Source organism: Castor canadensis, chromosome 1, assembly GCF_047511655.1.
Source record: "Castor canadensis chromosome 1, mCasCan1.hap1v2, whole genome shotgun sequence".
Lineage (NCBI taxonomy): Eukaryota > Metazoa > Chordata > Mammalia > Rodentia > Castoridae > Castor > Castor canadensis.
This window is the reverse complement of record NC_133386.1, coordinates 133582596-133726774: the sequence shown is the minus strand read 5'-3', so window position 1 is coordinate 133726774 and position 144179 is coordinate 133582596. Positions and strand designations below refer to the sequence as shown.

General features: G+C 38.1%; 1 protein-coding gene across 2 annotated transcripts; it reads right to left on the bottom strand.

The window, feature by feature from the left end:
• Positions 1-48905: 48905 nt before the first annotated feature.
• Positions 48906-105294, bottom strand: Pgm2l1 (phosphoglucomutase 2 like 1). 2 transcript variants are annotated; one of them, XM_074082994.1, is made up of 15 exons: positions 104877-105294; positions 84390-84547; positions 81162-81329; positions 79139-79245; positions 77992-78076; positions 75770-75853; positions 71650-71843; positions 66345-66534; positions 65883-65980; positions 65028-65208; positions 63275-63368; positions 62198-62327; positions 61738-61927; positions 57620-57753; positions 48906-54906 (listed from the first exon to the last, which is right to left on the bottom strand). In XM_074082994.1, the coding sequence occupies exons 3-15, from the start codon at positions 81282-81284 to the stop codon at positions 54804-54806; spliced, it is 1713 nt and encodes a 570-aa protein (XP_073939095.1). In that variant the 5' UTR covers positions 81285-81329; positions 84390-84547; positions 104877-105294; the 3' UTR covers positions 48906-54803. The 2 variants fall into 2 exon arrangements, with proteins under 2 accessions (XP_073939095.1, XP_073939093.1); XM_074082992.1 differs by lacking the exon at positions 84390-84547.
• Between the last annotated feature and the right edge of the window lie 38885 nt (positions 105295-144179).

Here is a 144179-nt window from a genome sequence, read left to right as displayed (position 1 = left end):
CCCAAGCCAAAAACCAGGAGCATCATCTTTAACACTTTCATTTCTCCCACTTGCTACAACTGATTCCCCAATTCTCTTGCTTCTCTTTCCTAAGAGTAGCAAATCTGAGCCAGGCTTGATGATACAGTCTATAATCCCAGCACTCAGTTTCAGCCTACTATTCTGTCTTCAAACCACACATGCATCAAGCCATTTTCCCCATGACTGCCAGTGGGAGCTTTGTAAAGCTCTAATCTGTTCACATAACTCCTCTATTTAAAGAGTGCACTGTTTTTAGGATAAAATCTAAAATTGTTAGTATAGCCACTACTTACCTTCCCTTTGAGTTAAGTTAGTTAGGTTCCTTGTCTCATCCAGGCCTTCCCCTGCCCAAAATTCTACCCAACATTGGCCTCTTTGCCTGATCTTTATTTACTCTCCTAGCCTCAGCTCAATGTGGCCTTCCCAGGAAAGTCTCCCCTGAGTAGACTAAACTAGGTTAGGTACCTTTGTTAAATACTCTCCTAATACTGGCATTCCCCATTACTAGCCAAGGGTCTTGAGGATATTGTGTGACTGTCCTGTGCTTCAGTTTTCTTATCTGTAAAATGCTGATACCTCTTAGGATTGTGGTACCTATGGATCAAATGAGTTAACACAGGTAAAGTGCCTAGGATAGTGCCTGGCAACTGTTGTGTACTATGTAAAAGTTATCTCTTATTATTGCCCTTTATTTTTCCTTATTAACAATAATCATCATTACAACTCAACAAATATTTGTTTAGCTATTTATTTCATGTTTGTCACCCCTTTTTGCAGTCATCTTCATGAGGGTAGGTCAGTGCCCAGCTATACCACTTTAATCTTCAACATTTAGCACAAATGCCTAGTACATGGTAGGTGTTTTAATCCATGTCATTAAATAAATATCTAAAGGAATCTATTTCACCTTGAAACAAATTTCTTAAAGCAATCCAAGTTACACTCATGTATCCATACTTTCAAGGCATGTATTACAGGTTGGTGCTGGGCCAGTTCTGGGCTCAAAAGATGAGGAAACAAAGATGAAACAATGGCATTCCCTTTCCTCAAGTCCTCAGGGCTTACTTAGTAAGAGAAGTAAATCATAAGAACAGTTAAGTATAATACAAGTTAGAAAGGGTAAATATTATTGTGAAAGGTAGGGAATGACAACAGAAGTACAGAGAAAGAGTAGGGCCTGCAAAGATGAGTCAGTTTGGGGCCAACAGAGCTGAGGCAAGAGCTTTCTAGGAGTAAGTAAATCACAGAGGCTATTCCAGTTCTCTCCCTATCAATGTCAACTTATCCAACAGGTCAAACAGTACCTCTTTGGGAAGCCTTCCAGGATCCCCAGGTGTAATGAGACCATCACTCCTGCAGCACTTTCCTCCTCTATTGTCTTCAGATTTGTTAGTATAAAGATGTGTTTCATTTAGCTCCCTATATGATGGTGGCTGCATGTCTGCTTTTTCACTACATAGCAACCCCAGAGCATCTAGATTGAGTCTCATCAGTTTTGTTAACTTCCTTCAGCCCTGGAAGTCAATCCATATTTGCTGAATTTAAAATAGAGAAAAGAAAACTTGTTAGGAAATGGGAAGTAAAGACTCCTAACACTGGAAAGGAAGATGAAGAGGAAGGAGTTAAAGATGAAAAGGTAGGGGCCAGGGAAGGTAGTCTGGACTTTTTGCAGTAAGCATTAAGGGAGTTTTTGGAAGGGAGTACTATAAATAGAGTTGTCCTTTAAAATGATTAATCTGATAGCCATGTGTAGAATGGAGTAGAATGAGAGAGTGAAGGTAGAGAGACTGGGTAAGAGGCTATTCCAATTTTGCATGGAAAATAAGGAGGTCCCAAATGGTACTATGGTGTTAAGGACAGAAACAAGGGGCATCTAAGGGATGAGAGCTAAGACAGCCTTCTTTCCTATTGCAAAAGATCAAACAATCTGACTCACGCCAGCATTCTTTGGGATGAAACAAAAAGACAAAAGCCTGGATTCAACTCCTGAGTTTGCCACACAGTTGCTGTGTAACCAAGGATACATCACAGGAAATCTCTAAGCCTCAATTTTTTCATTCACTAAATAAGAATAATACTGCCTACCTCAATGGTTTGTTCTAAGGCGTAAATGAAATAACATATTTTATATTGCCTGCTGAATCACAGCTATTTGGCATTTGATAGCTATCATTACCATCCTCAGGAGTTTAATATGTCTAATAAAGTGTAGGTAATATAGCTTGTTTTAAACAAATAGATTTTAACTTTTAAATTTTAGTTTAACTATAACTTTAGATTACGTTTAGATTTACAGAAGAAGTGAGGAAATGGTTCAGAGGTTTCCCACACACCCAACTCCAGCACTCAAGTTCTCCTATTGTTACCATCTTGCAAAGTACAGTACATTTGTGACAGTTAACAAACCACTATCAATACATTAAAGAAGGTCTACAGTTGACTAATATTTCCTTAGTTTTCCCCTAACACTCTTCTGCTCCACAATCCCATCTGGGATAGCATATTCTGTTTAGTTGCAGTCTCTTTAGCTCATCTTGGCTATGATGTTTCTCAGATTTTGTTTTTGATGATGACATTGCTTTTTACCATTATAAGGTGCAATTAGGGATTAAATTACACATTCTCCTCCCATTTCAGCCTTGCCCCTACCCCTTGCCATAGTTTAATGTTAGAAGGAGGCCATGATGAGTTCTGGGACTCACAGACACTCTCCCAGAATTCTGTTTTGCTTGTTTGAGGTTCTTGACATTTGAATGAGATATTTTGCAACCAAAGTAGTCAAAGTCAAAATAATCAAGCTCACTAGACTGTCTGTTCTGTTTAATATTCATTTGAGAAATATTTGCTGATCAGTCGCTATCTATCTGTTCTACAGTCTTAATGGCATGCAGCAGTGAGCAAAACAGGTCAAAGATTGTTGTTTTCACAGAACCTAATTTCCAGTTAAAGAGGCAGACAAAAATCAAGCTAACAGACATCTAAAGTGATTATTCCTATGATAAGTGCTACAAAGGAAACCAGTGTTGGTGGGAAATAAAAGAAGGGACCCACTTTGGAGAAGGCAGCTTGGGGAGCTCACATCTGAACTTAGAAAAGGGATGGGGATGCTGAAGAGGATGAAAAGGCAGGGCATTTAAGGCATAGAAAGGAGAGTGCCAAAGGCAAAGCTCTGAGATCTCTGTTAGAAAAGATCTACCAAGATACAGGAATTAATAATGAAGCAGAAGAGAATCCAAGATATGAGAGTGGTGAGCATGAATCAAATCAGCCTGGGCCTCACCAACAAAGAAAAGAGTCTGGAGGTTATTAAAAGTAAAGTAGAAATGCACGAATTAGGAGAGTGATCTGGTCATATTCAGAAAAGCACTGCAGTAGCTGTGTGGGCAGTGGTTGGAAGAGGCAAGCGTGACAGCGAGAAAGCAGCATACATTTACTCTCTTACAGCTCTGGAACTCCAAAGTTTGAAATCAGTTCCAGGCCAAACTCCCTCTGGAGGTGCTAGAAGAGAACCTGTTCCCAGGCCTCTTCTGTTTCTCTAGCTCTTTATACATCACGTTCCTTAACTTTTGGTTTTTTCCTCTATCTCCAGAAGTATAGCTTCCTGCTTCAGTTGTTACACTGCCTCTTCTATCATAGAATCTCCATCTGCCTCTCTTTTATAGGGGATGTTATGATTACATTTAAAGACAATCTGGATAATCCAGGATAAAGTCCCCATCACCAGATCCTTAATTTAATTAATAACTATGAAATCCCTTTTGCAATATAAGATAGCAACACAGGTTTCAGAATTAGGATATATAATCTTTGGGAACATTACTCCATCTACTTTAAAAGACAAAGGATTTGAAAAGGTCCCAATATCAAGTTCTGAGGAATGTGCTGACAGAGGAGAGTGACTAGCAAAAGAGATTGAGAAGAAACAGAAATTGAGGAAGAAGGAAGCTCACAGAGCCAGGGGACTACAGAGGTGTCCAGAGGGAAGGAACTGACAGTTGTTGCTGAGAGGTTGAGTAATAAAAAGATGGAAAGCTCTTTGCTTTCCATTTTTTAGTGGAAAACATCGTTGATGATTTCATAGAGTAGTATAGAAGGAAAAAACTTACAATTGGGGGAATTAAGTCTTTGAGAAAACAGGAAGCAGAGAACCTGGCCATGCAAGGAGCAAGGGCACTTCTTCCACTGTAAGAGAAGAAAAAGACATGTGTTGATGAAAGGAGGGGCTAATTGTCCCAAAAGATCGAAGCTGAGAATGAAGGAGGATTGTGTGTTTGAGGAGACAATGTTTGAGGGGTCAAATTATTTGTAGAGATACATTATTTTTTCCGTTTTCTCTAGTCATTGTGATTAAATACCTAAAAGACAATACATTTTTTAACCATCACCTTCCCCATTTAATGGCAGGTAATTTTGAGTGAAAAAAATCCAAATAGCCATCTTCTAATATGTGAAACTTTATGAAAAAGAGAAATGGTGTGATAAAACTACTTTTCTTTCCATTAAAAAAATAAACCAAGTGAAACAAAAAAACGTAACTAAATGATTTGTTGTCATAGTAAAGGTGAGTAATAAATAAGGCATTTACCATAATTATTATTATTATATAATTGTACAGCCTACACATGTTGAAAACTGTAGAGCTTGTACTATAAAATCACAGTGGTTAGCAGGCTGAAATTCAAAATCTTTTGGGTAAAAAAAATCTTTTGGGTACCCTATTTGATACAACATTCAAGCAAACTACAAACAGACTCATTAGCATTTTCATCCTGTTTTATGTAAGACTATAGATTCTAGCAGATTACCCATTTCCCCTCACTAAAAAGATGAGAAAGTATAAAAGTTTCCACCACCAGAGTATTTATTAGGCTGTACTCGTTCACCTGGACACTCAAATGATCCACTGTTAAGGCAGATGTTCTAATATCACTCTTCTGGCATCAGCAGCTTACCCTGAGCTAAGGGCAATTTCTCAGTCTAATAATAAACAACTTTGCTTTTATCAATCTTGTACCTAATGTCTAGACATGCCTACAAAGAGGGTGCATTACCTCACAATGGTTGAATTTAGTTATTCAATATTTTATTTTTGCATGTGAGTCTTGGAAATTTTAATACTTATCTTCAAAGTTGATTTAATGGTTTAAAAATTACCACTGAGACTCTTTTTCTAAACTTTCCTTTTTTTCTCCTCCCCTTAAGAGCTATGGCTTTAAGAGTCAGGGAATTTGGGGTTTTTAGAAAGCCTTCTTCTCTCAACCAGTCAGCTGCATTCGTGAATTCCTCCTCATGTTCCTGACATGATGACACTATTCTCATTTCATAGAAGATGGAGACCTGGGAAGATTCCCCCTAGCTCAGCGAAAAATCAGACTCAAGATTCAGGCCCAGACTTGAAGTTCTACCCCTTACTGAGATCTTGCAGGAAACCCTCAGGTCTCTAACTCACAGTGGAAAAACCAAGCCTGCTCCTTCACAGATTCTAGCCCTCCCAAAATCTTCTTTTCATGCCATAAGTAACGTCTTTTTACCAATGAGGATTTTGCCTCACCAACATCTCTCCTCTTTCTTGGATTCTCACTGGCTACTGGACCTGGTCCTCTTCACTCTGTTACAGCACATATCACACTCCATTATGGTTACGTATTTACGTAGCTGATTCTCTTACTTTACTATGAGCTCCTTGTGGAGTGAATCTGTGTTTTTCTTATGCCTCCTGACTTCCAGGTCTACAGGAAGCTTGGTACCAGCATCTGGCATCACTGACAGACAATAGTACCTATGTTCCGGAGTACTGTGTAGGTTGTCTCCATGCCAGCATGGATGTGGTCAGACACATGACAGTGTAGTAGCCATGTTCATGGGTGATCTGCAAAGAGTTCAATGGTTTGGAATGTCCCAGGAAAGAGATTATATACATCTTCTCGGTAAGATTTATCTATCTGCAAAAATTTTTTTAAAAATCTTATGAGTCAACAAAGAAGAAAGAAAAATAAGAGCAAAGAAACACAGAGTAAGTATAAGTAAGGAAATGGTAAAGAGCAGAAATTTATAAAAGCAAAAATAGAAACAAAATAAAGAAAAAGCAAAGAAATCCAAAGTTGGGTCTTTGAACAGATCAATAAAATTGGCAAAGCTTGTAGTGGCCAGCTTCTATGATACCCCTAGTACCTTCGTTTTCTGATATTCATAACCTTTATAGTCTCCTTCTATGCTATATGAGACCACTATTATATGGCAGAAGTAACAGCATTTCATTTGCAAAATTAGACTACAAAAGATATGGCTTCTTAGACCCTTTATTCTCTCCTCTTAGATCAGTCACTCTGGGTGGAGCCAGCTCCTGTGCTATACCTGTATAATGAGGAACTGAAGCACTCAGTCAACAGCCACATGAGTGAACTTGAAAACAGATCCTCTGGCTCCAGTGAAGCCTTTGACAACTGCAGGTCCAGCTAACTTGACTGCAGCCTCATGAGAGATGCCGAATCAGAACCAATTAACTAAGCTATTCCCAGACTACTGACCCAGAGAAACTGAGATAATAAGTGTTTTCTGTCTTAGGCCACTGAGTTTTAGACTAATTTGTTATACAAATCTCTAGACAGATAGATCAAGAAAAAATTAAAAACACAAATTACGGGTATGGGGAAGAGAGAACATCACCAAGACCTTACAAACACAAGAAAGAATAATAAAGAAATATTGTATATAAATAACTCTGTGTCCATAAACTCTATAACTTAAAAGATATGAACAAACTGCCAAATATCACTCAAGAAGCAACAACCCAAATAGCACTATATCTAATAAGGAAGCTTAAATTATATAATATGTAATATTCTAAAAGGGCCAAATAAAGTCATTGGTACATTCTATCAAACATTTAAAGGAGAAGTAATATCAATCTTAAATAAACTTCTAGAAAATAGAACAGGAAGTAACTCTTTTTATTTTTTTTCCTTTATTGTTGTGCTGGGTAGAGGTAAATTGTGGCATTTGCAAAAGTTCTTACAATTTTTCAAATATATCAAACTTGAGTTCACCCCCTCCACAGCTCTCCTTTATCCTCACCTCCCCAATTCCTGGAATACTTTCAACAGGTATCATTTTTTATCATTTACATACATGTGTACACGTTTTTGCTCTGTATTCACCCTCCTGCCCTTTTCCTTGTCACCTCCCCATCAAATATAACACTTTCAATCATTTTATGAGGCTGGTTTTGCCCTGATACCCAAACCAAACAAATGTAAGAAAAGAAAGCTACAACCAATATTACTCATGAACATAGATGCAAAATTCTCCAACAAAATGCTAACAAATCAAATCTAGCAATGAATAAAAAAATAGTGTATCATGACCAAGTAAGGTTTATCCAAGGAATGAAAAGGTGGTTTAACATCTGAAAATCAATACAATTCATCAGTGGACTAAAGAAGAAAATTATATGAACATTTCTACAGATGCAGAAAAAACATGTGATACAATTTAACATCTGTTTATGATAGAAACTCTCAGCAAACTGAGAATAGAAGGAAAACCCCTCAACCTGGCAATAGGATCTATGAAAAAGCTACTATTAACTTTATAATCAGTAGTGAATGACTGAAGGCTTTCACCCTAAGATTAAGAATAAGACCAAGATACCTACTTTCCCTAGTCATACTTTAAATTATACTGGAGGTCCTAGCCAGTGGAATAAGACAAGGTAGGAGAGGGGGAAGGCATACAGTTTAAAAATAAAGAAACAAAATCATTATTTACAGACATGATTGTCTATGTAGAAAATCTCCCTAAAAATCCATGAAAAAGCAAGTAAAAAAGTTTCAGAATATAAGGTCAATGTGCAAAAAATCAACTATATTTTATATATTGGCAATAAATAATTAGAAACTGAAATAAACACAATACCATTTACACCATCACCAAAGCTTAGGTATATGATATACTTAGGTAATATCAAAGAAAATATATGGAAGTCATGTATACTGAAAACTATACTGATGAAATAAATCAAAGAACACCTAAGTAAATAGAGAAATATACCATGATCATAGATTGGAATTCTCAATGTTGTCAAGATAAATTCAAAGCAAATCCAATAAAAATCCCAACAGGATTTCAAAATTGGAATCAATAAGCTGTCTCTAAAATTTGGATGGGAAGGCAAAGATCTTCCCATTAAAAAAAAAAATCACTACCTAATTTTAACATTATTGTAACAAGAGAGGGTGAACTTGTTCAAGGCATACTGTACTCATGTATGGGATTATCACAATGAAATCCCCTCATATAATTAATGTGTGATAAATAAAAAATACAATTAATTTTTTAAAAAGAAAAAAATTTCTGCAACAGTACCAAAATTAAGAGCTGAGCACAACTGGCTCACTTCTGTAATCCCAGCTACTAGTCAGGATCAAAATTCCAGGCCAAGGGGTTTGTAGAACTCCATCTTAACCAATAGCTGGGCATGGTGAGCATGCTTGTCAGGGCTGGAGGCATGGCTCAAGCAATAGAGCACCTGCCTGGCAAGCACAAAGTCCTGAGTTTGAACCCTAGTACTGACAAAAAAAAGTGTGGCATTCAAGAAAGTACAGACATATGGACCAAATAACAGAATAGAGAGCAAAGATATACACCCACAAATATGTGGGCAATATGATTTTGACAAAAGTGCAATGGCAATCCAATGGGAAAAAGAATAATAGGTTTTGTTTTTTGAGACAGGGTCTCACTATGTAGCCCATGCTCACCTAGAACTCACTAGATAGTCTAGGGTGGCTGCAAACTCATGGTCCTCCTGTCTTAGCCTCCTTAGGCATGTGCCACCATGCTCAGCTCAAGAATAGTGGTTTTACTGAATAGGGATGGAATATTTGGCTATTTTTATGCAAAAAATGAACTAAATATAAAACTATAACACTTCTAAAAGAAAATAAAGAAGAAAGTATTTATAAGCTTGAGTTAGACAAAAAATTATTATATATGACACCAAAAGTATGAGCCATAAATTTAAAAAAAGATAACTTAAAATTGACCAATAATTAAGAATTTTGTTCTTTGAGATAAGTTTATAAATAAAAAGACAAGCCATAAACTAGGAACAAATATTTGTAAATCACATAGCCTATAAATAATTTGTATCTAGATTATAATAAAGCTCCCAAACTCTACAGTAAAAATAAATAATCCAAAAATTTTAAAAGACATAATCTATGCTACTCAAAGACATCTATACATTCAATGTAATTTCTATTAAAATACCAAAAACATTCCTTACAGAGCTAGTAAAGACTCCTAAGATATTTATGAAACCACACACATACAAGCTAACACAAAGATACTGGGTGCACATGGTTCACACCTGTAATCCAAGCTACTCAGGAGGCAGAGATGAGGAGGATCACAGTTTGAAGATAGCCCAGGCAATCTTCACAAGACCCTATCTCAAAAACACCTAACACAGAAAAGGGTTGGTGAAGTGGCTCAAGTGGTAGAACACCTGTCTAGCAAGCATGAAGCCCTGAGTTCAAACTCCAGTACCACTGGGAAAAAAAAACACAGATTAGCCAAAGCAATCTTGAGAAAAAAGAACAAAGCAGAAAACACTATACTACATGACTTCAAAATATACTATAAACTCTAATCATCAAAACAGCTTGGTGTTGGCATAAAAACAGACATGAAAGAAAATAATATAGAGCCTAGAAGTAAACCTATGTGTCTAGAGTCAACTGATTTCAACAAAGGTGCTAAGAACACACATTGAAGAAAGAGGGGCTTTTCAATCAATGGTGCTGAGAAAATTGGGTATCCACATTCAGGAAAATGAAACTAGATTCCTGTCTTTCACTACTTACAAAAATAAGCTCAAAGTGGCTTAAAGGCAACCATAAGAACTGAAACTGTGAAACTACTAGAAGAAAACATAGGGAAATTCTTTAAGACCTTACAATAGTCAGGATTTTTTTAGACAGACCCCTAAAAGCACAAGAAATGAGAACAAAAATAGACAAATGTGATCACATCAAACTAAAAAGCTTTTGTACAGAAAGGAGAAACAATCAACTGAGTGAAGAGACAGCCCATACAATGAGAGAAAATATTGTAAACTTTTAACCCCTCTGACAAGGGATTAATATTCAGAATATATAAGAAATTAAAAAACTCAATTGCAAAAGGCAAATAACTCAATTAAAATGGACAAAAGACCTAAACAGATATTTCTCAAAAGAAGATATACAAGTGGCAAACACATACATGGAAAAATGTTCAAATCACTAATTATCAGGAAAATGCAAATCAAAACAACAATGAGATATAACCTCACCCTGGTAAAAATGACTAATATCAAAAAGACAGAAAAACAAAAGATGCTGGCAAGGATATGGAGAAAATGGAACCCTTGCACGCTATTGGCAGGAATGTAAGTTAATGTGGCCATAATGGAAAACAATGTGGAGGGTCCTCAAAATATTAAAAATAAAACTACCATGCCTAATGCCACTAGCATGTATATATTCAAGAGAAAGGAAACCAGTTTGTCAAAGATATATCTGTACATTCATGTTCATTGCAGCTGAATTCACAATCGTCAAGAAATGGAAATGATCTATGTGTCCAAAACTGATGAATGGATAAAGAAACCGTGATATTATTCTACCGTGAGAAAGGATGAAATCCTGTCATTTTCAGTGACATGTATGGATAATGACCACACTATCTCACTCATATGGGAGGGGCAGGGGGAGAGCTGTTGATCACATTTTGAAAAGGTTCTGGTGAGCTGTTGCCCAACAGAGTGACTACAAATAATGTACTATGTATTTCAGAAAGCCACAAGAAAGAACTTTGAAATGATAAATGTTTGAAGAGATAGAGACGTCTACCCTAATTTGGACATTACACAATGCATACATGAATGGCAACATCACATGGACCCCCACAAATACATACAATTTTGGTGTTTTATACATCAGTTAAAATAAACGTTAATTAAAAAGCAGCAACCAGCCCTGCCAAGGTGTTTGCGCTGAGCCCGCTCACTCGGGGAAACCGAGGCAGGAGCTGGGGTGAGCTGACCTCAGTCTGTACAGCGCTATCCCAATAACGTTCACCCCCCTGGGTCAGGGGTGCAAATGCACAGACACCTCTGGATCCTGATGGGGGAAATGTGGAAAGTAAATTAAGCTGCCTGGTGAAAGGGTGACAGGCAGACAGGAGGAAAACACCACACACAGAACTTGACCTCTGAGCGATCGTGAAGGACGAACAACACTCACAGGACCTAAAATTCTGTAGGCACAATATGCCTCCAGTCACTTAAACAAAGGTATTGTCATTATTAACACCTACTAGACTACTTTTCCTTCTTTCTGTTACTCTTTTCCCAGACAATGTGCATTCATTTGCTCACTCATTCAAAAAGTATTTACTGTGTTACTGTGCTAGGAGCACAGAAATGGCAAATCCAGCCCTCACTCTACGATTAACCACAAAACCGTGCTGTCCGGGGTGCACAGGGGGTGCCCAGTCCTGCGTGCCTAGGTGGTGGAGAGTGTCACGGAGGAGGTACGAAAAGGAGTCATCTTGAAGATGACAGGCAAGGGAGGGATGGGCCATCCTGGCAGAAGGTATCTTTGTGTATCAAGGTTTGCAGTTGGAAAATAGGTTGAATGCCAAAAATGATGAAAAGTTTCTTGTGGTTGGGGCTGTCAGGTGGTGAAGGGACTTTGCACCTAATACTAAGAAATTCAGCTATCTGTCCCCTGTGAAAAACCATTGGAAGCCAGGCGCCAGTGGCTCACTCACGCCTGTAATCCTAGCTACTCAGGAGGCAGAGATTAGGAAGATCACGGTTTGAAGTCAGCCTGGGCAAATAATTCGGGAGACCCTATCTTGAAAAACACATCACAAAAAAGGGCTGGTGGAGTGGCTCAAGGTGTAGGCCCTGAGTTCAAACCCCAGCACCGCAAAAAGAAAAAAACAAACAAAAAAAGCCATTGAAAGTTTTAAAGGTGGCAGTAACAGTGATAACAACAGCAACAGTAAAAACAATTATTTACTAAGTGAGGCAGGTGGTATGTCAAGCATTTTCTATCCATGAACTCTTCTTTTTTATGCTGACCCTATAGTAGAGATTATATTATTAGCCCATTTTATAAACGAGAAGAGTGAGGTGCAGAGAGGATAAATAATTCAATCACTTGTGGACAACATTCACACTGTCCTGGTTAAACAACAGCTCTGTGGGGAAAAAAAATTCCTGATTTGTGGCATTTGCCAATTTCTGTGGTATAAATGCTCCCATAATGGCCAATTTCAATATGCCTAGATGTCATCTCTGACTGTGGTTGGGTAGAGTTGCTCACAGCTCTCATGAACTCCTGTAAGCGGGAGCCAGCTTGCCACTGCTTGTGGAGGACCTGGAGTTGCACCACTCAGAGGTCCCTTCAGGGAAGGACTTACTGCACAGCTGCAGGGAGTGTAGCCAGAGGTCAGCCCTGTCAAGGTCTGCCCTGTAGCAGAGAGCAACCTCACCTGAGGTCATCTCCTCCTTTGGGCAACCCAAATCCAGGAATTGAGTAAAGTGAAGAACCAAGGCACAACCATTTAGGCCCAATGTGTGACAATTCAGACAGGCAGTAACACTAGCTCCAGTACTCCTGCCACCTTGATCAGGGCTTTGTCTGGCCTCTTTAGCCTCTTCTTCTGCCTTTTCCTGCTTCCTCTCCCTTTCACAGCTGTTGATCCCTAATGAACATTGTGTACTCCACACTCCATCTCAGCACCTGCTTCTGGGGAGCCCAGTCTGCAACATCAGCTCAATCTACATGCACAGCTAGGAAGTGGTGGGGCAAGAACTGAACCCAGGTAGCACAGAACTACATTCCACATTCTCAGTCCCTGTCATCATAACGGTTCCTCATGAGCAGAGATGACACTGGCAGAAACACAACACACGTTATTCTTTATTCTTCTCAGTGCATCATATCAGGATTTGTCCTATTGCTGGTGGTGTCAACTTTATTACTTGATTAAAATGATTTATGTTGGGTTTCTCCATGGTGAAGACAATGAACAAGTATTTTATATGGAGTAATTAATGCATTATTGCTATTTATTGGCAGTCTATTGTAATGTAGAGATTTCCCTTTGGTCCCATTTATTTACATGCTCATTTATTTATATTTCTAGGTATGAGTTTGAGCATTTTACTGAAGGGATTATAATTCATTACTCTGGTGCTCAAATCATGTTAAAGTTGGTAAATGGTGTGACCCCTTCAACATAGCTCTGTCCTTTTGACAATGCTCCCTCCATTCTCTGAGCACTTCCATACTTTGTCACCTAGAAGATATTCCAGAACATTTGGTACTTTCCTAGCTCCAGTCCAGAAATCAGGCATTTCCCTAAGGAGGTCTGGTTCCTTTTAATGAAAAAGAGTATTCAGAAACCAAGATCTGGGTGATCTTGGTGACTGGGGTGTCTCTGCTCCCAAGTTATCTCAGCAGACAGTGTTAGCAGATTATATACACTATGGTTAAATTTATTTCTAAGTATTCATTCCTTTAAAAAATTAAGATTTTTTTAATTCACCTATACTATATTCTCAATATTGTATATTTATATACTGTAAAGTTCACCTTTAGTGTGCACTTAATTTTTTTTAGTGTCCACTTAGATGTTCCTCAACTTAACAATGGGGTTACATCCTGATAAATCTGTAACTCATGCATTTCATTCACCTGGGCTACCGAACATCACAGCTTAGCCACACAGTGTGCTGTAGAGGACTGATGGTCCTTTTGATGGTGTGGCTGACTGGGAGCTGTGGCTCACTACCACGGCCCAGGATTGCAAGAGAGTAGCATACACACAGCCTGGGAAAAGATCTGAACTTGAATTATGGTCTCTACTGAATGCACATCATGTTCCCACCATTGTAAAGCTGAAAATTTTAAGTAGACCCTCCTAAGCTGGGGACTGTCCGTATTCACAAGATTGTAGAATCACATCACTGCATGAATCCAGAATATTCTCTTCACTCCAAAAAGGAACCCTGTACCCATAAGTAGCCTCTTCTCTATGGCAAACCCTTAATCTACTTTCTTTCTATGTAGATTTTCTTTTTGGGGAATTTTATATAAATGGTTTCCCTTTTCAATGCTATTGTAAATGGAATTTTTTTCTTAATTTTATTTTCAGATTGTTCATTGAAAGTATATGGAAGTCCAAATGATTTTTGTATATTGATATTGTTTCCTGCAACCTTGTTGATTCTCTTTATTCTAAGAGTATTTTTGTGGATTCCTTACAGTTTTGTATATTGATGATCATAGCATCTGAAAACAGAGATGGTTTACTTCTACTCCAATCTGGATGCTTTTTGCTTTTTTATCATCTATTTAGCCTAATCGACTTGGCTAGAGCCTCTGGTTAATGTTAAGTTATGATATTCCAGATCTTTGGAGGGAAAGTTTCAGTCTTTCAGCCATTAATTTAATGCTTGCTGTCAAGATAGAACTCGTGAATTCAGAAGTGTTCCCTCCTTTTCTACACTCTGGAAGACTTTGTAAAGGATTGGAGTTTGTTCTTCTAAAACATTAGGGGAAATTCACCACTAAAGTCACTTGAGCCTAGGCTTTTCTTTGGGGTGATTTAAAAACAATTGGTTCAATTTCTTTAGCATTCTTTCAGAGCAAATCTGGCTATGAATTCTCTTCATTTTCTTTCACTGAGAGTGTCTTATTTCACTTTTATTCCTGAAGTTTATTTTCACTGGATGCAGAATTTGGGGTTGACAGTTTTTTCCTTTTATTACTTTAAAATTGTTCTGATCCCCTTAGTTTCTGGTGAGAAGTCCACAGTTATTCAAATCATTGTTCCTCTATAAGTAATGCATCATTTTTTTCTGACTAGTTTCAAGATTTTTTTCTTTATCTTTGTTTTTCTTAGTTTTTATTTTTCAGAAGTTTGATTATAATATGATGCATGGGTTTCTTTAAGTTCATCCTTTGAGGGGCTCACTCTGAACTTCTGTACATTTATATGTTTTTGTCAAATTTGGGAAATATTGAAATATTCATACATTATTTCTTCTAAATGCTTCTTTTTTCTCTACTGGAATTCTGATATTGTGAATTTGATTTTTGCCTCTGATCATTTCTTAAAATATCCTTTTCTTTCATTCAGATGAGATAGTTCCTATGAATCTATTTTCAAGTTCACTGACTCTTCCCTCTGTCATCTCTAGTCTGCTACTGAGTCCATCGTTGAATTTTTTATTTTGGTTATTATGCTTTCAGTTCTAACATTTCTATTTGGTTCCTCTTCATAGCTTCTATCTTTGTGTTGATTCTTTCTACCTTTCCACTCATTTCAAGATTGTTCACCCTGGCTTCTTAGAGTGTTTTGTAATGCCCAGCTTAAAGTCTCCAGGGAGTTCAAAGTTTGTGTTCTCTATTCATCAACATTTATTTTATTTTTTATCAACATTTATTGATTGCCTTCCTCATGCTGCTTGAGATTTTCCTAGCTCTTTGTATGCTAGGTAATTTTGGATAAAATACCAGACTTTTGGAATGTATTTAAGATCTTGTTTAAGCCTTCATGATAACATTAATATCTTTGATCGGCCCTGTTGGATTCAGGCCACAAGTCCTGACCTGCCTTTATGGCTGCAGGACCATGTCAGCTCAGTTTTCAGTCTTTGCAATGCTATTCAGACCTGTCCCAGCTTTTGAGTGGACAGTGATTTATCCCTATGTATGCCATTTCACATGAAAGCCATGCATGCAGAGCTCATTGGTGAGACCAGGAATTATGGGGTTGCTCTCTTGAGGTCTTCCCACTCTGTGATCAGTCTGATACTTGTCTGTCCATTGAGGCCTCCGCATTTTGGTCATCTGGCTAGAAACCTGGGGCATCAGTTAATCAACTCCGCTATTTGCTTCATAGGACTTGCAAGTACCTGGGGCCAGTAGAAGGCATGTCTGTGCATTCTGTCTAGGCTTTATAAGTGCATGCAGAGAGCAAGACAGAGTAGAATTCATGTGTTTCATCTTTCCTACAACCAGAACTTCCTACACTATATAAATTTTGTTTTTGGTGGCAATAGAGTTGAACTCAGGGCCCCATGCTTGCAAAGCAGGTTTTCTACCACTTGAGCCACAACCCCAATCTTTTTTTTTTCTTTTTTGCTTCAGTAATTTTTCAGATAGGGTTTCACACCTTTGCCTGAGGCTCTCCATGGACAGCAATCCACCCTTCTATGCCCCCTACATAATTGGGATTACAGACATGCACCACCACACCCAGCTTGTTAGTTAGGATGGGGATCTCACTAACTTTTTTGTTTTCTTTTATTATTCATATGTGCATACAAGGCTTGGGTCATTTCTCCCCCCTGCCCCCACCCCCTCCCTTACCACCCACTCCGCCCCCTCCCTCTCCCCCCTACCCCCTCAATACCCAGCAGATACTATTTTGCCCTTATTTCTAATTTTGTTGTAGAGAGAGTATAAGCAATAATAGGAAGAAACAAGGGTTATTGCTGGTTGAGATAAGGATAGCTATACAGGGCATTGACTCACATTGATTTCCTGTGCGTGGGTGTTACCTTCTAGGTTAATTCTTTTTGATCTCACCTTTTCTCTAGTTCCTGGTCCCCTTTTCCTATTGGTCTCAGTTGCTTTTAAGGTATCTGCTTTAGTTTCTCTGCGTTAAGGGCAACAAATGCTAGCTAATTTTTTACGTGTCTTACCTATCCTCACACCTCCCTTGTGTGCTCTCGCTTCTATCATGTGCTCATAGTCCAATCCCATTGTGTTTGCCCTTGATCTAATGTCCACATATGAGGGAGAACATACGATTTTTGGTCTTTTGGGCCAGGCTAACCTCACTCAGAATGATGTTCTCCAATTCCATCCATTTACCAGCAAATGATAACATTTCATTCTTCTTCATGGCTGCATAAAAGTCCATTGTGTATAGATACCACATTTTCTTAATCCATTCGTCAGTGCTGGGGCATCTTGGCTGTTTCCATAACTTGGCTATTGTGAATAGTGCCACAATAAACATGGGTGTGCAGGTGCCTCTGGAGTAACCTGTGTCACAGTCTTTTGGGTATATCCCCAAGAGTGGTATTGCTGGATCAAATGGTAGATCGATGTCTAGCTTTTTAAGTAGCCTCCAAATTTTTTTCCAGAGTGGTTGTACTAGTTTACATTCCCACCAACAGTGTAAAAGGGTTCCTTTTTCCCCGCATCCTCGCCAACACCTGTTGTTGGTGGTGTTGCTGATGATGGCTATTCTAACAGGGGTGAGGTGGAATCTTAGTGTGATTTTAATTTGCATTTCCTTTATTGCTAGAGATGGTGAGCACTTTTTCATGTGTTTTTTGGCCATTTGAATTTCTTCTTTTGAGAAAGTTCTGTTTAGTTCACTTGCCCATTTCTTTATTGGTTCATTTCACTAACTGTTTTGGCTGGGCTGGCCTTAAACCATGATCCTCCTGATCTCTACTTCCTGAATAGCTGGGATTACAAGTATGCATCACCAAGTCTAGCCTAATGATTTGTTTTAATTCCTTATCAGGAAAGATTTTTTTCTTTTAGACTGGGGGTTGAGCTCAGTGCTTCACACTTGCAAAGCAGAAGCTCTCCTGCTTGAGCACACCCCTAGTTCATTTTTTGCTCTGGTTATTTTGGAAACCACAAACTATTTCCTCTGTCTGGCCTTAAACCCCAATCCTCCTGATCTCAGTCTCCCAAGTAGCTAGGATTACAGGTGTGAGCCACAGGTGTCCAGTAAGGAAGACTTTAAAAAGTCACTTCTAAGTAAAAACAGGGGTCCAAGTTTAACTAAAATTAAACAAAACTAAAATTTAACTAAATTATTTTTCAAGTACAAATAATTATGTGACATTGAAATAGATATTTTCCAAGCACAGCTAAGATTGTGAGAGTTCAATTTCCTGTTTGGTATTTAGCAAGGGACTGGAGTTTTTGTTTTGGGTTCATATTCAATTTTAGAACTTGTTTTGTTAGACCATCCCTATTTCTAAGTGTCAAAAAAGCAAAAAGTATTTATTAGCTTTGAGTCAAAAATAAGCTTTTAGTAGCCAGGCGCCATGGCTCACATCTGTAATCCTAGCTACTCAGGAGGATCGCGGTTCGAAGCCAGCCCAGGCAAATAGTTTGTGAGACCGTATCTCGAAAAAAACCATCACAAAAAAAGGGCTGCTTGGCGAGGCTCAAGTAAGAGTGCCTACCTAGCGAGCATGAGGCCCTGAGTTCAAACTCCAGTGCTGCCAAATAAATAAATAAATAAATAAAGTTTTTAGTCCAAAACATGAAGAAAAATTTTAGGTAGAAATGAAATGATTGAGGAAAAGATCTCAAATAGATATGAAGGCAGGAAAAGAAAGGCTTCTCCCAAAACAGTCATTACCCTTGGCTTTGACTTGTGCCACCCTCCCCTGCTCAGCCTGCTCCAGCCATGCCAGCCTGTAGTCTTCTCACTTCTTGCTTCTGCCAAGCTCTTTCCTGATTCACTCATAATTTCTGCCTAACTCCTACTTACCCTTTTAGTCATTTCCTCAGGGACATTTGTCTGCAGACTAGGTTTAAGTCCCTGTATTATTTAAAGCATACCCTATATTTCCCTTAGGGAGCAATTTTGCAATCATTTGTGAAGTTAGTGGCTGTCCATCCCACCAAGTCAGATGTTTCATGAAGGCAGAACTGTGTCTAGCATAGTGCCCGGCAATAGTGAGTACTCATTTAAAAGAATGGAATAAAGCAGAAATGCTATTCGAAAGAGTCCTGCCAATCAATCTTTCTCGAGGGTCCTGCATGTGCCAGGCCTTTTTTCCTCATAATAAACTGATGAGGCAAGTATCGTCCTTCTGCATTTTGCAGCTGAGAGAACTGTACATCAGTGAGATAGAGAAACTCAGGTGCAAATGGAAAGCCTGAGGTCGAGCCCAGGCTCTCTGGGTCTTGATTCTGTGTCCTTTCCACTGCATTATTTCTTCAGGGTGCTCATTATTTGTTCCTGGGTCAGCCTCCTTCTACACCCAAGGAAAATTTCTGGGGGACTCCTTTCTGCTCACTTCCCAGTTCTCTTTTGTATTAAGAAAAAAGGATCATTGTTTTTCAGTGTGGTTCAGTCTATCTGCATCAAAATCACAGGGGGAAAGTGGATTTTCTTATGAAAAATGCAGGTTCCTAGGCCCCACCCAGACTTATTGGTTCCTAGAGTTTAGGAAATTAGCATTTTAAACAGTGATTCTTAGGCATATTTGAGCTAAGAACACTTCATTAGGTGATTTTTCAAAGTTTCTTCCAGCTTTGACAGTCTTTTCTTGTAAAACATTAAGTTTGGAGGGCATACCTTTGTGTCCCTGTCACCTTTTACAGAGTTGATGTGCTGTATATTTTTAGTGAACAAATCCATCTGGATTCAAGTCCTTGCTTAGGTATTTATCAGCTGAGATTTCTTGGGAAAGTTACTTATCTTCTTTGACCCTTTGAATTATCATCTTTAAAATGGAAGAAATAATAATCCCCATTCTGGCTCCCAATGGCTGATATGGAAGATAAATCTTGTTTGTGAAAGCTCTTGTAATGATTCCAAGTTGAAGAGCCAGTAGGCATAAGTGGATGTCATCAGGGGTTACTCAGTCCTTTGGGCTTGCAGGCAACTCAGATACCACTCTCACCAGCAACACAACACAACACGAACCAACAAAGCCTCTAAAATCACATTTCCACACAAAGTAGACTGGGTCTTTCAAAAGAAATAACATGGTTTTTTTGTTTTTGTTTTCGTTTTTTAAAGAATTGAAGGCACTCCCACAGTGCCCCCTAGTGGCATCTAGAAGCCAACCCCATCCACCATCCTTGATACACATTCGCTTTTGGCTTAGCAAAATGATTAATCATGTATGGTCAGCCCTCTGTATTCACAGGCTTCACATCTGTGGATTTAATCATTGAAAATATTCAGAAAAAGCTGTGTCTATGCTGAACATGTGTGGACATTTTTTACTTGTCATTATCCCCTAAACAATAAATTATAGAAGCTGTTTACTTAGTATTTACGTTTATTAGGTATTGTAAGTAATCTAGAGATGGTTTAGAGTGGATGGGCAGATGCATGCAAATTGTATGAAAATACCATGCCACTGCATACGAGGGACTCGAATATGTGCAGGTTTTGATATCTGCTGTGATCCTATAACCATCTTGAGAGATGATGATAGATGATAGATAAATAGACAGACAGACAGATAGATTCTTCCCCTAGACTAGAAATGTTTCTTAACTTATTGTCCCCAGAGTCTAACATTAATTCACACATGCATTCATTCAGCCATCCACGGTGTCAGGCTCTGTGCATGGCTCCCAGGGTTGCAACAGAGGAACCGGATGGAATCTTTGCCCTCAGAGCCTTTATAGTGAAGTGGTGGAACAGACAGTGGACAGTCATTGTTACCCAGCAGTGATGCGTGCTACAAAGGCCTACGGAATTTCAGGGGAAACTCAATGATCTGTTTTGAAAACCAGTATGGCACAAAATGAGGCATGAAGTGTAAACAAGAGTCAGTTGATGGCAAAAGACTTACTCTGTGAGTGAATTTGAATTTTATTCTAAGGTCAATGGGAGCAATGGAAGAGTTTTAATCAGAAGGACGGTGTGATGAGATTTGTTTTCAACAGTCATGCTGCTGCAGTTGGTAGGGCTGACTGAAGGAGGCAGGACTGGATGTTGTCAGGAAGTTCCTGACAGTCCAGGTAAGAAAGGATTGTTAGGTCAGGAGGGACTCATGGGGAGCTTAGAATTGGTAAAATTCCATTTCTGACCCTGAGTGGTGGGTACATAAGGGTTTTATTCTTTATATATTGCATTAATACTATACAAATTCTTTAATATGCATAAAATAGTTCACTTAAAAACATAAAACTAGTTACTCAGGAGCAGAGATCAGGAGGACTGCAGCTTGAGGCCAGTCTGGTGAAAAGGTTAGTAAGATCCAATCTCAACAAATAAGCCATGCATGGTGACCTGTGTCTGTGATCCCAGCTACTCAGGAGGCATAGGTAGGAGGAAACTGGTCCAAGGCCAGTCTCAGGCAAAAATGTGAGACCCTATCCAAAATATAACTAAAGCAAAAAAAAGGCCCATGGATGTGACTCAAGTGGCAGAGCACTTGCCTAGCAAGCATAAGGTCATGAATTCAAACTCCAATACTGCTCCCCAATAAAACTCCATAAAACTTACAGGAGAAATACTATGTACTTCTGATGTATTCAGATGTCACATAAATTTAAAAATCCCGAAGTGAAGTAAGTTCACCAACTTCATGATGAAGATGGATTCTAAAGAGGTCTTGTACATTGTAAAAATATCCTGATCCTCATTCCTCTCAAACCCACAGCCTTTGCTGTATCAGTTTGTATCTGCCCACATTAAGAGGGGGAGGCTAAGACCATAGCAAGCGCAGGTGCGGATGAGAAGATGGCAGAACTCTCATACACTGCTAGCAGGAATGTCAAGTGGTAGAACTTTGGAAAACAATTCGGCAGTTTCTTAAAAAGGCAAGTGTATACTTACCATATGAGCCAGCTATTCAAATCCTCAGTATTTATTCATGAGGAAAAAAAGTGTGTGCCTAAATTAGAACTGAGCATGAATATTCATAGTGGTATCTCAAACTGGAAACAAAGCAAATATCAATCAACAGGTTAACTTATACACAGATTCAATAAAAAGAAATTAAGTATTGACACACAGACCAACATGACTGAACCTCAAAATAATAAAAATGCTGCAAAAGAAGCCAGACCCCCCAAAAAAAGAGTCATTCTCATCCTTTCTCTATAGACTACTTGATTTCAGTGCATCGAAAGTACACTCCTTTCCTAATAAACTTCACTACATGTCTACATCTTACCTGACTATTCTCTTGCAGGATACACAACCAAGGTAGATAGCTGTGCTGACTTGTCAGTAACACTTCTGATGCTGTGACTCAGATATCAGATCTAAAATACCATGTCAGATCTCAGATTTAATCTGTGTATTTCTGCACAAGGTAAGAACAGTCCTCCCATCTCTGTCCAAATTGAGGATGGTTGCTCTGTTCTGCAAGCACTTTTCTGTTTGGTTCAAACCTCTTTCTCTTCCTAACCCAATGTTATTTTGGGGTATCTTGGAGGTTTCTTCCAGGTGCTGCTTCTGTCCTTTGTGCTGCCTAAGTGCCTTTTCCTACCAGGTGCTCATTCTAATCTCTAACCCACCCCATTCTCTCTCTGCTCCGATAATTCCAAACTTCTCCCTTCTAGACTGCCACCTCCAAGAAAAGTTTATTCCAAGCATGGTCTTCTCTTGTTACTGAGGCATTGCCTTTATAGCAGGCCTACTGCCCAATCTTTCCAAAGACTCCTCTTCATGCTATCTTGGTCTCAATTAGATGAAATTCCTCAAGCCATAAGAAACACAGATACAGCAAGACTGGTACTTGAGACAGGTCACAGAGAAACAGATGCTGGAAGAAAAAGAAGTGCCAATGGGAAGAAATTAGAAAGGGTGTATTACACTAATTTCCGGCTACTAGCGGACAGTTTGAAAGTGACCCCACAGGTTTACCTAACTCATGGTCTGGAGGAGGCTCCTCCCTCAACCTAGGCTGAAGCCTTTGACCTAGGTTCACAGATGGACTCTCTGGGGGTGAGTCTGTGACTCTCATCCTGCTTGGATGATGACAGTTGGCTTTCTTCCAGATGGGGGAACTTGTCTTCATTCCCACAGACTTACCCCTAGGTTGCATTCTTTGTAATGTGGCATGGTCAATTCACAGACTGCCAGATCAAGAAGTCTGGCCTCAAGATGGCACTCTTACTTGATCTTTTCTGCTGAAATTCCTTTAAATGGTCCAGGGTTCCCTCCGTTCCTCTTGTGGGATGCGGACCTGTGGGAAGGATGCTGACGTGTCTGGCCCCTCCAGGACATTCTAGATGATCACTTGCTGCCTTCTGTTCCACTATGTGGCCCTATATAGTACCCTGGTCTTTCCTTCACTCCTTCTAGCACTGTCCGTGTGGGGTGGTTTCTCCCTCCACCTTATAGGACTACTACCTCTGTCACTAGTCAGAAAGTGCCTCATAATCTGTTTCTATGGAGATCTCACTGTTGAAAACTCCACAACAGTCTTATGGATCCTCTCCCGACTCTCAGATATTTCCTGAGGAATTAAATCTCCCATTCTGCCTCTCCTGGACAGACTTTGCTGTTTCATCCTCATCCCTGAGATAATGTCTTATGGTCTCAAGACACTTTTTTCCTTTTTGTGCTGCTGATTAAAATCCAGGCTGATCCACAAATTCACAAGTCTTCCATTTGTCTTATGTCTTCCCAGGCTATCCCTAGTTGGGGACCTCTGAGGACCTAAACAAAAGAAAAACAGGAAATTTCCTGCTCATTTGTCCTGTGTTTGGTGTTTGTTTTGTGCTTGAATATTGTATGTAACATGGCTTTATCTTCCATCTAATAGCCCTTTGGAAAAACCTTATGATCATGGGAAATACTGCTGCCATGATGGGGCCTCTATGCCTCCTCCCGTGCCCAACTTCAGAATGCCCATCTCTGCCATGATGACGCTAGGAAGGGCAGACATGAGGTCTGTGCCATCTTATTGCTCTCTAGGAAGGACTGTAATTAATCTATGGCTAAAAGATCTAAGAATGCTTTAAATTAATATAATTATTTATATGTGTCATTTTTGTGTGTTAATCAAGCACTGGGCAAAAACTTCTTTTGTCCTGAAATCCCAGAAAATAGCTGTCTAATTCAGCTGATTTTTACATTTGTTATTTTTATGTCTGCTTTAGTCTTGGCAAGCCTAATTAAAACTTGGGGTGTGTGTGTGTATGTGTGTGTATGTATGAATAAAACGTCTGTAGGATGTTTCTTAAGCTATTATAAAACTAGTATGTAAAACCTATTGTTACTCTAAAAGTTTGGTTATCTTATCTAAAATTTAGACACTCAGAAATTAATTCTCAGGTGTGAACTAAAGGAAAATAGTAGTCATTTTAAAACTAAAAGCTGCCAAATAGATCTTAAAATTTGATTGTTTAGAGAAATGATCTTAATCTGTTTCTTAGAATACAAGGTCTATTCACAAATATGTTTTGTAAATTATTATTGTATAAAACAGTGTAAGATTGCTTTCTTCCTGTTTCTTCACTGAAATACAAGACTACTAAGAGTTTTATTTTATTGGGAAATAATTTTGTCTAATTTCAAGATTATTAAAAAGAAGAGAAAGAAATCAAAAGTAGGAAAAATACACAAAGACATGAAGATATATTTTGAAAAAGAAAGTTAAAGGAAAAAACATACTTTGGGGTAAGAAAGGGTTTTACAAAGTAAGCTTTGTCCTAAAGGATTGTTCCAAAATGGAAAAACGGGATAGGATAAAAACCAGAAGGCTCAGAAAAAGTTGGGAAGGGTATGAATGGGTCTTAAGTATGTAAAAGATAGAATGTATGAAAAGTTTGTGTGTTTGTGTGTGTGTGTGTGTGTGTGTGTGTGTGTGTGTGTGTGTGATTAAGTTGGCTGTAATTTAAGTTACATAAGGATTTTCTGGAAGATTTAATACACCAATGGAAAACTAATACTCAATTCTCTGTGACGAGTCTATCTTAAGACTATTGTTTGCTCTTAGTAACATTTGCAAGAAATTGACTTGAAGGAAAGGGTTTTATTTCATACTCCAAAGGAAAAAGCTAAATTAATGTGTATATGACATCTGTGTATTTGTGATGCTAATTGTTGCTAGAATCCTTGTATGCTGAATGTATTTCTGTTCTCTAAGTGTATAAACCTTCTAAAATGCAAAATCTAGAAAAACACTTTACTAAGCTTGTGCCCTCTAAATTAAAATAGTTAATGATACTAGTGCCTTTGCAGGCTTATATGCAGGTGTTCATAATTGCAATAAGGAAAACTTAATGGCTTGGAGGCAAACCCAGGCTAAGAGCCACTTCTTCTAAACCTCTTTGTTGCTTAAATTTGGCCTAAAAGAGTCTTACTGGCATTGAGTCCCACCTGACCTGTCTGTCACTCCCCTCCACTCTGGGATTCAATCAGACCTCCAGGGACATCCTATCCCAGACAAGGAAAGGACTTACTGAGATAAAGTCTATCCCAGCAGTGAGAGACCATCCAGAAACAAACAGTTTAAAAGAAAACTGTTCAGACAGAGGGGAAACTGTCAGATTTCAAATGGAGTCACTTATGTCCTACCCATCCCAAAACAACTAAAGCTGAGAGGTTGACAAGAAGTGGTTCATAAGCTTGATTACCTGATGCCCATACCTTTCTACCTTCCAACTGGACAGGAACTTGCACCCTTGCCTTTCTATCACCTGCTATTTCTATAGCTCCTGGAGAAATCCAGATGCTCCTTGTTAAACCTTATGTTAATGTTTTAACCAAGTTTGTTTCCTCTCATCTCCAGGCTATAAAACTATAAATAATACAGCTCAAGGGCTAAGTCTACTAAACTCTGAGCATGGTTCCTGCTCCTTAAACACAACTATAGTTGGTTATGATCTCTAAACATATACTGTACTTTAAAGAGGCCCCCTGGATCATCCATGACTTGGGGTCCGAGCTATCCTAATCAACAGAGAGCAAGGACAAGAGAATTCTGAACTAGGCCTACACCTCATACCATCAGGAAGTGCCAGAGACTGACTATGACTTCCCATTCCCTAAAAGCTTTCAGGGTCTTTAGTCCTTGAGTGAAGAATGTTAGGTAGCAGTTAGCCAAGAATGATGGGAATATGCAAAGAAAACTTAAAATGGAGACTTCTTCAAGGTTGCTTAGAGAAAAACGCTTAGTCCCTATTCAGATCAAAATAGCCCCCCAAGGTCATGGGATGTCACAAGATGTTTTTGAGTCATCTACCCTATGGTGGGTCAACATCAGTTCCTGAAACAAAAGATCTTTATTTAATAAAATAAAGACTCAGGCCTGTAGACTATATACTAGGAGTCAGGTGGACCCATAATAGTTGGTACACTGTAAATCTGTAGGCCTACCCTAGACTCCTAGGGAGGGACTTAGTGCTCCAAGCCCCCTCCACCTCAAAAAACAAACAAACAACAAAAAAAACCCTAGTGTCAGTATAAAAACAATTGTCATTCTCCTTCTCTCCCTAGAGATGACCTACTTTCAGTCTATTGAGAGTGTATTCCCTTCCTAAAAAACTTTACCATCACCTTCACTAAAAAAAAAAAAAAAAAAAAAAAGCATATACTGTGTGGCTCCATTTATATAAACTTCCAGAAAACTCAAACTATCTGTAGTGGACGAAACCAAGTCAATAGTTGCCTGAAGACATACATAAAGGCTGTGGGTGTAGATGGAGAGAGAGATGTTACAAAAGGGCACAGAATATTTTGGAGAGTGATGGATGGTCACATCTTGATTGTGGTGATGATTTCCTGCTTGTACACTATGTTGAAATTTATCAGATTGTGTGTAATATGTGAAACTTATGGCATATCAATGTTACTGCAATAAAGCTGTTTAAAAATGAAAAAAATATATAGGTGAAGTCTTTTTCCTCTCCCCTTGAATCTGGAAGGCCTTATGACTTTCTTTAGCCAATACTTTGCAACTATAGTGCAAAGTATAGGCCTCTAGGCCTCTAGAGGCTCTGCCTGCTTTGGCTCTCTTCTGACTCTGTCTAGGCACTCATAACCTATTGCAATATGAGATCACCTGGGGCACAGCTCAGCCAACCCAGCTGACGCTATCCTAAAATAAACTAAATTGCCAACTTGATCTTTGATAGATAAGGGAATACATCCTGGACCAAAAGAATCACCCAGCTGGCATCAGTTAAAATTGTCAATCCACTTGTCAACTAAGAGCTATAGTTAGTTAGTGATAGTTTAGTTAGTTATAGTTGTGCTTTAAGCCACCAAGTTTTTCAGTTGTTTTGCAGCAAAAGTTGACTGATATGGAAATTGGTGAGATGTTACCTTTAGTAAAACCCTAAAATTCATGTCATTGACTCTGGGATGAGAGATGAATGGAGAAGGAAAAATCGCAAGCAAATAGTAAAATTTGGAAGAATGTTGAGGGAAATTATTACCAGAGTCCAGGAAATTTTTTTTTTTTTGGTGGCACTGGGGTTTGAATTCAAGGCCTCATGAGTGCTAGGCAGGTGCTCTACTGCTTGAGCCACTTCACCAGCCCAGTAATTTGTGCTTTTAGTGACAAAACAATTGGCAAAACTGTTGCCTATCATTAACAACTTCCCATCCAACTAAAGAAATCTTGAGAGAATGTTGAAAATGTCAGGTGGGGACTCCTAGTTGTGTACGATAACCTTATAACACCAAGAGGTGGATGAGCTAAAGCTGTGCTGCAAACCAGTGGTCCTATTTACAAAAGGAATTTAGAGAGAGCAGCAGGGAGGAAGGATTTACCAGGTTAAAAAAGAAAAAACAGCTGGGTGCTGTGGTTTATACCTATAGTCCCAGCTACTTGGGAAGCTGAGGCTGGAGGAAACTTTAGCCCATATGTTTGAGAACAGCCTGGGCAACAAAAATAAATTAAGTAAATAAATAAAAACTTTTTTTTTTCATACTGAGGCTCTCTGGCAAGCAAAGCATTTTTTACAGTAAAATACAGCCTGGAGATGTAACTCACATCAAAGGTATGGCTGTCAAAGACTTTATAAAGACCTTTGAAAGAATTAAAGTGATTTCACAAATATAATTTCAAGGTAGAATAGTTGGACCTAAGCCAGCTAGTGTCTTATATCATCTCCTAGACTTCAGCCATTGTTTGGCTTAGCTATTTCCCTAAGTCCCACCATCAGGGTGCATTGCTATCCTTTCAAGAAACTTTGTGCTTGCTTTAACTCTTAGCTCCTGGTTTTTTTCAATCATCAACTACACCAGAACACAAACTTGGGAACAACACTCCAGTATCATATTGGTCCTTGCCTGAGCTATTTCAAGAAAAACTAAGTAGTCCAGGACCTGGATTATATTACTGTCTTGCATCTGAAAATAAAACTGAAAAAGGAAATCACGAACACTGCATCCTATAGAAGACTGATGTTGAAGTCCAGAGAGTATTAAGAAGCCCCAGAGGATTGCTAAGAGGATGCCTTGTGCTAGTCATCTTCATCCTGATTCCTGAACCAATCATTTAGAAGGAGGATGTGATTGCAGTGACTTAGAATAATTAAGACAGTCCCTAAAGTTGGTGCGCCAATCACAAAACATGTTATTACTACACTGAAAAAAGAAGACACAAGCCATGGGGGAGCAAAAATGGACAACAATTAGCTATGGTTAAAAGGAAATTGAGGAGATGTAAAGGACATTTCCAGATATTCTGACCCTCATCGAACATAAGGTGCAGAAGTAAAAACATAGGCTGGCAGAGTGGCTCAAGTTGTAGAGCACCTGCCTAGCAAACATGAGTCTCTGAGTTCAAACCCTAGTTTGAAAAGAAAAAAAACGGAAGAACACATAGGAGAGTAATAAGTAAAACTCTTCCAGAACTGAAAACCCAAGTCCTCATTTGATAAGTTGCACTGAATACTAAACAAAATTTTAAAAATACTCAACAAAGTTAAAAAATAAATAAATGATGAACAAAAATCTTTGGTGTTTTGGGGTAATGTCACGACAACAATGATAAAGAGAAACTTATAACAGCATCCAGGATAAGGGCCAAAACTACTTAAGAAAAAAGAAGACATAAGACACACCTTATGAATGTACTTAATGCTGCTGAACACATTCCACAAAAAAGACTTATGGTAACTTTTCTATTATGTGTATTTTATCACATTTTAAACATATATATATATATATATATTAATTTAAAAAATAAAGAATGAGTGAAGAAAAAAAAAAAGAATTAAAGTGATGTCTAGTAGATTCCTAGACAAAAGAATTGCTTGGAATCTTAAGAGTGAAATCCAAAAATTCCCAATTCCGAAAGAATGTGATAAAATCAAGAGAGAGGTTTCAAAACCAGTTGTGTGCTGTTTTGAGAGTGATCAGGAGGACCCCATCCTCTCTAAGAGTATTTGACTGGGTATTGTTATTAGACGAGGTTTGTTAAACAATTATGCTAATTTCATGTTAGATCTTAGTTGCAAGCACTCTTTACTGTTTTTTTCCTTTAAAATAACTGAAGCTTTCACAAGGAGTTTGGCTGTTTGATTGACAGCTTTGAGACCCTTCCTCTATGCCAGGCCACAGCTGCAACTGCCTGGGAGTGGAACCAGGAGACTCCCCAAAATTAAGCAGGGACAGAGGCCAGGAGTTATTTTGTCTCTATGGTTCCCGAGCCCAGCAGTGATGTGAATAATATTGCTGCCATTTGGTGAGAGGGGTCCCAGGGGCAGCAATCACAACTTCAGCCCTATTTTCCCCCAAACTGCAGGACCTGTCAATCAACCAGATGCCTTTTGCATGATTCCTGGAACTGTCATCTTGACAGCTGCTGCTGTTTTAAACATCTCATGGCTGCTGGGGAAGACTCCCATCCAACCATGGACATTGTCACAGCTGTCATGAGCACAGTTTCAACCTGGGTTTTTGCTTGAGAAGACTTTGCTTTAGTGATAGCCACTCCAGACACCCTGCAATAACTCCAGAAGACTTTGCTTCAGCTATGGCAGCTCCAGATGAGCCTCGGATGACCCTGCCCACAGCCACCCTATAGGTCTTGCAGAAATCCTCAGTCAGGTCAGGGAGGAGTACCTTGCCTGTGCATGACAGTTGGAACAGGTGGGCAGAGTATGACTGTATAGACTGTATGACTACGTAAACATTTTGTGATTGGCAGATAGGAGGCTGTGTGCATGCATGCATGCATAACTGGCTAGATAAGCAGTCTTCTCACTCTCCTTGGACCAGTCAGGGACAGTGTTCTTGTGTACTACCCCTACTCTGGGCTGCAACACTAGGCCTCAATAAACCCTTGTCCAAATGGTTTTATTATCTACTTGTGGTCTTTATCTCAGATAGAACAGGCTGAGTGGGTAACCCAAAGAGCAGACAACTCCAGGAACTGCCAGCCCAAGTCACACCCAGTAGCAGCAGCAGCAGCAGCTGGAAGGGAGGTAAAGAATTCCAGAGAATTCTCAGCAGAGACTGCCGAGAGACTATGAAGGACCATGGAAGTGCTGAGAAGGAAGAGACAGCAGAGAGCTGAGACTGAGGAAGGCAAATGGTTGTGAAGAGTCAAGGCTGCAGAACTGTAAGCCTTAGCTGTTGGAAGAGTTCCAGAAAGAGGTCCTAGCTCCTGATGCTGAGGAACTATAACACTGAGAACTGAAGGTCCCAACACCCTAAGCTTAGAGCTGTAATACTAGCCCCTGGGTGCTGGACCACTGGCACTAAAAGCCCAGAGCTGTGACACTAAGTAAGAGTGGAAGGTTGGAGATTCCAAGATGGCGGCTAGAGGTAGGAAGCAGAAAGCGACCCTCCTATAGTGAAATCTTGGAGAGACGCTGGAGACACACTTTGCAGGCATAATCACCAAGAAAAGGCATAACTTTGACTCCTCCACATCTCCAGCCGGTGCAGAGAATCTCCACTTCACGTTAAACGGAGAAACGAGGAGGGTCCCTGGGGCCGCCAGTGGCCGGCGCCCATACGGCTTGGGAAGACGCGGACCAGGTGAGCTTCGCGGTACCGCGGTAGCCCCACAGACAAGCCTGGGCCAGAGCAGCATAGCCCCCTGGACAGACTGACCTCCACCCGGGAAAAAAAAAAGAGAGAAACTGAGTAATAAGCAATAAGAACAGTTAAGACACGCTGGAAAGAGGGTGGGGCGCCCTGAGCGCTGAAGATTGGGGGAAGGGAATCCTTCCTGGGACTGTAAATAAACAAGCCGGGCGGGCCGGAGAGCCTCTGGCGGGAGCGGGGCATGCGCCCAGCAACCAGGAGCGGGGAAGCTTGTGAGAGTGGAGGAGAAAAGACCCACTTCCCACGTGAACTGTAAACAAACATGGCGGCCGGCAGGAGCAGCAGCACCGCCCAGTAAGCAGGAGCAGGAAAGCTGCTGAAAGTGGCAGTGGGAGGAAAACTTCAGAGGAGAGGGGCTCCCACATGAACTGTAAATAAACATGCAGGCCTGACAACGCGGGGCAGTGTCACCTTTCCCAGTGCTTGGAAAGGGGAAAGCCTGTAGCAGAGGCCCCCGCACAGGAGAACTCTGAGCAAACAAAGCCTGTGGGACCAGGTGAGTGCTAGCTCACCCCAGAGATCTGCATAAATAACGCCGCCAGCTACAGGCTGAGAGCAGCAGGCAGGCAAGCCACAGTTGCAGATACCACTCTCAGAACTGCCTCCAGACGCTTTTTTTTCTTTTTCTCCCTACCTTTGATGAGAGAACAACCGAATTACACCTGCAAGCCGAAAAACTTACTGAAACTGTATTGCATTTGAACTGGGGACACTTGGTGGGGCTTTTGTGTGTGTGTGTGTGTGTGTGTGTGTGTGTGTGTGTGTGTGTGAGTGTGTAGTTTTGTTCTACTTTACGCATCCCCTTTGATGAGACAACTACAGAACAACATCTGAGGCACCAACTCCAGGACTGGAGATTGAGACGGACACCCAAATTATTAAGACTGAAACTGCATTGCATATAAACTTGGAAGTTTTTTGGTTTTTTTTTTTAATTTTCTATTTTCCATTTTATTTTAATTCATTTTTATATAGAGATATTACTTCCATTTACTTATTTTTTATTTTTTTTATCTTTGATTTTCAATCCTCTCTCTGTCTCTCTAATGTCTGTTCAGCTTACTGTCAATTAGTACACTAACACTCCCTGTTTATACCTTTGAAACTTTCTTGTCTGATACCTTGTTCTGCTTTCTCCCTCTTGTCTATATATTTGTTTTCCCCTTTTCTTTAACTTCTTGCTTTCCATCTCAGCTCACTATTCCATTCTAAATATTACCATTGTTATTATTACAAGCTAGAAAATACTTAATTACACACAGTACAGGGACAGTAACAACACCAAGGACAATGACGGAAGACAGAAAAAACAGGGAAACCAGTTTCCCCACAGCAAAAAATTAGTACAGGAACCAGAGGGGAATGAAGAGAACAGAAACTCAGATCCAGACTCCAACAAAATGAAGATAACCTGTGCCAAAGGACCCAATGAAGCCCACAAGAATAATTTAAAAGAAGACATACTACAAGTACTCAATGAGAATTTTATAGAGATGATACTGGATAGGGTCAACCAAAATGTACAGGAGACACTCAAGAAATTCCAAGACAATAAAAATAGAGAATTTGAAAAAGCAAAAGAAGAAATAAAGGAAACCATAGAAGCACTGTATAAACACCAAAGTGAAAGAGAGAACACAATGAATAAATGGATAAATGAACTCAGGACAAAAATAGACAACAATAAAGAAGAAAACTGCCAGGATATGGAAAACCTCAGAAAAAAGAACGAAACAGAACTGCAAAACAAAACGGAAGGACAATCCAGCAGAATAGAACAAACAGAAGACAGAATCTCAGAACTTGAAGATGAAATGGTAATTAAAGGAAAAACAGAAGAACTATTAATTAAACAACTCAAGACCTGTGAAAAGAAAATGCAAGAACTCACTGACTCCATCAAAAGACCAAACTTGAGAATCATGGGCATCGAAGAAGGAGAAGAGGTGCAAGCGAAGGGAATGCGTAATATATTCAACAAAATAATAACGGAAAATTTCCCAAATCTAGAGAAAGATATTCCCATACAAATGCAAGAGGCCTCCAGGACACCAAACAGACCAGATCAAAATAGAACTACTCCACGACATATCATCATTAAAACAACAAGTTCAGAAACTAAGGAAAGAATATTGAAGGCTGTAAGAGAGAAAAAACAAGTAACATACAAAGGTAAACCCATCAAAATCACAGCAGACTTCTCAACAGAAACATTAAAAGCAAGAAGAGCGTGGGGTGAGATCTTCCGGGCACTGAATGAAAATAACTTCAACCCCAGGATACTCTACCCAGCAAAGCTATCATTCAAAATAGATGGAGCAATAAAAGTCTTCCATGATAAGCAGAAACTAAAACAATATGTGACCACAAAGCCACCATTACAAAAGATTCTGCAAGGGATCTTGCACACAGAAAGTGACACCCAACTTAACCATGAAAAGGCAGGCAGCACCAAACCACAGGATAAGAAAAAGCAAGCCAGTAGAGAGTAACATCAAGTTAGGTACACACAATCAAACCTTCAAATAACTAAGATAACTAAATGGCAGGAATCACCACATACCTATCAGTACTAACACTTAATGTTAATGGACTTAATTCACCCATCAAAAGACGCCGTTTGACAAAATGGATTAAAAAAGAAGATTCAACAATTTGTTGCTTACAGGAGACTCATCGCACTGACAGAAATAAGCATATGCTTAGGATGAAAGGCTGGAAGAAGATTTACCAAGCCAATGGCCCCCAAAAACAAGCAGGAGTAGCAATATTTATCTCTGACAAAGTAGACTTCAAACCTACATTGATCAAACGAGATAAAGAAGGACATTCCATACTAATAAAAGGGGAAATAGACCAAAAGGAAATAATAATCATCAATCTGTACACACCCAATGTCAACGCACCCAATTTCATCAAACATACCCTGAAAGACCTAAAAGCATATATAAACGCCAACACGGTGGTTGTGGGAGACTTTAACACTCCATTATGATCAATAGATAGGTCATCCAAACAAAAACTCAATAAAGAAATCCAAGATCTAAAATATGCAATAGATCAAGCGGACCTAGTAGATGTCTACAGAACATTTCATCCAATCTCTACACAATATACATTCTTCTCAGCAGCCCATGGAACCTTCTCCAAAATAGATCATATCCTAGGGCACAAAGCAAGTCTCAGCAAATATAAGAAAATAGAAATAATACCGTGCATACTATCTGACCACAATGCAGTAAAAGTAGAACTCAACAACAAAAGTAAAGACAAAAAACATGCAAACAGCTGGAAACTAAATAACTCATTACTTAATGAAGAGTGGATCATCGATGCAATAAAAGAGGAAATTAAAAAGTTCCTGGAAGTCAATGAAAATGAAAACACAACCTACCGGAACCTATGGGACACAGCTAAGGCAGTCTTGAGAGGAAAGTTTATAGCCATGAGTGCATATATTAAAAAGATTGAAAGATCCCAAATCAATGACCTAATGATACATGTCAAACTCCTAGAAAAACAAGAACAAGCAAATCCCAAAACAAATAGAAGGAGAGAAATAATAAAAATAAGAGCTGAAATCAACGAAATAGAAACCAAAAAAACCATACAAAGAATTAATGAAATAAAAAGTTGGTTCTTTGAAAAAATAAACAAGATCGATAGACCCCTGGCAAACCTGACTAAAATGAGGAGAGAAAAAACCCAAATTAGTAGAATTAGGAATGCAAAAGGGGAGATAACAACAAACACCATGGAAGTCCAGGAAATCATCAGAGACTACTTTGAGAACCTATATTCAAATAAATTTGAAAATCTTAAAGAAAAGGACAGATTTCTAGATACATATGATCATCCAAAACTGAACCAAGAGGAAATTAATCACCTGAATAGACCTATAACACAAAATGAAATTGAAGCAGCAATCAAGAGTCTCCCCAAAAAGAAAAGTCCAGGACCTGATGGATTCTCTGATGAATTCTATCAGACCTTTAAAGAAGAACTGATACCAACCCTCCTTAAACTGTTCCACGAAATAGAAAGGGAAGGAAAACTGCCAAACACATATGAAGCCAGTATTACACTTATCCCAAAACCAGGCAAAGACACCTCCAAAAAGGAGAACTATAGGCCAATCTCCTTAATGAACATTGATGCAAAAATCCTCAACAAAATAATGGCAAACCGAATTCAGCAACACATCAAAAAGATTATTCACCATGACCAAGTAGGCTTCATCCCAGGGATGCAGGGGTGGTTCAACATACGAAAATCAATAAACGTAATAAACCACATTAACAGAAGCAAAGACAAAAACCACTTCATCATCTCAATAGATGCAGAAAAAGCCTTTGATAAGATCCAACATCATTTCATGATAAAAGCTCTAAGAAAACTAGGAATAGAAGGAAAGTTCCTCAACATTATAAAAGCTATATATGACAAACTTACAGCCAGCATTATACTTAATGGAGAAAAATTAAAACCATTCCCTCTAAAATCAGGAACCAGACAAGGATGCCCACTATCTCCACTCCTATTCAACATAGTACTGGAATTCCTAGCCAGAGCAATTAGGCAAGAAGAAGGAATAAAAGGAATACAAATAGGTAAAGAAACTGTCAAAATATCCCTATTTGCAGATGACATGATCCTATACCTTAAAGACCCAAAAAACTCTACTCAGAAGCTTCTAGACATCATCAATAGCTATAGCAAGGTAGCAGGATATAAAATCAACATAGAAAAATCATTAGCATTTCTATACACTAATAATGAACAAACTGAAAAAGAATATATGAAAACAATTCCATTTACAATAGCCTCAAAAAAAAATCAAATACCTAGGTGTAAACCTAACAAAAGATGTGAAAGACCTCTACAAGGAAAACTATACACTTCTGAAGAAAGAGATTGAGGAAGACTATAGAAAGTGGAGAGATCTCCCATGCTCATGGATTGGTAGAATCAACATAGTAAAAATGTCTACACTCCCCAAAGTAATCTACATGTTTAATGCAATTCCCATCAAAATTCCAATGACATTCATTAAAGAAATTGAAAAATCTACTGTTAAATTTATATGGAAACACAAGAGGCCACGAATAGCCAAGGCAATACTCAGTCAAAAGAACAATGCAGGAGGTATCACAATACCTGACTTCAAACTATATTACAAAGCAATAACAATAAAAACAGCATGGTACTGGCACAAAAACAGACATGAAGACCAGTGGAACAGAATAGAAGATCCAGATATGAAGCCACACAACTATAAGCAACTTATCTTTGACAAAGGAGCTAAAAATATATGATGGAGAAATAGCAGCCTCTTCAACAAAAACTGCTGGGAAAACTGGTTAGCAGTCTGCAAAAAACTGAAACTAGATCCATGTATATCACCCTATACCAAGATTAACTCAAAATGGATCAAGGATCTTAATATCAGACCCCAAACTCTTAAGTTGATACAAGAAAGAGTAGGAAATACTCTGGAGTTAGTAGGTATAGGTAAGAACTTTCTCAATGAAACCCCAGCAACACAGCAACTAAGAGATAGCATAGATAAATGGGATCTCATAAAACTAAAAAGCTTCTGTTCATCAAAAGAAATGGTCTCTAAACTGAAGAGAACACTCACAGAGTGGGAGAAAATATTTGCCAACTATACATCAAACAAAGGACTGATAACCAGAATATACAGGGAACTTAAAAAACTAAATTCTCCCAAAACTAATGAACCAATAAAGAAATGGGCATGTGAACTAAACAGAACTTTCTCAAAAGAAGAAATTCAAATGGCCAGAAAACACATGAAAAAATGCTCACCATCTCTAGCAATAAAGGAAATGCAAATTAAAACCACGCTAAGATTCCACCTCACCCCTATTAGAATAGCCATCAGCAGCAACACCACCAACAACAGGTGTTGGCGAGGATGCGGGGAAAAAGGAACCCTCTTACACTGTTGGTGGGAATGTAGACTAGTACAACAACTCTGGAAAAAAATTTGGAGGCTACTTAAAAAACTGGACATCGATCTACCATTTGATCTAGCAATACCACTCTTGGGGATATACCCAAAAGACTGTTTCTCCAGAGGCACCTGCACATCCATGTTTATTGCGGCACTATTCACAATAGCCAAGTTATGGAAACAGCCAAGATGCCCCAGCACTGACGAATGGATTAAGAAAATGTGGTATCTATACACAATGGAATTTTATGCAGCCATGAAGAAGAACGAAATGTTATCATTCGCTGGTAAATGGATGGAATTGGAGAACATCATTCTGAGTGAGGTTAGCCTGGCCCAAAAAAACAAAAATCGTATGTTCTCCCTCATATGTGGACATTAGATCAAGGGCAAACACAACAAGGGGATTAGACTATGAGCACATGATAAAAGCGAGAGCACACAAGGGAGGGGTGAGGATAGGTAAGACACCTAAAAAATTAGCTAGCATTTGTTGCCCTTAATGCAGAGAAACTAAAGCAGATACCTTAAAAGCAACTGAGGCCAATAGGAAAAGGGGAACAGGTACTAGAGAAAAGGTTAGATTAAAAAGAATTAACCTAGAAGGTAACACCCACGCACAGGAAATCAATGTGAGTCAATGCCCTGTATAGCTATCCTTATCTCAACCAGCAAAACCCCTTGTTCCTTCCTATTATTGCTTATACTCTCTCTACAACAAAATTAGAAATAAGGGCAAAATAGTTTCTGCTGGGTATTGAGGGGGGGAGAGGGAGGGGGCGGAGTGGGTGGTAAGGGAGGGGTTGGGGGCAGGGGGGAGAAATGAACCAATCCTTGTATGCACATATGAATAATAAAAGAAAAATGAAAAAAAAAAAAAAAAGAGTGGAAGGTTACAACACCCTAAGCTCAGAGTCCTTGACATTAAGGGATCTGCAGTTCACCTATTTGTGATTTCCATCTGAATAGAGCAAAAGAACTGTCAATGGGTTGGTAACATCTTGGAATCTAGAATAGACTATAATCAGGTACACAGAAAGCCCACATTTTAAGATCAGTTGAACATGCAAGAGTACCATCATCCTGGACTAAAAGAATCTGAAATTATTCAAACTGCTATTCAGCTACCAACATAGGCTCCTTCTTCAGAAGTAGCAAAGGAAAGTGGTAGACAAGGAAGGGTGGTCCAGAGGATGGAACCAAGAGTCAGAGATCCATGAACTAGGGAACCACTTCCAGGGAGAGGAACCTAGGGCTGGGTAAGGAATCTTCCCACTCTCAGGATAGAGGAACCTGGAAACATTTGCCCAGCAGAAGTCTAAATTGCTATGCTTAAGGATGAGTATGAGTCTCTCATCCTCTCTTTTTTGGGTGGAAGAGTTCATTGAAGTCAGCCTATCTCTTTTGATCGTATAATAAGTGTGGACATGTGTGGGGGCAAATAACTTATCTTTTAAATTAATAGGTGCTAAGATCTGGAAATAAAACATTTCTCAAGTCACATACTACAAACCTGATGTGAATCATAAGATACTAGGCTTCAAGCCTGATGATGTAATTGAAGAGAATTTGGGGGTCATGGGGTAGTACCAATCATATTCATGTTCACATGGGAACATGGGAAAATGTGAGTAATTATGATCAAAAAGTGAAGTTTGGTAGATCATAAAAATGGCCACAATCCTTCATCCTTCCAGAATCCACACCTTTTGGTCTGTGACTTTGTAGCATCTCCTGGAGGAGGCGCTGCTTTCCCACTCCCTCCTTTGTTAGAGCGAGCTTTTTCTCTCTCACTCCTGGTTATTACCGAACTTAACTGGGCTTAATTGGGGGCAATTGGAGATTCAGAAAAGACATAAGAAAGACAGAAAGTGGGGTCAGGTGTGTTGGGCACTCAGGTGGAGGTACCCAATCCTCATTGCTTATTTTCTCTATCTTTATTCTTTAAGGGCTTACTCCTTGCAGTTCTTGAAAACTTGCTTCTGAAGTCTTCTTTAAAACCTTGCTTAAAACCTCTTTCCTGAGACTCATACTGCCCCATGTTTTCTCTTAGTTTATCTTTAGCTTAATCTTAAGCTCTTAAAATCTTTTGCCCTCAGGCTTGCAGCTTTTCTTTAGCATTCTTTCTTTAGCTTTCTTAAAGCCTCAGTGCTCAGACCGCAAAGTCTCAGTCCTCTATCTTGCACTGTCCATGTTCTCTTTGGCTTTTCTTTAGCTTCTAAAGCCTATGTTAAAGTTCTTTCTTTGGCTTTCTTTTCTAAGGCCTATGTTAAAGTTCTTGATGGAGACTTTCTATCCACCCCTCTTTAGCCATTGTTTTCCCTTCAGCAATTTCCCTGCCATTCTTTTCCCTTCAGTAATTCTTCTCCCTTCCAAAAGCTTCCCACACCAAAAATCCAAAGCCCAAAAAACCTCCAAAGCAAAAGCCCAAAGTAAAAACCAAAGGCAAAAAGCAAAAAGCCCAAGGCAGAAAGCAAAAGCCCCCAGCCCTCCTTCAGCGGGCAGCAAACAGGGTGGAGAAGAGGCTCTCCGGGGAGGGGCATGACATTGTAACAGGAGAAACCTGCTTCTCTGAACGTAAACTTAGGAGACGCAGCTCTTAAGTTTTTTTGTTTTGTGGCTGGGGCTGTGCCCATCTCTGCCTTAATTACTTAAAAAGCAATTAAATCACATCTTGCCTTGCTTACGTATGGTTCTCATAGGCTTTTCATAATCTACTCTCCACAATCTCCCATCAGAAGGTGAAGACTATCTCTTCTCCTTCAGTCCGAACTGGCCTTGTGACACTTTTGGACAATGGAATACAGTAGGAAGGATGGCATGAGTTCTATGCTATAAGGATGGCATGTGTTTTGAGGTTCTTTCTCTTGAAATCACTTTTGTGAACAAGACTAAGCTAGCCTGCTAGAGGACAAGAGGCTGCATGGAACAGAGATAAGCCATCCCAGTGGAGGATATTCCATACCATCCAGCACCCAGCTGATCTGGCAGCAACCTCAGACTCAAGAATGATCCCAACCAAGACTAGAAGAACTTACCTTGAGCTCAGTACAAATTGTTGACTTGTAGAATGTTCAGCTATATAAATACTTGTTTTAAACCACTAAGTCCTTGGAATAGTTGGTTATTGAACAAATGCTAACCAATTAAAAGAATTATATAGAAGTCAAGGCAGGGGATTGGATAGGGAGGGCTTAAAAGGAAAGGAAAATGCATTGGACAAATGAGAATGAGTGCTGACATTTATTGTTTTAGGTGGTGGATACATGGGTGGTTATTGTTCCTTCCCTCTAATTCTGTGTTTTTGTTTTTTTAAAATCTTTTCATCCTAAGTTGTAAATTTAAAAAGAGTAAGTGTTGGAATCTTAAAAGGCTAAGGCTTTCTCTTTTCTCTAAACTCATTTTCATGGTTTTAAATACTTCTATATGTTGATAACTTCCAACTTTATATCTCTAGTTCAGGCTTCTCTTCCAAGCTCTAGTTTCATCTTTTCATTGCCTACTTGACATCTGCACTTGGATATCTCTTGGGTATCTCTAATATAACATGTTTATAACTTGATGATTTAGTCCATATCTCTGTGGTGACCAGTCTACACAATGGCCCCAGTGACCCTCACCTCCTGGTGTTCACACTCTACATATAGTCTCTCACACAGTAGTGTGGGAGTGTGTGACTTTCAAGTCAAGGTCATAAAAGACACTATGGCTTGTGCCTTGCTTCTTTGGGTCACTCACTCTGGAGGAAGCCTGCTTCTCTATAAGCTAAGGAGAGGCCCATGGGCTGAGGAACTGAGGCTCTTGCCACAGTAATGTATGTGAGATGTTTGGGAGCTGATCCTCCAGCCCCAATCACACCTTCAGATGATTATAGCCCCTGATAACTGTTAGGGTGAATAGTAAGGTCAGCCATGTTAGGACTAGATCCCCCTCCTCATAGCAAGTGGCTTATTGGAAACTCCCCACCCGAACCCGAACACTGACAAAGGGACAGTTGCTAACCTTTACCTCTGGGTGGGCACCAAGGACAGTTGAGCAGATGAGTGATCAAACCACAACTTACCTTCTTTAGTTGCCTAGCAATAGCATTCCTCAGTGACTCACAAGAAAATGTTCCTACCCAGTGACCTTTCCAGTACTTTTCCACCAGCTTCCTCTATTACTCCCCAAAGCCTGTACATGGCAGTGGGCTCTAGCTCTCTTACTGGAAACGCCCTCAGCAGGCTCTCTTTCCCAGTAAAACCTGTGCTGTTGAGCTGCCTCCTGACTTTCCTTTCGTGCTTCTCTTCAGTCTAACACTGACATCTGACTGCAATCATAAGAGATCCTGAGCAAGAACCACCAGCTAAGCTGCACCCATATTCCTAATCCAGAAACACCCAGGGCTTCCAGGTGCACACAATGGCTTTTGATAAGAGGCCTTATGAGGCTCTCCACAGAGTTGCTGGCTTCATCCAGAGCAAATGATCAGAGAAAAGCAACTATAACCTCATCTTGGTAGTGGCATGCTACTACTTCTTCCTTGTAGGAATCTTTGGGGGCCATCTTGAAGGCTGGCTATCACATTGCTCAGAGTCTTATAGGTAGTAATTGGTGTGTGTTGGGGAGGAGGCAGGATTTGAACCTAGGCTCTGACATCACAACCTGTGTTCTTAACCACTACAGGGTAAAGAAAGAAAAGGGGGTGGGTTTTATATGCAATCTACAATAAAACTCCACAATAACTGAATTCACTTCACAACTACAGCTGTACCTCAAGTCCTGGCTGGGTTGAAGTAGTGGGCGAGGCACAGTGGGCAAATCAGATAATTGCAACTCTGGAAATGACAAACTGAGGAATGACGCCTCAGCATCCCCAGTTTTCTCCTGCGTCATTAAGACACCACCAAAGGTATATCGACTAGCCAATCAGGTCCCAGAATCCTTGCTGCCATCCCAGAGGCCCAGCCAGGAATTGCTTCTAGGTGGTACTAATCCAGTCAGAACTAGATCCATCTGAACAGCACCTTTCAAAACTCAAGCTTCCATTACTTAGTAATCATATATTCTATTGTTCCAATCAAAGAATCTTTACCTCCATCCATTCTTTTGTTTCACCTACTTAAGAAGCAAAATTGGCAATACCAGGTGCTAAGCTCAGCATGGGGGCAGGGAAAGAAGAGAGAAGAAATAGTGAACGATGACTTATTGTGACAACACACAATTGTGTGGGGTGGGCATCGGTGGTGAGAAAGACAAGAAGCTTAGGTCTGGATAGCTGAGGTTTGACATGCCCATGGGATATCCAGGTAGGCTTGACTTGTGAGCCGTGGATGTGTGGGTTGAAGCTTGGAAAAGAAGAATGGCCTAAAAGATATAGATCTGGTGGTCGTTAGCCTCAGAGTGATAGTTATAATTTGGAATTTCACCCAGAAAGAGTGTGTACAATTAGAAATGCCATTAGTTGAGACTGGAAACCTGTTCTCCAGTCTCCTCAGAATGCTGTGTCCTGCTTTCTTTATGCTCTCTCCTGACTCTGCCACACCTCCCCATCTCTCTGCCTTCCAAACATCTGCTCTACTGAATGAATCCCCTCTAGTTCCTGTTCTTCTGTCCTCCTGCACTTTATACTTATAGTTAACTCCATTAGCGCACTTCTGTTACACTTGTGTTTTTGTCTTGTTGAAGATGTGGATTACATGTTAACTTTTTATTCACTGTACTGCTCCTAGTAGGTTAGTATTTTTTTTGGAGGAGGGAGGAAGGCATCAGCCCCAGATTTGCCACTGTTCCTCTGTGACCTCTGGGCCACAGTGTCCTGTACAGAAGTAGGGAGGGCCCCAACTGGCAGGAAGACTAAGATTCATTGAATGAATTGTAAGCAGGACAGATCAAGGGAAATGAGGCACGGGAAACGGTAGCAAAGAATACAGAGATAAACACTTTTAAAATGGCTTGATTAAAAGCATGTAGGCAGTGTTTTCTTTGCTTTAAATTTCACACTCCCTCTACAAGTTACAACATTTAGTAAAAAAGAAAAAAAGGGGGTGAGGGGAGCTCTCTCCCTCTGACCTTGCCCACTTGCCCAAAATAATTACTGCACTCTCAGAACTGAGCAAAGATATCTTAAAGATAGTAATCTCAGGGGGAAAAACTCTTGAGGAAAATGACTCCTCTGAGCACAAAAAGTGTCTAACAAAGACAAATATTTAGCACAAGTATGGACACCTGTCTTGGAGGGAGCATCTGGAAGGACTCATCCTCTGTTTAAAGGGATGTTCAAAATCTATGGTGTAGTGATCCAAATTTAATGAGCGGGCCAACCTTGAAATCTTTGGGCCCAATTAATGAGACAGTGTAGCAGCAAAAGCAACAATTATACCAGTTGTCAGAACAAAGAGAAGCATTTTCCCTAAGGTAAATTCAAGCCAAACCCCCAACCTACTTTTTCACTATAAATGTCCTTGAAGTTAAAACACTCATTGCACCTGTTATCAGATGTGTCCGTCCCCATGTCTGGGTTGTGTATTATGCTTCTATCTTTCCTTTGCTTTGCTTTACTAATAAACTTTCTTGGTCTCTACCTTGATGTGTCCTAAAATTCTTTTTTTTTTTTGAATTCAACCATGATATATTTATAAGAACTTTTGTAAATGTCACAATGTACCCTCAGTACAACAATATGATAATATGAAAAAAAACCACTTTCTAATCTCAGAAACTTCTTCCCATCTCCCTATCTACTTATCACAGAAATAGAAAGGGCAAGATGTGGGCTCTATACTGCAGAGCTAGGGAAACTGAGGCCCACCGAAAGATTAAGAAATTTGTCTCTGATCATGCATGCATCAAATTAGTGAGAGAGCCAGTACAGGGATCCTGGTGTCCTGATTCTCAGCCAAAGGGTTCTGGCATACATTTTATTGCTACTGCTTATGTGATTGCCAGAGCCTTGTGCTCAGAGCCCCATCTGCTCATATGCCCACCTAAGAGACACTGCACTGTGAACGCAGCTCTGCCCTGTCCTTTATGGACAGAATCCATGTCACCCTGAGGCTCTGTGACCCTGGAAGAATGAGAACATTCAATAGAATTCCAATAGAATTCCATGTTGTACCTGGCCACACATTAGGGACCAGACGTGGAAATCTACCCATTGGTCACTGATTGTGGAGCAGCAATTCGATCTATTAAATGTGCAGGTGTCTGTATGCTCTGAGTGAGGTGAAACCGCTTGTGGTGCTCATAGGAGTCTTTAGGGAAACTTTAAGAAGGAGGTGGGACTCCAACTGGGGCCTGAAGGCGCTGGAGAAGAGAGAAGGGCAGCTAGGGTAGGGAGCTAATGGCAGCTGAACTGTGTGTTAAAGCAAGGAAGCAGAAGGCTTGTCTGAAAGGCCATGTGAGTGAATAGGTAGATAAGATTGGTGTAGCAGGGAGTATTTTTACACAATATGTGCAACGATGTCTCTTGTTCCACATGTGCCCATTACATTCTGAAGCCTTAAACATTCTGCCATTGAGATACCTTAAAAGCAACTGAGGCCAATAGGAGAAGGGGACCAGGAACCAGAGAAAAGGCTAGTTCGAGAAGAATTAACCTAGAAGGCAACACACATGCACAGGAAATCAATGTGAGTCAACTCCCTGTATAGCTATCCTTATCTCAACCAGCAAAACCCCCGTTCCTTTCTATTATTGCTTATACTCTCTCTTTAACATAATTAGAGATAAGGGCAAAATAGTTTCTGCCTGGTACCGAGGGGGGTGAGGGGGAGAGGGAGGGGGCGGGGTGGGGGGTAAGGGAGGGGGTGGAGGCAGGGGGAGAAATGACCCAAACATTGTATGCACATATGAATAAAAAATAAATAAATTAAATTAAATTAAATTAAACCAAAAAACAAACAACCAAAAAAACATTCTGTCATTGAGATGGAGGATCTGTGTTCCTTCCCCCAGAAGCTGGGCAAGCTCATTACTATGACGGAAGTGAAACTAGGTGACTTCTGAGATGAGCCCATTCCTTTGAGGATATACCTTCTACTTTGCTTGCTGGAATCCTTCATCTTGAAGCCTTAAGCTACTCTGTGATTAGTTTGACAGCCATCATGCTGAGGAAGTCCAAAGTAACTCACATGGAGAGATAACATGACAAGTCTCAGAGACTCAGGTACAAGATGCCTGGCTTGGCTCTAGTGGCTTTGGTCATTTACCCCACCTCATACAGTTTCAGCTCCAGTCACTCTGATTGCTATCTTATGAAAGGCCCAGAAACTGAACTGCTCAACTGAGCCTTCCCCAAATTTCTAATGGGCAGAAACCATGAGAAGTATGGACATAATTGCTGATGTCTTAAGCCACTGAGGTTTGGGGTGACTTGTACACACAAAAGACAAATGATGTTGATGAAATCAGAGTAGTGTTGTGGAAAGAGCACTAATTTGGAATCGGGAAGCCTGGTTCTTGGGCTAGCCCTACCACTATCTTACTGTAGTGTTGAGCAGGATACTTCCCGTTGGGCCTCAATTTCATTATTTGCAAAAACAAGAGGCTAGAAAGCCCTTTCTACTCTTAAAAATTCCTTTGTAGTGAAAAGCATCAGAAGAGTTTGAACTTTGTTCTTCAGCTACAGGAAATTACGGTGCAGAAGATGACCTGTTGAAAGAGGGTCCTAGAGATAACAACATATGAATGAGGATAGTGCTGGGGAATTTTCCTTCCTCTTTCTCAGCACAGTGGAAAGTAATACCTGACAGGAGGGGGAGGGGTGGGAGTTGGGTCAGTGAGAGACAGAGAGTCACTTGGCCAGATAGGAGTCAAAGCTGCAAGGGTACTGAACGGGCCATTCCTGTTTGAAGAAAGGACTCAGCTGGGCCGTTTCCAACTCAGACACTTCCATTTCTCTCTACCCAAAGAACCATCTACTTAAGCAACTCATCTGTATTTTCTTGTGGGATATTTTGTGTTTTCTTATCTCTGGAACAAATCCAAGACTGCCACTTTGCTCAAATGTCACTGGGACTTTCAGTGCCCTCCCTTGGGCCTTTCATGGGTCTGCCTATGACATCCGACCCCAGGCTCTGTTCTAGAAGGTTTTGCTGTGGAGACTTTGACTATGTGACATTCCCAGTGCAGTGGAACTTTCAGGATGCCTTTCCTGTAAGACAGAGGTAGCCTCAGCTGTTGGCTTAGGATGGCCTCTGAGGGAAACAATGGGCAGGCTGGTGCCAGTGGGGATGGGGTAGGTTTGCTTCTTAGCAACAAAGGAGCATTTGAATGGAAGACAAGCCTGGGGCCTTCTGGGACTTTCTTGGTTGGTTATTTCTCTCTGCTCCTAGATCACTTCAGGCAGCTTGGGGATCTGGATTTCCTCTCCTATAGCGTGTGCCTAACACTTCCCCCAGTGTGAAGGGAGGCTGAGTTTTTGCAGCCCTCAGCTTTTTTGTGACAACATCACAAACTCGGTACCCAATGGCCAAGGCCAAGGTCTCCTCCCTTTTGGAGACCTCCTCCCTGGAGTTGGGGAGGAAGCAGTCAAGTGGGAAGAAAGTGGCTTGGGTTCATCAGGAATCCACTATGTGGACTCAAGTGGATCCAGCCTGACCCAACTGTAGAGAGAAATGTTGGGATTTAATTTGGGTTTCTACCCAGATTCTCAGCTCCTTTCCCACCATGGGGAAGCATTCATGTGTGGGAAGAGCAGACAACTGGAAAAAAGCTCCTCAGATCCAATTGTACCTTTTTTTCTGTTCTAACTCCCTGCCACAGGGAGTCAGTCTCATCTGCAGATTCTCCATGTGGACTCAGGTTATCAGAACATGGGCTGGAAGCTGAACAGCAAATGTCAGGGCCTCCTGCTTTCCACTCCACACTCAGACACTTATTACCTCCACTGGGCTTTATTTGCATACATGTGTTTCTCTACAATACTTTACCCACCAACTACTTGTTTTTAAAAACTCAGCTCAGGGACTGGGGTGTGGCTTAGTGGTAGAGCACTTGCCTAATATGTAGAAGGCTCCAGCACTGGAAATGAAAAAACAACAGAAAATCAACCTACCACCCCCAACCGAAAACACAACTTCATTCAAATTCTACTTCAGTTCAACCTTTTTATTTTTTACTTATCATCTGCTAAGGGCTCATTATATGCTTTGGCTCAGCTCTGGACACTTGGGATACTGCACTGAGTCAGTCAATTCAAACCCTCAGGGAGCCACAGATAATTTACAGAGGTGCCAAAGGGAACTATGGAAATAGATGTGGGGCCCTGTTTATCTTGGTTGAGGCAACAGGCAGGGTTTTGGGAAGGACTCAGGTTAAGGGGCAAGAGGAAGAGTTGGCAAAGTGAGGAAGAGTTAAGTGTTGTGTTGTAGGCTGAGTCCTCCTTTCATGACTGTTGTGCTGTACCCCATGCCAGATAGCAGACCCTTTTTCTACTCTGGGCTGGTCCCACCAATTCTAGGGTATATTAATTTCTGTACAGCTTTAAAAACAAACTCTCCATAGGGTGATCAAGAAGGTAAAGGTACCCACACTGGTCTTATAAGGAATAGCTGCTGAATTGTGCATATTTAGACGACGGAGAAAAGACTGAGTGGAAAGGAAATGGAAATAGCACTGAGTTTCCAAGTGCGGCCAAAGCTATAGGAGGAAGATTTCAGTTGAACCTAAGAAAGGACTGTCTATTGACCTTTCTTTAAGAGAGAACCAACTTGTCTTGGCAAGTTGTCATGGGAGAGTACACATCCTCATTTGGTAGTCATACTGTGGAAAACAACGAGAGTTAGCTAAGATTGCATTCACAGTTCTTTCCAGTGTAGATTTTATGGCATTCTCCTTACCCACCCTCCCTGTCATCCCTCAGCAGCCTTCATCACCTACTGAGAGAAGTCCAGGCTCCACAGGGCTCTCTGCAGCTCAACACCAAGAGCAATAGCATCATAGGGGTTTGAACTCAGAGCTTCATGCTTGCTAGTCAGGCGCTCTACCACCTGAGCCATTCCCCCAACCCTTTTTTGAACTGGGTATTTTCAAGAGAGGGTCTCAAATTATTTGCCTGGGGCTGGCTTCAAACCACAGTCCTCCCTGATCTCTGCCTCCTGAGTAGCTAGGATTAAGGTGTGAGCCTGCAATTACCTTTTTGGTTTCTGTTCAGGTGGGTTTCAAATCAATGGTCTTATCCTTACTTTCATAGACTGCTGATGGGCTTAGCAAGTAGCACATATTCAGTGTAGGAGGAACAGAAGATGACTTGGAGGTTTCAAACCAGGAAGACACAGGCCACTGAGGAAAAAGGAAGACACTGAGCTTGGGAGTTCAGCAGGGTCTGTATTGGAGGTACAGATGGTCACGCAGCGGCAAGCAGTCTCTAAAGCAGGAGGAACCACTACTGCCTATTTCTCATAGTGTGCAACTCTGTGCACCTGTGAATCAAGGATTTAAGGTGTTTCTTCTGCAAGAAGAAACATGCGATGTGCTCATTTATTCAACAAATATTTGGGGAGCACTTTACTATATGTCATGCACTGGTCTAGGCAGTGGCAAAGTAGTGAAGAAGCTACACTTACAAAAAGAGCTGCCACTTCTACCTAAATGTTTGTTTACTTGTTTGAATACTCCAAAGAGCAGTAAGATAAGGAAAGAGGTGAAGGATGGGTAAGAATGGCTTTCAGAATATTCAGTTTAGAAGGTGAAAGAAGTACCCTGTAGAAAGCATTTTCACTGCTCTTCCCCCTTTGAGCCTGAGCAGGGGAGGGGCAGGCGATGGAGACCAGAACTGTGGCCCTAACAGCCCTTGGAAACTCACTGCACCATCGCTATTACATCACTCAATGACAGCTACTTAGAGGGATTTCCAACCCTTTAACTTTTCTTATTATGGTAGCTGGGTGCTAACATGGGCAAACAAATTAGGTCAACTGAAGGAGAGAAAAAGGAAAAAATGACTGAAAGAACTTTAATATTAGCTCTTACTTCTGGAACTTCTGATGAGTCTGTCAAAAAATAATTATACTGGGTGCTAAGCCAGCATATGTTTTTAGTCATTTCAGTTTTGATAGCAAATTTATGAACTACACAGTATTTAAGATAATAAAAATTACATGGAAACTCATTCCTAGAAAGAGATCTGTTTATTACTGATAATACTTCATTTGGCTAAAACTACAAGAAATCCACACACAAATACATAAAGTGCAAATTCTCACAGGCAGTACGTATAATACACCCTGGTATTTTTATAGGGAAAAATAAGACGTTGACAGAAACTATTAAAACAAAGACGCAACTTTGAACTACTACTACATAGTCAGAAAAATAATTCATTCTTAACTGTATATAAATTTACCTGGCATATTCAGTAATGTATGGCAAGAACTCATTATAGCCTGTAATAAGGTCTCACCACATACACATGCAGACTCTTGCCTGAGGGGCTCCTGACATAATGACATAATACTGGACAAAAATACAGCAAATCCTATCAAATTAATTGCAACTCACTTGGAAGGTCGTGCTAGTAGATTCAAAATGGCATTCAGCCTACATAGACACTTTCTCCATCTTCTTGGCTACCATCTTGCTTTTCATGTAAAATACTAAGCATTATACTCAATTTCCATGCAGAAAGATGCTCTGCTCTTTCCAGAGAAACTGAGTATTTAAGTATGGGTAAGCTATTTAACATAACTTCTAATAAATTTCAGCAATGGGAGTCATTTCAAAACTGAATTTAAGAATTAATTTTTTGTTTTATAAACTATTTGCTTCTTTGAAATAAAGTCCCTTAATTCTTATTATGACCAAGTAAGCACTCTATAATAGGTACTAGTTAGATGGTATAAATAACAAAAATAATAAACCATGATCCCAGCTCGCAGGGAGCGGAAAGGTAGGTGTCCTTCTTTGTACAGGAATGCCAGTGAATTAAGAAAAACAAACCAACCAACAACTCAGCCTATATTATAAAGTTCAACATAACATAACTGTTTCAGGTCAGTTTAATTTGGTATTAATACTTTAGTTTCAAAAGGGCAGGGAATATCCTAGATATGTCCTATGTTCACATCGCCCACACTAATGATAATGTGTGTATACAGCAATTAAGTGTGAAGGTGCTGGGGGCAGAAAACTGAGAGGCCATATGATAGACATGGTGCTCCTTCCTGGCAGACCAGTTTCAGTGACAATTAGGATATCATTTTTACATTAAAACAGTTTTACTATGGATAATGCAAAATTCGCTTACAATTTTAAAGCTAGAACTTGAAATTTCTTATTAGTGGTAAACTTCTGATTTTGCTCTCCTCCCCGTTTCCCCTTCCTTCATACTTCTGTGCTTTAGGGTTTGTTGGTGGAAAAATCTGAGAAGCAAATTCTAGATATGTCATTTTGTTCCTGTCTTGGTCACTTAATTCATTTTTGTAGGTTCTCTTTTCAAAGTACATAGTGTTGAATTAGCAAAGGGGAAAGATGACTTGGTGAATGTAATAGTGTAATGAGTATTTGAAGATAACCAATGGTCAGCACTAATTTGGGTTCTCACTGGAACTAAGGTGAAGAGTCAGACAATGAGCCAATGGTTCTTCTCTCCATTCAGACGCCCCATAGCTTATGGTAAAATGCTCTGAGAGGCAAAAGAAAAAAGATTTCTTCAAATGTGCTCTGACTTCCCAAAGTACAAGGAAACCCTATATAAAATGCTAGATTAATTGACTATTTTGGTTACCGTGACTTTCCTCATCAATTTCTAGAGTAAGCTCAGAAAACAAATGAATTGTAAAAGGCTGTAATAAATTAACATACAGTAGTAAACAGACAGACCAAAAACAGACTATGAAAATGCTTTAAAATTACTTCTTACAATGTCTTAAATATTCTGAGAATAATAACAAAAAGTTCACAAATGAATAGTTTATGTATGAATAAGTAAAGCTTTCTGAATGAATACAGGTAAGATTTCTTTTCAGTGAGGTAACAAGGTAATAACTTTTCACAGTAACAAAATGTGGAAGAGTGCCTAGGGAAAGAAGGAGGTAGAGCGATAAAGGAATAAAATTAAATGTATCCAAGCAGAATTTGGATTTTTCAAGCATTACAAATATCAATAGAAAACATTTGGAAAAAAATACTAATAGCAGCATTTCATAGAATAATTTCTCCATCAGACTCCAGCTAACATCTATGCTGATTATTTCCAGAAGAATCTGGCTTAAGAAATGGGAGATCTATTTCCTACATGCAGGTATTCCAAAGTATCCAAACCCTCAAAACCTCTCTTCTGAAGTTACTGTATCCAAATATTAATTATTTATATTTAAAGTAGAACCTCAAATGTCCAGAAATGTCATACATTCTTTAAGATGAACACAACTGTGTTCAAGTCTCACTTAATTTTCAAGGTCAAATTAAAAATAACATCTAAGCAGGTTTTTAATCATTGCATTGAACATCCACTATTCAAAATACACAAAAATTATTTTGTGAACTAAATTCTTCTAGATATGGAGTGAAACCCAAAAGTTACTATTAGTGCTCTTTACAACATCATTCTTGTTCCAACCTGAATTTTTAAAAATGTCTTGGAAGAAAGGAACTTTAAAAAAGCCACTTAGTATATCCCTTAATATCTATTTTTTTCACTCAAAAGTAAAAGATTTCAAATGGGAGTTCTTATGACAGTTTCTCCCAAGAAGTTTTTAACTTTGAAACATTTCATGTCTTTTTTTGGGGGGGAGGCAGTGTCCCACTGTGCAGCCCAGACTGGTGTCAAACTAATAACCCTTCGGCCTTAGCCTCCTGAGAGCTGGGATTATATGTGTGTGCTCATCTTTTTCTTGTTATTCTTTTAAATGCTTATTTCCTCTGGACTGTCCTCACTAGAGACAGAACAGTGTGGCATTCCTACTTCTTACTTTGAGCCCTTCAAAAGCCTGGATTAGTAATTTAAGGACTTAGTAAATGACCTCAATAGCTTTTTCTTCTTCAGAGTTAAATGATCTTAATTCCTTGAACCTTTCCTCAGAGGTCGTGTTTCCAATCATTAGTTTATTCTTGTTTATTTCTGCTCTATCTCCTCCTGAGTTCTCACATGATTTTGACACAACATCCTAACAGGAATTGAGCCTATAATAGGAAAACTTTTTCTAGCCTCCTAAAACTTGGCTTCTTTTTAGTGATCATTACGAAGGAAAGCAACAGGTTCACTATCTGCTCATCATAACAACAAATACAAATGAACAACCTTGCACCCAGTGTATTTCCTATTTTAAATGGTGTTAGGTTTGTCTTTCACAAGAAGCATTTCCTGTGCTGACTTTACTGGTCTTTATATTGTTTCTTTATTTCTACTTCCAATTTATGCTTTGATCTTGTTCTAGTAATTCTTTTCTTTTTCCTTTTTAACTTCTTCCTTTCTATCTTATTTTTGGTGATGATGGGGATTAAACTCAGGTCCTTGCACATGCTAGGCAAGCATTCTACCACTGTGCCACACTCTCAGCCTAATTCTTTTCCATAAAGCTCTACAGAATACCAGTTTTGACTTACATGCTTAAGGAGAATGCCTGCCTTCATTTCCAAGCTGTTGTTCAAAAAAAGAAAGAGATGAACAATGTAGTGCTCAAGACTGACACCTATAAGCCAGCGCCCTTACCTCTTGGGCTATCACTGAATTTTTCCTGTTAGGCAAGTGGGGTCCCTTTGTGTCAAGTCCATGTTAATTATGTTCAGACAGACCCAAGAGCTTAGAAAGAAGCAAAACAGTTCCCTCAATCTACAAACTTTGGGAGCCTTTAAAAATTTTCATTAATTTTAACTTTGGACTTTAAATTTTTGAGATAAGAATCTGAACTTCAATAACTTCTCACCCTGATTAAAATGGCTTACATGTTGCATTATATTAAAGCACTCAAGTAAAACTGTTCTCTTAATAAGAGAGTGACAACTGTGACATGGCTTTGGTGATTTTGATGGGTTGTCCTATCACTTTAGCGTCATTTTGTTCTTCAGTCACTGAAACAGACACTGCAACCAAATATATGTCTTTCATAGAATGAGTTTGTTCACGCCACTCTGCAGAATAGATGCCACTTCCAAAATCATAATCTACATTCCTAATGACAATAACACAAAAATGTTCTGTATATTTTTAAAAAGAAAACAAGAATTTCTATACATTTCTTTTCCAGAGCAAAGGCTTCGAAAACAAGCATGGAAAAATGGTTGTCTATATTTAGCTAACTATCAAATATAGTCAGTCATATGAGATCCAGCTATAATAAAGGAAGGAAAGAACAAATTAACAATAGTGGCAATACAACAAATTGAAATTTATGTTTGGATTATATGAGCTCAACAAATGTTAACTGATAGCTGCAACAAACCAAACTATAATTTAATTAACATTCTAATCAGTTCAGAGTTTATGTTTTTATGTTTAGGAAATAAATTACCATCTACCAGTGCTCTCTCCTATAGGCAATTTGTTTAAATGATTACACCCAAAGCTCTGTTACTGTTAACTCCTGACCACACCACGTGCATTCTGCACACTATACAGGATAAGATGCACTTTAAGAAGCTGAAATGGCACTTCTCTTTTCAGAAGACTCAAGAATCAACCAAAAGTGACTTTCCTAAAAATACTTTTTTCCACATTAAAGAAAAGATAAATAGCACTCATGTGATCAGAAATTCTACAGAAGCCAGCAAGATGTTAGAATAAACTGGACCTTAGTTTTAAACAGCAGCTTTAACATTTTGTAATACTTAAAATCTCCCATGTAAGTACTAACCAGGTCCAATCTCTTTAGCTTCTGAGACTGAGTACATTCAGGGTGATATGGTTGTAGAAAATACTTAAAATCTTGATGTTCTATTTCTTAGCAAAATCAGCTTACTTCATCAGATAAAAGAATAAATTTACTTACAAAAATGTAATTGAAAAGTTAGACTGTCAAATAAATTCAGCGTTCATTCCTCAGTTCAGATTTTTTTCCTTGTATCTTTACTGATAACTTCATTCTAACATGAAGACTCTTAATTACACTTACATCAAGCCTGCTTTTTATTAAAATCTTCTATAACCATGGGATTTTTAAAGTCAACAAATACATTTGATATAAGGAAGCACCTATATAGTTTGACAGATTTTTCCTTAACTATCTGAAAATTGACTGATAAAATTATACTCACTGCAGGAGCATTGTTTCAGTTAATACAGACCCTGAGAAGGCACTGAGAAATTTGACAAAACAAAGCCAGTAGGAGTATTGCCACTATTGTTTTCTGTTCAGTAAATGTAGAGTCTTAAATACAGACAGTAAATATTCACTGCACCAAGAACACCTAAAATAGAGGTGGTAAAACCACTTATTGTAACATTTGTCCTAAACTACAAATGCTAAATACTTTATTTCAAATACTCTATTTTTTAAGACAGGGTCTCACTATATAGCCCAGACTGACCTTGAACTTTTGATCCTCCTGCCTCAGTTTCCAAGTGCTGGGATTACAGGCACGTACCACCATGCCGTTTCTAATTTGTAAATCAGTATCTATCATGTAATAATGACACTTTTCCATAATGATCTAGGAACATTCTTTTCTTTCTACTTTTATGGATTAATTTCCTTAACTAACTCTATAATTACATAACATTTATTTGCCTTTTTTTTTAAACCATGCAATATACAATTACAAGACATGGAACTAAACTCAATCACACTTCAATAAGAAAACTCATTTTTGTATTGTTGTTTGTGTTGAAGGAAGAATGATATGTCACTGTACCACTTTTAACGTAATGAGTTTCATGAAAAGATATGAATCATATCCCTCCAGACATTTTCATTTCAAATTTACACAATTTGTTTAGTCATCTGAACAAAAGGAAAAAGATACTTAGCCAGAAGAGAGAGAGAGAGAAAGAATTCTAACATAGGTTCAATGCATGGAGTTCTTGGACACTGTTCCTTATGCCGGTGCAAAGTCATAGCACGCTAATGTGACCCTACACAGACCGCCAAGTCAGTCCGTTCTTACTGGGCTCGAGAAAATTCTCTATCAGAGCTTCAATGAGATTCTTCAATTCTTCTTCCAGTAAGGCAGTGTCACTGAGGAAAAAGAGGAAGAGTTTTGAAATTCTTTATTTTCATAGACTTAACATTTGTTTAAATTAATTTTACTTTTTAGGAGGTCTATACTTGATGGGATGATTAAGTAATTGGTGAGCAAAAAGAAAATTTACTCAGTTAAAGCAAAATGAGACTCCCTCAAAAAATCATGCATAAAGAAAATACTAATCATAAACTGAAATTGAACAGCTTTAATTGGTGTTCCTTGGCACATGACAAAAGATGAGTTTATAGTAAGTCCAAAGAATTCTCCCAGGTTAGGGAGAATAGCTTTGAACACTAATACTGGTATTATAGTAAAATGACTTTCTGAAATACTTCCTGAATATAGGTGTTATATAGAATAACATGACCTATCCTTCAGGTATCAGAAGGAAGTATGGTTAAAAGAGTGAGATATTTTAGGGTAGGCGCCCGTGGCTCATGCTTATGATCCTAGCTACTTGTGAGGCAGAAATCAGGAGGATCATGGTTTGAGGCCAGCCCAGGCAAATAGTTTGTAAGACCCTATCTTGGAATTACCCAACACAAAAAAGGGATGGTGGAGTGGCTCTAGTGGCAGAGCACATGCTTAGCAAGCATGAGGCCCTGAGTTCAAACTCCAGTATTGTCAAAAACAAGGAAAAGGAACAAAAATAATGAGATATTTTGAAAAGTAACTACACACTTTTCACATAAGCCCTTCAAAATCACCTTTGAGGAGCTGCTGTCACCCAAAACATTTCTAGGAAAGCTTCTTTTAAACTGCCTTCCTAGTCATTTTACAAGCTACATAACAAATCAGATGTTTAGTAATTATCTTTCATTTTAACCAAATATATCATTACCTGATTTGGTTAAGTTTAACTCTGCTCTGATTGACATTGGGAAATCTTCCTTCCCCTCCCTGAATGGAAATAAAATCCTAACGTAACGATCTTGGGAAATGTAAAATAATGTACCCTTATTAGACTCTGAAGACAATTTAAAAATATCGTCTTCTCAAAAATATACTGGTCAATATTATAGGAGGTACTACTTTTAATAAGATTAACAGTTTTCAGTATATTTATTAAATTGATTAACAATTTGTGACAAATTAGTTATAATTCATATGCTTAAAAGGAAATGAACTGTACATTTTATGTTAAACCATTTTAGACACAGAAAGCAAATCTTTAGCAATAAACAGGTTATTTGTTCATTATTTCTTTATGCTCATCACATAAAAGTTAAAGCCTAGAGAGTTTTCCCAAGAACAGAAATTCACTACAATTTTGAAACTCAGTTTCCAAATGATGAATCTCCTTTGGAAAATTGTCTGGTAATTCCTCAAGAAGTTAAACATGACCCAGAAATTCCACTTCTACAGATAATACCCAAGAGAAATGAAAAGCATATGTCCCTAACTGTGCTCACAAATATTCGTAATAGCCCCAAGTGTAAACAACCTCAATGTCCTCTGACTGATTAATTAAAAACATGATATACCCATCCAATGGAATATTTTGGGGTCAAAAATAATTTTTAAAAATTATGGATGAACATAGAAAGCATGCTCTTCAGTCACAGAGGACTGTATTTCATTTATGTTATGGAGTGAATTTAAACGTTCCCCACAGACTCCTGTGTTGAATGCTTGGTCCCTAGCTGGTGGCACTATTTTGGGAGGTGGTGGAAACTTTAGGAGGTGGGGCCTAGCTGGAAGAACTAGGTCATTGGGGGTGCGCCTTGGAAGGTTATAACTGACTGGTCTCTCTTTTTCTTTCAGTAATGGGGCCAGTCAACAATGGACTGAAATCTTTAAATCTATGAGCCCAAATAAATTCTCCCTCCCTTAAGTTGTTTACAACAGGTGTTCAGTCACAGTGACAAAAAGTCTGACTGACGCACATCCAACGTAAGCAAATCTACAGAGAAAGACAGTAGGTTGGTGATTGCTTAGGGTTGTGTGGGAAGGAAATGGGAAGTGATCTCTAACAGGTATGAAGCTTCTTTTTTTTTTGCCCCCCAGTGGTCTTCAGGCTGGAGGTGTGAAGCTTCTTTTGGGGGTGATGAAAACATTCTAAAAGTGATGCTTGCACAGCTGGAATGTATTAAAAACCACTGAACTATAGATTTTAAATAGGTGAACTGTATTTTATATGAATTATATTTCTTTTTTTTAAGTTTGACATTTTCTTTTTTAAATTTTTTTTTAATTGTGCTGGGTGGGGGGTACATTGCGGCATATACAAAAGTTATTACAATATATCAATATATCATACTTGAATTTAATCCTTCTACCATTCTCCTTTATCCCCCCTCTCCCCATTCCTGGAACAGTTTCAACAGGTCTCATTTTTCCATTTACACACATTTGTGCACAGATATGCACTGTATTCACCCTCCCATGCCCTTTCCCCACCTCCTCCCTGCTCCCACTGGCACCAACCCCCACCCCCAGGCAGGACCTGGTTCCACCCTCCTGTTCTCTGATTTTGTAAATGAAAAAAAATGACATTTTTGTTTCAGATAGCTACACAGGGAGCTTCCTTGCGACATTTCCACATATATATGTATTATAACCCAAACAGGTTCATCTCCTCTACTTTTCTTCTTTCTACCTTAGTCTCCCTTTTATGGTGGCTTCAACAGGTTTAAAAATTCTATATTATATGAATTATATTTCAATAAAGCTTTTAGACATACATCTAAAAAAATCAATTCTCACCTCTGGCCAGGTGATGCACACATCTCTGCATAATACTTTATCTTTGGTTCTGTCCCACTTGTCCGAAGAGTAGCAACACAGCCATTTTGAAAGGTAAATGTAATCATTTGACTGCTTTTACTCACAGGCAGTACCTATGGAAAATGAAACAACATCTTAATTACAGCTTATATTGTTTTCATTTTCAAGAATTATGAGCTACATTCACTTACACAGAAACAAAGTAGAACAGTGGGGATGGAAAGATGTTGTTTAACGAGTACCTTTAACAAAGTGGAAGAGTTCTAGAGATGAGCTGAACAACAATATGAATACACCTAACACTACAGATATATGGAAGTATACTGAAGATGGTGAAGATGGTAAATTTTATGTTACTTTTTTTTTGGGCGGGGGAGGTGTTAGAACTGTGATTTGAACTCAGAGATTCAAGCTTGCAAAGGTAGCGGTCTACTGCTTGACCATGCCTCCAGTCCATTTTGCTCTGATTATTTTGGAGATGGGGTTTCACAAACTAGTTGTCTGGTCTGGCCTCAAACTGTGATCCTCTTGACTTCAGCCTCCCAAGTAGCTAGGATTACAGGCATGAGCCATCAATGCCTGGCTGTTATGTGTTTTTGACTACTAGAATTTTTTTCAGCTTTTTTTTGCAGGAGGGGACACAGGGTCTTGTTATTGTAGTTCAGGTTGGCCCTGAATTCACGATCCTCCTGCCTCAGGTTCCTGAGTGCTGGGATTATGGGTGTGCACAACAGACCTAGCTTTTTTAAAATTATTTTAATTAAAAAAGAATTATAAAATATGGAAAAAGTTTATATACATAATGATTTACAAACATACCATTTACGAACCCTCACAACAGTCCAACAATTGGGTTATATACTTTATATATGTGATCTCTGGACCTTAATGATAATCCTGTAAGTCAGTATTACTGCCATTTTATAGACAAGGCTCAAACAGATGAGAAGGCCTACTCAAGACAATCGGCTAAATGGTAGAGCAAGAAGTACAAATTCCAAGTTGGGTGTTGTGGCACACACAGGTATCCTTTGCTACTGAGGAGGCAAGGCAGTTGGATTGCAAGTTTGAGACCAGAACAGACAAAGTTAATGAGATCCTATGTCACAAAGTAAAAGGCTCATTGTAGTGGTTCACTCCTATAATTCCAGCTACTCAGGAGGCAGAGATCAGGAGGATTGTGGTTTGAGGCTAGACTGGGCAAAAAGTTAGTGAGAACCCATCTCAATCAGTAAACTGGGTGTGGTGGCATGTCCTAATTAAACAGAAAGTCATAGGTAAAAGGTTGTGTAAGCCAGCCCAGGCAAAAAATGTAAGATTCTACCTAAAAAATAAAGTAATAAAGGTCTGAGGGTGTGGTTTAAGTGGTAAGCACTGTCACAGTTTCTCAATGGTTTTCCAAAGAGGAATTGTATATAGCCTAGTGGATCTTAAAGATAATAGAGATGTAGAAAAATACTTGTATTTTCTTTTACCTTTTTAAATGTATATTTACCTTTTAAAATTAAAAACATCGAAAACAAATGGAGCTTTACTGACACTTAATAAATAGAGCAATGCAAGTTCTTTTCCTAGTCTACATGTCAGCCTGTTCAGGTATCTCGATGGCTTATAGGACTGTACTGTGACAGAGCGTACGACAACAGTATGTTCTTCAAGTGTCCCAGGACTTGGTCCTGTCCTTCTCTCAGTCAGTGCACTATCATAAACCAGCTGCTTGAAACAGATCTTCTTCTTTCTCTTTTTTTTACTCACAGACAGACCATTGTACTGCTATTCTATCTTTAACTCAACTTTGTCCAATTCTCTCCATCGTTATTGTGACTATATTAAATTCAGACAGACTGCTGCCCTTCCTCACCAAGACTTCTGAAATAGCTTAGTAACTGACATTCCCACCCGGAAATTTGCATTTTGTAACCCACTCACACAGCTATTCTTCTTCTTACCCCAAACTGCAGTTATAGACAACCACCTGTTGTTCTCTTGAGGAGACATGCCTTCCACTGCCAAACCTTGCACTTACTGCTCCCTTTGTCAGAATCACTCTCTGCTTCTCCTGCATCAGGGTAACTCCTAATGATACTTGACAACTCCACTTAGGACAGTCTCTGTAAGAGGGCTTTCCTATGCTCTTCGCTGACACCCTATGAAGCCCCTTAGCATTTAACAGTTTGTAAAGTGATTGTTGTTTAGTTGTCTATTTCCACCTGAGCTCTTTCTTGAGTGCATAAACCATGCCTTTGTCATGGATGTATCCCTAGTGCACCTGGGCTATGACACAGTAGGGTTTTGATAACTGACAGATGAACATCAATCTGAAATGTAGAGAAGAGAGAATTCAGGAAGTTTTTGACATTTATCATGTGCCCTTGGTAATAACAACATCTATGCTTTACAAAGTTGTTGTAAACACTAAAGGAGAAGAGATGAAAAAGCACCTTAACTAATGAAATGAGATTCAAAGAGCATGAAGAGGAATAAACCATCATGAAACATTAGAAAAATAAAAAGGAGCTAAAGATTTTATTCAGGCAATCCACAAAGACAGAAACACACACACAAATGCATGTACGTATACAGATATATAGAATACCAACAACAGGGAACCAATGTTTGTTGATTAGATGAATTTGCAAAAAATGGAATATATATATAGTATTTTACACAAGAAGTTATCGACTTCCCAAAATACACTATTAAAATTTTGAGAAAATATCAGAACATTACAAAGAGAAATTTAGGCTAATAATCATCATTGTAACAATAACGAAATTAATATGATAAGCAATCTACCATGTATAAACATTTGTTGAGCACCTACCACATAGGCAGGAACTTTGAGAGACATAAAGGTAGATCAGAAATGGACCTGCCCCCCCACAATACAATGATAGCATAAATACAAAAAAATGACACACATGTAATGCAATCCCACGAGGAAGGTATCTGATTATGGGACTTGGAGGTCATGTGGAAGAGGCAGTATTTGCCTGAAGTGTTTTTTGCCTCACACATTCTAGGCAAGTTTCTACTATGGCATTGTACCCTCAGCCCTTGCCTTAAGTCTTAATGCGAGGTATGAACCTATTGCAGTAGGGAGAAAAGGTGAACTAAGCAAACAACTTGACCAAAAACACTGAAAAAAGTTAAAGATGTATGTAAGTGCATGTATGTAAGAAACTATAAGTTGTTCTGTTTGACTACATGTATAAGGAATAAGGTTGGAAAGGGAAGTGAAAACTAGAAAAATGCATGGCTGTGAAACGTAAGTGTTTAGACTTTATTTTCCACATTATTAAACATCATTTCACATTCTTCCCCTCTTTTTCTTTCTCTCTTTCCCTACCCCATTCCCTTTTGCCTTAGGGTAGTATAAGTGATTATTTGGGGAGTGACAAGTGAATGTCAGAGTCAGAGAGACCAGTTAGTCCATTTAATAAAAACTACTCTCAAGAAAAACAGTGGGTCTTACTCAAAAGAACCTCACAGGCTTGAAGTTACACTATTTTACTATAATACGAATTATTATAAACTGTTAAAAGCTTTTCTTAAAAACTAGGTACTTTTACTGGATGTCTATAATCCTAGATATTCAGGTGGTAGAAGTAGGAGAATTACAAGTTTGAGGCCAGCCCAGGTGAAGGTAGTGTGAAACTCTGTCTTGAAAACAAAATAAAAACAAAAGGGCTGGGAGCATAGCTCCAGTGGTAGAGTGCTTGCCTACCATGTGCAAGACTTTGGGTTCAATCCCAAGTATAAACAAACAAACAAACAAACACATACATACATACATACATATATACATACATACATAAAGAATTTTCAGGAGCTTCTAGGCTGGTGGCCACATGGACTTGCTGGGAGGGTAGTGTGCCCAGATAGGGCATAGAGGTTCTACCCTCCCCCCACCTCTAGTACCTTGTCCTATTCATCTCTTCCATCTGGCTGCTCCTAAAGCATAACCTTTATAATAAACTAGTAAACACAAGGAAACTGGATTGAGCCTTATGTACCACCTGTGCTACCTCTAGACTTTTTGGTGACATGAACTATTAAATTTTCTTTCTTGCTTGAAAAACAAAAGAGGTACTTACTGATTGCTTATTAGGCTGGCTGCTGTCATATCCAGTGGTAACATCCCGTATATGCAATATTGCAAATTTCCCACAAAATTTTGGATATTCTTTTGGAGACTCAAAATTGCGAAGCCTTTCAAATATATTTTTAATGGTAGGTGGATCATAACACAAGAAATAGGAAGTTTTTGACATGTGATAACCATATCTGCACAAAGATTTAAAGTGCTAAAGTCAGATTTCAGGTAACTGTTTAGAAATGTACACATTAAAGATAAGTCTATTATAATATTTATAGAAAGCAGTTGTCCCTGATGCAGACAATTTTAATACTTAGAAAAATGAACTGACTGCTCCTCCTGAACAAATTTAGAATTTAGGGCCAGAGAGAGAGAGAGACAGAGAAAGGCACTGAGAAAGAGAGAGAGAGAGAGAGAGAGAGAGAGAGACAGTATGCAAAATTTATAACAGAACTCACTTTTCATAAACTTTACTTAGTTGCTCCTTCAATGTTACATTACTGGTTTCCAGGTAAGAGGCCATCTCAGCAATGACAACAGCCGCACTCACCCCATCTTTATCCAAAACTGAGGTTCCACACAGAAAACCTAAGGATTAAAAACATCTTTAGAAAAAGGGAAAGCGGACTGGTGGAGTGGCTCAAGTGATAGAGCACTTGCCTACCAAGGCTGAAGGCTTGCACTGAGTTCAAACCTCAGTACTGCCAAAAAAAAAAAAAAGAAAGAAAGAAAGAAAAGAAAAAGGGAAAACGTAACCCTACAATTTCAATAGTTTTACATTTCTTCAGAGGACTAGTGAATTTAAGAGCCCAGTGGTAAACTGGGCATGTAATCCCAGCAGTTAAGAGGCTGAGGCAGGAGGATGGCAAGTTTAAGGTTAGCCTGGGCTATATAATAAGACCCTGTCTCAAAACAAAACAAAAACAAAACACCCGAAAATAACAGAAAACACCAAGTCAGGTGCAGTGGCATGCTTGTAATCCTAGCTACCTGGGGTTCGGAGATTGGGAGAACAGTGGTTCCAGGCCAGCCTGGGCAAAAAGCTTATCAGACCCCCATCTCAACCAATAAAAAGCTGGGCACAGTGGTGCACACCTGTCTTCCCAGCTATACAGGAAGCATAAACAGGAGGATTGTGGTCTAGGCTGGCCTGGACACAAATGTGTGTCCCTATTCAAAAAATAAAGAAAGCAAAAAAGGCCTAAGGGTGGCTTAAGTGGCAGAGCACCTGCCTGGCAAGCACAAGGCTCTGAGTTCAAAACCCAGTACCACCAAAAACAAAACAAACGCAAAACAAAACAAAACAAAAAGCCCCCACAAGAGCCTAATAATAGATGAAACCCATCAATACTGAATGTATTTAGGGGACCTTTAGGCTCTTTTTTATGATGGAAAATGCGTCTACATATTTCTGCAGTTTTTACAACTCAACTCCTGGTTTTAAAACCAGAAGGAAAAAATTCCTCTGTACAGAATTACCACATTAAAAAAATTGTTCCCAATCAAAATAAAAGATTTCAATATTTACTACCTACCAATAGACTCTTCAAATGCAAAAAGGACTTCTTTTCCCTTTTCCAGGAGGTCTTTTATCCTGCTTCCAATCCATTTAAAGCCTGGTAATGTTTCCTGAAATGCAGAGGAAGCCACTCTAGTTAAGTGACTTTCTCATAAACAGATGTTAGAGAAAAGCCTATTACTAAGTGCACATAACACTTGCATAGTGATCATCTGTTATGGTTCTTAGTCCACAAAGATCAATATCTTTGTGGTAGACATATAGTCACATAGTGCCATAACTGCTGGCACAGAAATAGGTGATTTATACCAAATACAATCCAATGTAAGTGGTGATAAATATACTTACAAAGTGAATGCATACACATATTATGATCATCTACAATTTATTAAGTATTATAATAGGTGCTTTACATAATTATCTTTTCTAAGGCTCAAAACACTGTCATTATAACAGAGGCTGAGAAGTTAAGTAAATTTTCCCAAGATGGTACACATACAAGACACAGAAGCAGGGTTCAATTATACTGCTTCATTGAAACTGTCCTTTAAGCTGCACAATAACCACTAATATGAGTGTCTTTATGGTTTAGTCTCCCCCAAGTAATCAAAAGCCTTTACACTTTTAGTAATATAAAATTATCAATACATAGGGTTGAACCGAATATACCTGTCCTTAATGCTGTGGACTAAATAAAGTCACGAAGACAGTTACTAAGGCCTTCTTTAGTAATTAGATTTGAGGGTTTTTCATGTGAACTACTGTTCACTTTAAAGACATGTCCTGTTCTAGTCAACAGAAAGAGCATGAGGCAATTAATTCTAGAGCATACCATCACTAACATAAGTTTCCTAACTCACTTTTCTACCTCCTCATCAACAACTAAAAACAAAAAAAGCCAACAATACCCCAACAAAAACAAACAAATTTATAATATTGGTCTTTAGAATAATGTTCTTTTTTCTGCTTTCTGCTCACGATATATTTTTCTTGCTATAAACAAGGAAAACATTAACATTATTATAACTCAGAATCTTAGGCCCAAATAAAATTTCCATTTTGCTACTTGTGTTTTTGAAAGGTTAATATTGAAAGCTCTATGTCATAAAAATAAGTACAATTTTCTTTTATTTTTCCAATTAGTACTAAGATATGGAGGCTGACTATAGCTTAAGAAAAATGCACAGAGGTGACACTTGCACTGAATATTTGGCAAATATAGCAGAGGAAAACAACTTAATTGACATTAGTTCAAGTAATTGTAAATATGAACACTAACTGCTGAAGTTCGCGAAGGTTAACGATCTGGGCTGAGAGAGAGTTGCTACTTGGTTTTTTTTGGGGGGGGGCATATAGAATCATTAGCTCTTAATTTGCAATTTAGAAGTCCACTTAAAGTAATAAATCTTCATACTGTGCTTGAAGATTCTACACAAAGGGTTAATGATATCTAAAAGTTTTTGGAGTGGAGTCTGTGTTACTGATGAGGTCACCAAGAGTCAGATTTTCCCAGGCTAAAAACCAGATACTGTCGTATGGACTAAGAAGTGTTACTGTAATTTTTAAGGAATATTTTATCTTAGAGATTCACATACTGAAAGAATTTGTATCAGAGTGTCCAAATTATCCAAAACACTAAGCAAATGTAAGCAGAATAGAAAAATGGAAGGATTATAAATAAAATTGGTTTTGATTGAGATGTCTTTACAGAAATAGGTTTAGAAATAGCATATATACATACATATATAACAGATATGACCTATTCTTACTTCAAAATGAAATCCTTCTTTAAGTGCAATTGCCTTCAAAATTTTAGAAGAGACAGTAGTGGCTAACATATAAACATTCTTCACATCAGCGTTTCTTGATCTATTCTTCCTCCAGCAATCAAACATCCACCATCCAAACAAAGCAGCCAACTCATTGCCTGTGAAAACTTTCCAACAATCACTGTAGAGAGAATGAACATTCAAAGTCAAGACCTTTGTAGCTTCTCATTTAAACCTCTTGACCCTAAGACCTTCAAATTACTATCTTTCAGACAGGAAAATCCAAAAAGCTGTTAGAAAATAGCTTTTTGAGAAAATATTTACTACTACTTCTTTTCTAATTGACCAGAGGTGACCTTTAGGGCAAGAATGGTTACAATGTCTTTTAGAAAATTACTGCATTGTTACTTTTATTCTTCTACTTAATGAGAAAAATTATGATGAACATTTAAGGCTATGCAAAGACATCTGCCACATCACAATGACAAAAATACACAGCAATCCAGAGGATCAAGATTAGGAAATTATAAAACTGATAAAGCAATCTATTGTTAATACTGTGCTATTTTTACAATTAATATTTTCAAACAATGTATAAAGACAGAGAAAAATGCTCATAGTACAACTGACATGGAAAATAGTTGAGATGTATTTTCACAATTTTATAAAAATGAGTACATCTTTGAGTAAAAAAAAGATAGAAAGGAAATGTCAAAATACCAATTTAGGTGGTTATCTTTGGTTTAGATAAGATTTATGTTCTTTTCTTATATTTTTACTATTTTCAATGAATCTGTAAGACTTAAAATTAAAAACTGCTTTTCGAAGCTAAAGCTTCACACTCAAGCTACTTACTTCTCCTGAAGTTCTGCCACTGCCAGTCGATCTGCATCAGGATCTGTGGCTAGCACAATCCGGGCATTTTCTTTCTCTGCTAGTCTCAGAGAAAGTTCCTGAAATAGTAACCCAAAAAGCTAGATTATACTGAACAACCTACACAATGTTAGTATTCTCCAAAGTAGGTACTACATCAGTGCTAAGAATTTCAGAGGCATATAGATTGGCTACATTTAGAATAAGAAGCCTAGAACAAGGGCACCCACCATAGAGCTGTCAAACAAAACACAACTTACAGCTCCAATACAATTTTAAAAGATGCAAACTACAGGGATTTGCATGGAGTATGTAAGTAGGTAAATAGAGCATGTAAGTAATCTTTGAATTGTCAATGAACTCTGTCTATTCTGATGGCTAATAAACTAACAATAATTTAAACATTAAAAAATAAATAATAATTTAAATATTAGAAAAAAATACCAGCACAGATTCTCCTTCTTCAGGGTTTGGGCATTTAACAGTAGAAAAGTCTGGATCAGGATCTTTTTGTTCTGGGACTGGAATTGGAGGCTTAAAACCAAACACTTGAAAAGCCAACTGCACATAGTCATGTCCAACTCCATGAAAGGATGTATGCACAAATTTTAAGGTGGTCTTTGAGTTTAATTCCCTGTAAAGGAAAATCACCATTCAATCACTATCATAAAACTTGTTACCTGTGATATATTTAAAAACATGAGAACTGGGCACTGGTGGCTCACGCCTGTAATCCCAGCTACTCAGGAGGCAGAGATCAGAAGGATCACAGCTGGGCAAATAGTTCATGAGATCCTATCTTGAAAAACCCTAAAACAAAAAATTGGGCTGGTGAATGGCTCAAGGTAAAGGCCCTGACTTCAAGCCCCAGTACCACAAAAAACACCACCAAGAAAAACCACTTAAATTCTGAGAAAAAGTGGTTAAAGGTCTAAGATAGTTAAAAAACAATGTGATATTAACAGTATCAAGAGATTTTTATTTCTTGTGGTGCTAGGGATTAGAACCCAGAGCCCCACACATGCTAAGCAACTTCTCTACACTGAGCAGCCTTGTTCAAAAGATTTTTAATTCAACTGCATTCCCTTAGTGGTTCAACTTCCTGACCTGGTTTGCTTCCCTCCATATGCCGTGCCATTACCCTAACCAAGCCACTATCATAGGTCTTGTTAGAAACATCACAAAAACTTCCTAACTGGTCTTTCTCATTCTCCGGCAGGCTCCTGCATTCTTCTTTCATGACCAGCTTAGATTGCAGTACCTAATTTCCTTCACCTTTTATGTCACTTTGATTACTCTGACCCTCTAATGCCTCAACCTATATTGAACCCAATAATGTACCTTTTCTAGACCTGCACCAAAATTAGCTAAATATTGCTAGAGTAAATAGAGTAAATCTCACAAAAAGATTGACTAGCTTCACTGTCAATGGACACTCAACATTGTCAGGCAACCCTAAATTGTTATCCAAAAACCTTACTTTTTACTCTCCAAAATGATGTAATATCTCTTCTCCTTTAATTACATCATTGAGACACAGAAGCCATCTGATGAGATCTTCCTAAGTTTCCTACACCAAATCTACAGCCCACTGGCATCCATTCATATCTCTTCCTTCATCCATCCGACAACAATGAGGAAGTATTCTTCTCATAGGTCTGTCCTTCCATCTGGCCCCCATCTCCTCTCAAGAACATTAGTTACCCTCTCTCTCTGGCATCATCCCCATTAGCTTCCAGTCCAATTTCTTTGTTCTCTTCTATAGCCAAACTTTCTATATCCTTCCTTACATTTACTAACTACTCCCTGCAATAAATGTATTATAAAAAAAAATTAAAAATTTATTATGACACTTTTCAAAATAGCCATATGGATAATACCAAACACTGATATACTCAACATCTTGCTTCAACATTTTCAGCATTCTGTCAGTCTAGTTTCATTTATTTAAGACATCATATTACTTTATATAAGATGCTTTAGTATTTAAAAACATAGCCATAATAATAACCATTACATCTAATAAAATTAATAATTTCTTAATGTTGTCTAATATCTTCTCTGTATTCAAATTTTCTCCAGAAATTTATCTAAAAAATACTTTAACAGCGGATTACTTGAATCAGGAGGGCCTAAACAAGGTCCACAACGTCTGGTTGCTATGTCTCTCAAGTCTTTTTTAACCTATAAATGTTCCTTCCTTCCTTCTCTAATCCCTATGTCATTTAATAAGCCAAATCATTTGCTCTGCAGACTATTCCATATCTTGGATATGCAGATTACATATTTTTAAAAAATATTAACATACTCCTCTAACTCATATTTTTTGTAAATAGGTAGTTGAATATTGAGGCAACATTACATTCAATTCCAATTCTTCAGGCAAGAACAGGTGTCATATATTTTCTATTGACTCACAAGTGGGGGCCCATAGTGTGAATCATACTTTTAATGGTATAAATTAATATTCATCCTGTCATCCTCATCCATCCATCATCAAATTTCCCATCAATTTTTACTTATGACTCTTAGTAGCCCTTGCTGATCATTGCTTAGATGATTTCTGAGGTCATAAAATTGTGTATTTAATAGTTGGAATTTTGGGGCCAGGAATGTGGCTCAGAGCACATGCATGCTTAGCACGCATGAGCCCTGGGTTCAATCCCCAGCAAAGAAAAAAAAGTTGAATTTTCCTTTAAAAAATATTTTTCCTTCAATTCTTTTTAAGGAAGTACTGGGGTTTGAACTTAGGGTCTCACACTTGCTAGGCAGGCACTATACCACTTGAGCCACTCCACCAGTTCAACAATTATTTAATTAACTCTGAAATTCAGTTCATATGGCAAAAACATATGAAGGGGAACAAACATCTACCAATTTACATAATGAAAATTCAGAATACATCAAATTTCAGAATGAGTAATTTTCAGTCTAGCAACTCCCAAAGGTGACTAATGAAGAGCTTTTCTAGTATTACTACCAATTTTTGTGTTTAATGTCTTAATTCATTATAGTGATTGTTCTTTTTGATAACCAACTGTTCAAACTCTGGTCAGTGGGAGCCCCTTCAATTTGGCTCATCTATCCTCCCAGTATCTTTAATAGCTTTCTTGCTTTATGGCAGAGAGAGAGAGAGAGAGAGAGAGAGAGAGAGAGAGAGAGAGAGAGATCCCAGGCTCATTACCACTTTTTCCAAGGGTCCCTGGTTCCTTTTGGTAGAAAAGGTTTAGAAGCCACAATCTGTAAAGGACCTGTTATAAGTATGGCTTTCCCATCCAAGGGAGTCATTTTATTCCTTATCCATGTCCTTTCTTCTTACTTTTAAAAAGGCCATTAAAACTAATAAAACCCTAGCAAAGATGGTCTATCCAGTATGATTTCTTTTCCCCAATTCTCTTTAAGAAAAACATTAAATATTTTACTCTGTTTTCAGTAGGTTTCCTCTGAGGCAAGATAAACTGGATCTCAACCCACACTCAGTAGCCTGTAGTAGACACATCAAGCTTCAGGGGCCAACCAAAGCATCTTCTCCCTCAAGAACCAGGAGGCAAGAGACTATGAGATGAGCAGGGCATGTCTTTGAAGTGAAAGCTGTGTACAGTCTGTCTGCAGGGTGAACATTATAACCCTGGAATCTTCTCTCATTAGGCTCCAGTTTCAGCCTGAGGTCCTAAATCCATTTAAATCCCATTATGAATGCCATGGCCCTCATTCCTTTCACTTGTAAATACCTGGCTCTAATACTGACAGCCATTAGCTGTAATCAAGTGTTTTTCTTCTGCCATAAATATTTCCCTTTAGATTTACACCTAGGGATGGAGAAAATGTGAAAGGAAGAGTAGACAGACTTCCTTTACAATTTGCTTATATCTCTAAACACAAACATAGCATTGTTCTAAAAGAAATGATATAATAAATTCATTTAAATTAATTTGGAAACCCACACACATAGTCTGTGCTTTAAGGATACTCATAGCCTTTTTGGTAACCAAATTAGGATTTTAGAAAGAGGCAAATAAATCATGAGTACATACTATTATTTCAAATATAAATTTAAAATTATAACTTTAGAATTATTTTCAATTTTACATTTGCTTCCTTTCTGCTAAAATCTTAGTTCTTTTTTGACATTAACTATCCATTCTTTTATAATATATATATATATTCATTTATGTCTATAAAACTATCAGTATTACAAATAATAGTAGTGATACCAAATACAATTTAAGGTTTGTTGGTTCTTTATACTTAGTGTATAACCCACTAGGAAAGTATAGTCAAATTTAGAGTCACTTGAAATCTTCTCTGTGTGATTATTTCTTCAGCCTGATATGTAGTTACTCATTTGTCAAATTGCTTTCACATATATCCTCTTTAAAAAGCAAAATATAAATGAACAAAAGATAGAAAAGAAAAAAAAAAGATCAAATTCTCTTTAGATTAACTGTAGCTAGTAGCATTTAGCTAGCATTATAGCCCACTTCGCATTTTGGAAGGAGAAGCAAACAATTTCTAGCTTGATGGGTTTACTTTTGAAAATAAATTAGATAAAAAGCTAAAATCTATTTTGAGGGTGGGGAAAATATATTCAGTAAACTAGAATTCTTCCCAGCAACAGTAGTAGCTATTTATGGAACAGTTAGGAAATACTTAAGAAACAATAAAATCTTAAAGAAAATTTCTTTTTTTTTTTTTTTCATTTTTCTTTTATTATTCATATGTGCATACAAGGCTTGGTTCATTTCTCCCCCCTGCCCCCACCCCCTCCCTTATCACCCACTCCGCCCCCTCCCTCTCTCCCCCCTCAATACCCAGCAGAAACTATTTTGCCCTTATTATTAAAGAAAATTTCTTGATCTGACATAGAGTATTAAATATATATAGTTAAAAATAATCTGTTTAATAGTTTTATTGACCCTCACTTGTATAGTGGTAGGCAATAAATAAATAAAAATAATTTACTGAGATAATTCACATACTGTACAATTCACCCACTTAAAGTGTATAATAATTTCTATATTCATAGAATTGTTCAACCATTACCACAATCATCTTTAGAACATTCTCATTACTCCCCAAACTCTATACCCCGTATCTGCTACCTCTAATCTTTTGAGTCCTCCCAACCATAGGCAACTACTAATCTATTTTCTGTCTCCACAGATTTGTTCATTCTAAACATTTCATATAAATGGAATCATACAATATGTGGCTCTTTGTGACTTTTTTATTTTTGGGTGGGAATGGGGTTTGAACTCAGGGCTTCAAGCTTGCAAAGCAGATACTCACAAAGAAGGCACTCTACCACTCGAGCCACACTCCAGTCCATTTTGCTCTGGTTATTTTGGAGATGGGGGTTTCTCAAACTATTTGCCTGGGCTGGCCTTGAACCATGATCCTCCCGATTTTGGCCTCCCAAGTACCTAGGATTAAAGGCATGAGCCCCTGGCGCCTGGCTGTGACTTCTGTTACTTAATATGTGTTCTCAATGTTTATTCCTGTTATAATACGTATCAACACTTCCTTTCTTTTTACTGCTGAGTAATATTCCATTGCATGGATATATGTCACTTTTTATTTACCCATTGATCAGTTGATAAGATACTGGGTTACTTCTACTTTTGGTTATTATGAGTAGTTTAATTTAGCTATAATTTAAATATGATGATTAGAGTACATATTTCATCACCTATTATTCCCTATTAACTTTATCCTTAGGTAATACTACTCTACATTCCCAATTGGATACCTGTAAAAACAGATCTTTTTCAGATCTTCCATGTATTTCCTGCAAATGTCCTGCAGTGGATCTTTCTTCAGTGGACTGGTGTCCACTAAATTATCATTCCATGAACCATTCCAGGGTTCCACACATTCTTCTATACATTTCAGAATCTCTTTATCATGAGGAGATGTGATTTGAGCACCAGTTTCCCAATAAACCTAGATGATAGGTAAATATAGCTATAATTACTTTAAATGCTTGTCATGTATCTGCTTAGCTACAGTAGTGATCTTCGGCCTTATGAAGCACATCAAATTAATCAAGTAAAAATATCAACATGAGACTAATTTAGTAATACCAAAAGATATTGAAGGTAATGACTTCACAGGGACTCATCAATCAAATAACCAATTATTATTTCATTTTTTAGAATTTAATATTCAACTTGCTTTAATAACAATACAAACAAATATAAGCAGGTATCATTATGGTCATATAACATGCATATACCAATAATGTGCAAGCATACTCTTAGATTTATAACTATATCCTAAAGACAATGTAAGAGACCATGAACTATCCCATAAAACTTCATGCTATTAAACGCAATGTTATAAATTGGTTCTATTATGTGACTTAGAAGAAATCATTCTTCCATTATAAATTAAAGTAAAATTTATTTATCACCAAATAAAGTATGTATCAGGAAAGCCAATTAACATGTTAATTTAGCCATATACATTTCGGTGAATTTTCAGTTTGTCAAGTAGTTTGATCAACAACAAGGCATTAGGAATAGTTATCAATAAAGCAAAAAAAAAAAAAGTAATTCTAATAATTCACAGGATCTCAAAGTCAGAAGTGACTTTGCTTAGAGGACATTTATGCCAACTTCTACCATGTATATGATATGAAGCCTTGCGAATGCATCCCGAATGAAGGAAGGAAAAATACATTTGAGTATGTACTGTGTACTAAAGTCTGTGCCAACAATATGGTAAACTAGATGACTTAAAATTTCTTGATCTTACTTATAATCATGTGTCAACTGAAAATAAACAAATATTTTAAAAAATCTTGCTCTGTAGACACCTCAAAATGCTAGATAAAACAGAAAAAAATTACTTTAAATACGTAGCTTAATTCATAAAAGGAAAGGGAAAACTCCAAGCAGTGGGGAAAATAGAAAGAATTAAAAATCAGATTGATAAACCTGTGGAGCTAACACTGGTTGCTTGGGGTTGGGGAATTGTTCATTTATTTGGTTATAATGCCCACGAGCAAGGTAGGGAGTCAGAAATTAGGATAAAAATGAGATTCTTGATATGCTGCACTATCAGTGAAAATACAAGATAGAAACAGTTCTTCTTGCTACTATGGAGAGATAACGAGGAAATATGTTTGTTTATTCTTGGATTCTGGGTAATTAAAAAAATTCAAATTCAAAGCCTGCATTCAATTATTTTAGGATAAAAATTAATACACTAACACAGAAATTATTCTGAATCAGTAAATCCCTTTAGGTTCCAGCAGACATGAATAAACAAACAAACTTACTCTGGAGAGATGTTCCCATTCTACCAACCCCTCCCCCCCACAAAGCGAGATTTTTCTCCGTAAGTACTAAAAGCTCACAGTGAAAATTTATTTAAAGAAATTATAAAACACAAGAAAAAATCCTGTATTTCCCCCTTCCTGCCTTGCATGTGGATTGATGCCTGGAGGTACAGCAACCATAATGGGGTAGGCATGCTTGAAGAAAAGGCAAAAGCAAACAAACAAACAAACAAAACCTGCAGAGGGCTGGGGTAGAGTATACAGTGCTTGCCTAGCACTTGTGAGGTCCTGGGTTAATCCCCAGCACACTGCAAAAAGAAAAACCCCAAACAATAATGAAACAAAATAAAACCCTGCAGAGACTTCATGCAATAAAATAGGCTCAGGAGCACTGTACTGGTTATTTGCAAGAGAAGTAGATTTGAGGGTATATGGGTGGGTGAGCTGTGGGAATAAGGAAGCACTTTGGCCTGGGGGTAGGTGGGGATCCAGGGGCTGGGGGAGAAAACAAAGAAAGAAAAACAAAAAATTCACTCAAGGATAAACCTAAAGAGATGTGAAAGATCTTTAAAATTCTAACAAAAGATCTAAAAGAAGTCTTGAAAGACTAGAAAGACACATCCTATACTTGAATAGAGAGACAGAAAAATATAATGCTTTCTAAATTAATCTATAGATAAAAAATGACACCAATAAAAAAATCAACATTTTATATATTTATATATAAATTTATATATGCATATATATATAATTTATATATATGTATATTTAATATGCATACACACATTTTTTTTGAGATAGGGTCTTGCTATGTTACCCAGGCTGGTTTTATACTCCTGGGCTCAAGTAGGCCTCCCACCTCAACCTCTCAAGTGGCTGGGACCACATGCAGTAACTACCACACCTGTCTTGACCTATTTATATTTTAAAAGATCATCTAGCTGCCTTATGGAGCACAGATTGCAGGGAACAACAATGGAAGCAGGGGAGAGACCAGCTAGGATGCGGTAGTTCAGACAAAGGACAACAATGGTTTACAATGGTAATGGTAGACATACAGGCAGAGGTAAATACATTCAATGTGTGTTTTAGATACAGAGCTTCTAGAATTTGTTAGTAGATTAATGTTAGGGAAAGGAGGCAATTAGGAATGGTTTCTGAGGCTAAGCATGGTGTCTCATGCCTGTAATTCTAGTTGTCAGAAGGAAGAGGTAGGAAGATCATAGACTGAGGCCTAATGCGAGACCCTATCTGAAAAATAATTAAAAGCAAAAAGGGCTGGGAACGTTGTTCAAGTGGTAGAGCACTTGTCTAATAAGTGGTTTTTGTTTGGGTGGGTAGGATTAATTTACAGAGATGGAAAGACTACTTTTAGGTGTATATACAGCAGGTTGTGGGGAATCAAGACCTATGTTCCAAAAACACTAACTTTAAAATGTCTGTTAGACACCCCAATGAATATGCAGTAGGTGGTCGTATACAGGAAGCTGACGTTCAGAGAAGACATCTGTGTTCTTAGCTCTCTTTGACAGTTGACCTCTAACTTCTTACAACTTTCCTAATCTCTTTGGTTTTTAATGATGCCAATCTCCTCTAGACTTTCTCTTATCTCTAGGTCCTCTTTTTTTTCTTAAATTTCCTTTCCTTTAAAGTTAAAATTGCCTATGGATTCATTCGTGATTTCTTTTCTTTCCACTCTGTACTACCTCTCGGCTATGCATCCAAGTCAAGGACTTCCAAATGTTTTTACATGTTGTAGTATGTGTGGTCACTTCAAAATCTATAACTTCAGCCCACATGTCTCCCGAGTGACAGATCTACACATCTAACTGCCCATAACACACTGCTACCTGATCAACCCATGCAAACTTCAAACTTCATATGAAGTTCAAACTAAACTACTTATGCTTATTCCCTACGTCTGTAAATGGCAACCCTACTCACTTAGCTAGTCAGGCCCCAAATTTTAGATTAGTATTAAAGCTTTTTTTCTAAGTTAAAAAAAAACCTCAGTGTGTCTTGAGTCTTTCCATACAAGAAGAAAACAAATACATGAATATGGGCTCATCATTCAGAAGCCCCAAACACCTGCTTGATAATGTGCTACATGTCTTCTACTTGCCCCTATAGAGCCACAGTAATTTTCATCCTTCACCACTCTGCTTCCTGCCATGGAGGCTGACACAGTAAATGGATCCTGTGGCCCTTGGGGAGCCTGGACAGAAGGAGTGAGGTCAAGGAACTATCCAACTTTCTTTCTACAAATTCTCATTCATTTTTCACATTTTTGGGTACAATATTATAACCTTATTTCTGAAATCATACAGAAGATATATTTGTGATAATGAAAGAGGAATCAAGGAAAAATAGAAGGCAAAAGACCAAAGAAGAGACCTGTGTAATTATACACATTGAGAAGTAGTAAGAGCCTTTAGGGAGTACTCCATTCTGTGAATGGCCTCAATGTTTTTATCTTTTTGTTCCCAATGTCTGACTTTGCTCCGAGTGTAGAAAACATAATTAGCATACATTATTCAAATAAAATAAGAGCTATAAAATAAGCGAAGGTCAGGAGTCCAAGGTTTACCTTGTACCCGTTGTCTTCCTTACGGTTGTGAGATGCAGTAATCATCACACCTGCAACTGCTTTGAGCTCCTGGACTGCATATGGCTGAAAAAATAATAGCAATTATCATCCCACTGTGCTTCCTAGCTACTTATATATTTGACATGAGACTAACCTGACTAAGTAACAGAAGATATTATGGTATAAATGACCTAAAACCTCAATTCCCCACTTGTTGGATAGGGTCCATTTCTAAAATGTGTGGCTCAACAACCATCTAATCATATTTAGACTGAATTGCTTTTCCCCAACTTTCCTTTAGCTTAGTAGTATAAACAGTTCTTATTCTTTTGTTCATTTAACAATATTAATGAACACATACTATATGCCAGACACTCAACCAGACCCTGGAGAAATGAATGGTGAACACAATCATAAAGTGTTGAAGTTGAAAGTAAATTTAGAAATCACTTAATCCATCATATTTTACAATGAGGTTTATCCAACATTATAAATCATTAGGTAGAAGATTCAAAAGTAGAACACTTTTGTCTTCCAATTTGAAGATTTTTCTATATATTCTGTGGCCTCCATGTCACATAAGGGTCAACTCACTATCCTCTCTCCCATAGTTAATTCTCAGGTTTGATTTTCCTTTTTATCTGTAGTGGCTACTGTTTGTCATCCTAGGATGTCTCCCCTACTGCCTCTACTACCACATCTTACTACTCTCTGGCCCACAGAGGTTAAAGTGGATGAACATGACCCAGGTCTCACCATAGTAGTACATTCCCTTGATATGATTCAGAAACTACCTCATAACCCAAGCCTGATCAGTCATAGTAATAAAAAGGTGTGAATCTGGGATTGCTAAAAACACCTTCCTTACCAGCTAGAGAGAATCTACCTGCAATAAGAGAAAAGCCAACACACTGGGATTGATGATGCTCGGAACTGGCAACTTGATGGCAGAGTCTTACAGAGATGATCTAGATTTCTAGATCCTCTCTGTTTTTTATTATTCATTGATACCACATTTTTCTTTTTCTTTCTTTTTTAAAGCAATTCAATTATTTGATCTGCTTAATATATTGCCAATAAATCACTAGAACAGTCTATAGAGACATTATCTATTCTTCAAATATTTGGTAAAACTTATCTATAAAAATTGGAGAATATTTTAAAACTACCAACTCAATTTATTTAGTAATTATAGGTGATTCAGGGTTTTTTTTGTTTGGTTGGTTGTTTCTCATCAGTTTTGATGCATCCACTATCATTTTATGGAACTGGCCAACTTCATAAAATTTTTAACAAAGAAAACACGTTAGTTCTTAGTGTTTCTAATGCTTTAAATTATAATATACTAACAAATACTAGCTTTATCATTTTTCCCTTTCCCTATACATTTTTAACCAAGAGTAAGGGTGTTTTTAATGTTTTGTCAAGATATGACTGTAATTTTGCCCATTGATTATAAGTTCACTTTGCATAGTTTTAGCTTGTATAACTGTCTTTTTCCTCAGTCTCTGTCTGCTTTATTTCACTCCATTAAGCAATAAGGCAAAACAGTACTCTTAAAGATCTTATTCATAAAAGATCAAGGAATGCTCCTCATTCCCAAGACAAAAAGGGGTGTTTCTTCACAAATACTGCAGAGCTGCCTTTGTGGCCCTGCACCACCATTCAAAGCAAGGATTGCCTACACGTTCTCATTCTTCATTATGGTATCTTCCTTAATCAAGGAATTACTTATGACTGTGCTTTTAAAATTTTAAACACAGGTTTCTGGACTTTTTATTTCTAATTTTATTTCATTGGGGTCCAGGTATATGGCTTGATAAGCAGTTCTTCGGCATTTGTTGAGACGTCCTTTGTAATTGTGCTTAGTAATAAAGTATATACTAGCATCACTGAACATAGGATTTTTTATGCACACAACCCAGGTCAAACTTGTTAACAGTGTGTTCAAATCTATGTGTAATCATTTTTATCTGCCTAATAAATCAATTTCTGAAAGAAGAGTCCACCCATGACTTGTCAACTTTCATAGATCAAGTTCTTAGGTAGTTCAACAAATGTTGAGCTGAAGATAAACTCAAAGTAAAATTTGTTTTCCTTCGTTTGGTTCCAAATATCACTCAATACAGAACCATATGCACAATAAAGATTCGAATCTTAGTTGATCTTAGAAAATTTTTCAAGGCCAGCAAACTGAATCATCACTAACACAATACACTTACTACAAAAGGTGTAGGAACATATCTTGAAAAAAGGTAAACAGGAACATCTTTAGCCAGCAAGACTGCAGCAGTGAGTTTAGCAAGCCTGAAAAAAAGAATGTAACTTAGTCCTTAGTTAACTATAATTTTAAAAAATCAACCTTCCACATAATAAATGTTTCATATTACAATTACTCTGAATATATAGTAGCTTTACACACCACATACCACTTTTTTTTTTTTTTTGAGACAGGGTCTTGCTATATAACCCAGGCTGGCCTCTAACTCATGATCCTCCTGCCTCAGCCTCCTTTGTGCTGGGGTTATAGACATGTGACACCATACCTGGCAACCAATTCTTATAGTCACTGATTATTTAAGCTGTATGTGCCAACTTGAAAATATTAAATAAATAAGACTTTTCATAAAAAGGGTGCAGCTCAATGATACAGCACCTGCTAAGCATGTGCAAGGCCATGGGTTCATCCCTAGCACCACATATACCAAAAACAAAACAAAAAACAAACTAACAAAAACCCCGAAAAAATTAAAAGGAGCTTAACAGAAATGACATTACAATGAACAGAAATAACATTACAATTCTTTTCCTTTCGAACATCTTTCGATGGCTTTTTAACTAAGAAATAAAATCTGCAAAGGAAACAAAAGTGGAAGAAAGTGAAATAAAAAATAAATATGTGCAATTACCCTCTGAAAATATATCAATATATCATGACTATCAATTATGAAAATACCCTAAAACTAGATAAAAAGATTATGATAAAACAACGCAAGCTACATAATTACTCCTACCCAGTACCTTTAGCAAAAATACTAAAATTATAATACAAGCTGTGACATAATTCCAAATGTTCTATGTTATACCTTTTTCTGTAATTTTTTTGGTGGTAATGGGGTTTGAACTCAGGGCCTCACACTTACTAGGCAGGTGCTCTACCAATTGAGCCATGCCCTAGTCCTCTTTCTGTAAAATCTAAAGCTTATCTTTGAAATATTTTTTCTTCTATTTCAACTCTAAAATAAACATTAGCATGCAATCATATTTCTATTTGAATGTCTATTTCATAAATCCTACTACTAGCAAACAAAAGAACTGTAAATGTTTTATTCCATTCCAATTTAATCTTTGAAACAATTAACATTATACCTCTGGCTGCTGCAGCTGCTAGTTACTTGACCCCGAGTGTCATACCCAACAACGAAGCCTCTCTGCTTGAAGTCTGAAAAACATCTCTCCAGGTATTTGTACATTCCCTGAAGCAAATAAATGTAGAAGATTAGTTCCTAGTGAATGTTTGCATCTTCACTCTTTCTCCTTTTTATTCTGTACTGGGGATTAACCCAGGGCCTCAAGCATGCTAGAAAAACTCTACCACTGAGCTATGTTCCCAGCTTCAATGCGTGTATTTTGTAACTTTAAAATCTCTTATTTTTGCAGGTGTGCAGTTTATTGTCTCCTGGGGAACTGGTTTCTGCCTTTATGCCCATGCTTTGAAATGGGGGAGCAATAATGCTCCATCCACAAATGTGCGATGACAAACATTTCCTAAATTTTGGGAAATATTTATTATTATAGAAATATCAATTTAGTAACCACTGAATCCAATACAATATATGAATCATGAGTGAAAAAAAGATGAGACATGAGAATCAGTAAGATTTAAAAAAAAATTGTTAGGAGAGCTCAAGGAAATTATTTCTTGCTTTGAGGCTCTAGAGAACAGAATTTTGAACATCTTCCGCCCATGCTAAATCATAATATCCAAGCTAACCAAATGATTTGACCTATTTATGACAAACGCTTTAAATCAACAATACAGTCCTTCATTGGAATATTCTTAAGATAGCTGCATATTTCTTAAGAAAGAGGTAGCAGAGAAAGATTGCAGCTCCATGTAATGACTTGCCCAAGGCCATGCATTCAACTAAAACTAAGTTATTCTGATTTACTGAAGACCTACTATGTGGTAGGCACTGCTAACTAAGTAGCAGCACCAAATGAGGCCCCAGTGACTTGTAGTTCATAGGTCTTTCAAGTATAATTATTTTTCCCACTATTTTTCTCACTATGAGAAATTGAGAAACAGAGAAAGAGAGATTAATATAGCCCAAATGGGCTAGCATCAACTTATTTCTAATGAATACACTGTCCTAAAACCTTACACAGTCCTGTATTATTCTCTGCTGTGAGAACCGATCTTATCTTATCCCTTAATATCTACAGTTTGAAAAGAGCTGGGATTTAAGAATCAGATTCCATTTGGTTTTGCTTATAATGAAATCTTATACATAAATAAAAATATAAACTTAGGGGCTAAGGGCATGGATCAAGTGGTAGAATGCCTGCTTAGCAAGCACAACGTCCTGAGCACCACCCCCCAAAAAACTGCATGAAAAGCATTTCTGGCTGAGGACTAGAAAGCAGATGGGGAGGCAGTAGGGAAGGTGGCACATATCCTACCTATCCAGCCATCTTGCAGTCCCTTCTTCACCATCCCCTGTCTTAGCCCTTGGCTTTACAGAATTCTTTCAAAACAAGGTTAAAGAGGATTTACTGTTTGGGAGTTCAGTTAGAATTATGACCACTGAGGTAGTCTATAATCCAGAATTATCTCCACTATACTAAATGTATTATTGGCCTCAAAAGTGCAGTTCCTTCAAGTGGTAAGGATGATTCACTGGGAAGAGAAGCAATTTGTTTCTAAAATATATTGCATTAAGATAGAGAAAAATAAGATAAATTACATCATATTATATAAATGGCAACTCTCAAATAGATATGGAAAACTATGTTTAAGTGAAATATTTTCAGCTAAATTTTCTAAATACTCTGGTTAACTTTATAAATAGCCATATGCCAAGATGAGTAATCATCTTTTTCTAAGTTTGTTTCTTTGTACTAATTTGACATGTCAATATTCATTTTTTGGTTTCAAATGCAAAGTAACATTATCAAGAAGTTGACAATTTTAACCAAAATAACACTTAATCAGAAAGATAATCTATGACCTTGAAGATAAGTCTTAGGCAAGACCAAAGGTCAGAACTTGTTCTACACTTTTTACTTATGAATGTACCTTCCCAGACAAAATGCCTTTTTTTGTTATATTTTTTGAAAGCAAAACATTGCAGTGAGAAAAAGTCCACATATAATAGTTTGTAATACTTACCTGTGTTGACTGTATTACTGTAAGGTCATTAATATAGCAAAACCCTGCCCCCATGGCAGATCGAAGTCCTGCAGTCCCAAAAGTCATTCGGCAACAAAGACGATCTCGCAACTCCTTGTTCATCCCATTCCGTAACAGATTTTCAATCTGCTCTTTTGTTTTGGGATTCTATTTAAAAGTAAGAAAAGCTAAAACTTAATTGGGATCACAGAGTTTTAATATCAAACCCTTCTGAGGGCCCAATATGGATCTATCACAAGGTTTCTATATTCACTACAGATTCCACAGTGCTATTTACTTTAATTATGTAATATAAAAACAGTATTTGCCATTTTCTGAGTCCCCAAAGGAACCAGCCTCCAAAGAGTGATTTTTTATACCATTTAAAAATAGCATATTGAAATATTTTTCAAAAATTTGATAAAGTTAAGAGCTATGGATCCAAAATAAACTTCTTAGTAAAAAATGACACCAATTTAATGAGAATCTACATTAAATTTAAAAAGATATATGGAAGCTACTAGATAAATGCCAGGAAAACATACTACCTACACCTCTGCAAATCAAAATAAACAGATAAACCTTACTATTCTTTAAAAACACAGAAAACCATTCAACTTATCTACAGCATGAGTTGACCACAAGAAGGTCTTAGGTGTCAAGTGTGTCATGTTGAATTTTCTTAAAATCCAAACACGGCTTGAGAGGCAAGGCATACCAACACCCATATTTTAGAATGCTGTATTTCATTAGCATGAACTTTAACTTATAAGTCTTAAGGATATCTATGGCTAAAAACAATGCTTCACAAAAGAGTGGCAGATTTGGGGACGGGGTGTAGCTTAGTGATATAGTGCGTGCTTATGTATGCAAGGCCTTGGTTAGCCCCCAGCACCAACAAATACATACATACATACATAAAGAGTAGCAGATTTCAAACAGACATGAAATTATAATAAAAATAAAACTTAAGTGGAATTTTCTATTTTGGAGAATCAAATATTAAGAAAAAAAGGGTGAAACGAAACCCCAGCAACATAGCAACTAAGAGATAGCATAGATAAATGGGACCTCATAAAACTAAAAAGCTTCTGTTCATCAAAATAAATGGTCTCTAAACTGAAGAGAACACCCACAGAGTGGGAGAAAATATTTGCCAGCTATACATCAGACAAAGGACTGATAACCAGAATATATAGGGAACTTAAAAAACTAAATTCTCCCAAAACTAATGAACCAATAAAGAAATGGGCACGTGAACTAAACAGAACTTTCTCAAAAGAAGAAATTCAAATGGCCAGAAAACACATGAAAAAGTGCTCACCATCTCTAGCAATAAAGGAAATGCAAATTAAAATCACACTAAGATTCCACCTCACCCCTGTTAGAATAGCCATCATCAGCAACACCACCAACAACAGGTGTTGGCGAGGATGCGGGGAAAAAGGAACCCTGTTACACTGTTGGTGGGAATGTAGACTAGTACAACCACTCTGGAAAAAAATTTGGAGGCTACTTAAAAAGCTGGACATCGATCTACCATTTGATCCAGCAATACCACTCTTGGGGATATACCCAAAAGACTGTTACTCCAGAGGCACCTGCAAATCCATGTTTATTGCGGCACTATTCACAATAGCCAAGTTATGGAAACAGCCAAGATGCCCCACCACTGATGAATGGATTAAGAAAATGTGGTATCTATACACAATGGAATTTTATGCAGCCATGAAGAATGAAATGTTATCATTTGCTGGTAAATGGATGGAATTGGAGAACATCATTCTGAGTGAGGTTAGCCTGGCCCAAAAGACCAAAAATCGTATGTTCTCCCTCACATGCGGACATTAGATCAAGGGCAAACAGAACAAGGGGATTGGACTTTGAGCACATGATAAAAGCTTTAGCACACAAGGGAGGGGTGAGGATAGGTAAGACACCTAAAAAATTAGTTAGCATTTGTTGCCCTTAACGCAGAGAAACTAAAGCAGATACCTTAAAAGCAACTGAGGCCAATAGGAAAAGGGGACCAGGAACTAGAGGAAAGGTGAGATCAAAAAGAATTAACCTAGAAGGTAACACACACGCACAGGAAATTAATGTGAGTCAACTCCCTGTATAGCTATCCTTATTTCAACCAGCAAAAACCCTTGTTCCTTCCTATTATGGCTTATACTCTCTCTACAACAAAATTAGAAATAAGGGCAAAATAGTTTCTGCTGGGTATTGAGGGGGTAGGGGGGAGAGGGAGGGGGCGGAGTGGGTGGTAAGGGAGGGGGTGGGGGCAGGGGGGGAGAAATGACCCAAGCCTTGTATGCACATATGAATAATAAAAAAAAGAAAAAAAGGGTGAAACACAACTTCTGTCTCAAGGTTAGTGTGGACTGAGTTTGTACTATTTACACCTTATACATCTACAGTCTACACAATAATAATGAACATTCAGAATTATAAACCAGGGCACCTAAAAGGTGCTAAATATTAGAGTGCATTTGTACTTAAAACATAAGACATAAACTTAAACTTAAGACATAAAACACTACTACATAATTTAAACAAAAGTTTTCTGATTATAATGGAAATTAAAGTACATAACCAAACTAATGAGAAGACGTGAAAATTCTAACTCAAAATTTAATCTTCTTAAAATTGATGGATGTTTATACACACACACACACACATTTCCTAGACTCAAGGAGTTTATGTTTTATAAGTGGCACACACTAACTAACACACACAGCCTACATAAAAATATGAATAGCTATTTACAGGAAATTCTAAACAGTAACAGTATCTCAGTTACAAACATATTATTCTAATGTCTAAGATATCACCAAAATTGAGAGAGGTAAAAGAGACTTAGATGGAGAAGGTCAATGTTTGAAAATAAGAGCCGACACCAGTGGCTCACGCCTGTAATCTTAGCTACTTAGGAGGCAGAGAGCAGGAGGATCATGGTTTGAAGCCAACCCAGGCAAATAGTTCAGTGAGACCCTATCTGGAAAAAAACCCATCACAAAAAAGGGCTGGTGGAGTGGCTCAAGGTGTAGGCCCTGAGTTCAAACCCCAGTACTGCAAAAAAAAAAGCATAAGAGTAGCAAAACTTGACTGTATTTTTTTATGTGTAGAGCATACATGGCGCCATCATATAGTTAGTGAGGCTGTAAATCAAGGTGGTCTTTTCATAGTGATTTTGTAGCAATGTAGCAAATTTTAAACTATACATACCTTTTGGTCTATGAATTTTTCAATCCATGGCAATAATTTCTCTTCACATGAACAAAATATTTATACATACGAGACTGTTCATTGCAGCATTCTCACTGGCAGTATTATTATTACCACTGTAGAGATGAATAAACTGGAGTGCCACTGGAGAGCTAGTACTGGAGGGATTTAAAACCAGAATTTATAGGGAGCTCAAAGAAAATAAAAAACTAAACTCTCAAAGAACCAATGACCCAATGAAGAAATGGACAAATGAACTGAATAGACAATTTTCAAAGGAAGAAGTACAAATGGCCAATAAATAAATGAAGAAAGAAATGCTCAATATCCCTGGCCATAAAGGAAATGCAACACAAACTACATTAATATTTCACATCACTCCAGTCCGAATAGCTATCATCAAGAACACAAACAACAAAGAATGCTGGCAAGGATGTGGGGGAAAGGAACCCATATACACTGTTGATGTGAATGTAAATTAGTAAAACCACTATGGAAAGCAGCATGGAAGTTCTTCAAAAAACTAAAAACAGACCTATCATAGGATCCAGCAATACTACTCCTGGGCATATATCCAAAGAAATACAAGTCAGTATACAAAAGAGACACCTTAGTGCATACCCATGTTTAGTGCTGCACTATTCACAATACCCAAGCTACAGAAACAGCCCAGATGCCCTACAACGGATGAATTGATTAAGAAAATGTGATTGATTGATAGATAGATAGATATAGAGATGGAGATACATACATATACATACATACACAATGGATTATTTAGCAATAATGAAAATGAAATTAGGTAGGTAAGTGCCCCTGAAGCAGTCCTGTTGCCATCTTTCCTTCTTGAACTATGACCTTACACTGGTAATGCTTAAATTCAGCACACTCAGTATTGTGCTGTCTTCAAAGTGCTTTCCCACATGAATATTTATAGGCTCTCAGCTTCTGTTTCAGGAAAGCATCACTTTGGAAAGAACGGGCGTTCTCTCCTTACCTACTGCAGGTACCACGGGGTGAGGGTCTTTAATTGACACATGATTTTTCCATGATGCCCTGTCTCACCACAGATCACATGACCTTGAACTAAAACATCAAAATTGTGAGGAAAATAAACTTTTCCACCCTACACTCTCTCAGGTTTTAGTGACAGTGAAAGAAAGCTGACTAACATGATGTCATTTATATTTTATGATATACAACACATGGACATTTAGAAACATATCAATGGGGAAGAACCAATTTGGGCTATAATACATACATACATGCAACTATCATAAGGAAACACCCAGTATTAACTATCTGAAACAAATAAAAATGTCATTTTTTAAACAAAAACATTAAAAAAAGATTAAGGCAAAACATGACCTGTCTTGGGCGTTTGTACCAGTGGGAAGCGGGAGGGCATAGGAAAGGGTGTAGGAAGGTGAGTATGATGAAAATGTTATGTGCATAGGTGTATAAAGGGAAAAGTAAGACTAGCTAATTAATGTGGCATATCAATTCAGTAAAATATTATCCAGCTCTTGCATAGACAATGGAGCAGTTCTATATATAAACTGATAAAACTATTCCAGGAATGGGGATAAAGGAGAGTGATTGAGGGTGTGAATTCAACTATGATATATTGTAAGAACTTCTGTAAATGTCACAACGTGCCCCCAGTACAATAATAAAAAAAAAAAGAAAACAAAATTATGTTATTTACAGGTAAATGGATGGAACTGGAGATCATTATGTTAAGCAGAGTAAGCCAGGTTCAGAAAGACAAAGGTTATATGTTTTCTCTCATATGTGGAAGATAGATCCAAAAAGATAAACATATGCACACATGCAAACACAATCTCATATATATATGTACATACATGTATATATATGTATGTATATGTATATACATATGTACACACAGTGAGACTGAGGGGACTAAGGGAGGGGGAAGAAGGAGAAGAAAAGAAAACAGCAGAGTGAATAATATTGAAATCCATTCCATCTGTGTAGGAAGAAGGCATAATGAGTTGCACTGAGAGCTGTTGAGCAGAAGCGGGTGGGAGGGAAAGGGGAAGGAAGTAATAGAGGAGGTTAGTGAATCTGATTAAAGTACAATATGGTCACAGGTGAAGCACCATGGCAAAACCCCACTGAACAATGAAAATATGCTTAAATAATGAAGGACAGGAACGTAAAACAGGTCCTGTTAGATGATGGTTAGTAGTAGGGGGGAGGGGGATGGAGAGATTAAAGGAGGGGGAATATGGTCAATGTACTTTATATATTTGCATGAAAATAGAACAAGGAAACCTGCCAAAGTCATTTTAAGTAGGGGATAGGGGATGAGGGACAATGATGGTGGGGATGAACCTAACCGAGGTATATTGAAAGCATATATAGAAATACCTGTACAATTAATATATGCTAGTAAAAATGTTTTGAAAAAATAATTTGGGAGAGGGGACTTTTCTTGATAAATAAATTGGTGCCCCTTCTCTGGAGGGTAAGTTAGCAACATATATCAAAATTTTAGATGTGTAAAACCTGACTCAATAATCCCATTTCAAAGAATTGATCCCATAGAGATCACTTAGCATGTGTGTGAAGATTGTGCACTAGATACACTATCCAGATTATAGAAACAAAAAAAGGAGGGCTGGTTGAGTGGCTAGAATGGTACAGTGCCTGCCTAGCAAGTGTGAGGCCCTGAGTTCAAATCCAGTACTGCCAAAAAAAAAAGAAGGAAAAAAGGAACATAAATGGCCATCCATAAGACTAGCAATTAATGTGGCATACCAATTCAGTAAAATATTATCCAGCTCTTGCATAGACAATGGAGCAGTTCTATATATAAACTGATAAAACTATTTTAAATGAGAAAAAAGCAAAGGGCAAAACAGTGGCAGGATTGTGTACTACTATTTACATTTAGGGACACATTAAATATCTGTGGAAATATATACAAAACAACAGTTCCTCTGGATAGAGAAACTAAAATAGTTATAGGAAAACAACTGAGACAGTATATAGTCAAATACCTTTTGCATCTGTGTATGTATGTCCTATTTTTAAGTAATTAAAAATTACACAGAATTGAAAACGCTATACATATAGAAATATGATTAAATAGAAAAAAACAAATTTTAAGGGTACTGTACTAACAGGAAAGGAACTAGATATGCTTACTGAAAAAAACTAAATGAGAAAAGATATTTATATGGATGTCAAATTATAGTTCAATTTTTGCATTAACTTATATTAATATGTTAAGTTCATATATAAATAACTGATAAAGGCATGATGTTTCATGCCTGTGACCATACTTGCGACTGCACACATGTGAATGCATTTATATTTAGGAAAGTCCTATCGAAAGTCCTATCTAGTACCTGGCCACTCACTGGTACCAAACATCTAGTACTTCCTCTCCTAACCCCTCACAGGTTTTAAAGGGTTAAGGTCAAGATCACACTTTGTCTTAGAGTCTTATAGAGGTCACCCTAGGAGTACATTTGGGAGCCACTCCAGGACATCTTTGTCTGGCCAAGCTTATTCTAGACAGATCTATATTTGGCAATATTTGAAGAGTATTCAGTATTGGATAATGTGCCAGGCCTACCAATAGTAAAATGCTTTTTTCTTTTTAAAATTTTAAAAAGATGCTATAGGTACAGGTACAGATGTATCTGGAAGATAAAGATAAACATCAGGTAATGAAAGCTCTGAGATACCCAAACAAGAAGCGCAATAACTTGGAAATTCCTCTTGTAAAAGCACACTAAACCCTAACTCTATCACAAGTAAATGGATCACTGAAATGCAATTCTGTGGATTAAAGGGGCCAACTTTGAAGTCTAAAGTTAGAGGCAGGACCACTCACAGAATCCCAACTCTTTGACCATACTTTGTTTAAAAAAATTACAACTTTATTTATTTTATTTTTTGGCAGTAATGGAATTTGAACTCAGGGCTTCATGCTTGTTAGGCAGGCATGCTACCACTTGAGCCATTCCACCAGTCCCCCAAAAATACAACTTAAACATTCATTTTAATCTTAAAAACAAAAGGAAAAATTTAGAAATAGTCAAATGTTTACTAAGTATTCTAAATTAACTAAATGTTTTATTAATAACAGTTATGAAGTTATATATCTAGTTGCTCCAATCATAACATAGCTCATGTAAAAATTTAAATAAGGTCTTAATGAGCTAATGGGCAAAATAAAATCATTTATTTAATAAATATTTGCTGAGTATCTATTATGTGCCAGACATTCTAAGATACACCTATGAGATTTTTTTCTCTTGACAACAAATATGTGGTGTCTTTCCCAACACCAAACAATTCTCCATTTTTTTAGCCACAAATTGAGTATTCAGTTATTCAGTTTAATCCTGATACTATCAATCCAGAGTTAGCCTCAGATCTTTCAAGTTAAAGGACTCAGTACCACAAGACTGCTACAACTTTAGGTGCTAATCACAAGTTCTGGCTACCCATACTTCCTAACAATCATCCATAGACCAATAATGTAGAGTTCTCATGACCAACTCCTCATGTTTAAAAATTTGCTACAATGGCTCACAGAACTCAGGAAAACACTTTACTTGTGTTTACAAGTTTATTATAAAGGGTACAACTTAGGAACAGAAAAATGGAAGAAATTAATAGGGCAAGGCATGTGGGGGAAGGAGTTTCCATTCTCTCTTCAGCACACCATCCTCCTGGCACTTTGCTGTGTTCATCAACTTGGAAGCTCTTTGGATCCAGTTACTCAAGAGTTGTTCAGCACCTCAATTCCCAGTCTCCTGGTCTCCCCTCCCCAGAGGTCAGAGATTGCTGGGAAGCTGAAATCTACAGTCCATCCCTCTAGTTACTTGGTTATTCTGATAACCCACCCTCTTCTAAGGCTATCTAGGGGCTCCACATAAGTTTATTGGCACAAACTCAGATGTGATGAAAGGGGATCATTACAAACAATAAAAGCTACTCTATAACTCAGAAATTCCAAGGTTTTTAGAAGCAGTGTATCAGGGATAAAAACCAACTATAGTTCTTATAGCACAGTATCAGAGCACTGCAAGTTTTAAAAAAATGAAATACATACTGGATGTTTACTAGTTTTAGATTTATCTTAGAATACCAGGAAAAGAAAAGAACTTCCTGATTCAGATAATGGATGGCTATATTAAAAATAGAAAAGAAAAAGATAAAAAAAGAAACAAACGAAAACAATAGCCCTAGCTAAATCATAAAGCAAAAAGAAAAAGAACAAAAAGTATATGAATTCTTTTAAGAAGAACATAACATTTTTCAGATGAAATGATTTGACACACAAATCCAAAATAACAAATAATTTTTAGAAATAGTGATAGAATATAGTAGAGCATCTGGATATAACATCAATATACAAAAGCTAATTGTTTTTCTGTATACCAGCAAACAGAAAAAGAATTAATTTTAGTTGGACTGGGGTCTGAACTCAGGGCTTCACATGTACAAAGCAGGTGCTCTACTGCTTGAGCCACACCTCTAAAAGAATTAATTTTAAATAGCATTAAGAAGTTATGTACCATTTACTTTCTGTAGGGACAAGTAAACTCCAATCATATATAACTTCCCACAGATGACAACTATAAACTCTAGACAAAGTACAAAAACAAGTTAACAAAACCAAATACCAAGGGCTGGGGGAGGGAGGGTATAGCTCAGTGGCAGAGTGCTTGCCTAGCATGAGGCCCTGGGTTTGATCACCTGCACTGCGAGAGACAGAATGAAAGACAGAAACAGAGAGAGAGAGAGAGAGATTTGAACAGGCTCTGAAGAGATAGAGTTTGTAGTTTGAGCCCAACCATTTAATTACCTGTTTACACAGAGAAGCAAACAAAAAACACAACACTCTCCTAAGAAATAACAGAATCCAGGATTTCTACAACATAATATTTACATTGTCCATGAAACTGAGACAGATCAGGAACACCCAACTCTCCCTAAGGGTATTTGGCTGGGGGTTAGCCATTGTTAAAAAAAGTTTACTGGAAAAGAATGTTCATTCCATGTCAGATCTTTGTAGCAAGCACAAAGATGTTAACGTTTTTCCATTTAAATGATTGAAGCTGTTAGGCCAAGCAGTTCAGTTGCTTGATTAACAGCTGTCAGATCCCTCTCCAGTGACCTGGAGGCAGCTGCCTAGGAGTGGAAAAGCGTGAGTGGTTCAGGCCAGGCAGGAACAAGGCTAGATCAGAACTGCTTCTGTTGTTTCCATGGTTCACAAGTCCTAAGAGATAATGAATGCTGGAGCTCCTGAATGTCCAGCAGAGCCACAACTTCAGCCCCACCATTTTCATGGGCTGTCAATCAAGCAGAGCCCCTTCAGAGCACTTGAGTTGTCATTGGAATTGTCCTAGCTGTTTTAAAAATCTCACAGCTGCTCGGGGAAACTCCAGTCAAGCTACTGACTCCTGTAGGAGACTTGAAACCAGTCATGGATTCTCCAAAGAAACTGTTCCAGTGGAAGAACACAGCAATTGTCATGGCTACTGCTCCAATTGTGGCTTTGCTTTGGGAGACTTCATTTTGGCCATGACAGTTTCAGATGATCTTTAGAGGACTCTGCCTACAGCTGCCCTAACCTCCTCCCAGCTGTCTCAATGTGGTCCAAGAGGACCTCCTCCATGTCAGCTAGTGGGTATGTGTGATGGGCTTCATAAGCAGCCCTCCTCTGTCCTCTGGAAATCTCTGTCCTGTGCCGTTCCCCTAGTACTGCAGCCCATGCCCCAGTAAAATCTCATCCAAGTGTATTATTGTCTACTCGTGGCCTTTAGCACAGGTAGAGCGGGCTGAGCTGCGAACAGGAAGAACAGACAATTCCCAGGTTTGCCAACTATAAGCAACCTAGCAATAGCAGCAGCTACAAGGCTGCTGAAGAATTCCATAGACTTCCAAGAGCTGAGACTACCAAGGACTGTGGAAATGCTGAGAAGATGAGAGATAGCAGAGAGCTAAGACTATGGAAGGGCTGCAAGCCCAGTGACTGAAAGAGTTCTAGAAAACTGCCGAGAATTACTAGCTCCAGCAACCTAGGAGCTGTAACACTAAGAGCTGAGGGGACCAACAACCCTAAACTTGGAGCTGAAGATACTCAGATGCTGAGTGCTGGGTCACTGGCATTTAAAGCCAGAGCTCTCTGTAACACTGAGAAGTGAGGGTCACAATACCCTAGGCTCAGAGTTGCTGACACTAAGAGAATTGTACTTTGCTTATTCAGTTTCCATCTGAACACAGCAAAAGAATCCTTAGCTTACTGGAGACAACAGAGTCCACAATTGCCAGACAAACAAAGAACCAAAAGTAAAAAATAGTCAGTGGTGACCAACTCCGAGATACCCAAATGTTAGCATTAGCAGACAAGGATTTTAATGCAGCTATTATCTATGTTCAATGATTTCAAGGAAAATATGCTTGCAATGCAAGAGAAGATGAGGCATTTCAAAAAAGAAATAGAAAAGCACAAAAAACTAAATGTAATTTTTAGAGTTTTAATCTACCCAAGAGGTAGACTGTTTCACTTTAAAAAAATTTATAGACAAAGTAAAGTTCAGAGAAGTGGGCAGAGTATTTGAATCCAAAAAAGATTTTGAATTCTTATGCCCTCTGTGGTGTGACCCTCCCCTCCACTTTCCTAACCTTTACATTTAATTTAACTGGAATTGAGTTTTATTTATTTTTTATTCTTGACTTATTAATCTAGATGTAGCATGTATATAGGATAAAATAGATTGGAGCTGTGGAAGGTAGACTCATAGAAATGTGATTAATAAAGTTTTACACTAGCATGATCACAGAGCTTTTAGGAAAATTAAGAAAGAAGCAATGCAATTGATTAGTAAGTAAGTCTTTTCTCTTAAAAAAGATAGAAAATGATAAACAGCTCCTTTTGCTAAATCAAAACATTTTACTAAATTTGAATCAGATCTTTTTTAAGGAAACAAATTCCAGATGAGAATTCCATAAATTCTTATGTCCACTTCTGATCCTACTTTCCTTTCTTATTCCTTTTCTTATAGTAACCAATGCACATCTATGAATACTAGGATTTTGTCTGAATTTCTTTCTTTTCTTTTTTTGGTGATAATGGGGTTTGAACTCAGGGCTTTGAGCTTGCTAGGCAGAAGGTATTCTTTATCTGAATTTCTTGCTTGGTTAAAAAAATCATTTTGTACCACATGACAAGGGGAGAGCACACATGGGTGATATAGAAATAGACAGAAAACCCAAAACATGAAAGCATTTGATGCCTCCACTCCAGAGGAGCTAATACAGAAACCTTAAAGCAACAGAGATTATCATGAGAAGGGGATCAGTAACCAGGGTAAAGATCAGTTAGAGATGAATTAACATGGGTCATAACACGTGTACACGAAAGCAATGCTAGGAATATTTCTGTTTAACTATCCTTAACTCAACTAGCAAAAACACTTTGTCTTCCTGATTATGCTTGTCTCTTTTCTTCAACAAAACTAATGATAAAGGCAGTTCCTCCCTGGAACTGAGGGAGGAAGGGAGGAGAGCGTGAGAGGGGGGAGCACAGGGGAAAAATGACCCAAACAATGTATGCACATGTGAATAAATAAATAAATAAAAATTTGTTTTTTACCTATATAAAGATAATTCTGGAAATTAAATAGCTCCTTAAAAAAAAACCCACTTAAATTTAAACTGTTTAAATGCTAGAAAATACTCAAAACCAAAATATTTATTAAGTTTTTTACATAAATACTTAATAATTTTTGAAAATGTGGATGCTATGAGCTGGTCCCTAACTAGTATACTACAAAATTTTCAGAAGTTATAGTTCCTTAACAAAATGCAGGTCAGCAACAAAATAACATAACAAATACAGCCTATAATGTTCTCCAGCAGCTAAAATAATAAATTCCATTTGTGTGGTTCCTACAAAATTTGATTCAGGATTACACAAAATAAATGGCTTAACCTCCTTTCTCCCAAATATCAAAGAACTTTTACATGATTATAAACAAAAACTTAAGGGCTAGGAGCTGTGGCTTAAGAGCACCTGTCTAGCAAACATAAGGCCCTAAATTCAAGCCCTACTACTGCCAAAAGAAAAAAATAATAAAAGTAAGAGATTGATGGTGTACTACAATTCAAACAAACACAAATCTGTTTTGTTTGGTTTTAGTTTTTGGTGTAAGGGGAGCAATGATAGAGGTGGCTCCATTTTGGATGAGAGAGCCACTTTAAAAGCAGACATCTAAAGCGGTGTGGGAAACAACAGGCTTCTCAGAGAAATAACAAGCCTCTCCCCAAAGTAACAAGATGCCGCTGCACATTGTGAGTAGTGGGCCTCAAGGCCAGGACGAGTTGGGCGGACTTCCAAGGATGAGCTGACCAGACCCTACTGGAATGTCCAGTCTGATAAGGACTGGGGGGGCGGGGGCAGTCAGGTGGTTGGGTTCAGCAAGAATTTAATTAGACTGCTAATTATAGATGCAGCTTCAAGGAAGAATAGCTGGACCTAAGCCAGTTAATGCCCTTAGTTACCTTCTAGACTTCAGCCATTCTTTGGCTTAGCTCTTTCACTAAGTCCCACCCATCAGGGTGCTTTCTTTCAATAAACTTTGTACTTGCTTTAACTCTTAACTCCTGGTCCAGTGCCTTCAATCATCGACTGCACCAGAACACGAACCTGGGGAACAACAACCCAGTATCACTGGGATTGAACCCAGGGTCTGGTGCTTACTGAGCAAATGCTCTACCACTAAGCTATACCCCCAGCCCTGAATCTATTTTTGTAATTTACATTCCTAAAAAATAAAAAATTATGTTTCATAAAGCCACAGAGAATTCAAGCATCTTCCAAGTACTGCATTTGTAACACTGTATTTTCCAAATGTTTTATAAAGAGAAAATGAGAACACTATCATGTATTGCTTACCACTAATTCATATATTACAGGGCAAAACACCAGCCATTTGTATTTATCTGTTTCCTCTACAATATCAGTTTTAGACAGAGATTTTCTATATACCTTTTTTTTTGTAAGTCAGGCTTATTGAGATATAATTTCCATTTACATAATTAACAGTACATTTCCAGTGTTCAATTTAGTAAATTTTGACAAGTGTGTCAAGCTGTATAATCAACACTACAATAAAGATACTTATAGCTACAGTTAGCTATTGAACATCTGAAAATATGTTAATAAGGTAGTCTCAGGTTAAATATTCTTACCACAACAAAGTAAAATTTTAAAAATATAGAGCTCTATATACCTATGTATCTGTATCTTTAGGTTCTTCTAATACATATAGATTGTGCTATTCATCCCATGCAGAGTGCAGAATTTTCCTATTGGCCCTCCTATTGGTGGGTATTACAGTTTGTATCTTGAATGTCCTCCAAATGCCCATGTGTTAAGGTTCGGTCCCCAAGGTGATGCTACTTAGGAGTTTTGGAAACTTTAAGAGGTTGGGTCTAATAGGATGTCTTTAGGTCTCTGAGGATATGCCTTTGAAGGGGATTGTGGAACCGTAAACCCCTTTTTATTTTCTTTTGCTTCTTGGTCATGAGGTGAGTGGTTTTGTTCCACCACACACTGCTGCTATGTGCTGCTTCACCACAAGCCCAAAGCAACAGGGTCAACCAATTGTAGACAAGACCTCTAAAACTGTGAGCCAAAATTAACCTTCTCTCTCTCTCTCTCTCTCTCTCCCTCTCTCTCTCTCTCCCCCACTTGAGCACTCCACTAGCCCTGTTTTGTGTTGGGTATTTTCAACACAAAACAGGGCGAACTATTTGCATTGGGGCTGGCTTTGAACCATGATCCTCCTGATCTCTGCCTCCTGAGTAGCTAGGAATACAGGCATGAGCAACTGGCACCTAGCAACCTTTTCTCTTTATAAGATGATTATATCAGGTACTTTGCTATAGTGACAGAAAGCTGAATAACACAATAGGCATTCAGGGTTTTGTTTTTTTTTCCCACTTGTATAAGTAACGAAATATTTGAGAAAGAAAATAACATGAGAAAACTGCAAAGCAGAAACACAAAGTAAAACCACTTACATCAAGGAGTTTTTCTAACAAGGCAGGTTCTGATTAGCTAGAAACTAAATGCCTTTGTATCTAAGATGTTATTTTTCATTTACACTATTATAGTCATCCTACTCTTTCAGGCATTAAATATAACCATTTCCATATTTTGGTAAGAGGTAGTGTTCATTCAACTATTTAGTGTAACAGATCCTATGCAGGGTTGGTGACCCTCCCATTCTGTATCTCCCTGCCTCTTTTCCATGAGCATAAATCATTTTCTCCATTCACTCCCAACACCAGAGGGCAGTAGCTGCAGTACTAACCAGCAGTAATTCGAAGGGCAATTGACTAATGAAAACAAAATCCTTTAGCAAAATCATCACTAAATTAGTAATCAACTTTCTATTGTGGGGAAAATTTCTAAAAAAACAGACCAGGCTTATAAATTAGGTAGCAACAATGAAACAAGCCAATTATGCTGTCTCTCCAAAAGGAGAGATGAGAAAATATTATCCAGGGAGGGAGCATGAAAATCTGAGCTAATGGCATATAATATTTGCATTCTTTGGTTAATTCAGGGCCCTCCCAAGTAAAATCTGGAAGACCAAATGATGATAAATTCCTTGTTATTATATTCTTCACATTCTCATAAATTAAAAAAAAAGAGATAGGGAAAATCATTCTAGATCAATGATCCATACAAACAGGCCTTGTAGGAAACTTGAGAGGTACTATCTGGGGCATAGGTCAGGTGACAGAGTCCTTGCCTGGCATGCACAAAGCTCTGGGCTCAATCCTCAATACACAAAAAAGAAAAGGGAGTTGAAAACTTAAAGGAACTAAACAAAAATCCTTTCTGAAAGAAAAATTAAGTCAATGAAGGTCCCCAAATGACAAGCAGAGGTAGTTACCTGTTTTGATAACTGTCATGCAGGAAAGATTTTCAAATATGAATCTCTTCCCTTTCAATAGCATATATATTTAAAATAATAGACTTTTTAGAACGGTTTTAGATTTACAGAAAACTGAGCAGGTAAGATAGCTATCCCCCTTTCATGTTTGTGGTTACAATTGATCCAATATTGATACATTATTATTATTACAGTCCAGATATTATATTAGGGCTCATTCTTTGTGTTGTAAAGTTCTATGGCTTTGACGAATGGTATAAGGGCAGGTAGTCACCATTATTAAATCATACAGAATAGCTTTGCTGTCCTAAAATCCCTGTGTTCCACCTATTCATCCTTCTACTCTCCCAACTTTATGGTAACTTTTTTCTTTTCACAATGACATGCAGTTAGAATGATATAGCATGTAACTTTTTCATGCCAACTTCTTTCAGTAAACAATCTGCATTTAAGGTTTCTCAATGTCTCTTTTTTTCTTTTCTTTTTTTTTTTTTTTTTTTTTCTGGAACTGGGTTTTCAACTCAGGGCCTCGCACTTGGCTAGGCAAGTGCTCTACTACTTGAGCTACTCAGTCAGCCCTCTCCATATTTTTTCATGAGATCATTTCTTTTTATTGCAAAATAATATTCCACTGTATGGAGATACCAATTTGTTTATCCATTCACCTTGTAAAGGACATGTTAGTTTCCTCCAGTTTCAAGTACATTCTTAATTTGAAAAACTAAAAGGAGAGGGTCAAGATGAAAAGCTTAAAACACTCGTCTCCTCTCCCTCCTCAGAACTTATTACAATGACAGCAAAGGCATAAATGGACTAAAACCACAATGCAAAAAGAACTGGAGGAAGGATATATACAGCAAAGTAGATGCAATTTCCAAAAGTATTTGGAAAACAAGTATCATCAAAAATATAGTAAGTCAAAACTAAACATAGATTGATAACATCTACATTTTATTCTATAACCAAAATTAAATCATATCTACAACATGGATGAACTATGAGAACATTACGCTAAGGGATATAAGGCAAATACTGAATGATTCCACTTACATGAGGTTCCTAAAGTAATCAAATTTGTATAAACAGAAAGAATGGTGGTTCCCAGGGGAAGAGGGAAGGAAAAAACGAGGGTTGTTTAATGGGTATTGAGTTTCAGTTTAGCAAAATGAAAAAATTCTGGAGAGCTATTGCACAAGTGTGAATATTCTTAAAAACAGAAATGAAGCCAGACTTGGTGATATATAACTGAACTTTACATTTTTTGGTGGTACTGGGGTTTTAGGGCCTTGACCTTGCTAGGCAGACGCTCTACCACTTGAGCCACACCTCCAGCCCAACACATGTCTGTAATCCCAGCACTCAGGAGGAAAAGGCAGGAAGATGAGGAGTTTGAGGCTAGCCTGGGTTACATAGTAAACTCAAGGCCAGGCTGGGCTACAGAGCAAGCCCCAGTCATAAATTGAATTAAATTAAATAATACTAATGAACTGTACACTTAAAATGGCTGAGATGCTAACTTTTGTTTCAACCACAATTTTAAAAGTTAAATCTTGTGTTTTGTCTTCTAGTTGAATTACTAGGTAAAGATCTTCTAAATATTGCTCACTTCAGATGCAATTAAGCTTCCTTCTGTTAACATACACCTTGGGTCACCTGAAGGTGTTGAGATCAAAAGGATTTTTTTTCTTAAGCACCAACAATTAATTATTCAAAATATTGCCCTGCTTTAAAATATTTTGGACCACAGTTTACATATTGAGGTCTGTCCTTTTTTTTCTTCTTTTCTTCTCCTTTTCTCCTTCTCCTTTCCCCCTTCCCCTTTCCTCCTTCTTCCTTCTTCTTCCCCTTCTCCTTTTTTCTTCAGTGTTGGAGATCAAACCTAGGGCCTCATACATGCAGGCAAACAATGTATCACTGAGCTAGACTCCCAACCCTCACCTTCCCTCTTGATCATTTAGGCCCATCCACCTCTTTCCTTTCCTTCCCTACTTCCTTCCATGGGTAACTACTTTTCTTTCATCTTTTTACTACTTATGGCTTAGTTATTGGATTCTTTTAAAAGACACCTTTTTTTTTTCTTTTTTTGATGGAACTGGGATTTGAACTCAGGGCTTTGTGCCTGCAAAGCAGGGGCTCTAGTGTTCAAGCCACACCTCTGGTCCATTTTATTCTGGTTATTTTGGAGATGGGGTCTCATGTATTTGCCTGGACAGGCCTCAAACAATGATTCTCCCAATCTCAGCCTCCCAAGTAGCTAGGATTATAGGTGTGAGCCACTGGTGTCCAGCTAAAATACATTTCTTGAAACATGTGGATCTGGAGCACAATTTGTCAACTAGGATTTCTTTACAATGGACTCCTGGGGAAGTTACTAGATGTCAAATGTCTCTCATATCTCCTACTTCCTTTTGCTATGTTTCTTCAACATTAACTTTCATACTGTTTCTGGTGTGTGTGTGGGGGCAGTAATCACTTCCCTTAATTTTCTAGAGTCCCTTCTTGCATTGAGTTGCTTTTTCATAGCATCCTTCCGTACTTGATGAAATAGATCTCTATTTTAAAATTGAAAATTCTTATGCTTGCTGATTTCTCTTTTTGTCTGTGTCCAATGCTTTTTAAAATTTTTTCATATAAATTGTTTTCTTCAAAGAGCTTGATCATTATTTACTGACATCCACAGATTTTTTTCTGGGAGGCTGGCATGGGTTATCTCTGTTTTTGTATATAGAGTATGCTTTCTGTCAATCTCCTCTCTTAAATAGAATGGCCAGTTGGGAGTTCTGTGCTTATGAAATATTGTCCCGCAGACTTTCCTAGTACTAATTATTTAAAATTTTAAAGAATAACTAAGAGACTAATAACACAATTATCAAAATTTAGAAGTGGATGTGGTTTATCCCCCAATGGTTCATGTGCTGATAGCTCAGTCCTCAGTGTGGAGGTGTTGAGGTGGTGCAAGCTTTAAGAGGTGGTACCTTATGGAAGGTGATTGGGTCATTGGAGGCACTGCTCTGAGAAGGAAATGTTAATGTTGTGGAGTTCTCCACATAATTTTATTTTTTTAAAGCAAGGCTTATTCCTCTAGCTCTCTGGCTTCCTGCCTCACTATGTGATTTTTCTTACATGTGCTCCTACTGTGACACCATTAGCCATGAAGACCACCTAACTAGAGGCTATATAAATGGGGCCACCTGGTCTTGTAGTGTTAGCCTCCAAACACATAGCTAAATAAACTTCTTTTCTTTATATATTGCCCAGGCTCAGGTATTTGCTATAGCAATGTAAAACAGATTAATAAAGGAGGCACGGAGTGAGTGAACTAGTTTTCATAGGACAGGTATACATTTGACAGATAGCTAAAGCTTTAAAAATAACTTTAGTAGCATTAGCGTATTTCATCTTTTTCAAAATAACTAATAAATACAGTATTAAAAATGGCTTCTAAGAAGCAAACCAAGAAGGAGGCAATTAGGAGCGTTGCTTTCCATTATAATTCCTTCTACACTGTCTTTTCACAATCAAAAGCATGTACTTATTAAAAATAATAAAGATAAATTTAAAATGAAATGATGTAAACTGAAGAGAAAATGTACGAAATTTGAAAATAAAAAGAAAAAATAAATTTTAATTTTAAAAAGAAAATTTCAAACATTTATATGGTCTAGATTTCTTGGACAGAGGGAAAATGTGGTTGCCAAGGAGACCAAAGAAACTGTTGAGCAGAAAATTCAGTTGTTTAAAAAAAAACTGATAATTTATTATGTAGAATATTATACCTTAGTCCAGCTTTACAAAAGCCACTAAAATAGTTTTAATGAGTTCCTTGAAATTTATTTTATTTTATTTATTTATTTTTTTGCAGTACTGGGGCTTGAACTCAGGGCCTTCACCTTGAGCCACTCCACCAGCCCCATTTTTGTGAAGGGTTTTTTCAAGATAGGGTCTCGAGAACTATTTGCTCTGGCTGGATTCGAACCTTGATCCACCTGATCTCTACCTCTTGAGTAGCTAGAATTATAGGTGTGAGCCACCAATGCCTGGTGAAATTTGGTTTATTATGTCACTAACATTTACTAAATATTTAATTTTATAGAGTCTACTACAATGATAAGACTAGAGTAAGAGTCATATAACCTATGTTCTAATCCCAGATCTTCTTCTGAAAAACCATATATCCTTTTCCTTTTCTGAGTCTAAGTTTCCTTACTTGTAAAAGTGGGTATAATTATTCAGGGCAATGTCACATTGAAACTCCCTGTATTAACCATTATAAACAAACAAAAAAAATCTTTAAGAAATGAAGGACAGGAAGGTAAAACAAGTCCTGTGTGGGGGTTGGTACCAGTGGGAGGGGGGAAAGCATAAGGAACAGGTGAAGGAGGGTGAATGTGGTTGAAATACTATGTATTATTGTATGAAAATGGAACAATGAGACCTGTTGAAACTATTCTAAGAAGGAGGGCAGGGGGATAAAGGAAAAAGATGGAAGAGATAAATCTAAACTAAGATATATTAATTAAGCACTTTCATAAATGTGACAATGTACCCCTGGTACAACTATAATATGCTAATAAATAAATAATTTTTTTAAAGATGGGGATAACTGCTACCTATGTGCCTACCACACATGTTGCCATGAATATCAAATAGGATTTAGAGCATTGTAAAAGGTTGAAAACTACACAAATAAATTCAAGGAATAAGTACTAACAGTTCCCCCAAGTTAATAAAGCCACATATACACTACTCTTCATTGACTAAAATTAAGTAAAGCATGAGAAAGATGTGAACAAAAATGTTATATAAACCAGAATTGTAAAAATTGGATTGAACTAGGTGGCAGACCCCAGCTCTAGTCTAGGCCCTACCAATGGATCATTTTCCCAATTTCTTGGGGTACCTAAATTGGACTAGATTACCTTTATGGAGGTGCTTCATGGGTATATTTTCCATCTCATCATAATTTTAAGGGGAATTTGTACATCATCTTTTTGTTCTGGGCTACATTTTGCTTGAAAAATCTTCATAACTGTTAGATGTTTGAGAATCACTGGCTTAGAGTGAAGTCTTTTATCTCCATTTTCAGGCTTTTTATAAGCCTAATCTAACTTCAACTTTATATTCTACTCCTTAACAGACCTACATCCTGAGAACAGAGGGCTCTGCTTACTATTTCTTAAAATGCCACAACCAACTCCTACATTTCTGTCAATACACAGGAAGCTAAACACCTCTGCTGTAGCTGTTAGAGCTGCTGAGCGGCTCTGTTCTGTGTCCCAGTCCCACTCCCTATCCATCGGTCCATGCAAGTTTTGCCACTGCTTAACATTTTGGATATATGAGTGCTTTCAAAAAGTTAAAAATCACAGTGGATTAGAAATAGGACACAGCTGTAATGTTAAAAAAGAACCTGTCTTCTAGGCCAGTGCAACTGGAGTGTAATTTGACAATGCATGAAAGCCCTGAATAAAAGAAGTAGGAAGGAAGGAGGAGCCTTAACTCTAGAGCACAGGTGAGTGCACTGATGGCAGTTATCTGTGCAGCCTGGAGGAGGAAGACCTTGATCCATAGACTTACTGAATTCCCGTGTAGAGTAGTCTCACTCAGAGATGGATGCGCTCACTTGTTACAGGCTGGTGTTGTTAAATGTTTATGTTATATATCAGACTCTCTCTGATTTGGTTTTATGATCATCAAAAATCTTCTGGGCATGACTCAAGTGGCAGAGTGCTTGCCTAGCAAGCAGGAAGAACTGAGTTCAAACCCTAGCACCACAACACAAAACAAAAAAATCTTTTGATTCTTTGACTTACCTTATGATGCATCTATGAAGTGCTCTGGGTGGAAATATATCCATGTAGCTATTACATCTACACCATAAACTAATAAACTAGCATTCTTAAATCAGACTTCAGTTTCTGTGATCTTGAGTACAATAAGTCTGTTCTGAGACAAGGTGGGCTTACATATTAGATGAAAAGCCTGGAACTGGGAGGTCAGATTCTGGACTGGTAAATTTACCAACAAATTTACCCCAGATAAACCTCATCTTCTTGAACTATTTTAATACTTGGCTACTTTTATGTGTTTAAGGTCATTAAACACATACAAAAGCCCTTCTATGACCTTGTCTTCACATATATATCCTAAACTATAGCAGAAACAAGTATGTTAACTATACGCATTAAAGTTTCAATCTCTGTCACAGTCCTCCTTTCCACATTAGCAAATTCAAATTTTAATTAATTCCGAAAGTTCAACACAAGTAACATTTTTGTTCATGAAAATTTATCAAAGTACACCAAGCCACCAATGCTAAAATTAGTAATTGTGGTGACCACAGCAAATAGCAAATTATCCTGAGATCAATTTATAACTTATTACATGCCTCACCAGTCATTAAGACTCAGCAGTATTTGTTAAGTTCCTTAATAGGTATTAATCAGGTGTTAAATGCAGCTGATCTATATTAAAAACGCACATATGCTGTCAACATGTAATGGAATAAATGGTATTAAGTCTAACTCATTATTTGACATTTCTGCACTCTAAATTTCAGTGCCCTGGACTTAGCCTAGTTTACTTACAGTGTCAATCTATAGTAGACACACCTTTATTTCTCAGTTAAAAATATTCTCTCCTACTGAGAAAGGGATCAATGAAGATATTATTTTATTAAACAATTAATAAATTACTTAAATCTACTCATCTATTAAGAGCACTTATTTGCTCCCTGTATTATATTTTTGAGCCTTTCTTTTATCTTCCCTTTTATTTTCTTTGAAGGTCTGATCTATCTCTATTTCATCTATCTTCCACAGGTTTTCAGGCAGTGCCTTGTAAGGGCACTTTAAATATAAATTAAGAGCTTCTCTTCCACTTTCAATGAAGGTGCTCCTTGTTCTTTTTCTATGTATTCCATCTTCTCATAGTCTTCTTTGACCATCCCAGTCTACAGATCACTCTCACTTTCGAACGCCTCTAAGAGCTGCCTACAAACCACTTTATTGCCACCAAAACTACTCTAGCCTTACCCTTTTTTCCATACACTTTACTGTTTTTAAATTTGTTAGTATATCTCAACAGCATCTAGGCATAGTATGGACAATTAGTAAATGTTAATTCATTCCACCAACATTTAAAAAATCAATCAGAATATTCATTAGGAAAAATTTAGTCAAAACTGGCATCAAAGGAGACCCAAAACAGTCTTGCTACTCTTGACTGTGGTCCACAGACTAGCAGCATTGGTATCACCTGGAAGCTCTCACTCTGAGGCCAACTGTCAGGCCCCACCCCAGGCCTCTGGATCTGAATCTGTATTTTAAGATCCCCAGATGATCTGTAAGCACTTTAAGGTTTGAGAAGTGCTGCTTTAGATTCTAGAAAAATTAGAATATCCAAGATGCTTATGACCCTTAACACCAAATACCTCACTGTAATGGCTTATTTATCTTATTATGCTTCCTTATCTGCTAACTGAAGGTCTGTGGAGGGCAGACCTTTCTATCTTCCTCACCACTAGTATTTCCTGGCCTTAAATAGGCCCTAGAACATTATCCAGGGCTCGGTAATTTTTTTCCCCTGAATGTACGAATGATTGAACAAAACAAAAATAAAGCTGCTTCAGAAAACTAATTATTTAGAGAGTTCTTTGGTACAAAATGATTTCACATACAATACAAGCCCCTTAATTCACTATCACTCAGTTTTAAATGTACTGCCTTCTGTCCTTCAACGAATGTATTTTATGCATTTGACAAAGCAAAAGCTCGGATTATTGTCTTGTCCTCTGTTGTCACCTCCAATAGAGGCTCCAAGGGCCTCTTCTTACAAGTGAGATAGCTGCATTTAAATTCTGGTTCTCACAAATCCATCCCATAAGCCTGAAAGGGGGTGGGGGGGAGTGGGGAGGAAGAGAAGGAAAGGCAAAAAAAATAATTGTTATCAGGGGTATTCTATGAAACCTGGAAAACACGGTTCTTTGAACAGGGTATGTCGGAAAACAAATGCCAGCAAGGGAAAGAAATGAGTCAGGAGAACCGTTGCCTCTCTCTCAAGAGCAAAGGGTGATACTAGAAAATACTAAGGAAACATAAAGCCCAGCGAGTACCAAGCGACAGCAGGTGGAAACACACCAGACCAGCATCCATGAGGGTAGCGGTTAGAAACGTCCAAGAAGGGTGCCAGAAACCACTTTAGGTCTGCAGAGAAGGAAGTCAAGGGAGAAAGGAAATAGCTCTGCGAAGGGCATAACTTACAATGATGATTAGTTATTTTTGAGAATGAGAGACAACCGGCACTGGAGGAAGAGAAGCTGCAAATTAAGCACTGCAAAACGAAGGAACTGCAGATGCCCCTGCCCAGCTGGGCACAGGTGGGTGGCAACGCCCGACGCCGCTGGCCCCCGTGGTGGCCGCAGCCGATTCCGCCGGAGCGTGCAGGGCTCAGGGTGGGCACCGAGAAGCGCGGGCCGGGCGCTGGAGGGTGTCCGGGAGGAGGGCGGGTGCCGGGCTCATCAGGTACCCACCTTGTCCCAGCGGAGCCACTGCCCGATGGCCGTGTCCAGCTGAGGGTCCCCGGTGCGATAGGGGGCGTGGAGCAGGTTGGAGTTCAGGTCTCCTTCTGCGTTTTCAGCCATAGCAGTCAGACTGGGGTTTGCGAGGCTGAGCGGCCGGCGAAGGCACCGCGGTGGGGGCCTGGGTGCGTTCACCAGGATCCCGACGCCCCCTCCTCACTGAAGGGCATCGGAGACCAACCACTGGGTATTAGTGCCAGCTCCTGCCGCACCTTCAGGGAGCCGGGAGGGCTGATATGGCCGACGGCCCCCTAGCTGACCAGGTCCAGGTCTCCTGGCCAACTGACTGGAGCCGGCGTGCGGCGAAAGAACAACAACAGTCCCAGATGTCTGGGTCTTGGCGGCCGCCGCCGCCGCCCTCACTGCCTCAAGCCCCGCCCCCGAGGCGCCGGCCCCGCCCCTTCCCGCTTTTGCCAATTCGAGTCGCCCCGGCAGGAGGCGCGAGCTCGAGAGCGCGCCTCTGCGCGTCCGCAGCAGCACGAGTTTATGGTCCGCTGGGGTGTGGAGAAAATGGTGCACAACTCTTATTTTATAACTTGTATTTCGCCAGTCGTCTTTCCCTTGTTATCATTCCCACTCTCCCATGCGTCTCTTTTCTGGACCTGCGGTCGCAGCCACCCGGAGCAGCTGGCCTTAGGGCTGGGGTCCTGGCGCGCGCGCAGGGACATTTACGCTGTTCGTCTAGAGTCTCGCTCCAGCCGGGGGCGGAGCGCAGCCCGCGCGCGCGAACTCACGGGAGTTGTAGTTCTTTCCTTTCCTGGCGCTCTGTGGAGACTGCCTAGGCTGCTCCCAGCAGCGCCGCGCTATCCATTTCCTCGGGGGTAGAAGCTCTACCTCCAGGCGGTTTCCTACCCGCACGCCCTGCGCCCGTTAGTTGTGATGCTGACAGTAAACAAGGGGAACAACCAGGTTCCCTTTAGTTCTGTCTGTCGCTTCAGCCACCCCGTGAGGGAGGTGGGCGTGCTCCATCCCCATATTCACACACAAAGAGGAAATTGCGAGGATTTTCTACGAGGCAATGAATGTTCGTGAGAGCTGGAACTGGGGTCCCATCCTTTTGCTCTCTTGCTACAGTGGACTAGGAGGGAGGGATGACAAGGTGACTGGGAAATAGCCAAGGATGCGAGGACGGGTCGGCATCCAGCTGTAAAGTAGCTAAGAATGCAAGAGCATCATAGATGCACATAGCGATAGCAGTGGGGATGCAAAGGAAGAAGAAACTGCTTCTCCAAAGTGGAATTAATCCTGTTTCTTCCTATCTTCTCTCTTCTATAGAATGTCCGCCTTTGAAATCACATGACCTGAGGTCCAGGAAATGCTGAGTTTTTTACCTGTCGCCCCCCAAGCTGTCCCTGAGTTGTCTTGGCCTTAGGATGGCTATGATCTTGACCAAGTGTCTTACAACTCTCCCTACTCCCTACTCAGCTTTTATTGTAAGGAGGGTGTAATAATATTGCATGGCTGTATAATATTGCATGGCTGTATAATATTGCATGGCTGTACTTAACAAATGGTTTTAGAGTGTCTTGAGATTCACAGATAAAAGACATAATAAATTCAAAGTCTTACTTTCTTTAATGTGGCATTTACTACAGTAAAATCCAACCTCTAAGTTACAAAAGAATTATGGTGCCATTTCCTGAAGAATAGTGTGCCATTCTTGGTAGTTGCTGTTTTTGCTAAGCAATTGAGTGTTTCTTTTATGGAGTCAGCTGGTTCTTTTAATCCCACAAAGCCTAGAAACAACCATGAGTCCAAGAGAGAAACTCACCTTCCATGATCATCATGATTGTTATTCCTGGCAAATATTAAACATTTACTCTGTGCTAGGAGCTGAGGCTACAAGAATGTATAATTGCTTATTTCAAGAAATAAAGTTTGTCTGGAGATGCAGGATATGGTCAAGAAAACATAGCCCATGATAAACAGCAAATGTTTGCTGCAAACAATGAACTTAAGTCTGTGGTAGTTACTAAAAGCATGAAGCAGCAGGAGGGACCAACACTGGGCTTTCAGAAACAGAAACAAGTTGAGAAAAATGTAGAGGGCATTTCAAACCCATAGACTGGTGGTTTTTAAGAGATTGTTTAAAATGTACTTTATATGCCTGGACACTGCCCCCCAAGATTCTGAATTAGTACATTGAGACAAAGCCTAGATACCTGCATAAAAATAGCTATTGATTGTGACTATAATAACAATCTTGCTATAATCTTGTAACTCAAAGTGCAATATTCTACTCACAGTAGAATAGTAGAAGCTTCCTCTGGAAGCTTATTAAGAAATAAAAAATTCTATTGCTTCTTGGTCTTTTGGCTAAGATCAAGTGAAGAAATACAAAATTTCAGACCCCAAGCCAGTTCTACTAGATAAGAATCTACATTTAAATAAAATCTAGTGATGATTTATGTTTGCATGTTATAGGCAGTGGCTTTTATAAGACAATTCTTAGTCAATCCTGAGAAATACTACCAAGCCAACAACTTTGAATAGATTGAATTGTATAGGGTAAAAAGAAAAGATAAGAAAAATGCAAACTATTAATTCAATACCATAGTCAACCAGCTTTCACATTTATCAGCAAGATCATTCAGCTGGAGTGCTCAAGTGGTTGAACACCTCCCTAACAAATCAAGAACCTGAGTTTAACCCCTAGTACTGCCAAAAAATAAATCATGACAGATATTAACTAGTTACCAGAAATCTTGCCCATTAGATTAGGTTTATTGGTTAGGCATTGAAGGGTAACTAAGGAGACCCATACCTCATCAAATCTAAGAACAATATCTAAGTGTGTCCAGAAGGGGGAGTATAGCAGTTTCCCTACTCTGGAAAAACTCAGAAGTTTTCCCTTCTGTTGAAATTTGCCCACTGGCATCCTGTATTTTTAGTCGCTAAGTCTGTCAACTCTTACTGTGATTATGAAAGAGAACATCCCTCTTGATTGCCACAATGGAAATGCGTTTGGAGAAATTCACTGTTAGGCAATTTTGTCACTATGTGGCTACTACATCACTATGTGATAAAATATCACTATGTGATAAAAACTTACAGGACCACTGTTGAATATGCAGTCCATCTTTGACCCAAACATTATATGGTTCAAAAGTGTATAATGCATTATAATTAATATTTAGGTAATATGTAGAATATATTGTCATATATAATTGTGATATAGTTATGTTAGCTTTTCGTTACTGTGAAAAAATACCTGAGATGAATCAGTTTAGTAAGAGGAAAGGTTTATTTTGGCTCACAGTTTCAGAGGGTTCAGTCTGTGGTTAGTTGGTTTCATTGCTTTTGGGCCTGTCACAAATGAGGCAGCATATTGTATCAGGCAGCACATAGCAAGGCAAAGCTACACAACTCACAGTAGCTGGAAAGCAAAAAAGAGAGATAGTATGGGGATGGGCTCTCATATTCCCCTCAATGTTACATCCCCAATGACCTTTCTTCTACTAAGTCCTACCTCCAAAGGTAAGTGGTAGGTTCCACCACCTACAAATAGCATCACAGGTTGGGACTAAGACTTTGGGGGAGCCGGGTGCCAGTGGCTCATGCCTGTAATCCCAGCTACTCAGGAGGCAGAGATCAGGAAAATCACAGTTTGAAGCCAGCCTGGACAAATAGTTTGCAAGACCTTATCTCTAAAAAACACTTCATAAGAAGGGGTTGTTGGAGTAGCTCAAGGTGTAGGCCCTGAGTTCAAACCCTAGTATCACACACACAAAAAAATAAAGACTCTGTGGGACTTTTAAGATCCAAACTAAAATATGTATATTTTTATATTATATACATGATATATAGCAATATATATAGTGGAATTAATATTTTATATAAATTCTCTTACCTTTATACTTACCCTTAAGTGGTTCTGAAAAATACTGTGTATATATAAATATATATACATAAATATTATGTGTATTACATATAAGCATACATACTATATAGTTAGATAAATAGTAAATGATAAAGAAAGTGAGGAAAATTGTTAACAAAAGGTGAATCTAGGAAAAGTGGTCTTCTTTGTACCATTTTTATTTTTGCAACTAAAATTATTTTCAAATAAAAAATTGTAAAAGGAAAACCTCAAATATCTAAGATATATCCACTTATTAAAAAATCTAACAGTATGAGGACTCAAAGTCCTCATACTGTTAAGGTAGCAAGAAACTTAATTTGGAGGCCTGAGATATAGCTCAGTTGCAGAGCACTTACTTATCTCATGTGAGACCCTGGATTCAATCCCCACCAATGGAAAAAATGAATGAGAGAAATTATCAATATCAGATATCAGAGGATCCCCCTCCTCTGGCTTTATGTGGTACTGGGGGAAACAAGGAGTTCGTAGCTCTAGTCATAGTTCATCAAGGTTTCTGCTACCACCTGCATTGTTTAAAGCCATACCGGACAAGTCTGAAGCTTTCTCCTTGTGTACTAGTGATCAACAATCACCAGGAAATTTGGTTGAGGCTATGAACATCAAAACCTCTGCCTGGGGTTACCACATAGCCATCCCCTCTAAAATCTTGCCAAGTCCTTCAAGTATTGCCACCAAGTAGAGTTCAGAGACTCTACTCTATCACCTTATTTTAGGACTAAATCTGAAGAATACTGTCATTCTGTCCTGTAATCACTCTGAAAAGAGAAATATTTTCTCTTATGATCAGATCCTGTCATAAACTCTTGTGAACTCTGTATTAAGAGGGAGAGAATGTGTCAGGAAAGGAAGTATCTTGTAAGCAACTTTCTGTTTTTAGCCCTAATACATAAAACCTCTGATGCAAGGAGATACAACAATAACAAAGATGGTTATCTGTGTGTAAGGAGGAACTGATGCACAACAACCAGGATTACAGTGTGAAAGGTGAAGGGACCAGTGAGCAAAATGTAAGAAGGCACTTGTTCTTAGGCTTTGGAAGTACAGGAATGGTGCCTGAGAGTGAGTGCCTCGTTACATTTCCAACAGCTTTTTGTAGATGTAATATCATACAATTCATCCATTTAAAGTGTCCATTCAGGCCAGGAGAGCTGGTTCAAGCCTGTAATCCTTGCTACTCAGAAGATTGCAGTTCAAGGCCAGTCCTGGCAAAAAGTTCAAAAGACCTCATCTCAACCAATGACTGAATGTGGTAGTGTGTACCTGTCATTGCAGCTACTCAGGACAGCATAAATAGGAGTGTTGGCTGGCTCAGGCATAAAGTGAGACACTATCTCAAAAATAATCAATGTGAAAAGTGGTCAAATGGTAGAGCATCTGCTTAGCAAGCATGAGGCCCTAAGTTCAACCCCACTACCTGCCCCCCAAAAGAGGGGAGGTAAAAATTCAGTAGCATTTTATTGCATTCACAGATAAGTATAGACATTATCATAGCTAATTTTAGAGCATTTTCATCACCTCATAGAAGATCCCTGTTCCCTTAGCTATTGGCTGTTACTGAAGTCTCTTCACTCCCCGGGTCAAGCAACTTCTATTACCTTTGATTTGTGTGGAGATGGCCCTGTTCTGAACATTCCATCTTAATGGAATCATCTAAGGTATGGTCTTTTTTGATATACCAGTCCTTTTGCTTCTAGTTTGCTTTACAGATAGGGTCTGTGCTAACTTTTCCTAAGCTGGCCTTGGACAGCAACTCCTACCTCTGCCTCTTGAGTAGCTGGTATCACAGATGTGTACTATCATGCCCATCATGACTGGCTTTTAATTAGAATAATGTGTTCAAGGTTCATCCATCTCATAGTGTGTGCCAATACTTCTTTTTTGTATCTTGATAATATTCAGATGTATGGGTATACCATATTTTGTTGATTCTTTTGTCCACTGATGGACATTTGTGTCATTTCTGCCTGTTGGCTATTATCAATAATGCCGCTATAAAGATTTGTGTAAAAGTTTTGTGTGGAACATGTTCTCATTTCGCTTAAGTTCCTGACTCACAGTGGATTTTCTGGATCATATGGTAACTCTAATTTAATCATTTGAGGAAGTGCCAAATTGTTTCCCAAAGCAGCTGCACCTTCTTACATTCCTACCAGCAGTGTATGAGGGTTCCAGTTTCTCCACAGGTTTGCCAACACTTCTTTTATTCTGACTTTTTGAGTCCAGCTATTTTAGTTAGTATAAAGTAACATTTCATTGTGGTTTTGATTTGAATTTCTCTATTGACTAAAGACATTGAGCATCTTTTTGTGTGCAGTTAGCCATTTATCTTGGAATAATATCTGTTCAATTCCTTTGTCCATTTTTAAATTGGATTAGTTGTTATTTTATCATTTCATTTTAAGTTTTATTTTTATGTCTGGATATAAGTCCTCTGATACAAATCAAATACATGATTTGCAAGTATTTTCTCATTAAGTGTTTTTTTTTTTTCACATTTTGGTGGTATCTTTTAAAGTACAAAGTTTATGGTTTTGATGAAGTGCAGTTTTATCTCTGCTTTCTTTTGTTGCTTTGCACTTTGGTGTCTTATCAAAGACTCCTTTGCCAAATCCAAGGTCATGAAGATTTACTCTATTTTTTCCCTTCTAAATATACTTTTAGCTCTTATAATTAGGTCCTTGATCCATTTTGAGTTAATTTTTGTAGACGGCATGAGAAAAGAACCTAACTTCATTGTTTTGGAACATGGTTATCCAATTGCCCCAGAAACTTTTATTGAAGACTTTACTTTCCCTATTAATGGCCTTAACATCCTTGTTGAAAATCAGTTGACTATAAACATAATTGTTTCCTTCTGAACTCTGAATTCTATTCCATTGGTCTATGTGTCTATCCTAGTGCTAGTATCACGATGGCTAGATTGCTGTTTCTTTGCAGTAAGTTTTTAAATCTGGAAGTATGAGTCCTCCTATTTTGTTCATTTTATTCAAGATTGTCTTGACAATTCTGTATTACTGTTCCACAAAAATTTATAATCAGCTTGTAAATTTCTATAAAGAAGTCAGTTGGGATTCTGAGCAAGATGGCATTAAATCTTTAGATAATATTGGGGAGTTTCACCACCTTAAAAATGTTAGGTCTTCTAGTCTATGAAACATGGGTTGTTTTTCTAATCATAGATCTCCTTTAATATCTTTGAATAAGGTTTGGTAGCTTTCAGAAGATAAGTTTTGCACTTCTTTTGTTAAATTTATTTATACTTTATTTAATGAAGTATCTTATTCTTTTTGATGCTATTGCAAAGTGAATTGTTTTCTTAAGTTTAGAAATACAATTGATTTACATATTGATCTATTGATATTTTTATATTTTGCAATCTTGTGGAAGTCTTTATTAGTTCTAATAGTTTGTTTTGTTTTTTGGTGGTACTGGGCTTTGAACTCAGGGCCTCACTCTTGCTGGCAGGTGTTCTACCACTTGAACCACAGTCCCTTTTTTGCCTGGGGCAGGCCTCAAACTGCGATATTTTAGCCATGGTCTCCATGTAGCTGGGATCACAGGCATATGTCACCACACCTAGCTTGCTGCATTGGGATGACTCTTGCTAACTTTTTTTTTTTTTTTGTCTTTTCTTTTTTGGTGCTGGGATCGAACCCAGGGCCTCACGCATGCTAGGCAAACGCTGTACCACCGAGCTACATCCCAGCCCTCTTGCTAACTTTTTTACCTGGGCTGGTCTTGAGCTGAAATCCCCCCAATCTCTGCCTCCAAAATAGCTGGAATTATAGGTATAAGCCACCATACCTGGCCAGTTCTCATAGTTTTTGGTGGATTCCTTAAGATTTTCTGTATACAGGATCTTGTCACCTGTCCAATCTGGATGCCGTTGATTCTTATTCTTGCTTAGGTGCCCTGGCTAGAACCTCCAGTACAATGTTGAATGGAAGCGGGAGTAGCACACTTCCTTGTCTTTTTGTGATCTTAGGGAACAATGCACCCATTAAGTATAATGTTAACTGTTGGTTTCTTTTAGCTGTCCTTTACCAGATAAATAAAGTTCCCATCTGTTCCTATTTTGTTTAATTTTTTTTTCATAGAATACTTTTGGAATTGGGGCTGAGTGTGGTGGCACGTGCCTGTAATTCTAGCTTCTCAGAAGGCAGAGATAGGAGGATCACAGCCTGAGGTCAGCCCAGGCATAAAATCTAGTTTCTTTGTGAGCCTTGTGTTTTATATGTTTGTGTGTATGTTAGACATTATATTTGAAAAATGATTTGTGAGTATAAATTTAGACTTGCAATGAAAGTTCTTTTCCCTGCAGAGTATTTGCCATATGCCTAGGACTTCGACTAATTTAAGGTTTGAAATTCTATGAAGTGCTATATAAGCTTTGTGTACTTCCTTGGAGTCCCAAAATTGTGTGAAAAGGTTTTCCTGTGAGACTGTCAACTTCGTGTAAGCCCTGGGTTTCATTTTCTGTCTTACTTGCCTACAAGATAGGCAAATGCTTTTAGAATAACTTTTTCCCTTTACTTTTGGCCTGGTAATTTCTTTCTGGCCTATCATTTCTCCTCTGTAACTTAAAATGTTAAAAAAATTATTATTGAGCTTTATTTAATTTTAACAAGATGGTTAATATAAATAACTTACTCTGCCATCTTGGGAAATACTGCATCTTGGTAATTACCTAATGGCTATAAAATATTATATGTTATTTGGTCTATTAAGGTTTTTTTTAAATGATTTTCACTTATAGAACTCTTAACTTGTCTCTGTTTTTCTCTTGTAATAAATAATAAGCTGGGTGCTGGTGACTCATACCTGTAATCCTAGCTACTCAGGAGGCAGAGATCAGAAGGATCATAGCTCAAAGCCAGTCTGGGCAAATAGTTTGAGAAACCCTATCTTAAAACAACTTATAGAAATAAGAGCTGGTGGAGTGGCTCAAGCAATAAGAGTGCCTGCCTAACAAGTGTGAGGCCCTGAGTTCAAACCCCAGTACTGGCAAAAAATAAATAACAATGGATGCTTTTGTGCAAAAAGCTGGTTTTGCCTTCTGCATTAATATATACATCTAAATTCGTGAAAGTACAATTACTGTGCAATATACTCCAAATATTTAGGACATTTGATTTCTAAAGATTAACTAATTCCTTGTGAATCAAATTGCATGATCTTAATCTTTTTAGTTCTGTCATAGTAATATTAATATCTTTTTTAATCAAGTATAATAAACCAGTGCTGACTACTTGAATAAGCCGTTCTATAGCAGAAGATGGATCTTTCTGAGTTTTCTTTAAAAATATTAACTTTACATAAGTCATTTAATTCAATGCAGTGAATTCTTGTGTAAAATATACAAGCATTTTTTTAGGTGTTCTGCATTGAAGGGTAACAAGATAGACAAGCCTGGTGCCTGCCCTTATGAAGCTTTAGGAAACAAAGAGTACATCATGTGATAAGAGCTTTGATTATGTAGTCATCATTCTGTGGGACTTACCCCAGACTCTATAGAAGGAATCCTCGAGGAAGACCTAGCTAAGTTTGGTAGTTTGAAGTCAGTTAGCTTAAGTTCTCCAACTTCATCATTATTTTTCAAGATTATTTGTGTTTTCCAGGTCCTTTGAATTTCCATAGAAAGTAGAATCAGCTGAAAAAAAGCTGCTGGGGTGATGATTGTTATTACATTAATACCTCAAAATCATGAAAATAGTTCTAGCTCTCTATTTTAAAAAGATTTTCCTTAATTTCTTAGCAATGTTACCATATGTATATGTCAGTGCAGAGGTCTTAAGTGTATTCCCCAATTTTTTCTTAGTTTTAGAAATGTAAATTTTTTTATAGACTAGCTTGAAACTGAAGAACAAATAGGAGTTAGCAAAAAGGGATGTGGCATTCTAGACACAGGAAAAAAAGGCGAAGAGTATTTGACTGCTGAGAGTTCAAAATGATGAGTAAACACCACAACTCCTTTATCATGCGACATGGAAGAAATGTCAAGTGAGTGAGAGTAACAAAGAAAACAGTCTTCTTTTTGAAATCCAGAATCGACAACTAAATACCTAACAACACAGTGTAGTTTAATACCTATCAGGTACATATTCTATTAAATAATAGAACAATAATATCTAACAAGAGGCTGAGTTAGTTTAAACTGTTTTGGAAAAGAGTAAGTTTGGAGAACTTATATTATCTAACTTTAAGACTTTCGATAAAACTGCAGTGACCAAAAAGGTGATAGACACCAGCATTAGGAGAGACAGATAGATCAATAGTAGAATGCTTGCCTACCAAGTGCCAGCCCTGATTTCAATCCTCAACCGATACCTCTCTCCCCCAGAAGTATGTGGCACTGGCACAGACAGATAATCAATGGAACAAACTAAAGAGCCCCAAACAGACTCACAGTCCTGCTTCTCAACAAAGCACCAAAGCAAGCCTGTCAGAAATGGAAAATCTCCTCAACATATGCTGTTACAAAAAGTGAAAATCCTTCTGGGGCAAAAAGATCAACCTCAACCCTTACCTCACATCAACTGTAAAAATTAATTTTAGATAGAATTAAACAATTTTTAAATTGAATTTAATTGCTTACTGCCTAAGAAAGACAAGGGTGGAACTAGTTTCAGGCATCCCCTGCATCCTGACAGGACTCTGTCTCCATCTTTCAGCTGTCCCCCTCCCAAACTCTCCTACTTAATTTTCAGAGTAAGACAGTCATGTACACACAGCTCCAGGCAATCGTCATCCTAGCTAGCAACCCCCAAAGGAAAGAGAATATTTATCTCTGTGCTCTAATAGAGGTAAATTTCAGGAAATGCTTGACCCAGCGTGGGTTATGTGCTCACTCCTGATGGCTATGGAGGGGAGAGTACAACAAGATGAATCATGCCACAAGAGTCACGTTAAATGGAAAGTGAAAGAGGAGCTGTGTTCCAAAGGAAATGCAGCCGCCTGTTACTGGAAGAAGGAGGAAAGGGATGCTAACCAGAGGCCTTCAATGTTGATTTGCTTTCTCTTCCTTACTTTAAACAAATTCTTAATCATATGACAATAACATTTCTCGATTCTTTCCAAACAATCCTGATTCTCATTTATTTATTCGGCAACTTTCTGTTTTGCACCTACTGTTGTGTCATGCGGTCTTCTAGGCGTCAGGGACATAGTGATGAACAAATTGCACTGTGCCTCTAGTTCTTTTGCTTTCCGTTTGCTTTTCAGATAGGGCTTGAGCTAACTTTGCCTGGGCTGGCCTCAGTTCATGGTCCTCCTTCCTTCCTCTTCTGACTATCTGGGATTACAGGCACTGGAACCATGCCCAGCTGCTTTTTTGAAATAGGGTCTCACTAACTTTTGCCCAAACTGGCTTCAAACTACAGTTCTCCTATTGCCATCTCTTGAGTAGCTGAGATTATACGCCACAAAGCCCTACCAAAGTAATTTATATTTACTTCAGTTCTAAATGTTGATTTCCCAAGTTGTGTTTATTTTCTTTTTAGCATACTCAGTAGCTTATTTTGAAATTATGTTGCTTTTTGTTTTAGAAAATGTCTTTGTGCCTGTGGATGCTAGATGTGCTTGTAGATGAGTAATATTGTACGTACAGTTCCTTATTTCCCTATAATTCCTTTGTGTGTATGTTGTTCTGTTTACTCATTGAAAGAACTGGTAGCCTGTAGCCAGTTTTCTATCCCTAACAGTGTTTCATTTCCTGATGAAATCAAAGATCCCCTTCTAATGTAATATGCAGACAATACAGTACATTGTAGACAAAAGGAAATTGAATCTACTGGTGCCAGCTCTTGGTGAGAGATCATGATTTTCTGATGATATGTCCTCAGCCTGGTATATCCTGGAAATTTTCTAGGATTAGAAGAAAATGACTGATTCTGGACTCAAGTAACAAGGGAAAAGACAACACATTATTTGGTAAGGTGAGAACGAACAGGTATAACTTTCCATGGATTTTATTGTTTGGAAGTTTCTATGTAAACCATAAATTGGAAGAGTTATTATACACATATATACATAATTATAAGCTTGAACAATTTTACATAATTATACATTTGAATAAGTTATTATACCATGCACACCGACATTATTAAGTTGTGTGTATAAGCAGTGGATAGTTTTTGTCCTACTTACGATTTTTATCGTTACTTTTCTGCCTACCATTTAGTTAGAATTATCAGTGAGGGCTGAAATGGCTAAAGTATGTATCAGTTATGATTGCATTCAGCTGCATGTAACTAAAACTGTACTAAAGTGACTTAACCCAAAAAAAAAAAGGTGCATTTTTTTCTTCTCCAACTAAGAAGTCCTAAGGAAGGCAGACCATATGCAGGAACTAAAGAAGTTATCGGTGACCCAGTCTCCCTTTATCTTTCTACTCTATCTAGCACATTGCTCTGTCACCCTCATGGTCAAAAGATAGCTATACCAACCTCCATTGTTATGTCTCAATTCTAGGCAAAAACCAAAACAAAACAGTGAAGGCCAAAAGGCTCCTGTCAGCCAAGTCTTCCTGCCATCCCCTTTTAACTGTTTTCTATAAGCCCCTCAATATACTTTCTGTTATATCTCATTGGCCAGCATTGTGTCTTATGACTACTCCCAAGAAAGCAAATTTTTGAGCAAGATGTGGTGGCTCACACCTGCAATTCTAGCTACTTGGGAGGTGGAGATCAAGAGGAACATGGTTCAAGGCCAGTATGGGCAAAAAATTTTCAAGACCACATCTCAACCAATAAAAACTGGTCATGGTAGCACGTACCTGTCATCTCAGATGTATGGGAAGTATAAATAGGAGGATCACGGCCTGTGCTGGTCCAGTCATGAACGTGAGTCAAGCATGAAGCCCTTAGTTGAACCCCAAGTACCTTAAAAAAATCAGGTTTTTAGCTGAATATACTATTGCCTTGATCAAAATAGGGTTTCTTATGGCAAGGAAACAGGAAGAATGGACATTTGGTAGATAATTGGCAGAGCTGCCATAGGTGGCAATAGGGGAAAGAAGCCGTGGCTCAAGAGCTGGATAATCTACAAACTATATCTTATATAATTAAAAGTTTATTACAATAACTGCTTTAGAAACTACTGCCTGTGTCCTATAAAGTTAATGAGTGCATCATTTATCAACACCAGGATCAAGGCCTCCCCTGGTAGTGTGGCAAACACACTCGTGAATTTCCCCTGGTCAGTTACCTTCCCTGGAGTTGAAGGTAACATATTCTTCCTTCATTGTTGACTACTCTTTTCTGTCTTTATTGCTTCATTGTTGGCAATACCATTCAAATGGTATTCTTTTGAGTTCATTCTGAAGCCCCTTTTTTCTTTCTTTTTAAACACTTTTATACAGGGTCTCACTACGTAGACCAGGCTGGCTTCAAACTCACCAATCCTTCTGGCTCAATTCCCAAGTGCTGGAATTACAGTTGTTTGCCACCATGCCTGACTCTGAAGCCCTCTTCTTTCACTTTACTTTTATTCTGGGTGATTTATTATACTCCTGTGGCTTCCATTTTGACTGAATTGATTTGTTTCTCAAGTCAGTGACACTAGTCTTTATCCTCTAACTGCCACATTCGAGGGTATTTTCACTTAAGATACCTCAGAGGCAAGTATTAGGGATTCTGACTCCTATTTTAATGCTGCCATTTAAACACCATTATGTCCTGAGGACATGTTAAGTATAAAGAATTTCATCAGAATTAGGCCAGTGTTGATCTAATTTCATGAAAATATTTTATGGAGTAAATTGTGTTAATTTAATGCCAAATAAATTTTATATTTTATATTATTTATTTACAGTTTTCCCTCGGATTTTTATTTTTCTAAATTTGTTACCGAAATAAGTTCTCCTCTCCTTACATTTTACAGAAGATTTGCTTTATTGATCATATTTAATGGACAAAAGTTTCTATAACTTCTGACATTTCACATTTTCTTTAGTGGTCATTATTTCTAAAAATATAATTTTTTCTGGGGTGGATTTTTAAAAATCTAGGTGTTTTTTGTTTTGTTTGACTTTGTTTTTGAGAAACAAATAAATTGCAAGGAAGAAAACTGGATTAAAAGAGACTTAAGAAAAATGCCAGCCAAGTGCAATCTGAAGAAATAGACACTCTGGAAAATTTGAACACTGACAGGATATGTAATGATATTTGTTAAATATTATTAATTTTAGGTATGATAATGGTATTTTCATTATATATAGATATCAATGGATGGATAGATAGATAGATGGATGATAGATTTTTTTTGCCATACTGGATATTAAACTCAAGGCTTTGCATTTGCTACACAAGCACTGTAATACTTGAGCCATGCCCCCAGTCCTTTTGCCTTTAGTTTGTTTTTCAGAAAGGATCTCATGTAACTTTGCCAGACTGATCTTAGACTGCGATCCTCCTACTCTACCTCTTAAGTAGTTGGATTCACAGGTGTGCACCAACACATCTGACTTGTTTTTGAGATAGAATCTTGCTAACCTTTGTCTGGGCTGGACTTGAACTTTCGATCCTCCTATGTCCACCTCCTAAGTTGCTGGAATTACATGTGGCATATGTGAACACATTATATATTTTTAAAAGAGTCCTTGAGAGTGATAACCAGAATATATAGGGAACTTAAAAAACTAAATTCTCCCAAAATTAATGAACCAATAAAGAAATGGGCAAGTGAACTAAACAGAACTTTCTCAAAAGAAGAAATTCAAATGGCCAAAAAACACATGAAAAAATGCTCACCATCTCTAGCAATAAAGGAAATGCAAATTAAAACCACACTAAGATTCCACCTCACCCCTGTTAGAATACCCATCATTAGCAACACCACCAACAACAGGTGTTGGCGAGGATGCAGGGAAAAAGGAACCCTCTTATACTGTTGGTGGGAATGTAAATCAGTAAACCACTCTAGAAAAAAATCTGGAGGCTACTTAAAAAGCTAAACATTGATCTACCATTTGATCCAGCAATACCACTCTTGGGGATATACCCAAAGACTGTGACACAGGTTACTCCAGAGGCACCTGCACACCCATGTTTATTGCAGCACTGTTCACAATAGCCAAGTTATGGAAACAGCCAAGATGCCCCACCACTGATGAATGGATTAAGAAAATGTGGTATCTATACACAATGGAATTTTATGCAGCCATGAAGAAGAACGAAATGTTATCATTTGCTGGTAAATGGATGGAATTGGAGAACATCATTCTGAGTGAGGTTAGCCTGGCCCAAAAGACCAAAAATCATATGTTCTCCCTCATATGCAGACATTAGATCAAGGGCAAACACAACAAGGGGATTGGACTTTGATCACATGATAAAAGTGAGAGCACACAAGGGAGGGGTGAGGATAGGTAAGACACCTAAAAAACTAGCTAGCATTTGTTGCCCTTAATGCAGAGAAACTAAAGCAGATACCTTAAAGCAACTGAGGCCAATAGGAAAAGGGGAACAGGTACTAGAGAAAAGGTGAGATCAAAAAGAATTAACCTAGAAGGTAACACCCACGCACAGGAAATCAATGTGAGTCAACTCCCTGTATAGCTATCCTTATCTCAACCAGCAAAACCCCTTGTTCCTTCCTATTATTGCTTATACTCTCTCTACAACAAAATTAGAAATAAGGGCAATATAGTTTCTGCCGGGTAGCGAAGGGGTTGGGGGGAGAGGGAGGGGGTGGGGGGTGAGGAGGGGGGTGGGGAAAGGGGAGAGAAATGACCCAAACATTGTATGCACATATGAATTAAAAAAAAAAAGTCCTTGAACCAGGGTGTAGCTCAGGGGTAAAGTGCTTGCATGAGGCCCTGAGTTCAATCCCAAGCACCATGAAACACAGGAAGGAAGGATCCTTATCTATTAGAAATGAGAGAGAGGAGGGGAGGGGAGGAGGGAGAAGGAAGGAAGGAAGGAAAGAAGGAAGGAAGGAAGGAAGGAAGGAAGGCTCTAATCTATTAGAAATACTTGAAGAAAGAAAAGAAAGTCCTTATCTATTGGGAATATCCGAAGAGAAAAAAAGAAAGGGCCTTATCTATCAGAAATACCTAAAAAAAAAGTCTTTATGTATTAGAAATATCTAAACAGAGACTTTATCTATTAGAAATATCTAAAGAGGAAGTCCTTATATATTAGAAATACGGAGAAAGAAAGCTCCTTATCTATAGAAATGCCAAAAGAGAAAGAGTCTTTATCTATTAAAAAATTACCTAAAGAGAGAGTCCTATTAAAAATATCTAAAGTGAAAGAAAAAGGAAATCCTTATCTATTAGAAATACCTAAAGAGAAAGTTCCTATCTAGTAGAAATAGCTAAAAAAAAAAGTCATTACCTATGAGAAATACCTAAATAAGAGACTCCATTAAAAATGCCTGAATATTTTCTAATGAAATTATATGAAGTCTTGGATTTTCTTTAAAATATTTTTGAGATGGGAACTAGAGAAGAAAAGTGGGTGGAAGTATAGATGAAGCAAAACTGGCCTCCAGTTAGTAATTATTGAAGCTAATGACAGGTACATGGAACTGTATTATACAAGATTTGATTTATTTATTTACATTTTTTCCCCTTTGGTGGTATTGGGGCTTGAACTCAGGGCCTTGTGTTTGCTAGGCAGGTGCTCTACAGCTTGAGCCACTCTGCCAATAACTTTTAAAAAGTTATTTATAGTTTACTCTTTCTCAAAATTAAATAATAAAGGTCTATTAAAAAGAAGAAAGGTTTTGCTCTTCCATTTATAATAAAAACCTGTTGAGTAAAGCTGTAATTTTGTACAAGTAAGATTTGATCCTCTAGAATCTGTAAACAGTGCTATGAGAATGATATGGCAGATAAAGTATAGTTCAGTTTAGCAACTTGACGACAAAACACATCAACACATGTATGAGCAACATTCAGAACGACCCACTACAGCCAAAGAGCAGGCCAACCCATCCTTTACTTGCCTGGAGAAACAAAAACAAGAAAAGGACCAGGCACTTGACAATTTTTTGAGAGACATAAACTAGAAAGGAATGCTTGGAACATGGTACCCTGAGGATGGGATTTGCTATTATAATGCTGACCATAGATAACTTGGGGACTTTCTCCTCCCCAAATTATTTCTGGTTTCTCTTAATGGTGTATGTGAACGATAATTTGCAGTGCCTTTGCCTGGTTCTTTCCTTTCCCCCTCCACAGGTAAGCAGTGTCTGGCCTCGATCCATGGAGTAGCGGCTGCCCTCCTGTTACCAGTCTTGTCCTCCAAACATTCCTCCTCAGGCAAGTTAGAGAATTGGGCCCTGGATTCAAATTCTGGTTCTGCTGTTTTATAACCCAGTAGCTTTGGGCAAGTATTGAATCTTTCTGAAATTTGGTTTTGTCATCTGTAAGATGGGTTAATAATATACTACTATAGGTTTGCTGGAAGGATTAAGTACCTTAACACAGGCACATACTTTGTGTGGCATCTAGCAGTTGTCCCAATATGTTTGCTAGTGTCACAATTGTTTCCTTTTTAAAATAATTTTAACAGACATGTAGTAATTGCACATATTAATGGGGTACACATATTTACATTGTAAGCATATATGGGTATATATTTGAGTACATGTACACAATGTGTAATGCTCAAATTAGGGTAAATGGCATTTCTAACACCCTAAATATCTATTATCTGTTTCTGTAAGGAAAATTCAAAATTCTCCCTTTCTAATTATTAAAATAATCAATTAATTATTGTGAGCCAAAATAAGTCTTTCTTCCTTATTTTTCTCAGATATTTGTCATGGAACAGAACACAGACCAATGCAACATATAAATGTGAATGTGCATGTTATCTTTCCATGCCAGAATTATTTCGCTACCACAATATTCTCCATTTTCATCCATGTTGCTGCAAATGACAGAATTTTATTCTTTTTATGGCTGAATATTATTCCATTGTGTAGCTGTTACATTTTCTTTATTCATTCATCTATCAATGGACTAGGTGGATTCCATATCTTAGTTATTATGAATAGTGTTTCAATAAACATCTCTTCAACATTGAGTTCAATCCCTCTGAATATATACCTAGTAGTAGGATTACTGAACCATATGGTAGTTATAGTTCTAGTTTTTAAATTTGTCTTAGGAAACCATGTTTTCCATCATGGCTGTATTAATTTATGTTCCCCACAACAGTATATTTGTTATTTTTTCTCTTTTCTTCATAATACCCATTGGAATGAGATGATACGTCATTGTGGTTTTGAATTTCCCTGGTGATTAGTGATACCAATTTTTTTTATATATACTTGTTGGTCATCAATATGTCCTCTTTGAAAAATGTCTATTCAGGTCACTTGCTCATTCTTTAATCAGTTTTTTTAACTGTTTAGTTGGTTTTCTTATACCCTAGATATTATTCCTTTGCCAGATAAATAACTTGCAAATATTTTCTCCCATTCTTAAGGTTGTCTTTTTTTTTTTTGGTCAGTACTGGAATTTTAACTGAGGGCCTCGTGCTTGCTAGGCAGGCGCTCTACCATTTGAGCCACTCCCCCAGACCCTCTTTTGCTTCTTTTTAAAGGTATTTTTCAAGTAAGGACTTGTAGGTTTTTTTGCCCAGGGCTGGCCTCAGACTGCAATCCTTCTACCTATGGCCTCTCACATAATGCCATCATGCCTGGATTATTTGTTGAAGTAGGGTCCTGCTAACTTTTTGCCTGGGCTAGCTTGAACCTTGATCCTTCTGATCTGTGCCTCCCGAGTAAACTGGGATTACATGCATGAGCCATGGCTATAGATTTGGTTGATTAATGGTGATCCATAGCACATTGATAATGGTGGTCTCATAGGCTTTCTTTTTCTCTTTCCTTTTCTTGTCAACTGGGTTATTTCAAAAGACCTGTTTTCAAGCTCACTTTTTGCTAGTCTGTTATTGAGGCTTTTAACTGTTTATTTCATTTTAGTTTTTCACTGCAAGATTTCCATTTGGTTCTTTTTCATGGTATCTGTATCTTTACTGAATTTACTCAGAACATAAATAGTCCTAATTTCATTGAATTATCTGTCTATAGTCTCTTATATCTCATTAAATTTTCTTGAAATCGTTTTTCGGACAATTCAATTTTAGAGCCTATAGCTAGAGGATTATTATGTTCCTGTGGAGTCATATTGCCTTATGTTTCTATGCTTCATGTATCCCTATGTTGATATTTATGTATCTGTCTGACCAGTTGCCACTGCCAGTTTTATAGGGTGACTGTCATAGAAAAAGATGTTCTCCTAGCCATGTGTCCTAGGGTGATAGATGGATAGGCTGCATTGGCTTTGGTTCCAAGGGAATTCTCTTTTTCTTTCTCCCTTCTTTCCCTTCTTGGTGCTGGGGATTGAAACCAGAACATTGCCAGGTGGGTTGCTTTAGTGTAGTGTCTGTGTACCTTCTTCATCTTTAATCAGTATCAGTAGTATCTGTCACCTGTGGCCATTTCACTGGCCTAGGCTGCAGGGGTTGAGAGATTTTACCACCAGCTAGTGGGGCAAGTTTACTGGCAGCTCTGGGTGTATTGCACTTGGCTTCAGTTATGGAGTGCCTGTCACTGTGGGAGTTGCTTAGCATGAGGCTTCCCTGATCAGGGAAGGCTGCCTATCTTGTTCCTTGGCTAGGGTGGGTAAATGGGGTCACCAGTCTTTTTAGTGCTTATCAGGCTGAATTTCTAAGAATGGGCTATCTAGCTGCTTCTTGGGGCCACAGGAAAATGGGCAGTGGCTACCTGTCTGCTTCCCAGGGACCTCAACTGAGCAACTCAGGACAGGCTGCTTGGCTGGGGTCCTATAGAAGTTTCTATACTTTTGAATAACTTAAACTGTTCCATAGTAAAAAGATATATAAATCCTACAAAAATTTGATTGAATAAAAAAAGTTCTACCATGTAGAATTTTATTCTGATGTTAATTATTTCTATCAATTATGTTTATTACAAATTAGATAGAAGAATAAGTCATTTGTATTCGCTCCTCTCTATCCATGGGAAATGTCATTAGGATGTTTTAGCTGCAAATAACAAATTTAATTGGTTACAACCATGGAAGAACACATTCTCTCCAATAACAGGAAGTTCTGCTTTGGGGCTACTCCAGGATTGATGTATGCTGTGGTTCAGAACTCTGTGTCAGCTTTGTCCTTATAGCTACAGGGAGTCTCAGGCATCATATATGAACCTGAGGATGTCCAAGAGCAGAAAAGAACTTTGTATTAACCTGAGAAATGCTTTGCAGATGTCCTTGGCAAATTTCTACCCTAATCTAATTGGTCAAATTAAACACCTGCTTAATTAATCCCTGGCAAATTGAATGAGTGCTTTAGATTGGTCATAATTCTCTCCTGGAGGCTAGAGCTAGAGAGCCGTGGGCAGGAAGATGAAAGTGACTCAAAAGTGGAACTCTGCCAGCATGGGAAAAGGAAGAAGTGTCATATGGAGAAGCTCCAGGAATAGATCTATCTGCTAGTGACAGAGAAAAGAAAAATAACAAGGAATGAGAGAGCACGAGCAAGCGAGAGCAGCACACCAAAGGAAGAATGAAAGGCCACTTTCTCCTAAGCTTACGAATGCACATGGCAGCATCAAAATGTCCAGGGGACATACCTATAATACTAGCTACCGTGGAGGCTGAAGAAGGATCCCAAATTTGAGGCCAGCCATAGCAACTTAGCAAGACCCTATCTCAAATAAAAAAAAAAGGGCTGGGAAAGTAACTGAGTGGTAAAGCACTTGCCTAGCATGTTCAAGGCCCTGATTAATTCCTTGGACAACAACCAAAAATAAATCTTGGGGAGGGCATCAAAGCATCATACACCACCCCACAGGAACCTCAAGAGAGGAAAAGGAGTTCATGAAGAGGCTCATAGGTGCTTATGTTCACAGCGCTGGTGTGGTCTGATCAGACTTCCAAATTCTTCATATCCTTCCAGAATGAATTTGTGGCAGGACACCTGGGTATTGGACCAGTGATTCCCAGCCAATAACCAATGATTGGGGAGGGGCATGGGTGGTTCCCAGCCAGGTGAGGGTGGTTCCTGAGCCAAAGCATGGTTAGTCTAAGATGTAACTTTTTTTTTCTATGAGTCCCGAAATTTCCCGAGAGACAATATTCCAAAAAATTTGGGGGTGGGGGAGGCTCCTCAAGGAGAGGGGTGGTCCATCTTTAGTATCTGCTTTGAGCTGACAAGGGGTAGCAGACCCTACCTACAAGGGGAAATTATCTCTCCTATTTCTTTCCCTTGGGACTCATTTTATACATGGTGTCTATTACAATTACTCCATGAGGTTCCTCATGGAGATCTCGCTCATTTGTAGAGGCCAATAGCCTTGTTGCCTCATGATTTAGGTCCTAAAGGCTTTTATTCTGGAAGAGATAAATCTGGTTTAGAAGGCACGACCTGAACATTAACAATGATAGGGGCATCAGGAAGGCTAGAGAATCTAACTTTTCATTTTGAAAGGTGACAGAGTCTTATGCTTACTTTATCTAAAGTGTTTATATCTGTAGCTAACTTTAATCTCTTAGATGGCCCTCTATTTTGGACTGTCATTGTAGTGGGCAGTTAAGGGCTGACTACATCAGGGGCCAGTTGTACAGGGAGCAGGTGTCAGTCCAATTAGAATATAAAACATCAATGAGTCAGGTTTTTACAGAAAGAATACTCACTGTCCCTAACAGAAGTTAGAGACCGTTGAAAGTTATATTCCTTTATTTAAACAGAAGCCTTGGCCAGAGACATGACTTTGCCTTTTGCCAGAAGCCCAGAAGGCTTAAATATTAGAGCACTTGCATAAGAGCCCCATTTTTAAAAAATCTTTTGGCTTTTGTTACTTTTAGAAGTCTGGCATAATTGACTCCTTCTGGATCTGGAGAAGTCCCCTCACTTGTGCAGTCCTTTTGAACTGTCTCAGGTGGCTGAATGCCACTTGTTCCTCTGAGAACATGGGGGCTGCTGACCACTCAGGAGTCATGTCCTCTTAAACTGTTTGTACAGTCATCTCTGAAGATTTTGCCAGTTTGGTAGTTTTGTCCATTGATGTAGGAGTGGCTTTTCCCACTCAGCTTTTGTCCCATGGAGGAAGGGAGTAACGCAAACAGATCAGAAGTCAGTGTCAATATGACCTTTTTGGCCAAATTAAGCAACAAAGAGATTTATTTAAAAAAATGACTCTTAGGCTGGGCTTAATTAAATCAAATTGTCCCAATAGATGGTATACTGACACCTCCAAATTTTTGTAAAGTGTCAGCAGACAGCAGTTATAAAGCTTTCCAAGGAAAATACAAAATGACCCCAATATTTAAGAATGTCTATCCTAGCTGACAAACACTTGTCAGTCATTTTCCATAAGCTTGTCTGTAAAGTTCCAGTATAATTAAAACTGTAATGACAAAACTTAAAGTAACCATGATTAATAGTTTAGCAATTAATATAATAGTATAGTACTACTAAACCTCTCATTACAATTGTGAATATACAAACTTGTAAAAGGAGTTAAGACACCAAATTCATACACTGTCTTTTATAACTATTTTAGAAAGCTTATATACTTGAACATAAAGACACCTAACATATAAAGGAGCCAGTTAGCAGCATCATGGTTTAAACCTTGAATTTTAGTTAGGTAAATATTATCAATACAGTACTGACAATTAAAAACCCTAAATTTTCCAATGGTTAAGGGAAACCAGTGTCAATAATTTCAAATAGCCCCTGTTTTGATGCTCAATTGTATATTATATATACAAAACAATGTTTATCTAGCCAATGTCTGACAAACAGATGTCGGTCCTAAGAAGCAGAACTTTTAGCATTTGTCATAAAGAGCAGAACTGTCAAAGACCTTACCAGATAGAAGACACCTTAGATGAAAGAACTATAGCTGTTTACATGTATACACTTTTAACTTTAGAAATGATTTATGACACTTAGATACGTGTATAAAGCACTAGCAGTATTAGAACCATTTAAAAGAATTTTTACTTAGCCTAAACTTAGTACCTTCAGTGTTACCAGAAAAATGCCTTAGGGTTTTTTCAAAACCTTAAGACCAAGCAGGGTGTAAAGAATAGTGAATAATCTTAAATGGGCTATGAAGAGAACTAGTCATCTTATTTTAGGTTAGCAGGATCAAAGCATCTCCAGTACTTAAGGATACAACCAAGTGAATATGTTGGCTTCCCCTGTTCTGGCTGGTGGAAAGAGAGAAGGAAAGTGGAGAATCCATTCACCACTCCACCCTTGCACAAGGACTCCTGAGTGGAATTCCCTATGCTGGCTGGTGGAGAGTAAGAGAAGAAAAGGGAAGGATGACAGTGCCCTTTGGTAGAGAATGAGATGGATTCCAAGATATTCAGGGAGTCCCTGTTCTATCTTGGAAGTCTTGATTACTGGTCCTCTAGACCTGGCTTGCCTTAGAGGCCCTAAGCAGAACATCTGTGAAACAAGCAGTGGGGTCCCCCAACTTCCTACTGCTCCAAAGGGCCAGTGTCTTGCACACCTGCATGAGAGTTCCTAAATGGGACACTGATCCTGAATGGCAACCCAGCTATTAAAACATCAAAACTATCATACACTGGGCAAAGAGGCTGATACCAAAAACAACATGTAAAGGAGGACGATCTGTTGGTTGCTAAAAAGGAAACATCTTAACATGAACTTTTGTAACCAGTACAGAATCCAAATTGCACCAAGGTAAGCTTGGCTGGCACAAATCCATCACTTTAGTCAGCTTTCGCACTAGGCCATGGGGTAGTAGCCAGCTTGTAAACTGAAAAGAATAGGGAAATAAGTACAGTTTCTAAAAAGGTAATAAGCCAACAAGATTAATGTCTCAAATGGTTAAATACAGAAACAGAGATAAAGGAGTAAGCATAAAGTTAGGAAACCCAATGACTGAGAGTCATGTCTTGGATATTGATGAGAAATAAACCTATCAATATCCCATCTGGAGGGTTAACTTTTGTTTGGTTTTGGTAAAATTTTGTATTAGCCTGTAGCACCAAAAGATCTTGACAGTTATTTTGATAAAACAGAAACCCATTTTAAAGACCTTTTAATAATAACAAATCTATAAGAACACATGGGTCAATAAACCTATACATAAAAGAGTTAAATTACACTCACGATAGAATGAAATGGATTGAGATTATTGTCCATAAGTTTTCTTTAGTTCTAAGGCAGAGAATAGTTAGGCCTGGTTGGGATTAGAACTTTTAAGACAGTTGTGCATATTAACTTTATAAAAGTAGCTTAAGAACCTTCCTAAAGACATCTAAACACACACACACACACACACACACACACACACACAATGTTACAACCCAGGCATGCCGGGGAATATAAATACAGCACAATAAGCTCAAAAACATAAAAATTAAATGGCCACAATTGGTAGGAGATATGCAGAAAACACACACAATGACACACGAAACAATCACATTAATTCAGAGTGCATTCTTAAGCCATTTCTTTGTCATTATTTTTAGAAAATTAATCAGCTAGATTCCTAAGTAGTTTATAACAGATTTTTAATAAATATTCTTGGCCCAATCCTTAACAGATTAATGTATTAAAAACAACCTAAAAATGATATTAATTTAGAGAATTTTAACCACAAGTTAGTTATAATTTTCCTAGAGGAAGGCCAGATGGCACCCCCCATGAGTTCTCTGTTCCTAGAGAGTGGCAAGATGGTGCTGGACATGTGGTGGCTTCAGCATGGTGGCAGCATTCCCTGTGACCACATGGTCTCTCCAGAGCGTCTCTCAAATAGAACACAAAGACATGTCACACGCAACATACAGGTTCAAAGTAGCAATCTGTTGTAGAAGACATCTCCCCCTGAGAGACAGGTGTCCATATGAGTTAGGCATGCTAATGAAAAGACCAGATAAACTGGAGCAAGCTAAGGTGTGATTTAAAAGGTCTTGTTTAGAGGCCACGAATAGCCAAGGCAATACTCAGTCAAAAGACAATGCTGGAGGTATCACAATACCTGACTTCAAACTATATTACAAAGCAATAACAATAAAAACAGCATGGTACTGGCACAAAAACAGACATGAAGACCAGTGGAACAGAATAGAGGACCCAGATATGAAGCCACACAACTATAACCAACTTGTCTTTGACAAAGGCGCTAAAAATATACGATGGAGAAAAGACAGCCTCTTCAACAAAAACTGCTGGGAAAACTGGTTAGCAGTCTGCAAAAAACTGAAACTAGATCCATGTATATCACCCTATACCAAGATTAACTCAAAATGGATCAAGGATCTTAATATCAGACCACAAACTCTAAAGCTGATACAGGAAAGAGTAGGAAATACTCTGGAGTTAGTAGGTATAGGTAAGAACTTTCTCAATGAAACCCCAGCAACACAGCAACTAAGAGATAGCACAGATAAATGGGACTTCATAAAACTAAAAAGCTTCTGTTCATCAAAAGAAATGGTCTCTAAACTGAAGAGAACATCCATAGAGTGGGAGAAAATATTTGCCAGCTACACATCAGACAAAGGACTGATAACCAGAATATACAGGGAACTTAAAAAACTAAATTCTCCCAAAACTAATGAACCAATAAAGAAATGGGCAAGTGAACTAAACAGAACTTTCTCAAAAGAAGAAATTCAAATGGCCAAAAAACACATGAAAAAGTGCTCACCATCTCTAGCAATAAAGGAAATGCAAATTAAAACCACACTAAGATTCCACCTCACCCCTGTTAGAATAGCCATCATAAGCAACACCACCACCAACAGGTGTTGGTGAGGATGCGGGGGAAAACGGAACCCTCTTACACTGCTGGTGGGAATGTAAACTAGTACAACCCCTCTGGAAAAAAATTTGGAGCCTACTTAAAAAGCTAAACATTGATCTACCATTTGATCCAGCAATACCACTCTTGGGGATATACCCAAAAGACTGTGACACAGGTTACTCCAGAGGCACCTGCACACCCATGTTTATTGCAGCACTATTCACAATAGCCAAGTTATGGAAACAGCCAAGATGCCCCACTACTGACGAATGGATCAAGAAAATGTGGTATCTATACACAATGGAATTTTATGCAGCCATGAAGAAGAATGAAATGTTACCATTCGCCGGTTAATGGATGGAATTGGAGAACATCATTCTGAGTGAGGTTAGCTTGGCCCAAAAGACCAAAAATCATTTGTTCTCCCTCATATGTGGACATTAGATCAAGGGCAAACACAACAAGGGGATTGGACTTTGAGCACATGATAAAAGCGAGAGCACACAAGGGAGGTGTGAGGATAGGTAAGACACCTAAAAAATTAGCTAGCATTTGTTGCCCTCAACTCAGAGAAACTAAAGCAGATACCTTAAAAGCAACTGAGGCCAATAGGACAAGGGGACCAGGAACTAGAGAAAAAGTTAGATCAAAAAGAGTTAACCTAGAAGGTAACACATGCACAGGAAATTAATGCGAGTCAACTCCCTGTATAGCTATCCTTATCTCAACTAGCAAAAACCCTTATTCCTTCCTATTATTTCTTATACTCTCTCTTCAACAAAATTAGAGATAAGGGCAAAATAGTTTCTGCCGGATATCGAGGGGGTGGGGAGGAGAGGAAGGGGGCAGAGTTGGGTGGTAAGGGAGGGGGTGGAGGCAGTGGGGAGAAATGACCCAAGCATTGTATGCACATGTGAATAATAAAGCAATAAAAATTAAATAAAAATAAAATAAAAGGTCTTGTTTACTCCAGGTGTTTATAATTAGATCTTGGGTTGCCTCATAATGGGGCTTTGTTATTACCCAGAAAGCCAAGAATTCAAATCCTATAGAACCCAGCCATTTACAGATCTACAGTTTGGAAATGACCTTAAACACGTTCAGAATCTGACATGCTACATTGAGCTATAGAAAACAAAGTTTTATTAATTTTAAAACAAAAATAATTGTTAAGAATAAAACCTCTAAATTGCCTATTTAAAATACCCACACATAAAGACCCATTTTTTTTTTTAACCTCTTGGCTGTAAGTAAGCCTAATTTTATCAACAGAACAGTTAAAGTTTTGTAAGGAAAATGCAAAGCAAAACCAATGATTAATTAGTACCATTAAGTTCTTATCGCAAGTATATATTTAAAACTCATTCTAGTGGAAAAAATGTCATCTTTGTTAGGCAGCAGCCGTAGAGCTGGTACCTTTAGCTTCTAGGGGCAGAGGTGTACTCTGCAGGCTGGCTGGCTGGCTGGCTGGGGCTCCTGGGCCTGTGCTTGGCTGGTGCTGACAGGTGGAGCCAGATACTCCAGCACAAGCATGTCCCTGGTTCCTCTGATTGGCAGCAGGTTCCAACTCCACTAATCTCTAACATTAGTTAGCCAGAGCCCAGAGGTCATCACAGGAAATTCTAAAGGTAACCTAAACTCACTCTAAAGCCTAAATTTCTTTTTACCCTAAAGCAATCCACATCTTAGACAACTATGTTTGGAAGAAGGGAGGTTTTTATAAGCGAATTTAAAAAAAACCCAAAAACCCAAACCAAGGAGCTAGGCAGAGCAAATGCTAGGAATTTTAAACAGAAATTCTACATCCATTAGAGCAGGAACCAGTAGATTACTCAATGTCTCTCTTAACAAGATAATGACCCAAACTGAGAAAACCAACCCAGGGCCAGAAAAATCCAAAGCTAAGAGTTTCTTAGTAAATATTTTAACCTTAAAAATCTGACCCTATTGTTCTCACTTTAGAGACAAAGCTTTACGCTGATCAGGTGGGGTGTGCCCTCTCACTCATAGGCTTGGCCACCACGGCTGAGATCTGCCATTGCTAGCTTGCTTCATGGGCCCAGGAATTACAAAGGGAGCAGAGAGAAGGGAGAAGCTGGTGGGAAAGGGAAGGGGCAGATACATGGCAGCCACACGAAAGAGGCAGTGGTTACCAAGGATGATAACTTAAGGCCTCAGGGGCAGTCCTTCCCTATCTCTCTACCTGGGCCAGATGGCAAACTTGCACCCTGCGGCATTGGCCATCTCTGTAAATCCTCACTTCCCAACTGCGTGTCTATCACGATGTGGCCAAAGCAGCTGGTGGCTACGTAGGCCCTGCATGCCTCTTGCCACATGGGGCTGGGCTAATAAAGCTCATCCCAGCGTCTCCCAGCAGCATGCTCTGGGCGAGATGCTGATATGTAAGGGGCAGGGAGGAAAGGCTTAGAAGAAAACAAACCAATAATCATAGCATTTTACCTTTTTAAATTCCTGACTGGCTTGCCAAATGTTAACGGCACTGGTGCAGTCTGTGGTCAGAAGACTTCCAAATTCTTCGTATTCCACCAGAAAGAATTCATGACAGGACACCTGGGTGTAAAGGTATTTTATTAAAAGTTATGGAAGAGAAATACAAAGGGAAACATGGTGAGGCCTAGGTGGAAGCCAGAAGCCGAGAGAGTGTTTCTGCTCCTCAGGTACTTTTAAAACCTACAATAACCTATGGGAAGGGGTGAACCAGGTGATTCCCAGCCAATAACCAGTGATTGGGGAGGGGCATGGGAGGTTCCCTGCCAGGTGAGGGTGTTTCCTGAGCCAAAGCATGGTTAGTCTAAGATGTAATATTTTTTTCTGAGTCCCGAACTTTGCCTACTTTAGCCTGCCTCACTTAATTCTTAGGTTCCAGTGCATGAACCTAAGAATAATAATTTGCCATCATGAAGTACTTACTTAAATAATTGGTATAAACTCTGTCCCAAATTCTGTCCATTCTCCCTATGCTAGGTACTCAAGAACCACTTGGAGAAATTGTTTTTGTGTTTGATCTCAAACAGGACAAGGAAAGCAAGGATGGAGCTCTGGGGACTACCTACTTTTACTTAAAGCATTTCCTATAATCAGGAAATGTGATATTATTTTCAAAAGTGGGTGGCATTACCTTTAAATTCTTTGTGAGTCACTTTTGAAGTTTTTTTCATGTCTTTAAAACAAGTAGCCCTAAAGGTTGGCAATAAGCCTCTTGTAAACAGGTTGAGCCAGTTCCTCCCCATCTCCCCTTGTAAACTAAGCATACTAACCACAAAGGTTGTAGTTTATTTATTACATACATTCAAGATGAAAGAAAGGAAGTGGTCTCAGAAAATCAGCTGGGGATAGCTCAACTTCTGTTTCTAGCCTTGCTATGTGATTTTTTTTTTCTTCTTTGTATCTGTCTTTTGGTTACTATGATAACTGGAGGCCTTAGGAAGAAAAGATCATCTTGACTGCTTCATGGAGAGCAGGTGTAGAATCAAGGAGTGGCTAGCTGATTCAGGTAAGGGAACAATGAGAGCTAGTGGCTATGTTGATGTGTCTGTGCTGAAATACCATGTGTTTCATGGTATTTTGTACAGAAGACAGGCATGATGCTAAGTAATATAATGCAAAATACATAAGTAAGATATGGAGAACCTAAAGATCAGTGGGGCAGAAAAGTTTTGTGTAGCCACAGTGTTCCCTTCTGTTCCCCACCACTGATTCTGTGTCCTAGTCCACAGAGTGTAAGTGCCGGATTCACCAAATGCCTTAGCCAGGCAATTAATGTTATCAGAGTATCTTGAGTAGAAAAGCACAACCATTTTAGCAGTTGTCCTGAACAGGTCCTCTCTGAAGTGAAGCTAACAGACTTCCCACTCACAGAGCTATAATGGGGTATTAGGATACAATCTCTATCTCTTATAGCAACCCTAGGAATAAGTACTAACAACTGTCAAGCTGAAACTGACTTAGAAAGCGCTGTTGCTGCCTAAGTTGGGATACATTGGTAGAAACTGGTCTTCACATAGGATATCCCCTTAGTCCACTCTGCCCAGTTCTTCCCTGGACACAGCCACCTCTTGGGATCCAGCTGCCACAGGTAAGGTTTTAGAATTGATTCTGGCTTCTACCCATCACAAATGAAGAATCATCCTTCATTTTATATTTTTTTAATTTTGAAATATATTTTTGTGTTTTTAAAGTACATATTTTTGTTAGTTTTATTGGTTGCAATACTGACTTGGAGTAGGGATAAAGCAATGTACTTGCTTCTGGAAATAAGAATAGGAAACTATTACTGCTTAAAATTGATGATGACTCATTTGACCTTCAGGAACTGTTTCCTAATGAATCACTGACTTGAATTATGTCACTTATTTTTCTAAGTCTGCCCCTTTGTGTTACTTCCTCTATTTCTCTGATCTCATGTTAGTGAAAAGGAAATGTGGTGATGTGCAACCTTTACAAAGTGCATTCATTATACAGCTCTCAGCACCATGTAATTTAAGCATTGTAATACTGGCCTTTTAACTCTTTTTTTCCATTTGTTCTCAGTTTTTATTTCTGAATGTTCTGCACTCTCTCTTTATAATGCTTGAATTACAAGGGTAAACAAAAGAGGCAGTTTTTATGACATGCTAATAGAAGGATGTTGTGTTCCAACATTATAATAATAGCATTGGAGGAAAATATTTTATTTCAAAAAGACTGAATGCATTCTGCTTCAAACGAGTTTCAGGTAATTAAATTTGGGGTGCCAAGGAAACCTAGTGAGTAATTCTTTGATCCTATAGTATTTTATTTAACTATCAATTAGATATGCTTTCATTGTGTTTATGGCTTTACCTGTTAATACTTGGGCTTCAATTTGTTAAACAAAAAATGGGTGTGCATGTTGTACTGTCTTTATGGTATTTTATTCTTTTGTGTATAGGGGTACTGGAGTTTGAACTCAGGGCTTAATGCTTGCAAAGTAGGCACTCTACTGCTTGAGCACACCTCCAGTCCATTTTTTATTATGGTTATTTTGGAGATGGGGTCTTGAGAACTATTTGCCTGGGCTGGCCTCAAACTGTGATCCTTCCAATCTCCACCTCATAAGTAGCTAGCCTTACAGGCACCAGCACCCAGCAGTATTTCATCTTTTTACTTCATTATGACTTATTTTAAATTATTTCATATTTGATGACTTAATACTGATGATTCACCTTTGTTGCACAGATAATATGCAAATGTTTCACATATTGGAGCAACAACCTGGTCATCTGTTCTCTTTTCCTCTACCCCATAACTCATCTGCTTTCTTTTTTTAACAGTGTCATTGGTTACATATTGTACATACTTTAACAAAAATCTCTCATTTACTGAACATCTGATAGTCCAAGGCAAAACTGTGAAGTATACATTATATAAAAATATAACACCACATTATGCAATATTTTATAATTTTTTAAAAAATTTTACAATGTGCAGTGGGTGGGAAGTGGGGGGAGGAGATAAAAGGTTCATTTGAGATGAACCTTGAAATAAATGGGCAGACTATTGTTGAACAACTGAAAGGGAGAGATCCATATATAGAGAAAAATGTAATGTGTAAAGTTCATCCTTGGGTTGCCCATGTTATCTTTTCTTCATCTAAAATTTTTTGTTACCACATTTCCCTGCTCCCCACCCAAATGAATGTGAGCTTCATAAGGACAAGGGTTTCAAATCTACTTTGTTCTGTGCTGTTTTCAGCACCAAAAATGCCCGGCATGTTATAGATGCTCACCAAATTTTTTGAATTGTTGAATGAATTAATAGATGAATGAAATGATTACATCTATTACCTCTAAGGATTAGGGATCTCTGGGTCCATCAAACCTTGGCCAATACAACTTGTTTTCAATTAAAAATTTTTAATTATATTTTTTAAACTATGAGTGATCCAAAACAATCGCATGTACCTCTAACCAACAACTGAGGAGGCCAAAGCCAACCTAGACAATAGTAAGACCTCTTCCTTCCTTCCTTCCTTTCTTCCTTCCTTCTTTCCTCTCTCACTCCTTCATTCCATCTCTCCCTCCCCTGCTTTCCTCTTCTTTCTTTCTTTCTTTTTATTTATTAATTGACAGTCCTGGGGTTTGGACTCAGGACCTTGTGCTTGCTAGGCAAATGCTCTACTCTTGAGACATACCCCCAGTCCTATTTGCTTTAGGTATTTTTTTGAATAAGGTTTTGCTATTTGTGTCCAGGCTGGCCTAGATTGCTACCCTCCCATGTATGCTTCCTGCATACATATGACAGACATGCACCACCACACCCAGGTTATTATTGGTTGAGATGAGGTCTTGAGAACTTTTCCCCCTGGGCTGACCTCAAACCGCAGTCCTCCTGATCTCCACCTCCCCAGGAGCAAGGATTACAGGCATGAGCCACCATGCCCAGTGCAAGACCTCATTTCAAAAAACAATGACAATAAAAAATACCTGTGAGTGAAATTGCACATATGTTGCACAAAATACTGTATTTCACAGTCATCCTTTTAGTTTAGACCAAGAGGATAGTGGGTTTTTTTCTTTCTTTTTGGCTCCAGGCATGTAAGGAACTCCTGGTAGGTCATTGACTAGACACTGAAGTAGTGAAACAGAGACTTCACTGACCACACAGGACAATGAATATAGTCTTTGCAAAAATAGTTCGAAAATATCACTAAATGGCTATAGCTCTCAACAGTTAATAACAGAAACCTCAGAGAAGTGGAAAAACCTGATTTCCAAAGCTATTGCATTTTGATATTCAAATACTCAGTTTGGCTCATTCAGTAATTTGACAGAAACTGAACTTAAAGACTTAAAAACTGTGTTAAAATGCTAAAAAAAAAAAAAAAAACCTAAAGGAAATCATGAACAAAGAACTAAAGTAAACCAGGAAAACAATGTATGAACAAAATGAGAACATCAATAAAGAGATAGAAATTATGGAAAGGAATGAAATGGAAAATTTTGGAGGTGAAAAGTGAAATAACTCACCACAGGAGTCCAGCAGTAGATCTGAATATGTAGAAGAAAGAATCAATGAATGTGAAAACGGATGATTGAAATTATTCTGTCTAAAGAGCAGAGAATCACAATTTATCCAGCCCCCTATTGGTAGACATTTGCATAGTTTCTGACTTTTTCCTAATAATAAACAATGTTTCAATGAAATCCTTGTATATTTATAAGGTATTAGGGCAATAGCTTTTTGTTTGTTTGTTTGTTTGTACTACTGGGGTTTTTTTTTTTTTCTTTTTTTTTTAGTCTTTTCTTTTTTGGTGCTGGGATCGAACCCAGGGCCTCACGCATGCTAGGCAAGAGCTGTACCAACGAGCTACATCCCAGCCCTTTTTTTTTTTTTTTTTTTAAAGGCTCTTTTAGGCAGTTGAGAACCATTCAGTTTGGTTCATATGTAGATGTGGGATTACAGAGGATAGGCATGTCTTCACTTTGCTAGTACTGATAAATTGTTGTCCAAAGTAGTTGTATCAATATATAGTCCCAAAAACGATGTGTCAGAGTTCTCATTTCCCCAATCTTTTTTTTTAACCTTTTATTTTTTCACTTTTATTAGCATATATTAATTGTACAAAGTGGTTTTATTGTGGTATGTGTATAAAGTGCTTTAAAAATATTCACCCCATCTATTACTCTTTCTTCTCCCCCTCCCCCTTCTTAGATCATATTCATATTCACACCCCATCACCTTCTCCTTATGCCCTCTGCCCTCCTGCTGGTTCCCCTTTCCCAACAATCTTACCAATATTTTGTGTTTTTATTCTTTGCCAATCCAGATGGGTTTAGAATTGTTTGTCATTTGTTTTAATTTGTATTTCCCAGATTTTTAATGAAGCTGAACACATTTTCATATATTTATGGTCTTTGGGGTTTCCTTTTGTGTGAATTGCCTGTTTTTATCTGTTGTCTATTTTAAAATTTAGCCACTTATGTTTTGTATTGATAAGAAGGAATTCTTTATATATTCTGGATATTAATCCTTACTTCTTTATTGGAGGAAAATATCTCTTCCAAATTTATTATTTGCCTTTTCATTTTGTAGTGTGCTTTTATCATACAAAAGATTTCATTCTAATATAATCAGATTTAGCAATCTTCCTTTATGGTCTGTGTCCTGTATTTTATTAATAAATCCTCTCCTAATTCTGATGTTATCAAAACATTCTTCTGTATTTTTGTGGTAGATTATTGAAGTGATGGCTCTAGTGAATTACACCTTCCTATAGCCACACTCATATATAGATCCTTTCCACATCGACTTTGGCTTTGGCTGAATGGACTTTGTGACTTGCTTTGGCCAAATGATCGTCAGCAAATGTGGTGTAACAGAAGGCCTGAGTGCTTTCCATTAGGACTTGTGTCTTGGAACACAGCCACCTGTCAAGGCTTGCCTGCTCAAGATAAGTGTCCTAATGAAACGCTAGCAAAGTCATAAAGTGAGTCTTTGTTAGAATACCCTGGTGAAGCTGATCCTCCCAGTGTCTAGAGGCACATGAGTGACCCTATCTAAAACCACCATAAGCATTACCCAGTGAAACTTAGCCAAAATTGGTCATCACAAAATGGTGTTTGTTTTAAGTTGCTTGATATCAGGGTTGTTTATTACACAGTGTTTATTACATAGTTAATTACACAGTAATAAAATCTTTTCCTTGATTTTTTTCATAAGACTAGTCTATTTTTCTAGCATTATGTATTGACTAATCCATATTGATTTGTTTGAAATGTTACCTTTATCATAGATCTAGCTCCAGCAAGTTTGATGTCTTTCTAGTGTCTTTGATTTGTTCTATTATGCTAATTAGCTCTCTGTACCGATACCACTTTACTTATTATAGCTTTGTACAGTTTTGCTATCTGATAAGAAGCTTACTTTAGTTGTCTACCTAGTATGTTGAGGTTCCGAGAGATCTGTAGGTCTTTTTAGTGATTAGACTATTCTCTAAATTTAGATCTGCCCCCAATGTATGATTATTTAATTCTACAGAGTCAGCCCCTCCTTGGGACCATGGTACCATGAGAGAAACGTAGCTAAGAATTTACGGAAGGGGTCTAGAGATTAAGGAATATCCAGTAGGGCCAGGGAAACTACTGGACTTTGACAAAGTTCACGGCACAAAGTGTCATGGCAGGCAGTAAGTTATGCTTAGGTGAAGGAAATATTCAGAAACCTGAGGAAATGCCCCTGCCCAAGACAACAGGATCAGCAGAGGCTCTGAGGGATGTGCCAGCTCACTCCTGGATGCATGTCTCTGTTCTGTTTTGGTCCCTTGGTGGTTCCTCTGCTGTTGATAGTATTTGACCCAGAAGTTCTTGAACCATACTTGTACTTTGTGCTTGTTTTTAGGCAATGTTCTTCTTTCTTTATAGCCAGAGAATGTTTATCCTCAACAAGTTCTTTAATTCTTATAGATGGTACATTCCTGATGCAGTCTCTGTAAAGGGGTAGGGGCATGAGTTCCTGGGATTCTTGCATCCTTTACATCTGTTCTACTTCCTCTTGCATGTTACCTGCCTGAATCCTTTGCTCTGGTCAGTGCTGGATGAAGTTGACTTTGGCTCTACACATGTCTGGTTTGGGTAAGTCTGCTCTACAGAAGTAATGTTCCCCATGTGAAGGTCCAAAGCCTATTCTTTTGGGGAGTCAAACTCATGTTCTCTAATCCAACCCATCATAAATAGATGCCATGTTTTAATTCCTATCTGACTTCAGTGAACATTTCTAAATTATTTTAGTATTCAGTGGAAAAGTGGTAAATATGATAGGACTCCCACTAAATCTCAACAGTTTTTAAAAACTGGTCTGAGATTCTCTTAGCCAGTGTGTGTTCCATCATATATGCAGCTGCCATTCTTCATTTCAATGCCAGATTCCATTTATTGCTGTGCTAATTACTTTAAATACATCACCTTATTTAACCCTCACAACAACTCCATAAGATCCTAATTATTATCCTTATTTTATAGATGAAGCTTAATGAAGGTAAGTAACTTGCTACCTTTCATAGATCTTGTAAGTAGGAGAGTTGAGATTTGAACACAGATTGCTGTAATTATGAAGCTTCTTCTGCCACCATTAAGCCATAGTTCAATAAAAGTAACAGTAGTAATACTAATAATGCTTTGTTTAACAGTAATAAAATAATGATATAATCTTACAATAATAAAAATAATAATGCACTCATTTTTTAAAAATATGTATATCACAATACTACTACATTGATCTGAGATGTTTTAATAGCTTGTATTTAACTTCATAAATTAAAAATGTCAGTAGAAAAGAAAATAAGATCTAAATAGTTCATTCATGTTGATATTTAGGCTTAATATAACCTCTCTGAAGTAGATTCTTCTTAAGATCAACTCTGTAGAGTATTTGTTAAGAGTAAGGATTGCTTATTTATTTCTACAATTGATCCAAGAAGTGAACCACTATCCCAAATAGATCCAGAATCCTTTCAGGTACTAACATTCGGTTGCTGTAAGAACGGAATGCTCTCATTCTGCAGAGGTCACTAACCTTACTGTACTGGATGTCTGCCACTTGCTCCTTTGAATTGACCCTCCTACTTTCTACAGCTTACTCTGGGCCTCAGGAGATTGACCTATATAGAATTCATTCACAGGCTTCCAGTGGGCTTGAGCTATGGAAAAAACCAGTGGGTAATTGGAGGAAAGGGGAAATTGAGGTTGGAATGCAATCTGACTTATCCCTTGTCAGGTGGCCCTTTCTACATAGCTCTATCAACATGTATTTCCAGTACTTGCTCTATTCCCTCATCCCTCCTGGCTCAGAAGTGGTAACACCTTTCCCACCAGGCTGTTTCTAGCACTGCACTAACTTTTGTGGTATTTATACCAATATCTTTGTAAATAGTCTCTTGATTAGACTCTCCTCAGATTATCCAATCTGAAAGAGCCCTCCTTCCTGTTGGAACCCATCACCACATACTAAGGTGGCAAGTGATCACATCCCTGCCAGATAGTAGAAAAGATATATCTTCAGTAGAAGAGAATAAGAGAGATGGGGCGGGGAAAGGGAGAGACAGAGAGACAGAGAGAGAAAGAAAGAAGAGGAGAGGAGAAGAGAGGAAAGGAGAGGAGAGAGAGAAAGAGGAGGAGGAGGAAGAAGAGGAGGAGGAGAAGGAGGAGGAGGAGGAAAAAGAAGAAGAAGAAAAGAGGAGATGCAGAGAGAGAGAGAGAAAGAGAGAGACTAGATGCCATGGAAACCTGGATTCCAGTCCCCAAGGTCCTCATGGAACTATTATTAGCTTGCAGCATTATTTTTATTACTGTTAACTCTATACTTCATGAGTTGTAGGCAAGGTACAGGAGACCCACTAATGTTTGAGTTGGGTTTTCTGCTGCTTACCATGGAGTGTCCTGGATACTTCATAGTTTATGAAATTGCAAAGTCCAGAGATAGGTTATGCCTTAGAATTAGTTGATTTACTAGCTTGACAATGTCATCAAAGACCCTGTTTGCCATCCAGTGGTAGCTTCTTTCTAAAGCTGGTTTTCTATAAAGTTGTAAAAAAAAAAAAAGGCATTTGCATATACCCCCTCACATTTGGTGGGAAATAAATAGTTTCTTCCAGGTACTCTCCCAAAAAATTCAGGAAATTCTTTCCAGAAACTCAGAAAAGTTCTTCTTACTTCTTTTGACTCACATCATGTCACATGCACAACTCTGAGCCAGTGGCCAAGGCCAGGAGGTAGAATTGTGCTGATTGTAAACCTAGCCATAAGTTCCAGTTAGGAATCAGGTGAAGTCACCTTCTCCAAAATCACATAAGCTCCACAGTAGGGAAGCAAGGGGGAGAATGACAATGAATAATAATGAGTAGAGCTGCTGAGAGAAAAGAAAATGGACATTAGGGAGAAAACCAGAATATTGTCTCTATCTTATCAGTTACATAAACCAATAGCTTACTTCCTGCTTAAACTATTTTATGTTAAGTTTCCTTCTTGTCTAGAAAGATCTTGATTCCGGTCCTAGCTCTGCCATTGACTAGCTGTGTGACTTTGGACATAGACATAAATCATCTCAGTTTTAGCTTCTGCTTCTGTAAAATTAAGATTAATAACATCTGCCTACCTTTTAAGATTGTTGGGAGGCTCAAATGAGATGAGAGTTAAGAAAACACTTGTAACCTATAAAAAGTTATGCAAGTGTAAGTGCTCTGTTTTAGTGTTTATTTTATTAGCATTTTATGTTATTTTATCTTATTGTGGTAAGAACACTTAACATGAGATCTAATCTCTTAGCGGATTTTTAAGTGTACAATACGGTATTGTTATCTGTGATCACAGTAGCATTGTTCTCACCATACCGTGGAGATCATGTTGTTCTCTTTAGTGAACAAATTAAATACTCCCACCTAATTTGAAAATGCTAGGTTGTGAACAACCTCCCTAAGATGTTGTCCTCTTCTCTTTTCTTAAGAGACTTGCCTCTGACGTACTAAGAGCCAGAGTTGGATTGAATTAGAGATTTTTCTCCACTGCCCTGGCAAAGAACCAAAATATCAGTCCCAAAGTACTTATTGAGCACTTTCTGGTGTCTCCTACTGTGCTGGACACAAATATAACTATAACAAACTATTATTGTGAGTTATCATAGGGAAAACAGACCTCTATCCAATTGGAGGTTATTCAAAGACTTATTGTGTTATCATTAAGGCAGCAGACAAGCTTTTATCAATGTTAACACTTTTATGATTTGTCTGTAATAAGGAAAAAAGTACTGAAGGAAGTGGTTAGGAAATTTGGCAAGGCAAGTTTTATAAGTAGGCTACAGAGAGCTTAGGACATCTATGTGTTTCCTGTTTCAGTCACCTAGAGATAAATACCCTCTTTGAGAAAACAGTAACTGGGTTCAGTTACTATAAATAGCTTTTAGTAATCAGAATAATATAGAGAAACGGGCAATGATGCTTCGTCCCTGCAACTGCACAAACTGTTAATTACACTGAATGATTCGGAGTCTAGGGCTGCTGTGTTCTCACTGGGAGAACAATTTCCAACAATTTTTCTTTGCCCTGTCCCATCCTGGGGTTGATCAATCAGTAAAGGAAGAGGGGCATAGACCTGTGTATTTTAGTGAAAAAAGACACACAAACCATTTTCATCCAGTGTTTTCTCCCATAGTAACAAAGAAGCTCAAAGGATAAGCTAATAAGTTCTTGGGAAGTCACTTCTTTGGGAAATATGTTCTATTATGTTTAGAGCATGATGATAGAACTGTAAGATAAACTAAATATGCTTGTGCATACATTTATACATGCATATATATGTAAATATATCAAGGTCCCTTGTTTTATTAGTATTTTTAATCTAGTTAGGAAATAATATCTCTCCATAAAAGGATTTTTAAAAATGAGCATGTTTACTGCCAAAGAAGTGATTAAAACCAGTGGAGCACGACAAGTAATTCATTGCTAATAATAAATTAGCAAATTTTGTAAATTATAAGGATAATAAGGACCTCATTCACTTGCATTTCAGTTTACTTTCTTAAATTGGGGAGAAAGAAGTAGAACTGTGATACTACCTAGCAAGAAATTA

Excerpts from the sequence above, each read along its gene's own strand:
- Pgm2l1 (XM_074082992.1), bottom strand. The coding sequence starts at position 104,987 with ATGGCTGAAAACGCAGAAGGAGACCTGAACTCCAACCTGCTCCACGCC. Across the intron at positions 63,369-65,027 it reads AAGAAGGATTTCATTTTGAA|GAAACATTACCAGGCTTTAA; the intron begins GTAAGAATAGGT and ends TCTGCATTTCAG. Across the intron at positions 62,328-63,274 it reads TGCATTTGAAGAGTCTATTG|GTTTTCTGTGTGGAACCTCA; the intron begins GTAGGTAGTAAA and ends TTTAATCCTTAG.